Genomic DNA, 137,850 nt, shown 5'->3' with positions numbered 1-137,850 from the left:
TCAACATGGAGGATCTGCTAGTGGCCGGCGGAGATCAGTGTCTGCGGGTGTCCTCGTGCTTAAGGCAAATCTTTCGCACTCTTTTCGTGGCTGACCTTTTGTCCGACACCAAGCCTGTCCGTTTGATGCCCACCACAGTCTTGGTGTTGGCTCACAGGGATTGCGACGTGGACTGGTTCCGCCCTAAACTACAATTTAAAGTGCCGACCACGGTAAAAAATCGAATCATTTCTCTGTCAAGTGATCCTAGCACCTGTAAGGAACCAAGGGCAGAGGGGACGAACTGGCAGGATTATGTGTGGTTTCAGGCGCCAATGACTATCAAAGGCTTTGGCATGTGACCCACAAATAATTAGGGTGCATAGAGTGGAGATGGAGGCTCTCTTTCTGGAGCCTGTATACTGAAAATTTCATTTTAATAGTTGAAGTGAATTTTGAATTTAACTGTCCATATTGTATTGAATTATGAGGGTAATGCTTTCTACTTGTTGTTAAAAGTGTCCACTAAAACAATAGTGGGTTTATTGAAGTGTGCTGTATGATCCTTCTATAAAGACTTGAGAAAATATGCTTTGTTGGCGTATGGCAAACTGAGAACATTGTGTTATATTCTTTATATCTGTGAAGAATGTTTTACATCAACACACATAATATGGGTGGAATACATTTTTAATCAGTCTAACCTAAAAGGTTAAATGCAGTTTTATGCTTTCTTTAATCCAATATGTGGATACATTGAAGTGCCATTGTCGTGTGTGTGTGTGTGTGTGTGTGTGTGTGTGTGTGTGTGTGTGTGTGTGTGTGTGTGTGTGTGTGTATATATATATATATATATATATGTATATATATATAGTATATATACACACACACATTCATTAAAACATGAATATCATTTTAAAAGTGCTGCCATTTTGGACGCAATCAATGAGACGAGGTGCATTGTAGTGTAAAACATTCTTAAGACACAATCATGTGCATTTGTGTTTCCTATTTGGAACGATCAATCTAAATCAAACAACAATTTTAGCATCAACAAAAAACAGATGTATTAAAGGAATGAGAGTGCATCAGTGAGGTTCAGAACCTCTCCACCTTTTTGACAAACTGGACAAGGTCGTCTGCCAGCAGCTGAGGCTCCTCAAAGGCAGCAAAGTGACCACCTCGAGGCATGAAAGTGTAGGAGTAGATGTTTCGAAACCTAATCTGTGCCAGGGATTTGGGGCAGTGCATCAGCTCCCCGGGGAAGGCAGCCAGTCCAGTGGGCACAAATATCCCCGTCCTATAATAAAAGACCAAAAGTTGATCAGGTTTATAACCTCATAGGGCAATAAGTCTGTCAAAAAGAAAAGTCATAGTTGTGCATACTTTGCATCCAGTCTGTTTTCAGGATTAGTCTTAAAGTTCTCCTTGTAGAAGCGCATGGAGGACACTATGGAGCCTGTGGTCCAGTAGATCATGACATTGGTCAAGAGGTCATCCAGGCTGAACTTCCTGGAACAAATGCAACCATTGATGATTAAGTAGAGCTGGGCGGTATGACGGTATACCAATGTAATCAGCTGATAGTTTACACATCTTCCGCCGCAGCCTTAAAACACATCTCTTCAGACTGCACTTTGACTAAAAAGATATATATATATTAAAATTGTTACACCTCCATGTAGCACTAGGTGTGTGGCACTTTGTAGTTTGGTTTATTCGAAGCTATAGTACTTACAGTTGTCCTGTTGTTCTGAGTTTTTACCTTCATGGTTGAATGCACTTAATGGAAGTCGCTTTGGATAAAAGCGTCAGTTAAATGTAATCTAATGTAATACGGCCCAGCGCTAAGTACAGCCAGCAATGATCACATGAACTTTGTTTAATCTTTCTCAGTGTCATTTCTCCCATCTTGTACCTCTCCAGTCCACCATCTGCCAGATCCTTGTTCCTCAGATCAGTCCAAGTGGAGAACTTCTCCAGAATGTAGGCCGCCAAGCCCACGGGAGAGTCATTCACTCCACAGCCTGCACACACAATTTAAACTGTATTAATAAAGAGCTGAAAGGACAGAATACCAAGAGCAGTTAGCTTGTTTCGGGGGGGGGTTCAATATGATCATCAGAATCTGTGCCGCTTTGTCCCTGTTGTTTACGTCCCCACCTGCAGTGTCTGGTTTAGTGGCCTGGATGTGGAAGTAGCCTGTTTCCTTTAGGATCTCCCAGACATTCTTCTCAAAGTAAGGGAACAACCGGCGAACATCTTCCCGACTGAGGCCCACCAGGAAGGGCAGGTAAGGACCAATCATGAGGGTCAACAGCACCTTGAGCCCCCTATTTGAATTGAACATGTTCAAGTGGAGTCCTTTCACACACCTAGAAAAGATTAAAAAAAAAAATCCACTTTAGGGTTATAGGTTTTTATAACAACTTAGTGTTAATTTATAACTATGAATGCAAGTTTTAAATCATGATTTTCTTTTGGCTCAAATGTCCCTCATTTGCTCCAGTCTCCAGGAATGTGTAGAGTCAGCAGTGGTTTTGGTCATTCTTGCACGTTGCACACTGCAGGCACTGTTTCACAATTTAGCTAAAAATGTCACAATGGTCCCTTTTTCGGGTTAAGAAAAACAAGTGGGTAGTTTGGAATTCTACTGCGGTGATACATTGTGGCATGTTTTTAAAGGAAGGGCTTGTTTTGCTGTTATTACTGAGGCTTCATCTGTGCCATGTTGGTGGTGATGAGGGAGCCCCAGTCTCCCCCTTGCAGGTAGAACCGAGAGAACCCTAAACGCTCCATCAGGGTCAGGAAAACTCGGGCGGCGGCGAGACTGTTAAATCCTGGAATTTAAAAAAAGATACAGGGAGGGAGCACACATCTGTAAAACATCTGCTGCCAGGGCTTAAAGAAAAACATATACCAAGATTGATTTGGGAATCATCTATACCTTGCTTGTGAGGGGCTTCTGAGAAACCGTAGCCGGGGATTGACGGGCATATGACCTCAAACGCGACACCGTGCTGGTTGTCTGTGAGAAGAGGCAGGATCTTGTAGAACTCAAAGAACGACCCGGGCCAGCCGTGCACCAGCATGAGAGGCAGCACCTTCTGGTTCTCACGGTGAGGTGGGCGCACGTGGATGAAGTGCACATCCAATCCTGCAATAAAAGCAAAAAGCATTTGGTGTGAAATAGCGTGGACCAGAATCTCAAGTGATTAGTGTAAAAGTAAAGCAAACTGTGTTGAGTCAGCGCAGGGCTGTGTGTCTATACCTTCTATTTTAGTTTTGAAGTGTGGATACTTATTGAGTACTGCCACCTGCTTCTTCCAGTCAAACTCATGTCTCCAATAGGAAACCACTTTCTTCAGGTAAGTGGAGTTGAAGCCATACTGGAAGCCACTATCTTCTACAGGGTCAGTGTAGCGGCTTCTGTCGATGCGTTCATAAAGGTCCTGTTGATCAAGAGCTCAATGATTACTTCACATAAACATGTGACTGTCTTAACATTATTAGTCATTCTGGCGTTTTAAGGTTTAACCGCTAAAAATGACCTCAATCTCTTCCTCTGAGGCTTGCACTTCAAAGGGGTAGATTTGAGCATCCTCTGACAGTGGCTTCTCTCCTGCTCCCCACCATCCTTCACCAAGAGGGATGCTTTTAACCTGTCTTCTTTTGTGCACTATGTATGCCAGTGCACCACCTGCTGCCACAGCCGAGCCTATCAGGAGCCGCTGTTGGACAGCATGCAATCCAAAGAAAGTTTCCCTGCAAAGTGTGGATAGGCTATGTCAAGTCAAATCGTTGAAGACCTTATAACGCATAATATAAACTCGATGATGAATAGTAGGTCTACTTACTTTAAAACCTGCAGTCGTTCCATTGTGCAGTTCCAAAAAGTGATTTTTTTTTTTTTTTTTTATACTATCAACCTGCACAAGTACAAAGGTCAGACAAAATTAATTTCCTGCATGGCGTGTAGGCCTGCATGAACGAATATATCCAACCAACTTATTAACACTTACCTTGTACAACTAGGCTACAATTTTTCTTATTTTTCTATCCTTTTAAAATTTAAGGTGACGTTTCTACAAGTAAAAGAGGGACACTACGGGGTTCCCCGATGTACAAAACAAACGCGTTCGCGACTGTCTGGTGAAGGCAACCCAAATCAGTGCAGCAGTTGAGAGTTTTGATTGGCTGCGAGTTGTGCCACTCCCAGAGCACACAACAAGCTCTGACGTCGGTGTTGATTATATAACAGCGACTGAACATAAACATCCATCAGTCACTTTGTTGTTTTGAGTCCGTAGCCACAGGAAGAAACACGATGTGGAAGATTGTTTTGCCTCTTCTTGCGGCGGTTTTTGCCGTCGGGTTTGGGGGATTGGTGGGGGGCAAGCAGGACATCGATGTCAATGACGAAGGAGCGAGAAATGCCCTAAACTTCGCCATCGTCCGACACAACCTGGGCTCCAACGACATTTATCTCAGCCAAGCGGCAGAGGTGGTCAAGGTCCAGAGACAGGTGAGAGATGTTTAACGCGCACCGTAGGAAAGTTGAACGTAAAGTTAGGTCGAGCAGAGCTAGGTAACTTTCAGCTCTTTTGAAATAAAAGATATTCCAGGTTATATAACGGCCGCGGTTTGATACACGTGGGCCCATTACGCCACTCCAAACAATGTCCCACCCTATTAAAGTCGCTCTAATAGCGATTATACGGTGGCGCTGAGCATTCACCAAATAAAAAAAAGTTTCAGAGCAGGATCTCGTAATTACGAGATAATATCTCTTTCCGGCTAATGTAGGCCTACTGATTAAGATAATTTAAATATATATTATTTAATATAGCCTATGAATCTGTATCCATGGCTTCCTAACACCAATGTAGGACTTGGAGGTGGAAAAACATGTTGAACTAATTTTAATACAATCAAACCCCATAATCCCATCAAATCCCATCCTGTTTCGTGAGGCTTTGACAAATGTTAAAGCTTGTGTTTCTTGTGACGTGTCGAGGTCCACCCAGTCTTATTCAAATCAGTAGGCCTACATTAGCCGGAAACCTTTTATTTACACATCTATTAAGGTCAGAACCTGGGGTTTAAAAAAAATATATATTTAATCTTTGTTTAATTAATAGCCTTTTATTGGGGTGAAACGTCATTGGTATTGGACTGACGGAGGATCATTTATAATAATCATTGTGTTAATATTTGGAGGGTTAGTTTATGGCTGCCAGTTTTGCCTCGATTTTGCACTCTCCTGAAATTTGCTGTATGATTGAGTCCAATGTCCTCCTGTGTTCCCACGACCCTAACCTACTCCTCTTTACAGGTGGTGGCTGGCGTCAAGTACACCATAACTGTGAAGATGGCCAAGACCCCCTGCAGAAAGGGCAGTGCAAATGAAGTGTGTGCCATCCACACAGACCCAGCAATGGCTAAGGTAATGTCTTTTTTAGTTTTGTTTAAGGGACCACAGCCTCTGCTTCTGGAGTAAGGGAATCCCTGTTCATTTGTTTTGCATTTGGGAGTTCTATTGTTGGATGTAAATGGAGTACAGCAGACCTGTACATTATCTTTCATCAAACTATCAGATTGTGAAACAAATGTATACTTCCCCTCTTTGAACAGTCATGCCTTTATTTTTTGCGGTCACCATAGAGATAGGTTAAGACGGTATACAGTGGCGCAATCGGCTCGCAAAGATGTTACACCATAGTCATTTTTGACCAGATGACTTAAGATTGATAAGTAATTATCAACAGTCTACCATTGAGTTAGTCTGCTGATAATGACAGTTCCTTAAGGAGATGCATTGCTAAATGCTGTGTTATTTATGATGTATGAACTAACAATGTGTTTTTTTGAACCTGTCCATCCACAGCCCTACCAGTGCACATTTGAAGTGTGGAGCCGCCCATGGGAAAGCTTCATCCAGGTGGTAAAAGAGACATGCTAGAAGGAGAACTATGCACCGACATCTCCAGGGCTTCCATGTTTGCAGAATCACCTTTAGTAATGTGTATGTGTATTTTCCTGTTGACGAACCAAAAACGTAGTTTTCCATTGCACCCCTTTGCTATTCCACTATAAACTGAATAACCTTTGAAGGTGTTTCAGATGCAGTAGAGCAATTTAGAGGTGCATTTTCCTTTTTAGAGGGGCAACTTTGTAACGCATTCTCACTAAACCAAGCAAATGACAAATAAAAGTGTATGGGACTGTTGATTAGCCTACTGATTATCTATGCTGTTTTGAAATGAAATGGAAATAAAAGTGGCATATAAAATTCAAGCAATGTGTCTGTGTATTTAATTTTTTTATTTATTTATAACTTTATCATTTAGGCTGTAGTACAAATTATTTTTAGGAAAATTATTTAGCATTCTACACAACAAAAAAATTGTGTAAATTAAGAAAAGAAAAGTAAAATAAGAATGCTAATACACATTCAATGCTCGAAAAGTAGCAGGGTGAAGGAATATTACTTCCCTATAAAGACATTTTACAGACGTGATAACGGATTGTATTTTCTTAGGGTAATTAAATAGTTATATTGATGAATTACCATTACATTTTCTTAATTAAAATAAAATAGACAAAGAAAAAAAAACACCAAAGCTTTTATATTATTTTTTGACAGGAATTCTTGTAGCCTACTTTTAGTTTGAGGAGTCTGTTAATGATTTATAAAGGCTGAACTTATGAAACCATTTACAGCAGAGCAGTCTCAACCAAAGGGCAGGATACACCTCACCCTTTAAAGATTTCTTCCCAAACATGAAGGTCCTTAACAAAGACCAACTACAGGTCGCTGAAGGAGTCCTGCTAAAACATCTTCCCAAGAGTTTTATGGTAGACAGCAGCATACAGCATTCAAAACATTACACCGCCATATGTCATGGCATGTGATCCCATTGGAGCTTTAATACGTAGGTGTGTTTTTTTTTTAGGTGTACGGTTTCCTTCATGGCATTAACAGGAACAAACCAAGTACACTGGAGGCAATCGTTGACACATGGCCTGATTTTAAGGTCATCATTTTGCGACCTGACCCCAAGGTGAGTTCAGATCCCATTTGAGAATTGGATGCGCTGTACAGTAGGTAAACACGATTGGGGTTATTTTGTAGGCCACTAAGTACATTCAGGTAGGCTAATAGATTTTTTCGTGTTCACTTCACAGAACAAACGTGCCCTGGAGTTCACGAAAAAGGTGACGTACTACAGCATGGACGAGCAGGTTTTAAGGAGAATGCTGACGGTAGAGAACACTATTGACTGGAGCACCTACTTCTTAATAGGAGGTGAGTGCAGAGCACTGAGGGCTTCACTAGTCAGTTACCATGGGACTTTAACACGTTGATTTATTACTTACCTGCATGAAACATACAGAATGATGAACTTATAAATACAAACCGCAACCAACTCACATTCATTTGAAAGTTGGACATTAATGCATCACTAATATTAATCTGTATGATTAATATTTGATACATGCGGTTTTTAACATCACAGGACCAATACAGGACTTTACTGAGTATTTTCAGTTTGGTTTTGCTATATTTTAGGTGCGTTAAGGGTGTAAATAGCCTTCTTACCTGTTGGAGTAACCCCTTGCAAAGAAAAATAGCAGAATGGTATTGACATTTAAATCATTTTATCTCCCACAGGATTTGACCTTTCCAATTCCCCCATGCTTAGAGAAGTGTCTTCTGACAGAGAAGTCAATAGCAGAGGCTTTGTTTCTACACGTCTTCTGTATTTGCCAGACAGCAGCTGCCTGATCACACCAGCAGTTGACAGGTACAGTCGGATCTTACAATGTACTGTAATGTAAAGGACGTGTGTCTGCAAGTCACTTAAAGGTGGAGTCAGCCATTCTGGAGAATGCTTGTTGTCAAAATCGGTGAATATCGTATCAGTAAAATCCAGTGTAAATATACAGCCTATAGGCTCTGGAAAAGGGCATGTTGCTAGCTACGGTGGGCCCCCTTTTCATTAACATACTGCACATCGTGTTTATGTGCCAGGCAGCTTACAGAGCCTAGGCTGTGCATAAACACAATATTTTATTTCAGCACACACACATTATGGATAATTAGCTGATAGTGGAGATATTCATTGATTTTGGCAAAATGTGATTTTGACAACAATCATTCTCCAGAATCTAAGAGACTTTAATCTGCATCTGTATAAAGTAAAATAACATTTCTCCACTCGTATGGAAGGTTATCATACTCTCTTTCTCTGCAGTGAGCTTGAATGGAGGGTCTCCTCTCTCAACCTTTCCCATGTCGACATGGTGAATAAAACCTGGAAGTTTGGAGGGAACGAGAAGGGTTACAAGAATATTCAAAACCTCATTGACAACTTCCCATCATGCTGCATAACCGATAGCCGGGGTCAGCCAGTGTCCTGGATTCTGCTGTATGACTACTGTGCACTGGGCATGTTGTACACTCTCCCGGAGCACAGAGGCAAAGGCTATGCCAAAGTGTTGGTCAGCAGGCTGGCCAAGAGGCTCCACTCTGAGGGCTACCCAGTCTACTGCTTCATAGAGGACGAGAACATGGTTTCCTACGGGCTCTTTAAAAAATTGGGCTTTACTGAGGTTCCCACATACAGGGTGGCTTGGTTTGAGTTCAACTTTTGATTACTTTAAATGTATAGCTGACATATCATCGGGTAGAGATTACTTGTCAAGTTTCCCGGTGAATAGAAATGTGATGAAAATGTATATTTTCTATACTGTGCTGTCATCAGGCATACTGTCACCTTTTTTCTTTACTTGTTCATTTTAAAGATTTCTATAAAGTAAAGCATTGTGGTATATGTATAAGGTACCAACAGATGGGTTCTTCTTATGACCCATTAGCCCCATATAATGTACAAATAACAACACACTGGGTCTATTTTAAACACATTGATTGTGTGTCCCATTGTAATATGTTTTTATTATTTTAGAGTATAAATTGTATAACCTCTCCAAAGCACTACATAAAAAAACCCTGCACTGCAATAATGGAGGTATTACAGTAGCCTATAAAAAGGGCATTAACTGACACAAATGACACAATAATGTCACCTTTTCATAATAGGTTTATTGTAAACACAATAGGTACTGAGTCCGGTCCATACACTCATACAGTCTGTACTTTAAAATATAAATATATACACCATGGAGGCTATTTTTCTGCACATACCAATGGAAATATATACTGTAGAATAAAATACAGACATTTCATGCATACCTTGTTGTATTCCTTTTTCCAAGAGATTGTTTTTCTCCATTTCACATTTAATTTTGTTCCAACTATAGTCCCTGGAACAGCACTTTTGGAGGTCTTGTTTCAGTTTCCATTAATAGAATATAGGCTTCACAGTTCTGCAAAGAGCGTTCACCTTTGTTGGACGTGGATTTATTGCCCACTCTCTCTCTCTCGCCGATATTAACATTAAAAAAAGACAAATAAAAAATATGACCCAAAAAAACGCTATCTGAAACGCAACACTGCGCAATAGAAAATATGGAAGATTTTAACTAACGTGGCGAAAGTACCGATCGGAAACAGACTTCGGCCGGATACCATAACTTCAGGACCATAGGCATGGACCATAGGCTACTTCTCAATGCGTCTGCACTAAGTCCTATCATGTATTCTCAGTATTCCAGGAAAATATCATCAAAATCGACAATGGACCTAACCGGAGAGCAGCTAAAAAAGGCCGAGACCCAGCTGAAAAGATATTTACCTTCGTCACTACAGGTGTGCCCGGTTTGTTTTTAGCCTGGTATATTCACTGCCTCAACATCTGATCGACTGTAATTACTTTGTATTTGATTTTCTTTTTAGGTTTACGGTTATTTGTGCTTCAGAAATAGGTCAGATCAGGTCCGACCAGACCCTGTGAGTGTGTTAGTGGACAGATGGCCAGAGTTCAGTGTCCTTATATGCAAGCCACTATGTGAACAGGTAACTTTTCTGTGGTGATTATTTAATGGTCGTATATTCAAATATTATTTATACAATTGAGTGGACTTTTCTTGGTATTTCTGCATAGGCCTATGATTCTTCACGTTTTTTTTTCTTTCTTATAGAAGGGTGATCTCTTCAAAGACATACTGGTCTTTGCTAAAAATAATGCTATTCTTGAGGAAACCATAAGGAATTCCTATGTTATTGACTGGACCAGGTACCTTTGTTTTGGTAAGAGCAATAAGCACTTTTTTAAATTTTCGATTGAATAATAGCATAGGAGACGAGGTAAGTTCATTCAAATAGAACAATTAAGACACAAGCAAATTTAAAATTATTTACAGGGGCATAAAATACATAAAAAAGTTGTTGAAGTTGCATTTAAGTGTATTTTTTATTCTCTCCTCTTCTTTATGAATTGCTCTTACAAAAGTTATTTCAACAGATTGAATGAAAATCCTCAACACTCAGATTGTCTAAAACATTTATTTTAGAACGACTGTCTTTAAAAATAAGCTTTGAATTTTATTATGATCTTTTCTTTTATTGCGTCTCAACTGAGAAAGATATGAAACCATTACCGGTACCAGTAAATCGTTGCCATAACAGTAACTGAATGATTATAACGTATGAGTAAAAAAAAACATAAATAAATGAGAAAGGAAAAAAAAGTGAGACGAAAAGTGAGGAGATTCAAATTTGGAAAGTGATCAGAAACCCATCCAATCTAATATGACAATGTAAAAACATGTTTATTAACTGCTCGTTCCAAAATGTCAGAGCAACTCTTGAAAATCCTGTTTAAAAAAAATATTGTTTTACTCAGAAAGTCATGAAGCACAAGTTTCAAACATTTGTCATTAGATTTTTACTGTTTAAGAACAATAAATACAACATTTACTGTCCATAGGAATCAATTCACTTCACATGGGAATTTTAACAGCAGTGGCATCAGAAAAATGTGTCGCAGCATGACGATAGAGGATGTATCCCACCTTCCCCCTATAGACAGGTAGCGCATCATGCATATCCAGTGATTTATAAAAATATCTAGTGTGTCATCATCATCATTATCTCAGGTTTAAAAAAGCTTGGTAACTGAACATGATTCTCTCGTGAAGAAGCCATTTTCTCTGTTCTTCGGCAGCTCGGGGATCTCAATAGGCTCTCTGGATGAATCACACGTGGCCTTGGTGAATGGGACGTGGAAGTTTGGGCAGAGCGAGGTGGCGGTCAGAATGATCCGGAACATGATCGCAAACTTCCCCTCCTGCTGTGTGCTGGATGCTGAAGCCAAGCCCGTGTCCTGGATCCTGACCTATGCTTCAGGCTCCATGGGCATGTTGTACACTCTGCCGGAGCACAGAGGCAAAGGCTATGCCAAAGTGCTGGTCAGCAGGCTGGCCAAGAGGCTCCACTCCGCGGGCTACCCAGTCTACTGCTTCATAGAGGACGAGAACATGGTCTCCTATGGGCTCTTTAAAAAACTGGGCTTCAACGAGGCGGATCCCTCCTACAGGGAATCCTGGTTTCAATTCAATGATCTTTAAATATCCCAAAAAAGGATTAATATACATGTGTTAAATATTATAACTGACTGTTGAATCAGCCTGAATGTATGTGAGCTAATCAATGTGCATTTGTGGCAAATGAAAGGGGGACAAGATGAACTGAAAATGCTAGTCCTAGATGATGGTTATAAGTGTGTGAGCATATTGCATTTTCAGTTCAGGTTCAGTTGGCTTGAAACCTAACAACCTGCTTTGTGGACGTTCACTCGCATATCACACATCTAATCTCTTTTGTGAAAAAGGACTTGATGCTTGACTGGATCTGGAATGAACAGAAAAAAATGGAATGTTAATGTAAATTAAACATTTTCAAATAATCTTTATTATTTACGCAGTCATGGTGCCAATTAATTAATTTAATTTAAACTTGTGGTTGGGCTTCTTTTACTCATTCTTAAATACTTTTTAATTGATTATATGGCATTAAAGATAGAACAGCCTTTGCAGGTAACCAACGCCCAAACTGATGTCCTGAGACTACTACTTCAATAATAAATGGGTAATCATGTTTGCTGTAAGCACTGTAAGCAAATACTTTTGTTCAGCTCAAATTAATAATACCATCAAACAGTGTAATGTATTTATTTCTGGATAATGTAATGTAAAAAACAATGTGGAAATGGAGTTGACACTATTTTGAAAGGAATCGGTTGATACTGTTACGACGGCTTTACCTCTGCTCTGTGAACTGCTCGAGACGAAGCAGCCACTTTTTCCAGAACTCTGACATCAGCTCTGAGTTCAGCTGGTGAGCGTGGGCAGGGGAGCCGTCCTTGTATGCCACTACAATGAGTCCATTTTCAACCTGCAAATGAGAATAGATGGGTCTGCTAGAGGGTATGCTTCACTGTGCGTCGCAGATTATATATTTCTGATGCACAATTTAAATTTTATTTAAAAAAATTATATATGGGATTAAAAGGTGGAGTAGTCAGTGATTCTTGGGAACCAACTTTGTCAATATCAGTGAACATCTCCTCACTAGCTACTATCTGACACTACCTGTCCATACTGTGTGTGGGCTGTAAAGAAAAATGGTGTTAATACTGGTCTGTGAACTGGCATGTAAACAGGGGGGAGGGGGGACAATCATAGCTAGCAGCAACATGCCTGTTTGTCTTTTTCAGCACACACACACAGTATACAAAAAGTGATTTTGACTACAAGCATTCTGTAGAATCGCTGACTCCCCCTTTTTAAGTAAGGACTCCAGGCTGAGGGATGGAGAACAAAGCAGAGAGTTCAAAAGGCTTGTCACATCGGTAGATCACCTGGTAGTTGTAGTTGCTGTCGCTGTTCAAAGCCCCGGCGTAGGCTGCAATCTGAATAGGGTTGTCGTACGTATTGCCAAGGAAGGGTTTGGGCTTCTCTGAGGTCTTCCAGTCGATAACACATAGGACACCCCTGGGAAAAAATGGGCCATGAGTTTACTTGTGAGAAAAGTCAAGTCCGGTACGGAAAAGGGTCCAGCAGCAGCCTACCTGTGTCTCTAAATCAGGATAAATTTACCTGTAGCGAGCGACACAATCTGCAATCCCCAGATAGTTGAGTGTGTGGTGTTGCACGGTGCTCTCGATGGCTCTCACTGCGCTCACGTCCTCCAGGATGTGAGCGACGCTCTGCAGGTAGCCCTGCACCTCAGGGGGATTCACACCTGACGCCAGGATGTCCTCCAAAGCCGAGTGGAAAAGCTTCCCCTGCCTAAATAGATCTGAGTGAACACAACAACTTTTTGGTCAACTCTTCAGTTTGCCTTACCCTCAAGTCAAGCCCCACACCAAGTTTACACTGATGTTCTAAAAACTTACTCTGACTGTATTCTTGGAAGCCATCCTCTCCCAGCTCTGCAATCATCTTCCTCTTCCATCTCTCCAGGTAGAAGATCTGCTCCGGGGAAAGAGTCTGCTGAAGAATCCGGGTCACACTAGGTACGGAAGACCTGCCCAGACCCCGGTTTAACCCGATCCGGGTTGGAGGTCCTCCTGCCTCGGGCTCCTCTGTTTCTAGAATCTCTCCATGGTGTAAGAAGGGATGGAGGGTTTTGGGTACCCTCACCTCTGGTCTTTGAGAGGGCGTCTGAGCTTTGACAACAGGTCCGAAAACGTGTTCGTCCTCCGCTTCGAGGCTCTCGGGGGTCTGGGAACTGACCCTGGACGACATGACGGACTTTACGAGGGAAGAGTAGCGCTCGCTGTCCACGGAGCTGTACGGACTGCGTCGCTTTGAGGACCTCAGGCAATGACAGGCGGAGAAACCGCTGATAGAGAGGGAGGTGCATTGGGGGAGAACGATGCCTCCCCCGCACACCACGCGTTTAAAGAGTAACATTTCGGCGACTTTCACACCACAAACTTGGCAGACTACCGGTATAACTTGTGAGCTACCTTATATACATGTCCGCACAGATATTTCAATGCTTTTACTTTGCATTTAAGCGGTTTCCCTTCATTTTGGTGACGGTACTTGCCCCAACATGTTCCAGCCAGGGTAATTCCTTCAAAACAAAGGTTACTGTTTCTGAACGACGCGCCACTTCGGTTGCACAAACTTCCGTTTGTGTAGCTTGGAGTTCCGGGTTCCGTCACCGCTGCGTTTGTGACTTTTAAAAACCACATTACCCACAATGCGCAGTGTATCATTAAAATACATCCGTGTGTTATTGACACGGTGTTACCTTTTTTAAACAGTGGGTGGTAATCATTTACTTACATTTAAGTAGACTTCTTCCGCTCATTAAGCCTACGCAAGAACTGTGCGTTAATTAATATAGGTTAATAACAAAATGTAACATTGTTGTGTACCCCCACCCTCTCCCACCCCCCGTTATTTAAAAAAAAAACACATAAAAGGTAATATGTAGGCATATCTCTTTTGTCTCTGGGCTTTTCTTGTAGCAATTTAACATGATTGATTACATTTGTTTAAAAAGAAGTCAGCATCTCAAACCACAAGAATAGAAATGTTGTATGATTGATAAAGTTAAAAACCAATCGGAGCTTTTGTGAAGTCGACATTGTCCAATCAAATTCTCCTTGGGGCGGGACTTAATCTTTAGTGATCCGGATGGGGTCGAGAGAAAAAAAGCGCTGTGACAGCTCGTCAGGTTGCTAACCTAACCAGCCAACGGAGTGAGAGCTCCCTGCATATAGTTTTGTTATTTTGGGTTGTTGTTCTGTTCTTGCTATTCCGTTGATTTCAGACGATGACATCCACCATAGACGAAAGCAACAAGGAAAAGGTGAGTTCAAACGGGCCTTGGCATGTAAAGTGCACCGAAAGTCAGCCCTGCTAGCATTAAGGTATGTTAGCTAACATTAAAGGCTGCTTCTTGGCTTTTAGTTATTGCCGCTAGTGTTGTTTTCTGTCTACATTACGCTAGCTGTACGCTACGCTATGACGTTTTATCGATAATTATTAGGAAGCGAGTAGCGTCAAACGAGTATAGTCAAACCGCATTTAGGAGGGGGAAAAGTGTTGTTTGCCAAATGTTACTTAACTTCCCAAACATGTGAACATGCAGCGCTTTACGCTGGTTTTGTTTTTGTTTTTTTGCAACATGACAGAAATGTAACAGTCTTTCTCTCTTCTAATGCGTTTTGATCAATTAAACTACGAGCTATAGCACATTAGCCTGCGACATGATACATCCCAGTGGACTTGCCTGTATAGGTCCCAGTATACTTTATCTTTATCTAGATCTAATTAATTTATGATAATTGTGCAGGTTCCGTTATGTGTGAGGTGGTTATTCATCTCTATTTTTGATGTAATGTTAACGCCTGGTGCTTCTGAATCGTATGTGATACCGATAGGCCGTTCTAGTCTGGGCCTGTCCATCCATCCATCCATTTTTTTTTTTTAATCAATGACTACAAACTCCACTCCACTGTAGATAGTAGGCTTACTATTCTGACAATTGAATGAAAGGTGTATTCTTTCACCAGTATGCTACTAATCATGGCTATATTTATTATTTTGAATGGTGTGGAACTAGCTACAGCCTGAGGCTACTGTATATCAAACATTTTCTCAAGTCCTTTTATGGTACCCAACACCACCCAGACACTTCAAGCTCTAAACTCATGGAAGAATGCTTGTCTGTGCTACAGTGTGTGCAATGTTAGGCCCCTGTGCAGATACTTTCAGCTCTTTGGATTAAGACTGTACCCAGTGAGTCTAATATGTTTTCCTTTAGTACATTTAGCTTCCTATCTCAGTTTGACCCTCACTGTAAAGTTGTAGCCAGTCAGGTGGGTGTTGCTATTTAGCCGTCATCAGAACATTCCTCTGCACTCTTTGTGAATCTTGGAGAGAACCCTGGCCAAAATTTTGCTGATACTTTTTATGTAACTGAGTTATGGATACTGACTGATTGAATTACGTTTATTGGTTTTGATAAACTAATATTTGAAATGCAATAGCTATGATCTGTGCATGATGAGTTCTACATGCACAGTTTATCCCTAATGCCACACATATGCATTACATAACCCATCACATCAAACCCTATTAAAGTAAATAATATTGTGTGATACAGTCTAGTATGATCGGATGAGAGACCTGCTGGATTTCTACATCATTGGTGTGTTCTTTCTCCTTAGATGCGCTCTGTGTCAGTTGATCTAAACAATGATACGTCTCTCCTCATCGACATTCCCGATGCACTCTGTGAAAGGGACAAAGTCAAGTTCACTGTCCACACAAAGGTAAGAAACTTTTACCTGAAACACTTTTTACACCATACTTTCCAAAACATGAATTTACTCCTGACTTATAATAATATTCCATACGGGATATCTCTCTGCTGATAATATCTTGACAGTTTTCTCTTTACCAAATACAATAAAATCACATCTCTTTTCCAGACCACACTTAGCTCTTTCCAGAAGCCAGAGTTCTCTGTTCCCAGGCAACATGAAGACTTCATCTGGCTCCATGACACTCTGGTTGAGACGGAGGACTATGCTGGTCTAATAGTGAGTTGGGCTATTTCCAGACATGACTTCCATTGGTTGACAAGGACTGTTCATTATTTGTCTTTGGTGTCTGTGCCAAAAAAAAAAGAGAGAGAAATTATAACACAGAACCTTTTATGTAAATTCCAAAACACATCAATAAAAATCCTAAATTATGACTGATATTTTGAATATTTTTTAGTATTGTAGCGGAAGTAATCTATTTCCTACTTTTATCATACACAGATCCCTCCGGCGCCCCCAAAGCCTGACTTCGAGAGCCCGAGAGAGAAGATGCACAAACTGGGCGAAGGTGAAGCCACTATGACCAAGGAGGAGTACACTAAAATGAAGCAGGAGCTGGAGGCGTGAGTGTGACAATCAAACAAAACACCACACATCGTATTGTATCCTTGAGGCAGCATCACCTTTTAGAAAGCTATTTGTATCTACTGTGTCATCAATGGCTTTTTTTTTTTTTTTTTTTTTTTCAGTGAATACCTGGCTGTGTTCAAGAAAACCGTCCAAGTGCACGAAGTCTTCCTGCAGAGATTGTCCTCTCACCCAAATTTAAGCAAAGACAGAAACTTCCAGATTTTCTTAGAGTATGACCAGGATGTGAGTTCCCCATAATGCTGACTTCCCCTTCCAGAGTTTTCTGTTGGAAAGAGAGGAAGTAGTCTTGACTGGACACAGTGACACATGGCCCACACATCCTGTTGTGATCAGCAGTTATGCTTATCTATGTAGTCTTTGTTAGTCGGCGGCTGGTTTGTTAACACAATTTAGCTAACATTCAAACAAAAAAAACATAGGTTACATGTATTTGTAGATCATATCGTTGCACAAATTAATTCTTCGCAGATTTTAATACATAATCTTTTTAAATTCTGTCCTTTTCAGCTCACTGTGAGAAGAAAGAATGCTAAGGAAATGTTCGGAGGATTCTTTAAAAACATGGTGAAGTCAGCTGACGAGGTCCTTATCTCAGGAATAAAGGTGGGCCTTATGTAGATCCGCTTACTGAATATACATGACAGCATTAACAGGCATGGTGTCGCATCCACTTCCACAATTATAATGCCAAATTATATTGTTTTTGTATGTGTATGTTTCCCACATAGGAAGTGGATGACTTTTTCGAGCAGGAGAAGACATTCCTGCTTGACTACTCCAGCAAGATAAAAGATTCCACTGCCAAAGCAGAGAAAATGACCCGCGCGCACAAAAGTATTACTCTTTATTTTTTCATTATCATAAAAATTGATTTTACGCAGAGTGGTATAAATGAATTTGTCATTTGCTGTTTTTCATTACTAATCTATTTTTATTACAGATATTGCGGATGATTACATTCACGTCTCAGCCACTCTGAACACTCTCTCTGCTGAAGATAGTACAGCAAATAAGAAGTGAGTGTAACATAGCATTTGATGTTTTTCCAAAAGACATTCTTGCGTTTGAAAATTAGAAGCGATATGGCTCTCTTTTGGTCTCGTCTTGTGGACTGCAACCAGTCAGTGCTTTTATGGGGGATTTTCCAAAGCTAGTTGTGCCTTTTTTTCATTCGAAATGTATATTAATACATTTTGTGTTTAATCAAATTTTTTCTCAGGCACCTGGAGAAGTTGTCGGACCTGTTTGAGAAACTCAGAGTATGTAGAACTTTCAATTACAGGCAAACTGAGACACCTTTGTAAATATTTGTCCTGATTTTCAAATACGTCATGGTAGCCACTATATGCTTTATTTCACTTGTGCCCTTGCAGAAGGTTGAGGGAAGAGTAGCATCTGACCAGGAGCTGAAACTCACAGAGCTGCTAAGATATTACATGAGAGACATCCAGGCCGCCAAGGTAAGACATGTTGATTTATTTGCCTTCATACATGTCAGATTCACCACCATGTTTATTGCCTATGACGTTCATATAGCACTGTGTTTCAAGTACACGTACAGCTGTTATGTCACCCAGTCCAACACAACAGAACAATACCCATCGAAATAAAAAACGCTCTGCTATTTATCACAGGCCAGCGCTCGGTGTTAATCCTTATCGTCTTTTTATAGGTAAATCTGAATGAAGATTTAGCGGTAAAGATGAACAGAAATTAATCTGCATTACTCAGGGCAGCCATGTTCCTATCAATATGGGTTTAAAAATATTTTGTATTTGATGCATTCAGATGTCATGTATTCAAATTTAAATAATTGCATTTTAAGAGCAGTAAAAAAAACCTTATATCTAAACCGAGAGTATTCAGTCCATCTCATCTTATGTTAAAATCTGTCTTTTAAAAAATTTCTCTTAAATATTTCAAGTGCTAAACTATGTGGAACATGTCAGGACCTTCTGTACAGGCGAGCGCGGGCTTTAGCCGACTATGAGAACTCTAACAAGGCTTTGGATAAGGCTCGACTGAAGAGCAAGGACATCCCCCAGGCAGAGGAGCACCAGCAGCAGTGCCTGCAGAAATTTGACAAGCTGTCAGAGTCCGGGAAGAAAGGTTTGTGTTCCTCATGCGCATAAGAGATGCAGGCTCATTCTCCACTTGTGTCTCTGTGTGTGTAAAACCGTGTGCCTGTGCAAGCCCTGTTTTTAACTGGAAAACAATTCTCCTCCAGAACTCACCAGTTTCAAGGGAAGGCGAGTGGTGGCCTTCAGGAAGAACCTCATCGAGATGGCTGAGCTGGAGATTAAACATGCCAAGGTGAGCAGCACAATACAGCCGACTGCTGCGTGAGTTTGTGTGTGGGAAGGTTTGCCATAGTCTCTTTAGATTTTCGACACTCATAAAAAATTCTCTTAAAAAAAATAAAAAAAATCTTGCAGGGGGAAAAAATGCTTTGTCTAAAATATTGTTTACTTGATAGTACAGTAAGGCAAGTCAAGGCAAGGCAAGTTTATTTATATAGCACAATTCAGACACAAGGCCATTCAAAGTGCTTTACAGGGGCATAACAAACATCAAGATTAGACATAAGAAATTGCATTTAAGAAATAGTAAAAACAAGAAAAAGACCTCAAGATAAGAATTAGTCTACATTAGACATCATGTTGGCTGATCACATCCGTGTCTGCTCGGACTGAAGTCTCTTTCACCAAATTCGAATGTAGATGAGAGTGGGCAATTACCAGTTTACACAATGTTCAAGTTTTCAAATAGGTTTGTCTCAGACCATCAACTCTTTTTGTGTCCCAGACACTTAAATAGTTTAATCTATTTTATCCAACTAACATCAGTTGCACTTGATTGTGTCCAACAGCATTAATAGGCTCATCAGCTCTTTAACTAGTGTTTCAATTAGACCTGTGTCCCAGTCACTTAACTCTTTGTGTATCCCTTACACTTAAGATAGTGTAAACGTTCTTTGTTTTAAATCTATTTTTTCCAACTAACCCGTCATTGTCCAAAACTAATTCTTAGGCTAACCGTCCAACGTACTTCGTAGTTACTCGATTAATGTGTCCAACAGCATTAATTGGCTCGTCAGCTCTTTAGCGAGTGTTTCTCTTTAGGCCTTTTTCCATATAATAATCATTTACCATAGTGTCATTATTTAATCTCACATGCACCTGCTAACATCATCAGCATTCATATCTTAAGCGTCATCATCAAATGTCAGAAAGGTGATAAATATAAAAATTGTTTATATTATTAGTAATATAACAAATTAGTAGACGATGACTACTGAGTAATAAGTGTTGACAGTAGAAAATGTAATCAAAAAGTGGTAACACTGGTAAATTAACTAAAATAATTATTTTGCCTATTAGATTCCATCACATTATTTTTCACTTTACACAACAGTATCACACTTTGCTTGCTTCAGATAATCATGTGTAAATAAGGCCTGCAGTATGCATGAGGTGCAAACATCTGCTCCCAGAAGTAATTGATGGACCCAAAAATTTCCCCATAGGCCATGATTATAGCTTATAGCTGGTTACTGAAAGTAAAACATTGAAGTGGATGAGGTCAAATTTCAAACCCCACGAAATGCTGCTGGTGTGTCACTGAAAGTTGTAAACACTTAATTATTTTGAAATGAAGTCTAAAGCTACTCCTGTGTATTGCATTTCAATAATGTACCCACGTTCACATTGAGCAAATAAACTGACCCTTGAATGCCCTAAGAGACATTATTAAAAATCACATAAATAAAGGAATTATTGGAACATAAATACAGGTGTTAATACTTTTCACTACCACTATTATTACCACCACCACCCCCATATAGAGGATTACTGTATATTATCCAGGTTTATCATTTTTGACTTTGCAGCAACGTCTTCAATAATTCTTTGTCTGTGTGTCGTATTGTGGCTGTCTTGAGAAATCTAAGTTGTGCCCATGTTTTGATTAAAACAGAAAGGACTCTTATCCCGTTTTCTTGTGTCTCCACAGAACAATGCAACTCTATTGCAGGGATGCATTGATCTGCTCAAGAGCAACTGACATGTTTTCAAGTATTCCCGTCCTACCATCACCATGTGACCAGTCATAGCAAAATGGAAACCTGGTGTCCCCGGGGACTTGCAAGGACATGAATCCAAGCCCCATCTCTGCTCCCACCCACGGGTCTGATGCCACTTTTAAAAAAAACCTTTGCACAAGGCCAAGTGTCTTGTAAGCAGAATGTCTTCATGTTTACACAGTCCCTGTCCTCTGGTCCATCATTTTCCAACATTTATGGAAATCTAACTCTGTATGTGAGTGCCTCCAGAGAACGAGGCTGCCAACTTTAAATTCTTACATTTATTTTTTCTATTTTTCCAAAATTTCTTATTTTCTCATTCTGCTCTTAATACAAATATTTTATGTTTGATATTTCTGCCCCCATAAAATTCTCACACTAACCCTTCTCCTAATGCACATGTTTAAATAAGATGTTTCATAACGCTTCAAGAATGTTTTTTGCACAAGCATCGCCTACGTTTTGTGATTTATATACTTAATCTGTTGAGGGGCTTTTGTTTTCCTTATTAATGCCAATCTAAAACTAGTGCCTGGAAGAAGACAAATACGTCCTTGTGTTCTGCATTCCCGGGCTCTGAGATTTGAGAATAACAAAACCAACCCTGTGACTGAATTAGACAGATGGTCTTCAAGTGTAATGAAAAAGCTGTGCTTCAACTCAGGAATGAACAGTTGAATTGGTCCTTACATTCTTGGTTTTAAGAAGTGCCATCAGATTGCACAGTTATGAAAGACGCACATTCGTTTTGCAAACAATGGATTAAACAGACTATTTCAGCAAGACATTGGTGTCAGACATAGGTCATGACTAGACTGCATTTTTGTTTGATTTGCACAAGGCCCCCTTAATAGCCTTGCATTGCATGTATTATGTCCTCAGCAGCTTCTTCACCCCCAACCAACTCTCTTCTTTCCCAATGTGTCATTGTGTAAGTGCTGTTTTTCTTTACATTGTTCCCCCTTTGTTACTGATGGGGTCTCACGTATAAGACCCGATATATTTACAAGATTTTCTAAACGGCTTGTTTATTTTAAACACTTAAAAAAAAGAAAAAAAATATGCACTAAGAAGATGATAAAATACTTTTCAATCATGAAAAGGCACAGTGGAGTGTTAAAATGCATCATAGTTTTTTAAGAAATTGAATGTATTTCTAATGGATTCCAACCGTGTGAGTTCCTTTACATGAGGCTTTTCTTACAGAACATTAGCATTTTATAAATTTGTAATAATGACATTGAATAAATCCTACTTTCCCAAGTTTGATCTAAGCTGATCTGTTTGTTAAGTATTTTTGTTTCTTTGCGCCTTTGAGGCAAATTGTTTGGGGTGAAATCTGCTGCTTTTAGGTTGTATGAAAACGCACCTAATCTGAATCTCCAAAGACACGAGTCCACAGCCATTGTGCCACTAGGTGGCGGTGTCCTTCCTCACAAGTTTATGTGTGCTGGCCGTTGAATTTAAACACAGCTGTATGCATGTTTGTGTTAAATCCATTGACCACAGTGGATCCTGGGGCCGTGTGGTTTATTAGGTAAGCTTTGAGGAAATGCCAGTGTGCTCAGGAGAATAACCACCCACCAAAATGCACATTGTATGTCCAACTTTATGAGCAGCACTAAGCAACATGACCCAAACAAATACTATGCAGTGAAACTTAATATTTGTTCGCGTTCCTTTGTGTTAGTCCTTGCTGTATAGTCAATGTATCTTTAGCCTATAATATATCAATCTTTTTTACTGGGTTTTACAGGGAATTCTATGTAGTTTATTGGAAAAGTATGACAGCAGTGCATGATAATGCAACACAATTAAGTAATTCCACACACTGCTGTGAAAGGTTACACCTGAATGAGACGTGGAGGAGTTATAACTGTAATGTACCTGTACATGATGGATTTGTCAATATTGACATCCGCAGTAGTGCAGTCATAGTGCCTTGTAGTTTGAGATCCACTGATTGGATGAGCCAGAGGCTGCAGCCAATGGTATTGCAACACATTATCAGTGCAAACAGGTCAGTTTGACAACTTTGTATCAGAGTAAACAGTATTTGAAAGCGATGCATTAAAGAGTTGTTGCATCTGTGGATCCAAAGACCAAAGCCTCTTTAGGGTGGCATGAATAGGAATATTTGATGTGAGGGCCAAACTTTAACATGAGCTGTTATATTAAATGAGACATTTTCGAGGCATTGGCTTATGAAGAGGTTACTGTACTTCTCAGTCTGGAAAAAATGCAGTGACTTATCAGCCCAAAGCAGATAAGTATCAGTCCTAAATTTAGTCTCTTTCATGTTCCTTTTTTGTAGCTGCTGCTGTGTTATTATGATAAAGGACTTCCTAATCCCAGCTGTAAATCTTAAAAGGCAGTGACGCACTGTGTAAAGTGTGTGAGTGCTGGTGTAAAGGAACAAATCTTCTTGCCTTATTTTGCTGATTTTTCATGAATTTCCTTATCTCCCCTTGGGCACCCACAGATAAATCCCCGGCTCTTAATGATAAGGAGTGTGATTTTGCACATTTGGGGACATTACCAGTGAGTTGGCTGTTAATAATTAATTCAGTGCCATCGTCATGATCCCAATTTTCTTTAACCATCATGTCAGAATCCTCAATCTCACATACACACACACACACACACACACACACACACACACACACACACACACACACACACACACACACACAGACACAGACACAGACACTGCTCTTGGACAACCAGGCCCGGGGTGCATATTGTAAAAGCATTAACCACAAGGGCAGAGCAATTACAGGGTAAAAAGGTTGTCAGTTCACATGCTGTGTCATATCATGAAACGAAAGCTGTTTTTACCACTTTGGTTGTGGTCATGGATGGGTGAATGTCTTAGAGAACATCTAATACTGACACTACTGACTGAGCCTGTGAAGGCACCTGGCTCATACACTGTTCAAAAGTTGTTATAAAAACAGACAGAGGCCTCGGAACGGGACTTGAGGCATGAAGCATAAAGGCCTCCTGAAATAGAAACCGTGTCCTCTTGACAATATCTCACAACAATAAAGCACACCTGCAGGGCCGATGTAACTGAGCTGTCTTGGGCTTCCTCAGTGACACAGAGAAAGATGCCCTGTATCAGCCTCTTGATACACTTATTCACATTGAAAAGCTTCCTTGTGTGTGTGTGTGTGTATGTGACTTTTTCAATGATAATTATCATCATACTTTCATCCGTCTTTCAGATTCTCAATGAATCTTGAGGTATTTTTATTGGAAAGGGAAGCTTTGTATAGCACTTGGGAGTAGCTCTTCCCTGCGATTATGTCGTCAACACAACACTAAAAGGCTTAAATTGACCAAAGGCCAAACCTTTTTTCTAGGTTAGTGTGCCCTGCCCTGTGCTGCTAGTCATTTGCTTTCATGAGCACAATGCAAACACGTCACCTTGTTATTCAAGTGGTTACAAAAATAACTTTATTTTCTATGCGTGCGTACAACAGGGGTTTAATCTCCTCACACATCAGACATACTTTGATTGTGATTGATTGTTTACACTTTTACAGCAGTTTATTAAATTTTGTTTAGGCAAAAGCACGCAGTTATCATCTTGATCTTATACAAAAACGTTTTTCGGTGTTTGACAGAATGCAGAGAGCGTGTGAGAATAGGGAGTGAAAAAGCCACCCAGCTTGTGTAACAGCAGCAATGCAATGTGAAGGCAAAATGACTGACTCTGGTTTATGACGTGCATCAGAAGGAAAAAAAAACACCAAGGTTTTGAGAAACCAATGGCAAGATAAGGATGTTCATGGTTATGGGTTTGTAACTCTTAAGACAGCTGCATCCCAGAGTACAGTCAGGTTTAATAAACAGAAAAGGATTTGACCTATACAACAGTTGTTAAACACAAGTTTTATGTTGTGGGGACAGAATACACTTAATTATTCTATAGTTACATGTTGTAACTCCTCAAGATCCTGTATTTTGGTGATGGAAAAAAAGGATTTAAGAAAGACTATCAGTGACTAGGCCTGAGCAACAAGTGCCTCCACTTGACAAACTGTTGATATTGTTTCAAAGACACAAACATATCTCTGCATTGTCCAGGGTGTGGATGGAGAATGTTCCATTACTAGGAGGAGGAGCTACACATTTCATTATAGTACACGTCAAATTCATGAATTATGATACACAGGCACGCAATGAATGAAGGCGTCGCATTGTTTTAACGCCGCTGCAAAAATACAACACCACTGTCATCTCCCTGTGTGTAAAGGTGTGGTGTGGTAAACAAGAACTGTCAACACTTGAAAGTAAGCAAACAATGTTATCCTGCAACTATGGGTGTAGCTAAAGCTGATAATCATTTCTTAGAGACCTGTAGTCTTGGTCCTCATGCTCCAGTATTCCATTTGTATAAAATTGTCGGTTGCATATTTCTCTCAGTGAAAACATATGAAATCATAGTATAGGCTATACTTCAAAAGAAAAGCTATAACAGAGCTGAACATTCAAGGCTAATAAAGTGAAAACCAAAGAGGAAAACTGTATAGATGTTACTACTTACTGACTGTTACTGTATTTAAGTAGCCTATGGAGTCAAACAAAAAGACAATGTCTTTGATGTAGGCTATACTGTAGGCTATAAAGGGCGTCCCTTAGCTAAAACTGCCACACACAAAAAAGGTGGGTGGCCTTCTTACTATAACAGTTTACTCGAGCAACTGCAGGCCTACTTTCAAACAAATCATTTGTCTTTGGACCTTCTCAAGTACCCTTTTCAAGTTTGCAGAAGACTTCAATGGAGGCCAGCTCTATTGTGCAACCAAGTATCATTGAAATGAAACGCACAGAATCATTTTTTATTAACTTTACTTGACAAAAAATACCAATTTGCCTAAGCCTATGCTAAATGTATGCTATTGTTGTTGCTTCAAAAAGCTAGAACAGAACAAGCATACAGGCCTCTGTGAAAACGCATCGCCTTTAGGGAACATGATGCAGTAGATATAATAATGAAAAACCTTGAGGCGAATAAAGGAACAAAGGAAGAGAAAAACTGTAATAGGCTAATATTCCTGTTGCTTCTAACTGTTTGTACATGTAATGGAGTCAAACAAATAAAACAAAACATTGTATTTGACAGACTGTTGTAATGTCCCTCAAAATAGGCTAACTACAACTGCAAAATAATAAGTACAAAGGTATTTTTTTTATTTATATTTAGCCTATACTTCAGCACTTTGCTTGAGTAACTGTAGCCTACTTTCAAACAAACCACTTTTGTTTGATTGAAAAACTGACAGCCTACACCCATGGCCTACACTGGCCATTTTTCTGTAGCAGAAGACTCCAACTCCCACAATGTCCATTTCCGGCTCGAGCGTATTCCAGCCAATCAAAAGCCTCCTAGATTTACGGTCGCTATGTGAGGCACGGGGCCAGCACGTCTAGCCTGCTCGAAGTGCCACGACTTCACAGCGGATCACGGATTCTCCAGCTGAGTGAAGGGAAGAGGACTGGAAGAAAAAGGGGAAACATAATTAAATAAAAGCTAGTTGGCTTTATAGCTGGATAAATAGGTAGCTTTCACTTCATCTACAGCAGCGGAGCTCTTTTTCTTCTCTCCCGTCGTTCCTCATTTGAAGGAAAAACGCAGCTCCATCACCGGCGAGGTAAAGTGTGGGGAATGTGGGAATTATTTAATTCATTGAGCCATTGTTTGCTAGCTCGGAAAGCTAAACACCAGCTAACTCCTGAGCTAGCCCCTACTACAGATAGACTGCCGTTTAAAGTTCCATAACATATTTGGGGATTTTCTTCCCCCTCTCCGGCTGTCCGGTGTAGTTACGGTAGCTTTCGCAGCGCAGTTTTGTAACGTAAACCGACACTTACGACCGCAATGTGTGCAGGACAATAGCCAAGTTCATTGATTCATAGTGTTAGCTCCGATGCAAGTTTGCAAGCAATTATTCAAAGAGCACATTTAATGAAAATGGTTACAATGTTGCACCCTCTGAATCAGCTTTAATGCATGTTTGAATGGATACATATGTAGCGTCATTTATGTGTCAGAGGCTACATCACCGAGGCCCTGTGATCTCAGGATGGTCTTTTTGTATTAGTTTAATCTAACAGAAACTACCTTGGAAGTTTTTGGAAGTCGGTGGATTTGTGTTAAAGTTTGGATGAAAACTGGGCTATTGTGTACACTTTGTAAAACTATTGGCAGACCAGGGCTATCTTTTAAATAGAAGGAAAAAATCTATGCACTTCACTTGCCATGCCTCATATTTTACCTTCATGACTTTATAAAGTTATGAACTGGTTTTCCATTGAAATACTTTTCTACGCAGCCTACCAGTGCACCCGCCGTAGATCTACCATCAGCCATTAGTTAAAGCCAGATGTTTTTAGACTTAAAGGGTTTAGTCAAATCCGGGGTTCCTATCTCTTAAAGGCATCATCATCCTTAGAAAACACCATGCTTTGCTTTGAGTAATTTTTTTTTCAGCTCTGCGTGAGTGGAGATGCAGTGATGTGTGACATCACAGATTAGAAGGCCTTGCAAACTTTCTCTTCGAGCTTTAGACCCTGCAATGAACAAGGACTCTGGACTCTGGTCTTGATTACACTAAAGCAGCTCACAAGCTCTTTTTTCACCACACTGTCACAATGTGGGTTTGTTTTAAAAGAATAAAGCTCCACTTTGTGTGCTTTCCCCCCCCCCCCTTTCTTCCATATGTGTATATTTACAGATGGTATGACGTTCCCATCCGTGATATAAGCAAGGATAGATGACTGACAGTGCTGCGGGAATAATTTAAAGAAGGGGTTTTAGTGTCCTTAAACTGCAGTCTACTCCCAGCCAACTTTCCTATCCTGCAGGCTAAACGCTGTGCTCAGTGACACACGCCTTTAAGGGCCTTAAAGGGATGTTTCTTTTACGGGGGCAGGAAATTACCACTCACCATCAGCCAGCTGCTTTTTCGTATTTTATTTATAACGCCTTTTCTTTATGGATTTCATTCCTTGCCCAAAATTTATATGTGTGTTGTCTCGCCGTGTACGTAGTTGACTTAACTTTATTGGAACTGTAATGTGCACTACTATTCACCCAAAAACTGACCTTTTTCAAGTGTTTGGTTTTGAGCTGGTTGAACACACATGTTAACTTAAGTGGAAGGCTACATGGCGAGTGGGTTTTGGAGCAGCTGGTATTTGTCAAGCAGTTTGCCGATAAGATTTGCAGGTCTGCATTATGTAGCCATGCCTGTGATGCTACAGCTGTTAAGGGATAACAGTGACACCCTGAGGCCTTTGAAATGAAAGGCTGCAGTTGCTCTCCACGCAGCATTAATCCCACTTTTGTCTCATCAACTGCTCCATCAATAGAAGTTGCTGTCGGTCAGACGTCAGACACACACTGTTGACGATATATTTGGCTATGAATAACCATACAAACTTATTTTCTGTTAACTGTGTTGACTTAAGTCTGCCACTCTCTTTTTTTCATTAGGTTAACTGAAATTGAACCATGGATATCTACGACCCCCAGACCCTTGGGATAATGGTGTTCGGTGGATTCATGGTGATCTCTGCGCTGGGGATCGCTCTGGTCTCCACCTTCTCCATGAAGGAGACGTCTTATGAGGAGGCCCTGGCCAAACAACGCAGAGAGCTGGGCAAGGCGCCGGGCTCTCGCTCTGACAAGAAGAAGAAGGACAAGGTGGCCGAGAAGAAGGGCCGCGGGAAGAAGAAGGAAGACAAGCCCAATGGAAAGATCCCGGAGGCCGAGAAGATTGAAGAGGAAACTGAAGATGACGCGGTGGTCGAGGAGGCTGTTGTTGCTGCTGCCCCGGTTGTAGCTGCTGCCCCTGAGCCTGTCCCAGCTCAAGTAATTGAAACGATTGCGCCAGAAGCCACCCAGCCCCAGTCTGCCGCCGAGCCCTTACCCGTGCCCTCACCCAAAGAGAAGAAGAAGAAGAAGGTGGCTAAGGTGGAGCCGGCCGCCAGCCAATCGGCTATGCTCGTGGCTGCCCCGGCTGCTCCAGTCAAGGCCTCCGCTGCCCCAGCATCAGCCCAGGCCCCTACACCTAAAGCAGCCAAGACTGCTCCTGCATCATCTACTAAGTCTGCTGCTCCCGCCCCTGCTGCAGCCAAATCTGCCCCAGCACCAGCCAAGTCCGCCGCAGCCCCAGCCAAGTCTGCCCCGGCTCCGTCCAAGAATGCCCAAGTGCTGGAGGCAGTGGCTAAAGACGTCCCAGTGATGGCAGTGCCCCCAGTCGGATCTCAGCAGGCTCCCGCCATCGCAACAAAAGCCCAGGAGCCCAAGAAGAAGGCCTCTAAGAAGAAGGCAGAGGCTGGTAAGCAGATATGTTTGAAAGATATTTACTAGCAACTGTTTTTTAATTTTATCTTATTTCCATAGAAAGTTATTATTTATATATATATATATATATATATATTAGTGCTGTCAAACGATTAAAATATTTAATCGCATTAATGTCATAGTTAACTCACGATTAATCGCATTTTTATTTATTCTAGCCTGAATGTCCCTTGACTTCTTTTTGTCCCATTATTTTTTCTCATTTTAATGCTCTTATCACACCCATTCTAATTATGATATTTAAGAAGAAATACACTGAATTACAATGATGTCTACACCATTGTAATTCAGTGTATTTCTTCGAAAATATCATAATTTGCAATTCAGTGCAAATAACAATATAGAATCCCCCATGCACCCCACCCCTAGAACAGCATTCACAAACATATTGGAACTTATTTTTTTATTTAAAAACCAAACCATAAAACAACAGGGTATATAAAACAAATTAGTATTAAGGCTAAATTAAACTGGTTGTCTTTCATCCACGGCTTAGTTCAGACTGTGTGTGGAGTGGACACACAGGTGGTTGCCATGGCGCTGCTGCAGCCGAGGCTTCAGTCGACCTTCGTAGCGAAAATTAAAGGGAAAATGAATGACTGGCGGCTGCCACTAACATTCATGGAGGTTTTGGTGCGCGCGCAGGGTTATAAGTAAGACTTTTGCAAATGACAGGCTTTCTTTTCAGTTATTTTCCGAGTAGTCTCAGACTCACACACGGAAGAAGCTACTAGTGAAGGTCGCGCAGCTGAGCTAGGAAGTGCTAGGTTCCGGTTTCTGCTTCAAAATAAAAGTCAGAATTGACTTGACGTTTTGCCAGTTAAATGATTTTAATGTGAAATTACGCGGTAGGACATGTTTGTGGTGTTTCAGTCGTTCTAACATTACTAGTTTATACAACAGCATGTGAAAAAACCACAACGTTTCCTAGGCCATGATGAGCGTTAATCTTGCGATAAAAATATTGACTCCGTTAAAATGGGTTTGCGTTAACGCCATTAATAACGCGTTAAACTGACAGCACATATATATATATATATATATATATATATATATATATATATATATATATATATATATATATATATATATATATATATATATATATATATATATATATATATATATATATATATATATAATTAACTTTATAAATTAATCAACATTAACAATATTTTCATTAAACATACCCTTTGTTTGATCTGCCAGTTGCATAACCTTGCTGGCCACATAAGTTGGGACCTTGCTGTTGTCTTTACCCACAAACTCTTTTCTATGCATATCGATATTCAACATCACTGTAGTCTGCGACTAATAAATGGTTGCCCTAGACTCTATCATTGTGTAAAATCTATTAGCCTTACCCTTTTGTATTGGACACGGTTGCTTATTCAGGAACAGCGCTGATAGTACTCAGACTTGTAATGTTTGAGGTTGGGGTGGTGGTGGGCGGGGCAGGTCCGTACAGTCGAGTCACACCCGCTTATGTTCACAATCTAAAGGAAGTAACAACCTGTAAGTATACTGATGAACGTGGAGCTGTGTGTATCTGTGGAAACTAAGTAGTGCCAACACACCACTGCCCTGTTTAGTTAGCTTACAAAGGCTCTCAGTGCCATGACAATGGGCAAGGAGTGTGTGTGTGTGTGTGTGGGGGGGGAGGGGGGGGTTGTCTCTGCCTGGTGCCACACAGTGCCCCATCACTTTTGCCATCAGAGGCTCAGAACCGAGAGACAAGTTGCTACCTAATCCTTCTTCTGAGGAAGTGTGGGAATTTAAGACTTCACCGTGACAGCCTATAATGAGCTTTGAAAGTGTCTGGCTTTAAAAAATAAAAAAGTTCTAACCGATAAATCAATTCCAAATTCCTTATCTTCTGCCACCGTGTTGTTGTGTATTTTTAATTGAAGCGTTTTCTTGTTTTGCCTCTTGTTTAGTGTCAGCGGTGGATTCTCCTGATGCTCCGCTCTACCTGCCCTACAAGGCCCTGGTGTCCTCCATCAGTAGCATGGTGTTCAGTGAGGGAGAGGCCCAGAGGCTCATCGAGATCCTGTCAGAGAAAGTTGGCATCATTCAGGACACCTGGCACAGGGTATGTGTTACGGACACTGCAGTCACTCATGAAGAAAGAAGAGCTGTACTGGAGCGTACAGGCCTGAATGCACAGAACACCTACCTTACTGTTCGCCCGTCTTTCTGTGTACTTTTCCAGGCCACTCAGAAAGGAGACCCAGTGGCCATGATGAAGAAACAAGTGGAGGAGAAGGAGAAGCAGCTGGCAGCAGAACAAGAGGACGCCATTGCAGCCAAGAACCGTCTGAGAGAGCTCACCAAGGTAAGACCTACATAAGTGTCTCCCCGGGTCAAGTAAAGTGGGAAGATGGTGCCAAATTCCTGCCACAACACGTCATCTCAATTTCATCTTAATTCTCATTATATCAGAATATAAACCTAAATATTCTTTGATCCTTTTTACTGGTAAGGAGAAAAGTGCAGCTTGGCCTGAAGATGGCAGCAGAGGAAAAGTCTGCGTTACCTGTATTGAAATTTAACAGAAACGTGTCCTTACCATCTGGATTGCAGTCCATATTTTGTCCTGAAGGTGGCACTAGAGTAAAGTTAACAAGGTGACACGACTACACAGGCCACGTCCATTTAGAATCATTAAGGGCTCACTCACTCTGCGTTCCAATACCCATACTTTCTGCTATTTAGTATGGGAGAAAAAAGATTTAGGATGTCCCAATTCTTGTGGTCTGATTTAGTAAGCTTTAAAATATCCGGAGGCCTACTACATCCTGCCAAGATTTAGTGTTGAAATCAGCATGCTATTTGGGCGATAATTGGGCATCGGAAGTGATTTTACATCAACGGAGCCTCTGTATGAAAACGGATATAAAAGCAAGAGGCAAGATCAATGTGCAATGTTATGATACAATTGTATGCCTACTGCATGCTAACTAGATTATTTTTATGGTCAGATCTATTATTTAGAATAGAAAAAAGAAAGAGTATTTGATTTGGAACCCAGGGTCTGTTTCATGGAATTTCACCCATTACACATAGATGTTACATGAGACATGTTGCATACATCATGCCATTTATCAGCCTCAGGCCAGAGTCCATCCATGCGGTAGCATGATTTTGTTCAGAAAATGCCATTGCAGTGTGTGCTGTCTATTTAAAGATACCCTTTGTACAAAGTTCAGGCCAAGGAAAGGATATCATATTGTTCAGGTGTTACATTTTTATTACTTTTCATGTTTTTTTTTGTCTCGGACAGAAATGTTGAAAAATAGTGTCACCATGGTGGCACAAGAGCAGTGTTTCTAAACCCTCCCTGGAGAAACAACTGTCAGTGTCCAGCACAGTTTATATCTCTACCTGGTCCGACACACCTGACTCAAATAATCAACTCATTATGAACTCCTGCTTGTTAACGAGCTGATCTTTTGAATAAGCTGTATTGGTGCAGGCCAGGGGGCGCTTTTAAAGGTGTAGGACTAGTAGTAATCAAGGAGCGGTTTGAGATACACCAAGCTAGAGGAAAAGCCACTGTATCCTCTCAATTAGTTTTACCCTCTGACGGTGCCATGTGTTTTATCAGGAGCTGTCCACTGAGAAATCCAAGTTGGTCAGTGTGGAGACCAGGCTGAGTTCCCAGCTGAGCAAGAGGGAGCAGGAAATGATCGCTCTGCAAGCTCGCATGCAGGCCAGCTACCAGGACCATGTAGCCCAGACCCAGGGACTCAATGCAAAGGTCAGATCTCACACACATTAGACATTATTATTTTTTTTTATGTACAATTCAAATTGGTACATTTTAGATTGTAATTTTTTGTTTTTGCCTTTAGTGATTTATTTTTTAATAGGAACAATTGTCTTAATTTATTTGGCTTGAGAGGAGATTAAAGCATCTGTTCGAAGTGCACAGGTCCAACATTATTGTTTTTTTTTTTTTAAACCTGTCATTTTACAGATCCTCAGCCTGCAGGACCAGCTGGAGAAAGGCCCCAATGCCCAGCTGGCCCGTCTACAGCAGGAGAACTCCATTCTCCGTGACGCCCTCAACCAAGCCACCAGTCAGGCTGAGAGCAAGTGAGTGTATCCCTGTGATGGTAGACAAAGCAGTTGTCTACCATAAAGTGACAATTGAGTACAGTATGTACAATTTCTGAGGCATGTTTGCTGCACCAGCCCTGAAGGTTTGCTCTTATATTTGTGCAAGCCATGATTCCTGACTTTTCCTGTCTTTTTTTTTTTCTTTCTTTCTTTTCTCTGCTTTTTTCCATCCTCAGACAAAATGCGGAGCTGGCCAAGCTGCGTCAGGAATGCACAAAGTTAACCAAGGATCTTGGAGAGAAGACGGAGAGTCTGCTTGCTGATGAGCACATCAGGAAAGGGCTGGAAGCCAAGGTGTCCGCTACTGAGAATCAGCTCTCCCTGCTGCAGGTTGGCTTGGCCTCTTGGAACACTGCATCATCTCTGTTATAAATTACATTGGATGTGGTGAAGTTTCCACATGGAAAATGTATTCAATTTGTTTTTATGCTGTATTAGGAGTAAATGCTTTCTTGTTCAGGCAGCCAGCTAGGTTACCGAGTGTCTACCAAATGCAAGCCCTGACCTTTCCCACCTATCTCCCAACCCTCTTAATGTTATAGGAAGTTTAATGGCCTTGTAATCGCAGAGCCCAGGGCTTGGCTGGAATGCAGCCGTACAATAATGGAGAAGCGGGGAAATGCTTCTTGGCACCCAAGTGGAATGCTAGCGTGTCCGAGCACCTCTCCTCTCTAGCCCTCTTGTTGTTACTGGCCATGAAAGAGCAAGAACAGACTAGTGCTATTTACAACATGTATTTTCAGACGGTGCATCCCTCTCTGACATTTGTTAATGTGTACTAGGTTTAGTGTAGTCTTTTAATACACATGTTAAGCAACAGTTCAGACCATCAGTCAACATGTACACATGCTTCAATTATGCCAGATTTCTAAAACCTTTTTTGTGAAATGTGTTTGTGTTGCTAGACTGTGATCAGAGCTCATGCGTCATTCACAATGAGCTGCTCTGACCAACTCTGCCGTTGAGGCACGGAAATCCCCTCAAGTTCAAAAGACTTCCTACAAGACACTTCCTTTTTTGTTTTTATCCAAACAACTTGCTTGACATTTTTATTTTTTATTTGCCTGTTACATGGCTTCAAGTTCTGATATCCCCCATAGCTTGACTATCAAGTCGATGTTATTCTTTTCCAAGGGTAGAAATGGGAACAGAAATGGGACACGGTGCACAGGCACTGACATTGCCCAAGAGAATCACTGCTGTCAAGTTTGATCATTTTGCAAATCTCTGCTGCCCCCTGCTGTTTGACACATGTCGATCAATCTGGTTTGTCAGGCCAGCCAGGCGGAGAGCGAGCAGGCATTACAGAGGAGACTGGAGGAGGTGTGTGAGGAGCTCAGAACAACACAGAGCAAAAACAGCAGCTTGCAGGCCACTGTGGACCAGGCCCAGCAGGACAGCAGTTCAGTCTCAGGTCAGAGAAATGAACAAGGAATTAATGTTTACCAGATGTGAAGGCATAGGAATTGATTGACATTCTGATAGTAAAATATAAAAATGGGATGTTACATCTATGATATTTATTGCCTTTTGGGGAATGAGGGCTGCGTTTTGACAAACTGCCTTTTGCTTGTGCAGACGTCCAGGTGCGTATTGGGAGCTTGGAGGCTGAGATCAGTGAGCGCTCTGCTCAGGTGGAGGCCCTCACTGCACAGCTAGAGGAGGCACAGACTGAGAAGAGCCAGCTCGTACAGCAGGTAGCCTCCATCAACTTACTGCTGGAGGCCGGCCAGACCAAAACAGAGGAAGATAACAGTCAGGTAGGACACATACACACACACACACCAGTCAGTTTCTAACTTCTTGTAAATGTTCCAAGTCTCTTCGCCCACACGTAGTCACTGTCACCTGTGCTCCAGCAGGTGGACACTGCAGAGTTGGAACAGCTGAAGCTCAGGTAAGTGTCTATAGAGCCCGCCCCCTTTTCTTCAAGGTGAGCGTCCTGTCTGGAGTTTTCCCAATTGGTAACGCTACACCTCCCTCTCCGCAGCCTTCAGGAAAGAGACGAGCAGTTGAGCACACTGAACGATGAACTGAAGCAACTGCAGGCAAAGCACCAGGCTGCTGTGAGTGTTGATTACCATACGGTGTCACCTTTTGGCTTATTCAGGACAAATGTTTCTTTTTAATTCATACAAAGATGTTGAAAGTTTCACTGCTAATCCCAAGTTATTGCTTTTCTAACAGGAAAACACCATTGTTGAGCTAGAGCAAACAAATAAAAGGTATTGTGCTTTATTTTACTATCCTTACATTTCACGTGAATCTCATGGAATTCCAACATACTTGCCTGCTCTCTGCTTATCTGTACTTTATCCCTTTTTTTTTGTCTTTTTCAGTGAGGATGCCAGTGTTATCACCTCGCTTCAGGATGAACTTAAAACCCTCAAAGAAGAGATGGTACAACTTAACAGCACACAGGTGAGCGCACCTCTCCATGTGTTGCACGATTCCACCTCCAGAGCAAAGCATTATCAGTTACTCATTTACACGTGTCCTCTTGTTTCTAGCAGCCGGATAGCTCCGCAGAGCTCGCACAGCTGCAGAACAGGTAAAGAGTTGTTCTGTTTCGTATATCGCCTTGCATATTTTTTGGGTTATTTATAGATGGCTGTATTGACCGTTTTTTTGTTTGCTTTGTCAGCCTCACTGAGAAGGATGCCCTCGTCACATCCCTGCAAGAGGAGCTGAGGGAAGTGAGGGAGAAGACGACCGCTGATGAAGTAAGGCTTTCTGTGAATACTAGTGGCTTCATCAATATCAAGCCAGGCTGCTCTGTTCTAGATCACCTCCCTCATCCTGTCATCCATTGTTTTTTTTTAACAGAGCCTTCAGGCAGAACTCACGGCATTACAAACTGAGACCAAAGAAACTCTCCAGACGCTGTTCCCACAGATTCCTGCAGACACAGAACAGGTAGGGGAAAGGGGGATTTGACTAGCCTGGAAATCCAGACCTAAATCTAGAAAGTAGGGTCTGGCGATCAGCAATAGACCTTCCCAACTTAAAGGGAGGGGGGGGGGGCTTTAAGTGGATTTCCAGGGTCACTCATTTTTGGGGGGAATATTCTGTTAAATTATGTGCACTTTTTTTTAACTTCTAATATTTGTCTCCTTTTTTTTCTCTCACTTAGTCAAACTGGTTACAAGCATTTACACAGAAAGCTCAGGAAGCTCTCAGCCAGCAGAGCCAAGAGTCTTCGTCGAGCACGGCGTCGCCTGTAAGCCACTTTTACACTGTTAACAATACAATGGGTTGAATGAGCCGAGCAGAGAAGGTTCTGAATGTGTGTTTGTTTGTTTGTTTCAGGAGTTGCTCGATAAACTGAAGGAGGCTGAGGAGAGCCACGCCACCCTGCAGGCAGAATGTGATCAATACAGGACAGTCCTGGCAGAGACGGTAAAAAACCTAAATAAATATGTGTTTGTTGTATTATTCTTATTGATGTGAGTTGTGTGCACATAGACTACATTGTAATCCTTTCCCCTCCTATTGTTTTAGGAAGGAATGCTAAAAGATCTGCAGAAAAGTGTGGAGGAAGAAGAGTTGGTGTGGAATTCCAAGATGGCCACCTCAGAGGAACAGCTGAAGGTGGTATGTTACCGTGTTGCAATCACTATGGTTTTTCCAATACATGTTCCCCAACCCCCCCCTCCCCCCCCCCCCCCCCCTTATTTTCCAAAACTCATTTGTCCCTTTGTCACGCATTACTAGGCTTTGGAGAAGGCGAGCAAACTGGAGGAAGACAACCAAAGCATAGTACAGGTAAGGTTTTTATTTTCTTCCACACTGTTTTAATTGCCCCCTTGGTCGGGCTAGCTATGTTAGAAAGGTGCGTTATGTAAAACATTTTCGATCTCTCTTCAGATGAAGGACCAGATGATGCTTCTGGAAGCCCAGCTAGAGAAGCAGTCTGAAAACCAGGGGAGCTTAGAAGAGACAGAACAGGTACAGGAGCACGTCAAAGCAAACCTCACTGGGATTAAATATGTTGTATTTTGATGTGTAGGTTCCTCTATTAAAGATGTGAAAATTTAAATCTTAATTATTTTTTTCTTAATGAAATGTTTTATAAAGATCGTGGTCAATGTAAATGAGCAAGCCATACTTGATATCGGTCTGTTTTCTTTTTTGATAAAGCCCTAGAAACGCATTTAAACCTCTACCCGGCCGGCTTCTGTTCATTGCTATGGTTTCCTCTGTACTCAGGTGAAGCTGCAGCTGTCGGAGTGTAGGAGCCAGCTGGATTTGGCCCAGAAGGAGGCCCAGGCACACAAGGAGGAGCTTGCTCAGGTGACTTTACACTGCTCTCACACCATCATCTAGGCAAAAAATAATTGCCGACAAGAATGACGTAGGATGACACGTACTACTTAAGCCATGTCACATGTCAAGTCATTTGTCCCCAAGTTCCACCTTAACAACCAGCAAGGTGAGGTGTGTTGGTGACTGGCAGGCAGCACAAACAGGCTTGGTGGATGGGAGGTTATGTAACCAGTGACGGCTTCCTGTTTTCAGGTCAGAGAGCAGCTGTGCGAGGTCACGATGCGGGTTCAACCAGAACAGAACGGCCAAGCAGACGCTCAACCCAGTCAGGTCAGGGTGCAAAGATCACAGTGCACCCTTCACTTCCTGTCAGAGTACTGGACTGAGACTTACTCTGTGTTCGGAAAGCCATACTAACGTCCTTCTCATACTAATTTTGACTTCAATTTGAGTATGTGACGGTTGGGTATGCGAGAAATTCCCGGATGAGTACTAACTTCCGGGAATTTTGGGTATGGATCGATTGTATACTTTTCCTACTCAACCGCCCCACAATGCATCCCGTCTTTTCAAACGCCAAGGAAGGTTTTTTTTTAAATTCTTTATTTACAATTCTGCATTTCCTGCACAACACAGGACTGTATGTAAAAAATCTAGTTCTATATATAACCTGTGGATGGCGGCAATACGCTAATCAGCGTCTAAACGGCCGGAATCTTATAAGAAGAAGAAGAAATTCTATATTTCTTGAGTATACTTCAGTGTGAATGTTTCGACGCACCTCGCATACACAATCGATCTTTGAGTATGTAGTATGTAGGACATCAGTATGGCTTTCCGAACACAGCCTAGGACACCTCCCTATGATTTGTTTTTTCTTTTTTTACTTCATAATCATCAATAATACTGTTCAATTTAACATAAATTCACCCCCCCCCCCAAAAAAAAATGGGTCTTTGTTAGCCAGTATTCGTAAGGACACGTTCATTGTGGTCTGACTCGGCACATGTTGTCAAACCTACGTCCTAAATCAAGGATGTGGCCAGAGCACATGAATACAGGCTAACCACTGATGTCAAAGCAGGGTTGTATTTCCAGTCCGTCCAGTACTCCTGACACCGCCGCTGTTCACGCTAACCAATGTTTGCCTGAGTAGGCCAAACTCTTTAACACCACTGCTATCGCGCACCCTTTCCGCCTGCATGATCGCGTCTCCTTTTGTTTTCAGATTCTTGACAGTGACAGATTCTATTTGTTTGACTTTAGCCTTTCACCAGAAATAATCAAAGAGGCCACTAACCTGACACACAGGTTGAACAGCTTGTGTGTGTGTGTGTGTGTGTGTGTGTGTGTGTGTGTGTGTGTGTGTGTGAAACTGCTGCTTCGACACGGAATGTTTGCAAACACACATGCATGTGTAAGCCGATTGTTTGTGTGTGGGTATTAATTGTCTGTGCTTTTTTTTTTTTTTTTTTTTTTGTCTGCCATCAGCTCCAGAACGAGTTGAGTCAGACGACGGAAAAACTGCACGGGGAGGTGGCTGAGAAGCAGCAGCTTTCAGAGGAGTTCGTGCAGGTTGGGCAGCTATATCATCAATGTGTAGGTTTTGGTGGGTGACCAGTAAACTCTTTAAGTGGATAACATGAGTGTGCGTTTTGGGTTGTCAACTTCCAGGCCCAGAAGACTGTGACAGAACTGGAGGCTCAGCTGGATCTTCTGAAGGATTCTGCAGAGTCATCACAAGGCGACACAGAAGACGTTGCTCAGCTGAAGGTGCGGTGACACATGTATTCATGAGTTTCACTGTAAGATTTCTATCCAAGCACGTCATTGAACAGAGCTTTTTAATTTCTCCAGCTGTATTTTGAAGTCTCCATAGCACTCATACTCGCCTGATTTACAGATGCCAAATTGTTCAATATTAAATATATACTTTACAGAATACAATTTTTTTTTTTATCCCGTAATTACCGTTCTATTTCATAATGCCATTTGGCTGTTGCTTCTCTTTGAGTGAGTCATAGTAATTTACATAACTGGCTCTTGTTTGTCTTTAAAGACTTCTGTGATGACCTGCAATACATTATAATAAAGTTACGTGAACAGGGACAACATTAATAACTGACTTTAAAATAAAAACTTAATCAATTCACAAGTGTATGGCTACAGGATTTTAATTTGTCATGGCTTAATTATTTTGTATTGAAGACAATTAACCGCAACCAGTGTTCGATTTGTAAATGAGTTTTGCTTGGTGCTTTTGAAGTAATGTTTGCTACCTCTGTCCCATCAGGAGCGTCTCGACAAGGAGAAGAAGCTTTCCAAAGACCTGGGCCAGGCGGCCACCAAGCTCCAGCAGCTTCTTAAAGCCACACAGGAGCAGCTCACCAAAGAGAGGGACACAGTGAGGACACTACAGGAGCACCTGGAGAAGGATGATGCGGTAAGACCACACACTCATACATATAATTCAAGCTCATTGTTTTAGAGTGCTTGCCAATTTGGAAACTTGATTCTTATTTTTCTTTTTTACCAGGGAGAATATGTGGAGCTGAAGGAAGGAACATCCGTCTAAAATGAAGTTCACTGCGGACACTACAAGAAACTGCCAAATATGCCTTATGATTACAATAGTTATGCATTCCAAAACCATTTATTTCTTGTACTGTAGCTGATTGCATTTGGTGCAACTGTAGGAAATCAAATGTTTGATATTATGAACATTTCAAAGTAAGATTAGGAGTGACTCCTGCTAAAATCTTTATTGAAACTCACATTCCATCAACAATTCTGGCTATGTCAGAATATATTTATCCCCCTGCCTTATATTTCAAACATTTCCCCATAGTTCAGTGTTAAAAAGGGAAACTGATTGTACGTCAAACGTACATCAACCTGTGCAATTACTTTGTATGTCTTTTCTATGTGGTTGAATGATGGGAACATTTTATGGATCAATGTTTCATTACCTTTAGGGCCTGCTTTCCTCTGTAGCTGGCTGCCAATAACATGCATCGAATAGGTATGAATTAATAAACTACAGTGTAGCTCTATGTGACTTTTCAGTGTCTCTGTTGCAGTTGCATTGAATGCAGATTGGAATTCAAGTATGTAAAACCAAATAAGTGAACATGTTAGCCTATATTTAGATGTGGTTTCAGATCTGGTGTGTATCAATCTGCAAATATGGGCATTGTCTTTGTGACTTAAGCTAAATCAAGATGACTGCACTCATTTGAAAACTTAACCTTTAAAAAAAACTGTCAGATCAGTCTTGGTTTCTGACAGGAAGTATGGCCACAAAGCAACATCCTCACACCATCATAAATATAAATGATCCACATAGCACACTTTAGCTCCAGTCTCTTATCCACTGGGAAAACATTACTTTTCTAAAGCTTTTAGACAATGTGGCATTTTATTGCATAGAGCCATACCGGTCGTCAATGTTCAGGTGTCATCAAATGGTACAGGCATTATAGGAAGTACGCTTGCCTATTACAACATGGAGAGCGTTTGTAGGCTTTTTGAACAGCCATATATGGTTTTGTCTCGGGCCTGATCCGTCTGTCTCTGTAACCCGTCCCCCACACACCCACACTGAGGGAGAAGAAAGGAGTGGTCAACAACAATAAAATAACAAATGGAAACTTAACCTCGTATACTCCCTATTTCATTGTAACTTTCTAAGACAAAACTATTGTTAAGATCACATTTAGGTTTGAGTGACTGGAGGCGAGTGTCTCGTTCTGTAGCATCTAGCCTGGCGAAAACAAACTGAAAGCCGTTAAAAGCCGTTGGGCTAATAAAACGCTTGACGTGGCGTTTTGAAATGAGAAAACTTACATTTTAATAGTATATGGTCTAAAGATAAGTATGAGCCTATGATTGATATCCAGAAAAAATGTGCAGAGACACAATCTTGTTCGCTGCTTGTACTGTGTGGACAGGGACATCTGCCTACGGGCCGCATGAAAATAAGCTCCACCCCTTCCCATGCAATAGCCTACCAATGGGTTGGCCACATGTCCATGCTGGCTGCTCGGAGAAGGCAGCATCCTGGGGGCCTGAAAAAAACACGTAGCTGTAGGCCTACTCAACTGTGCTGTCTCTGGAAGGATCATGGGAAGGATAGGCTAAGCAGGTGATGTGTCCACACACAGCTGTCCAAATGGCTCCCAGGTTTTACAATAGGCTACAATGTGATTTCAATCTGTTCTAAATAGCCAAACTTTATAGCAGAAAACGACACTTTGTCTAATAGACATTTTGTTACGCCATTTGGCAACAGAACATACCAGTTCGTCCATGTTTGGAAAATAAACGCATGTCAACACAAATGGCATAAAGGCATCACATTAAAAGCCATTCTCATTGTGAATATGGAAATTATTCAAGATCCTGTTTATAAATCTTAGCACTAGGCCTATATAGAATAACTTTGGCTATATTCACTAAAACATTTTATTAATAGGTCAGTTTCCCCCAGGAAATGTCTTAGTCAAGGTGGTCACTGTCAAGCCGCACAGGAGGCGCGGCGCAAAGCGCCGCGGCGAAAATTTTGGGGGTATTTTGCTCAAAGATGCCAATGCGCCCTAAAGAAATGGTTCTGTTTATTTGAATGACACTGACCTTACAGTTGTGCAATTTTGTTTGCTATGTGCACATTTTGTGCAAACATGCAGACGGTACAAAATACAATTAAAGAAAAGTTCTACTGTTTTGGTGCAATACCATGCAGACACACTAAATACAAATAATGGACCATACACTTAACATGTGTATCAAAGTGCTTTTTAAAGTTCCTTTTTGGATGGGGGGCTGTTGTGAGATTATTGTGGACAATAGGAGTACTGTGATGCGATTAATTCATATATGGTTATTATTAGCCTACTTGCTTGATTTCTTTTTAAATACAGAGGTTATTGGTTGTTTTGGAACATGTATTTCCAAATTTAAAACATAAAAATAAAGCAGCATTTAAAATTCAGAAAAATAAATCTTGTATGGCTATACAAGCATGCTGTTTGAAAAATAATTCAATTATTGAAATAATACAAAGTGTTTTCCCCTTAAAATGACTAAAGGCATTTCAAAGACAGTTACAGTGTGCACTTCTGTAAACTTACTGAAAGGTGCCTGGGCCATCACTCTCATGCATGTATCAGACTTTTCTCTGCGCTGTATGAGCCGATAAGTTGTGTTGCCACGGTGATGTGGAGTTTTAAACTAGTCTAGCTTTGCAGAGCACTTCTTTCTGTTCAGCTAAATATCCCCATAGAACCGCACTGCGTTTATTATCGCCACAGGTTAAATGTCGGTTTGCTGCTGCTCGTTTCCCGCGTACATGCCGTAGTCGCGCGCAGCGCGGGACGGTCGCGCGCGCAGAGCCCCCGACACAGAGCAGCTGATAGTCTGAGCAGAGAGAAACGCTTGGAGACATATGTGCACATTTATTTACCGCAAATCACGGCCTTTCGCGCATTTCTGACCATGAAAAATCACACATCGCGCTTGCTAGTACATTAATTGTGCAGCACTAAAAATAAAAAAAATAAAGATTTAATTTTTTATTTTTTTTTGGTCGGTCAGTAGTCAAGGCGGGGGGCCGGTTTTGCTAAGGCGGCCGCCTTAACTATAAAGCGCTGGGGGAAAATTGATTGGTCGAAATAATAATTTCTGCATTAAATTGCCGTGTGGCATTCACCTCGGCAAGAGTGAAGAGTCTTGTGTTAAGCGAAAAATGGCGGCGCAGCACTCTGTTTATTGTGTGGTGTTTTTCCTCCTCATTAAATTAATCAGTGGGCTACACTTTGTCCCGCTCCTGTGATGTCACCATAGTTAGCCTGTAGCTGTCGCGGCCAGCGCTGTTCGCTCACCTGTCTCTGTCAGCTTGCAACAAGCTGTCTCTGTGCATACATTTACCGGCGTAATACGCTCAAAACACGGGGGAACAAATATATAGACGAGAGACAGCTTGCTTGACCAAAGTTGTTCTACAGCTCGATACTTTGACCCATATTCTGGCGGCGGCAGCTATCGCCGTCCAGCCTAAACCCCGCTCTACCAGTAAAGTAGGGTCGGCAGTGGAAACACCACCCAGATTCTAATCTGAATTTTTTTTTTGAAAAAATGTGCTCAGGGTTTTGTTGAATGACCCCCTCCTCCCTTTTTGTTGCCAGTTCATGGTGCTTTTCTCTTCCTTTTCTCTTTGACTCTGTCTGCAGGCTTTTCCTCAAGGCAGCCAAGGAGTGATAGCCTATCACTTTCATGTCTTAGCCTTAATATAAAGACACAGCTCTTATTAGCGTTTTTTTTTTAAATTACTTTTATCTGTGGGCCTATGATAGGCTAACCATCAAAGTAAAAGGCTGTTTCAAGAGAGTTAGCCTCCTAAACTATGTTCATGGTTGGGACCAGTAACTTCATGGAGTTTCTCGTAGTCCTAGTCTTTGGACTAACTCTAAACTAACTGGCTGCTAGCCCCAGCTACATACAGTATAGTTGACCTAATGTAGGGTACCCTGTGGATTTCACTTCCAATGATGGAGTATGAATGAGAAGTTAAACCAGTGAAATACTTCCTGGCTTTATGCAACTGCATAAAGAGGTAAGTGTTCCCTAAGTTTTTCAAGGATAGCATAGTTTGCAGTGCTTGGTTTAAGCTAGTTGGTCTGACAGAACCCCAGGTTTGCTTAGGGAGGGAGAATCCATGGCATACGGGCATATCCCATCCAGCCCAATGTTAGCTACCGCTTAATTATAGCAACCTATGAGAGGGTTTATCTTCCCATAATAGCCCAACTAATATAGCAAATATGGGTGATTTTAAATGACATGGCAAAAAAAAAAGCCTTCATTCATTGTCAATAATGAAATGAACAGTCAGGACTGATGATAGAATAATGCGGAAAAGATGATTAGGCCTATTTCACCTTCAAGGACAAAACTTGTCAGATCATAATTGCTCTACCACATCAAATAACCTTTTACTAGTGAATAAAAACCTTTTTTTAGGGTGGAAAAGGAAGAGGAGAAAAACACTTGCTGATTAGGTTGGAATTTATTCGACAATACTCAAAGACAGTGCAATGACTGATGCATTTTCAGCCAGGTGTTTCTCTGTTAAGGGTGTGCAATTCTTTATAGGTGTTCAGTATGTTATAAGTATAACAGTCTTGAAATAAAAGATTTGCCAAACTTACAGGCTTAGCCATTTTGACCTAGTAAACTCTGGAAGGATGTCCACTGGGATATTTTACAGGATACAGTGAAAATAATAACCCAATCGATCAAAAGACAAATGCTGTATTGGAGTATGCCGGGATTGAAACAGAATGTATATACACAACATAATCTAAATGTACCAAGAGCCAGGTGACGGACAATAGTCGGCCATCATAAATGTACGGATATGCCAACGAATGAATAAAATTACATCTCAACAAGACTGATTTACAGATAAACTGTTAAGTATGGAATCTAATCCAACCCTTAGGTAGAGATGTGTTGAACCAATATTTGCCTTTAACCCCTCAAATCCCTTTGTATTGACATTATTATGAACGAGGAGAGCGATGGTCTGTTTACTTTCTACCCTTGATAGGGATGCCCTCGATTGTGAATATGTCGTGTCCCAGTTTCTCTGCAAAGCCGTCCCTGGTGCCGTAGTCTACAAGGTCGTTCATCTGCAGATCGTATTTGAGACCTGTTGGGACACATAGGATTAACTTAAACAGACGAAACACCATTCAAATTGCAAGTCAAAAGTAATGTGATAAAACAAACTGTTGTGAAGAAGAAGAGAGAAGAAAAACTTACCCAATACCAGCTGCTTAATCGCGGCCTTTGAGGCAGCGTACTGCATCCTCGATCTGATTGGTGAGGTGTCAGGACACCTGATATACAAAGAGTAGTCATTATCCAAGTGTCCCACAAACAAGTTCTCACACAGACACACGAATATGGATCCTCAGAATAATATAAGCTTTTAAAAAAAAAACAAGTGAGGATTTGACCTCTACAATATGTAGTCAGTTGAGGATGCAGATGTGAAAAAGATATCTTTGGTTCAAAATTGCAATCCAAGGACCTACCAAGCCACAAAAACCAGGTCTTCTTTTTTACTCTCCTTTGTCTCATAGTGGCAGTCGTACAGGATGTAGCGGCACTCGTCGGGGTCTAGCAGGCTCAGAAAGAACTTGAAGATATCTTCTTCCGCTGACAGTTGCTTTTCCCGGTGGATATTTTCTACGTCAATGACTGGTCCGTCGATCTTAAGCGTCACTATCCGTATACGTTCATTTGCATCGTCGTCTTTTTTCACTACTTTCATTTCTTGAAAGACGTCCTTCACTTTGTCCGCCACGCGCACCCCAGATGCCTGTATTGAGAGAAACACAACATTACACGTCAGAACTTGAGTTTAAAAAAAAGGTCTTTGCAACAACATGTTTTGTTGACAAGTTGACATTTTATTTGATGTCCTCTTTGTAAGGTGTTAACCCCACAGCTCAGATACAATGTTGGTGAGCTATATGTATATATAAATAGGTGGGCTCCACCTATTTACATAACACCTTAAAGGCTCTGGCAACCCACAGACATAAATATATGACATTAATGTTGGGTTTCTCTATAAGCTGTTTACAGTCATCCAATTAAAAATTTATTTTCATAAATATTATAACATTTAGTCTAAAAAACTGCTTTTTTGCTGTCTAGAACATTTTGCAGCGCGGTGTGGGCGTGGCCAACAACGTTCTGTAAGGGAACGTTCTCTCACTCACGGTGCTGAGCAGGTTAAACCCAGTTCAGACAAAAGATTCACCACACAACGAGACGCAAACTAGAAAATGCTGCACATGCTCACAACGAGCCTGACTGGCAGTTCACACTGCTGCACGGGCTGCGACGGTAGCTGGTTTCCCTAGCAACGCTGAATGCTTTGGCACAGCTGAGAGCGCAAGCTCAACATCACTTGCAGAAAGTAACTTATTATTATTAGGCCTATATAGGTTTGCAATTAGTTGTAGGATATTTTTTCCCACTACAACCGCAACCTGTTTAATTGAAACAGGTGTCAGTGTCACAATGAAAATATATAAAAATATATCTGTCTCATATTTATTGTTATATCTTATTAGTTTATTTCCCATTTAACTTGCAAAAAAATCTGCTATCTATTTTAGACATATGCATTTTTAAATGTTTTTGAGGATAGGAGTGGGAATAAGAGAGAGAGAGAGAGAAAACGGAGTCGGATTATGTTTCTCATCACGTGAGCTGATGCGATATGCGGTTTGAATTAAGAGCACAAGGAGTACAATATAAAAAAAGACAATCAAATGAGTTCAAACCAGCCGGCCAGTTGGATCCTAAGCATGCAGGCTAACGTTGTGTAGACGATCAACAGTGTGGAGACCCGCTGTTGAAGTAGCCTACGCTACAGGCAGCCACAGAAACATATTCTCAGAAGGGAGTGCTGACAAAAAAAAACTCTGCCTGCACTTCAATAAAAACTCGCTACATTGATAAAAAAAAATGCATCACCAATGCAGTATTGTTACATGCAGCAGTGACACATGCCGTATTGGGCCGATTATAAAACGGGGTTTCCCCATGGGTTTCCCCCTGGGAATATGTCGTAAAAAGTCGTGTCGTTTTATATTCGGGGTCTAATATTCAGCGTCCAGTTATGGACTGACCGTTACCAGAGCGATCATCAGCTGGGCTTGTGTCCAACTTGTGTTTATTTATTTATTTTCGGGTGGAGCACGAGCTGCGCACTCAGATGCGGCCGGACAGAGGTGTGTGCGCTTGGATAGAGAACGAAGTGACGAGAGGAAAAAGAGGCACGGGAAATGGCCAAAGATCTCCACATCCCCAGCACTGAATTCAAAGCCTTGACTTTTTTTTTTGTTGCGAGTCGACGTGTCAGAGGCATGAATCGGCGCAGCGATCGACAGTGGATTTTCCGCGCAATTTGGAGACGTGTCTCTCAGGTCTCGGGACACAATCGGATCGTGAAAGCCTGTCCCCTCTACAACATTAACGTTCAGGAATCCCCGGTGATCATTTAGTCTTAAACCACATAGTTTTTCTGCACGGCGGCTCGGCGAGGTGTCACTGTGAACGTTACCATCACAGTGTTTCACCGGGGTGCGCGCTGCTTCGCTCAGACGAGCCTGTGAGTGTAGGCTCAGGCGCAAAGAGACAGTCTGTATCTCTTGCGCGGCTCCAGAGATATTGTATATATTTGTTTTTAGAGCGTGTGACGTCCCAAGATAGAGACGTAAGCCAACGTTCGAATCAGAAATTTTCAAATGGCCGTCCCAATGCATTTTAGAACAGAGATCCTTCGCGTGACATCACAAGATATAGCTCGCTCTAAGCCAAGGCAACATTCGAATCAGGATTTTTCAAATGCTCGACCAACTGACATGACAGTAGCTTAGCGCGGGGCTAACAGATATTCCTAAGACCTTTCATATACATATTAGCACTGATTTTACCACCCAAATAACATAGTTACAAGGATTTAGTGGATTTGGGTTGCCAGGGCCTTTAAGACAAGGCAGAAGAGAAGGACACTAAATGCAGGTACAATCGCTTTTATAAAACAGTCACTTCAACGTTACAATTGTGTCAGTTTTTGTATTTTTGAATGAACGATAACAAACATCTCAAGAGTAAATGCAAATGGTTGAGTTATTTTTTTACTAAAAAGTGACAAAAGCAGCTTGTGTCTAGGCAGTCTACTCCCTACCATATGTTATTTAGGAAGTTTGGCCATTCTAAATTGCCAGTTACCCGTACACATTCTAGCAGCATGAGTGATAAAAAGCACAGTATCTCAGCATGAGCACTTGGTGAGCTGTGGGCCTTGGCTCATGTTGGAGCAGACACTGTTCACTTGTACTGTGGTGTTGTGACAGAAAGCAGAACTGAAATATGAAGAACCAGGAAGTTATTCAAAGCTAGACCTAGCAGAGCAGTATTAACACTATTTAAGGTAATATAAAGTGGGCAAATGCTCTGCCAGCTTTTCAGCAGCAAACATGCCGTGGGTGTAGCTTCCCCCTACAAACTCGCAAGGCTTTGGCTCTGTCACATTCCATTCATTGTGGGACAAGTTAGCACAAGAAAGCCCGCCCCGAGGGATTCTCTTAGAACAAGTTTGAAGCACGAACAAAGCTCCCTCCATTTTGGAGGCAAAACCACACCTTGAACAAGCTCTTTCAAACACTGAACTCTCTTTTCACTTAGCAAACCATATCCTTGAAGAAAAACTGACTAGACATTTGTATAGCTAAGCGTCATTGAGATTCCACTTTTCTTTTTTTTAACACATGTTGTTAAAATTAGGATATGGCACATTCATCAGCTCTAGACAACACATCCTGTGGGGCACACAAATCACAAAGAAGAAAAGCTGTTCTCTGACACAGCGTAACTCAGTCCAACTTTTTAAGAAAAGCTACTCACCATTTTGCTTCAGTTGTGTGCAGGAAACAGGCAGCAGTGAAATAATGGCAGCAGCAGTCAAACTGCTGAAGAGTCATAAGGAAGGAGAGCAGGTTGACTCATATAGGAGGAGCCAGGGTAAATGAACACACCTCCAAAAGTAGGCACACCCCCGATCTTCCCAGGTGTGAAACTTTGCTGCAACCTCAGGATTTGCATTTAATGACATTACATTTGAATCTTGAATCACATTGGATGTATGTACTTTTATTGTCTGGCACAATTTTAACAATGTCAACCATTTTGTTTTAATCTTAAGATTTGGTAGAGGTACATATCTTGCATTCTAGGTGAAATCCCCATGCAGGTGAGCTAGAGCCAGTCATGGGTGGGAGTGGCACGCTACGCCCTTATTTGGTGAACAAACCTGTCCACATTTAACTCATCTTCAGCTGAGACGCTTCAGTGGCCTTATAAGGTAAAAAGCAGGATGAGTGCACAGATATGTGAAGGAAAGGAAAATCTACCTACCTGCAGAAAGTGGGACTTTTCAGCCCCAATAGATTCAATTACTTGTAGTCAACAGTTAGATGTGCAACACATGATTGGTTTCAATCCAATTAAACCATTAATTTTCAGATGCATATTTACCACCTAAAATTATCAATATAGATAATAAGAACTTCATTTACAAGGTACATTTTGATCCGACAGCTTGGTTTCTTAGATGTGTTTCCCCCAGTCGTTATTCATAGGAAAAAAGTCACTAAATTAAGTGCTGACTCAGTGTCATGTCTGTTTTTCTCTCGATTTCAGAGCCCTCAACTGGCATATAAAAGGAGCACAATTATACGTACATATGACATGTCGGTGTGATGCTATTGTAAAACTGTAACGGTTCAAAGAGTAAATAGATAAGTATTATCAGTCCCAGGTGAAAATTTATAATAATAATAATAATAATAATAATAATAATTGAGCATGGCATCTTAAAAATATCAATGATAATCCTATGTTTGCCATTAGAAAAATAAAAAAGTTCAGGGGTGTAGCAAGGAATTAGTGGCCATGGCCCCTTCTTACTTTCCTCTGGTCCAAAAAATGTCCAGTGATGGAAAGTCACTCAAGCACTGTGCTTCAATACATTTTTGAAGCTACCATTTTCTGCTTCTTTATATGTCTACTCCACAACAGTTCTGAGGCAAATGATCCGAAAAAATAATAATATCCTGTCCTTCATACCTACATTACTAAACTGATTTAATGGCAAACAAGAAAATAACATAACTTTTTTTAGATGATACACACTCTTTTTGCTGGATAATTGAGTGCATAATAAACCCTTCCTCCACCGTGACTATTTTTAAATATAGATACTCTGCCTCAGTGTCACAGTGGCTTCCTCTGTGTGCTGTGGATTAGTGGTTTGCACAGTCAAGAGTCCCGCCCCACATTGGCACCAGCTTCTGTTCCAAATAAAAAGGCTGCCTAAACATCTGTGCCTCATAGTTTACCTGTTTCAACTCGCAGCACTGTAAGCACTGGAATCTATGTCCTGTAGAAAAAAATCAGAGATCTAACTAATGTCTGTTAGCAAAAGTATGATAGGGTTGGCTTTCTGTGACATGAGGGATGTTTTATTAGGTTTATCATCATGACTGTAGAAAGGCCTGCCTATACCAGAGCATATAGCAGCCAGCAGCAACTCTTCAGAGTAGTAAAAGGGGAAACACAGCCCTGAACCACACAGAGCAGGAAATGGCTGCTGCATAACTCAGTCAGTTGAAAAACTTCATGCTGTTGCAAGCACATTGCAGGTTTGGCCGCAACCCAGTCAGTGACGTCAAAGCCACAAACCCTGAATCTATGACAACTCTGACATCTACTGGTGAATTCCAGGCACTGATTTGGCCATTTGTGCTTGGTATCTGTTACAAGTGTGGTCACCATTGTTGTCTAAATAATTTGTTGCACATTGTGTGGAGAGTGACACCATCTGCCCATCAAATACCAGGGCTGGTAGAAAGGGAGAGTTAGACAAGTGCATAAAAATTATTTAAGCATAAAAATGAATAAGACAACATAGTCTATGTCAAATTAAACTGATTACAAACACACACACACACTAACACACATATGACCCATTTTCTCTGTCGGGTTACTTTACCCATCTTGAACTCCCACATACTTATCACAAGTAGTGAAGAATGCTTAACAAAAATGTATGTTAACAGCATAACTTTGAGTAAAGTATAAGCTTTCCTCTTGCATGCTAAAATACTGAAGCAGATATCATTTGGATGCAATGAATGATGGGAAGCCTTAATCATGTCAAAGTGTGCATAAGGCTGTTATTTAGTCATGACTCATAATTCTGAAAGCCTGAGATATTGGCTGATTGAGTGCTTGAGAGCATTTTGCGCCCCTTATTTTACACTCACTAATCACTGCTGTCGGCACATAATAATAAACTAAGACAAGAGGTTTTAGACATGACTAGACAGTTGTAGAACATTCATTTCATTTGGGTTGGTCTGTAAGAACTAACTATACCAAATATTGCATAGAGGAAAGGTTATTGTTGGTCAGACCTCGTCTGTTGCACTTTCGTTGGGTGTTGTCAGTTATATCTTCTTCTCAGATGAAAGTTACAATTCTGTTCCCCAAATAATATCTATCAATCAACATTTGACCAAGGTTTACAATAATTTGCAAAGTTATGATAGAAAGAAAATACTGTAAGAGAATGATAGATATGTAAATTAGGGCCCGACCGATATTGATTTTGGAGTGCCGATGCCGATTATTTTCAGAGAAAAATTATGATTACGATTAAATCGGCCGATTAAATTAAAAAAAAATCCTCAAAATATATGTGGAAAAAATTTACTTTTTTGAACCCTTAAATATATATATATACTTGTTACTGTCGATAGGTGTACAGGAACTTTTTCTTTATTGCTATACGCATTGTCTAAAAAAAAAAAGTGTAACAAATATGTCTAAATTTAGACATTATGCATTTTATCTTACTGCATCCAACCCTCTGGAACTCCCTCCCCCCAAACATCAGCATCTCAGACTCAATAAACTCATTCAAAAGTCAACTCAAAACTCACCTCTTTAAGGAAGCATAATGACACCTGACTCCACTTCAAACCTTATTTAAATTTTTTCTGTATTTTGTTTTCTTTTTCTACATGTAAAAAGTATCATATAAATTCTATCAATTATTATTATTATTATTATTATTATTATTATTATTATTATTATTATTATTATTATTATTATTATTAACAGTCAAGCGATGACCAATGCCTCTGCTATTGGTTGCAGGGGGAAGTGTCATTACTCGTAATGTATTACAACACACCTACTGCTGCTCTAAATAGGCTATAGCATTAAAGCGGCTACGAGTAACATTTAAATATCTTTTAAACAGCCTCATGTTTCCTCTGATAATCATAAATTACCTTTAACAGCAAACGAGACCATCAGTGCAAAGAAAGACGTTTTTATATAGTTTTTATTACTGCTTTTGGTCTGGTCACACACCCAGTCCGATTTTCGGTTCGCTCGTGCAGGCTCTATGGTCACATATCCGTATTGGTCGCAGATTTCAGTGTGGCGCTGCAACGCGATTTGAGAAGCCTATCCCTCCAGGTGAGCGAAGGGGAGCGGGAGCCTTGTTTGAGACAGTTATTTGTCGTCATAATGACTGATAACGGGGCTGAACCATCAAAGAAAAAAAAGAGAATGCAATGAAGAAAAGCTAAAAGGGAGAGTGATATAGGCTACGGGCGGGACGAGGGCGTTGCCAAGCAACGTGTATACAATTTCACGAGAGCGAAACTAGACAGTGTTTACTCCTAAATGAATGAGCGGTTGGTACTAACACAAAGTTTGCTTTGCTTCACCATCATCAGATAACCATTATCTGAAATAGTCATTATTTACATCAACAACACAAACACATTACCTCATCGTGATCCATACGAACTGCCTCTCTCGTTCATTCGCTTTCTGTGAGGACACGTAGGCCTAATCTTTCAGCGCCGTGAAAGAGAGTAGTTAGGTGACGCTGCTGCATCAACTCATTGCAATCAGGTGTGTGTAGCACTGACTGGCATTAGTTGATGCAGTGTCAAAACCACTCTCACGGAGCCGAAAAGAGTCCTCACACTTTCAACACACGGACATGCACTATATTGCGCCCTTCTCAGTTCACACTTGCACGCCTGGCACGAGCTAGAAAACAGCTTTGCGACAGCGGGCGTCGTAAAAATACTACCGCTTTTGTCCAAAGGGGACGCCAACATGCCATGTTACTCGTAGTGGCTTTAATGCTATTCATTTAGGCTACCTCCATGGCAGCAAAACCTTTCACACATGATTGCTTGAAAAAAAAAAAGGAAAAAAAATCGGCAATAAAACGGCCGATGCCGATAATTACAAAATATGCGATAATCGGCTAGCCGATAAATCGGTCGGGCCCTAATGTAAATGTGGTAATTTAATGTGAAGGAATCGTTCTAATTTACAATGATGCAAGATGATGATGATTATCATTAACTGTTCAAGCACAACAATATTACAAAGTTCTTCAAATGAAACAACATTGGATGCAGAACACCAACGACCAAAATGTCTCACTAACTCCCTTACAAACTGCACGTTTGCTTCTCAACTTTTTACCAATCTCTGAACCGCTGCCTGTATGCTTCAGGAACTAATTCATATGCCTTTAAAACTGCTTATTTTACCATTTTATATTCTTTGCATTTGAGGATGAGAGGACTGAACACATTTTATTAATGGAAAATATGCATTGATTTTAGTTGTACACAAGACACACACTGGACATTAACCAGAAATCATATAGGGGAGAACGGGGGAATCTGAGGCATCGGGTAATGTGAGCCACCCCCTTTATCTAGGCAACGGAAAACATTTGTGGTCATGTGAGATATATGTTTTCAAGCCCCTCTCATTTCCCCATGGCCCTGAAAGAGAGGACCTCATGGTGCTGTGGTAAGCATGTTTTTTTCACCAAAATAGGTATTTTGCATGTAAAAGTAAATTTTCTTGCTGTCAACTTAATCAACTGTTGTGACAAAGCAAATGTATTCACGTAGAAAAACTTCTATCATACGTGTTGATGAACTACCAACATACGAAACCATGTGATGCTGATAACTGAAGATTAGCCTGAAATGCTAAGAGAGGTAGTTTTTTCTCAAATTGTGGTGGTGGGGGAAAGTGAGCCAAATGCTGTGGGGGAAAGTGAGCCACTGTCTCACTTTCCCCCAGCATGAGGCACAAGTTAAGTTTAGTCTTAAACATATTTTAATGTAATATTACATGACATATGTTTTATTTTAATGTCATACACATTGTAGAAAAGCCATCATGCCAAGGAAATACACCAGGAAGACGACCTGGGGCAATCACACGGAAAGAGCACCTTCTCATCTTTCCCTGTAACCTTCAGGGCTGGAATGTAGTAGGGCTGGCCCGAATACCATTTTTCAGGCTTCGAATATTCGTTGGTTTTTCCGAGCGAATATTCGAATATTCGTTCCAGAAAAACACACCATCAAAAACAACATAAAAAAAAAAAAAAAAAAAAAAAATTAAATATATATTTTTTTTTTAAACGTTAATAATCCCTATATACTCCCTGGAACCGATTTTGACAGTATCTGCATATTTTGTTGAAGATTTACGCGCTCGGAGGTGAAGTAATGGATGCGCTATGACACTTAGTGATGTAATATCCTCCTAAATGAGCAATACTACTACTACTACTACTACAATATTACTAACTTTTATATCCAAATATAAAATTATTTGATGACATTATATTGCAGTACTAGCTTCTTGCAAAAAAAATTATATAAAAAAAAAAAAAAAAAAAAAAAAAAAAAAAAAAAAAAAAAACGAAGCTCCGAATACTAATTTAAACTCCGAATACTAATTTTCCGAACGAGTATTCGAATATTCGAATAATTCGGGCCAGCCCTAGAATGTAGAGTAGGCCTAGTTGTAGAGTATGACAGGCTGATGTTATAATCCAGTTGGGTCTTCTCCTGTGTTCTGAGTCCCAGGCTGTTCTCGCTGGTTCTGATTTTCCTATGCTTTGACCCCCAGACACTAGCTGGCTCTAAGGGTCCCGTGTTCTGACCCCTAGACTGTGTTCTAATCTATCTGGTTCTATCTTTCATTTGAATCTTATTAAAACCTTTTGAATTATAATATGTTGTATTTGATTTTGTTCAGAGTTACTTTCAAGTGTTTAGAAAATTAGCTTTGCTTAATTGACCAAACCCCATCATTATTTTACTAGTCTGACATTAGTTCTGGAATGTGTGGCTAGCTTTTAGGATTCTTACTGTTACAATATGTGTTGTTATGGTAGTTTCAGAGTGGAAAAAGTAAGTGGATCAGTTTACCCCACAGCTGGGGTAAAGTGAGCCACATGACAACTTTTTTTTAAACAATCATATTTTCACTGCCCTTTGTCTTGAAAAAATTCTGCTAATGCCCATTTCTAGGAATCATCCTGAATTAATGGGAAATGTGTAAATTTGAGTGATAAATCATTTTAGCTCACTTAGAGGGGAGCAAATGTAAAAAGTGGCTCAGATTACCCCGTTCTCCCCTATATATTATTCAGATATGTTGACAATTCAAAACATGTCTGGACTCTTAAGCCATTAACAGTCGGAACTCCTCTACAGCATTGCCAGACTCAGCCACTGTGGATGAAAACACAGGCATGAGTTACTGAGTGGTCCATTCAGAATTGCTCTATATATTTTTGTAATTTTAACAGAAGGGCTCTTACCTCCATAAAACCCAGCTTTATCTCACCAGACTCATTCTTGTCCAGGGTCTTGAAGGTGTCTGTTGAATGAAAAAAGAGAAAATATAATCAACTCGTACAAAATGAATGAAATTAATGTGTATACAAATGTGGTAACAAGGAGAAAAACTCACTGAAGAGTGACTCTAAGCGGACCAGGCTGCCGACAAAATTGTCAAAGTCAATGGAGAGGTCTTGTTCACTATAGCGGGCCACAACAATCTGATGCAGAGGATTGTCAAGAGAGAAGCCTGCAGAAAAGCAACCAGATGAATTTATTGATAACTTCCTTACAGTCACAATGCACAACTCACAATGTGCACACAGCTATCCTGCACATGAACTACATATAAACTCTTCATAGTGTAGCGCAGTGCTTCTCAAATGGTGGGGCGCGCCCCCCTGGAGTTGTCGGGGGGCGCGGGCTGCCTTGATTTCCAACTGACCAAAAAAAAAAATATTTTTTTCAAGTGCTAGCGAGCGCGATGTGTGTTTGTGTATGGTCATATCCGCGCGAAAGGCCTATAATAATACAAAAACACCACCTTAACTATTTTTACAGTTTTAAAATGTGTTGAATGAAATGCAAACCTCAGTGAATCATTTGCTCTTGTTTCTCTGTCCTGAGATTCACACTGACTGAGCAGTCTTGTTTAAATGTTACAAATTGAGCTAATAAACTGAACTTTGATTTTTTTTGCTGCAGAAGTTATCTCAGCTAATTTTTGTTATCTAATTTGATAATAAGGTGATTGTATGCAGAATGCTCGTCCCAGAAACTCATACAGTGGTTTTGTACAGATAAATAAATAAATATTAGCAGGTTCTCAATAATATTTCAATTTGGGGGGGCGCGAAAAAAGTTCTGTCCCCTAGGGGGGGCATGACAGAAAATAATTGAGAACCACTGGTGTAGCGGACACTGAGTGTAGAGAAATACAATTTGTGAAATGGACTTCTCACCAGCGGCCTCAATAGCCATGCGCATCTCAGAGGAGCTCATACAGCCACTTTGGTCGACGTCTCTCTCTTTGTACAGATCCTGGTAGAGAGCCCAACAAGTTACTATGTGCAATGACCATTCTACTAATACACATTATATATAAACACATGGCGTGTTTATGCTTTTACAAACAAGGGAAGAACCCACCAGGAACTTCTCAATCTTTGTCCACAGGATCTTAAATTCGATCAATCCCAGCTTGCCACTTCCATCTTTCTTTGTATTGTATGTCAAGGAAAAGTCACAAGTTAACATGTTTAAGAGCAGATACTGTATGTGTGATATATTCTGAGACTCTATAGCAAATGTTGTTTTTACACCTAAACGTGTTTGTACAGATTTATCCTGATATAACTATGGATAGGAAGAAAGGATACATCCAGAAGATTGACCATGTTGCGGCAAGTCGGCAGGCTAAACCCAGTGGTTTTGATGTCATCTCCTGGCGACGCAAAGAGAAACATTAACGTGAGTGTCAGGTGCACATACATTTGTGTGCTGAACTTTGAAGGACATTTTCTTTCTCTTACTCTTCACCACTACCCGGTTGAGGATTCTCTGCAGCTCGAATGCTGAAATCTCCACATCCTTGGACGCAAATGACACAGACACTTTGTTGAACATAAGAACAACCATTTGAGAGCATAGGATAATGTATCAAATCTTGAGCATACTTACATGGCCAGCAAGCTGTCCGAACAGTTTCTTGAATCTGTCACTGATGTCATCTTCATCAATGTCAATCTACAGACAACATAATATATTTTAGTCTTCTTTGTTAAAATATTGAATTAAATATAAATCTTCAAAAGCACATATCAATGGATATTATTTTACCTGCTCAACATTGCATTCTACAGGATCATCAATCTCTCTAAAAGCAGTGAGAATTCATGGTTAAATTATAATTTTGTTTGCTGCGATCAGCCATACTATTTGCCATTGTGGAAATGTTCACTTATTCATAATAGGAACATACTGAAAATCAGCCTGCTTTTCAGAGAACACCCGCACGTAAAAGTCCCCGTTCTTGTTGGGCTCAAAGGTGGAGGGGATGATGAGGTATTCTCCAGGGGGAAGACAGAAGTGGTTGCACACCTCCCGCAGGTTGATGAAGGTCTCGGAGCGTGCTGCCGAAGCGTTGCGCAGGAAGAACGATTTCTTCAGGTGCACTTTCCTTTGGCCTGAGTACTAGGAGAATGGCACACATGAAGGAAGGTCACATGAGTGCGCCCCATACCTCACCTCTGACCATGAAATAGTCATGACAAAAGAGTGCCCCCAGCAGCAAGTTCACTTAAGTGTCTTCGTCTTTGTATACATACCTCCCGAGGCAGCTAAAAAAACAGAAAGACAAATCAAATGTGAGAATAGTTGCAATTAAGTTTCAAATGCAACCACCAATGGCAAAAGTAGCCTATTACCACCTTCACTATCATCTCAAAAGGTAGATATTTACCTCATAGATGGCAAAGCCGACGGTCTCCATGTCCTGTCCCATTTTCCTCATGCGGCGCCGGTTCTTCTGCATTAGACCCACAATGAAGCTGCAGCCCTCCTCGCCATCATCAGGGTCATCGTCCACCTCCTCCAGCTTAATGACAAACTGAGGATTCATCCAGAAGGAATCTGGGACGAGAATCAAGTGGTATATATTGACTTCATCATCAGCCATTACAGCAGCCTTTGTTGGTTTATGGACCACACATACACAAGTTCTGGATTCAAATCTGGAGGGAATCATTGGGGGAAACTGGTCGTACTTGGAAAGTTTCTGCAGCCACCAGCTGACACGCCTCTCCTCCACGACTCTTCAAACTCAGACTCGGCCCATTTCTTGTAATCGTCGCCTGTGAGCGCATCTGGGGTGAGATTGCAGATCTCAAGGCGAGAATATTGGCGCCGGAAGTCTGTAAAGGACATCCTGTGGACAGAGGGAACAAAAAAACAATAGAATCTATAAAGTCTGGAGCATCAATGACATAAGAGCTTATCAGAACTTGTAGTAACCAACAGGGTTTACCAGAACTCCCCGTCCTCAGCACGGTTGGTCAACCTTGCCCGGTCATCATCACTCACATACCTCCACTCAGAAGACCTAGAAAACAAAGTCCCAATATGTTCTTTAATGTTCGAGTTGGAAATGCAGTGTGCGGTGAGGTGAAAACAATCAAAAACACACACTAGAGTCCTGCACCAACCTGAATGTCACACACTCCACCTTCGCATTGAGCAACAAAAAAATAGATAGAGAATTTGTGTAACAGTTTTTTTAGTACAGGGTTGACCAGCCATTCCACTGGGTGTGTATGTATCTGTGTGTTATTGGCAGAAACACCCTCACTTCATGGCCTTGTCCAAACAAAGGATGTAGATCCAATTATTATAGGCTGAGTCCTCTATTGAACAACAGATGAGGCGTAATTGGGAAAGCCCATTTGTAAGAAGCAGTTGGAGGCAGTTCGATTCAAACATAATAAAAAAAAATTGTGTTGGTCGATCAGTTAAAAGTTGTCTCGAAATCTCCACAGGCTGCATGTCTAAAACCTTGAGATTGTAACAAAAATGTGTTGTTTTCAAACCTTAATTCCATATATTCAGTCGTGAGATTGCAAAAGTCCCAAAACATGCAAATATTCTCTGTTTGTTCTCTATAGCTGTAGTGGTTTAGTTTTACTTTAATCATCAACTGGCATGGCATAATCTGATGGCTCCATTGCTCATTCTAACAGGTAGTTGAACCACCAGAAAATGGCATCCCAGTACACATAGGGAGGATATTGGAATGACATCATAGGGTGTCTCCATGCCAGCACCTGCTTAGGCATTTAGAAGTACTTACTTAGGCATTAGCAGGTTTGGCGCCGGTTTCACAGACAAGGCTTAAGCCTAGTCCGAGACTAAAATGCCTGTTGAGCTGGATTAATTCAAAGCCACTTGCACAGACTCAGTTTAAAATAGTCCTAGATTAAAGCTATTCTGGATTAAACAAAGCCAATTGCAAGACGGACGACTAGAGGTACTCTAGGTCTAAATTTCATCTTAAATTAATCCTCCAAAGGGGCAGGTTTAACTTCAGTTTAGTGGTGTTTGTGAGGGAGCATGGACTATTTGGAATATCTAAATGAAGACCGACTCCCACTGCAGAGGCTAGCCAGAAGAGTACTTGTGGATAGGTCTTATCCAAAACATTTATTTGATGAACTTACATTTCGAGAGCACTTTCAATATGGAAAATGCACTGGAAATAACAACTTTGAGTTTATTAGATGGATGCATTTAAATTGAAGATGTATTCAGCATAATAAAATGAGTGTCTAAAACAATTCTGTTTTCAAATGTGGTTGTTGTGATTTAAAATACTGACACACATGAATAACAAAATGACAAAACACAACATGAACACCTTTTATTTTCTACTTATATCTTCACTGTGATTAGTAATCACAATTGTCTCAGTACTGTATCTTGTTTGAATCATAGCTCTCTCTTCCAACTTCATGTCATACAGTTTACGCTCTCTGGACTTTCTTTCCACCTCTGTCCCCAGAACCCGTACTGAGTTTGGGAAGAGGGCTTTCATGTACTCTGCTCCCTCCGCCTGGAACACTATTCAAAAAACACTCAAATTGCAGGAACTCATCACTATGAATGATTTTAAAACTCGACTCACATGTTTTTTAATGGCAAATTTTGGTGTGTGTCAATGTTTCACTGAATAGTATTTTATCATTGCCTCAAAATTGTTCTTCTTCTTCACCCACTGGAATGTATTTGTCTCTGTTTTATTCTTATGTTTGTCTTATATTTAATTCATCCTAGCTGCTGCCATTTTGGCCAGGCCTTGCTTGGAAATGAGGTCATTTGACCTCAAGCAATTTTGCCTGGTAAAATAAAGGTTAAATAATGTCCAATTCCGCCTGTAGAATTTAAATTTTCATGTCATACTTCCTTCAGAATCATATAGCATTTTCTGTTCATTGAATTCTCGGGCTAACTAATTCGGGTTTTTCAACAGAGTCTATCAGTGCAGATATCATTAAATATAATGTCAAAATTATAAATGAGAAAGATGTGAAATACCGATAATAATGAAGATAACCTGAAGTTGATGCATTGTTCTCTTAGTAACATTTTCATTAATTGAATTTGTTGCAAATTGCGACCCAACTATTTATTTGCTCAGTCCCAGCAGTATGGCTTTTAGATTCAATAACCGGATGGTTTCAAACTATTTTTTTAAGAGATTTTTTTCAAATTCATTAAAGTTTATTGACGGGATTTTTTTAGCCTCTGCCATTGTTTTTTCTCACAAGCAATGGTGTTTCTGCTCCACTCCGGGTTTTTATGATCACCGTTGGACCAGCAGCATGTGCTCATGGGCAGGTGTTTACAATCAGGCTTACTTACCTTACTCCAGGACTTCGTAGTCTCAGACTAACTAAACCAAACTTAAGCCATAGCCATGAAAGTGACTTAAACCTCCCAGTTTAACTAGTCCACATTAAGGCCTACTCCTGGCTTAATCTAGGCCCTGTCTGTGAAACCGGCCCATAATGTTTACCAACCTCATCATCTTAAGTCAGTGTGTTACCATGCTAATGTTAGCACTAAGCACAAAGTACCGTTGGTCCTAAAACTGTATTGTATTGGGCACATTTAAAATGTTTCACCTGATGATGGCACTAGATGAAAAGTCAAAGGATAACCAAAGTGATGAAAGTTCATCCTATGGGGAACGTGAAGCTTGGGATAACCAAAGCCTCTCGTATACATGGTCCAGAAACCATGAATGTCTAAACAAGAAACAACCTAGAAGATTTTGAGATCCTGGTGAACACTTTGATCTGCTGACGGTGTTACGCGCCCCACACACATCCTGCGTCTACCTCTGGAGCGCGTCGCGTTACCTTACTGCTGCCTCTCTCGGACTTTTCTCGGACACACATGCAACGTCTCAGCAGCTGCTGCTGCAGCGCTGCTTCTAAAAGCCCTATCTTTCTACATAGAGTTTTCATAGATAATTCCCATTAAAAATGAAGTTCTTTCATGTCATCTATGATGCATATGATTTATATTGAGTCTGGACAGTAATCCGTGCGCCCCATTGCCATTTTTTTTCTTTTTTTTTGCCATATTTTCGCTTGTTGGAAGTTTTATTTTGAAGGGGACACACCAGGAAATGGTGAAACTACAGCGAAAGCTGCCAGTATGAAGTCAATATGACTCTCAGCAGAGTATTTCAAAAATCACTTTACTGATTTATACGGGAGAGAGAGAGGGGGGTGTGGTCGGGGAAGAAGAAGGCCGTAGACACAGATAGAGCAACGGAAAACTGTTGCGCTCATCATGATCTTTTTTATTTCTTCACTATATGGATCTCTATATGTGTCATTTATCCAAAAATGAAATGCCAGAACTAATTGAAAATTAGGTTTTAAATCCCTCGGATTTTGATTCCACAATTAAATCGTGAAATAAAGGCATTATTCGCGTATACGACTGAGGAATGTTTTATTTTGAAATAAACACACCGGGTAAACGTGTAAATAGAGTGAATGCTGCTGGTATGACTGTCAACAGAGTATTTCTCTATCAGTTAAAGCACAGAGACGCGAGAGAGACGCGCTGCTCTCAGAAAAAAAATAGGCGAGCCTCCTGAGGTGAAGGGGAGCGTCGCTGCAGACGTGCCTCCGACGCGCCTCAGCAGTGCGTCTGAGGTTGGATGTGTGCTCGCTCTACGTTGATTTCACAGTCTGTGACAAAAAGTCAGACGCAGACGCGAGGTAGACGCGCAGTAGAGGTAGGATGTGTGTGGGGCGCGTTATGTTTCATCCTGCGGGGACCATGAACGTCTTTGTGGGATACTACTGCAATCCACCCAGAGGTCCTTGAGATATTTTAGTCTGGACCAAAGTAGTGGACTAACCAACCAACCTGCAATACTCACTTGTCACTCCAGGCGCCATTCCACTCAACCTGACCCCATGGGTTTCTAATCCTTATCAGCTGCACCAGGTCGCCTCTGTAATTCACCTGACAAAGTAAATAGGTGTCAATTATTCTCAATCATGACAGAAGAAGACACAAAGGGGGACCATTAAAGGTGGAGTCAGTGATTCTGGAGAATGGTTGTTATCAAACTTCCCTTTAGTCAAAATAAGTGAATATTTCTTCACGATCGGCACGACCTGTCCTTACTGTGTGTCCGCTGAAAGAACAAATCCACTGTTAATAATCAACCTAGGCTCTGTAAACAGGCATTTTGCTAGGTACAGTGGGCCCTCTGTTTACATTCCAGTTTACACAGCCTAGGCTGTGTATGAACACCAGCTTTGATTCCTTCACTCACAGGTAGCAGATATTTTTCAGATTATGCCAAAAAGTGATGTGGTCCACAAGCATTCTCCAGAATTGCTGACTCTACCTTGAAAAACAATATGAATGTAATATAAGAGATAAAACTAGCGGACAAAATACAATTTCCAAATATTCTAGTATAGCATACATAGTAGCCACTGCAGCTTCACATGTCCCTTGATTATTTTTGCGTAATGTATATTACAGACACAAACATTTTCTCACCTGCTCTGCTCCAGTCAAGGAGTAGGCATGGCCCTTTACCAGCTTGCGATATGTGACGGCTTCTGAGTCGGACGCGCTGGTGATCTGGGATGGATAAAGCTTGTGAGGTCAAAACTACCAGATACAACAAGAATGAGGATGCAAACCTTATTATGCGAGAGTGTAGCAAGAAGCTCAAACAAACATCAATGGAGCATCCCAGAAGGGATCCTCTGTCCAAGGCCTTCCTTATGATTTTGAAGAGGCGGGGGTCCGGATTGCTCAGTTCATGTCTCTCAGCAATGCCACCAGTGAAGTCCTCGAAACCCTCAGTGGTGCTGCCTCCAGAAAGAGCCTCGTAGCATCCATTCACCCTGTAGGGAAGGGGAGTTCATGAATGATTAAACCAGGAAAGCAGATAATCCAAAAAGGTTAATTTAGTCTAACTTTATAAAATGAACTTAAATGTTCATATGAACAGACTAGTATTAAAATTGTTGTATCTTAACACTGACAGGTACAAACAAGTGATTACTAGTTACATTAACATTTAAGTTAAGGAAAGCAGTTAGTGAAACAAAAAGAAAGGTATGAGGATGTTCCAGTTTTCCGTACTTGGCGTAGGCCTTCTCCAGAAGTGCGCTCCAAAACTCAGACCCTTGTTCCGAGTGGACAAACAGCAGCTCTCCATCTCTGGTAGGCAAGTAGTCATCCACCACCACATCCACCCAATCCCCAAACTGCCAGAACTGTGAGCCACACAGACAAGACTCAATTAGTAGAATCAAAACCTGTTTATCGCTGGTCTAGCTTTAAAAGAATGAGTAATGTATGATGTACTGTACCTGGAAGTGAAAGATTCCAGCGTAGTTCTCCTCAAAGCTTTGGTCATGGGGGACTACACGAGCCAACACCTTTTTGTTGAGAGTCAGGGATGCGATAGCTGCCAGGAGCCAGCAGTCACCTGGACACAAGATATCAGTGTTAGAATAAAGGGAACTCCTGTGTTTAAGCTCAGCTAACACACACAGATGAGTTGTCACATGATATCTTGATTTTGGGTGTATGACACATCTCCAAAACATCCAATACCAGGTATGCAGTGGGTTTGCACATACACTTATGCTGTGCAAAAGCATGTCTATTGTATTATCTTTCAGCACACATCAGCTACAAATGACTTAGTCTAACACACACACACACACACACACGCATTCTGCCAGACAAGGTGTAGACAGAGAAGACTGAAGGTGTTGTTGTATGACGTTATGTGCACAGTTACAGCTGATGCTGGAGCAAACATTTACATTTACAAAGAGTTATGAGGTTTAGTTCCCATTTTAAGTGATGTTAGGTTACACAAATGCAAGCAAAACATTCCAGATATGCAAGATGATACAGAAGAACAGGAGTCAAAATGAGCAGAGTTGCATCACTGTGTTACTTTATTCACAACTGTTAACTGTGACGGTCAAGGATAAGCATGCAAATTCATTAATTCAAATTGTTGAGAATGGAGATATATGTGCTTCAAGCAAAATACTGGAAATATCTAATTGTCCCATCAAAATGCATTTGAATGTGATACGATAAGAAAATAGAAAAAGAAAGGTTATAAATGGGACTCAGTTAAAGAAGTTAAAAACAGTGCCTGTGTTTGTGTGTCTTACCAAGTGCTCCTTGGCAAATGTCAGTCCTTGTGGCATTTGCAACTATGAATTGTGGATTAGAACAGAATTCCTGAAGAAGGAAATGTGAAAATGTAGTCACATTGACAATGCCACATTTAAACTTTCTATTTAGCCTCTAATATTGTATCCACCCTCAGTCTGACAATTATGTTTTGCCTGATGTCAAAATGACTCATATAAAATGAGTCATACATACTGTACAACACTCAAAGCACTCATTGCAAACCCAATTAATCCTAATCATATGGTCTGTATTATTGCAAACATTACAAAGAGAGCTGCAGTTTGGAGTTTTTTAATTAAAAAAAAAACATTGTCAGGTCTGTCACTGCATATTAACTTGCAGCACCAAACAACAGCCATTTAATTATCGAGTGTGGAAAAATGTGTACAAACCTTCATTCCCAGTAAGATACATTTAAACTAATTGTACATTTTTGTTGATCTTTTGGAAAATGACAGCCCATTATTACGATTCTAAGCATGTAAAAAAACTGCAGCTGTGCTTCAAGCCTGTGCTTTCAGCAGGTGTTTGCATCTACCCACCTTGGGTCTTTTCCAGGTAACACCCCGGACTTTAGAGGAATTTGGTCCTAGGTCATCGAAGCCTAAGGATGTGGCCAGAGGCTCAAAGCAGTCATCCTGGAATAGCTGTCCTCTCTCCAGGCAGCTTCTCCTTAGCGATTCAAAGTCCTGGTTGAGGTATTTCACCGCATGAGACTGGGATCCAATCCCTTTGGATTTCTCTCGTTTGTGCTGAAGTTTAGCTGCAATGCCAGACATTTTAACAGATTGTAAGGCTGTCTGTCTGTCCTTCGACTGTCTCCCACTATCTGTATGTGGTTAGACTGGCTGGTTGTTGAATGTGCAATTCAACTATATCCACGCCCTTTACTGTTCAAACCAGACAGCAAACTTGCTCTGGCTCACCTGTTTCATCCAGCCTACATCTGTCTTTGATTGATGGCTCTCACCCATCCCATATGTGGCACACATGGATGGACGGGAGAAACGTGTAAGAATAACTCTCAATCATAGTTCTACCTCATTTGGACTTAGCATACACTATAGTTACTGTAACTGCATTCATAATATCTTACCACTGATCATACACGGTAAAAACAAATAGAAGCAGAGAATATGTGATTAATGCATCTGACATATCTAAGGCTATTTTAACCGTTAAAGATGTGTGATCCGTTTAAGACTTCATAAATAATGATAGTAAACGGAGACCATGATTTATTTTTTATTTTCTATAATTTTTCAAAAGTTTTGCAACAGTTAAAAGAGCAAAAACACCAACTAATAATACAAATGTTTTCCCACAGGGGGAAAAAAAGACATCTCCCATAATTTAGAAAAAATATGCTAATTCACGTGTTTATGTTCATCAAATACATCACATAATCACATCAAATGAAGGCATTATAGCCTTATGTGTTTGGAACATACAAAGTTTAAATTAAATGTCTTTTTTACTGGTCAAGTTTTTTGAGATTCGATTAAACATCCTCTTTCGGCTGATATCACAAAGGGGTCCTTGCTTGTCTTGTCCCCAGAGTTAGTTCATCGCCAGACACAGCCACTGTAAGAGGAAATAAACAATAATACAGCAAGCTGTCAAGACTAAAAACTGCTGACAGAGCTGTAGTGCAATTCTCTCACACACCTGTTGCATATCAAGCTCAATTTTCCCAGAGTCATCTCTTTCCAGAGCCTTAAACATTTCTGATTGAAAGACAAAAACAAAAATAAAGGTAATGTAAACGTGCCACAACTCATACAGATCAATGTGAGATATACTGGAGTGATATGTTTGTGTTTCCTGACACTCACTGAAGAGCATTTCCACTTTAATGAGACAGCCTACGAAACTGTCAAAATCAATGGCATATCGAGCATCAGCGTAACGGCTGACGATGGCCTGCAGCACAGGGCTGTTGACATGGAAACCTGTGGATGAAAAATATGCAGGGTAAGTTTCATAGATGTGGATTATTTCTAATAATTAGGTTCCAGTTATTACTAGCCAAATGATGATAGTAAAGTGCTATGTTACACAGCCTCGCCCATGCTTGTTTTGTTCCTGTGGGGAAAGAATTACATGAAGGAAATGTGCAGGGAGGAAGTCCTCCAACTGGCTCGTCCAGTGGACACAAACACACACACACACACACACACACACACACACACACACACACACACACACACACACACACACACACACACACACACACAGAGAGAGAGAATAGTCATGTCTACACCTTCCAGTGGGTGTCTCATAACTTGTTAAACCTGTATGTCAACTACTGTGGCATCCTCTGTTTAAATATATCTAAAGTCTGTGGGCAGTATATCTAAATGGCTCATTTTACAGTAATCAGTACTTTAGGCAGTTCTGTATATTATAGTGAGGGAATTTTGCCAAAGGGACAAATGCAGCAGAGGAAGTTACTGTAGTTTTGCAGATCACATATAAATGATGACGTATTTGACAGCCATTTGTTTCAGCATTACATAAAGGGCTTTATAGTAATGAGGATAGATGGAGGATTTGACAGTGTGGTATTCCTCACGTGATGCCGTTTGTTACCTGCTTCAGAGGCGGCACCTCTCATCTCGTGGGAGCTCATGGTGCCAGAGTTGTCCGTGTCATGATTCTTGAAGATCTCCTATACCGACCAGACACCCACGTGTTTTGCATTAACAGACACAGATGGCTGTTTTTCCTGTACCTGACCAACACTCAATAAATCACAAACTTACGAAGTACTTCTGGATTTTCGTCCAAAGCAAGTGGAACTCCACCAGGCCCAACTTGTCACTTTCATCTTTCTGGACAATGTTAAGGCTCATCCTGGACAACCTTTGAATTTTCATATCATTGATTACTAATATACATGTAAAGTTGAGTTTTGAAACATCAGCTGTGGGAGGACAACAACATTTCATTATTTTTAAAAAGAGGATACGTCCAGCAGACTGACAATCAGGCGACCTGTCTGGACACTGAAGCCATCTGTCTTGAGTTCAGACCCTGCATCAAAGTGGCACAATGTAGCACGCTCAACTCTTTAGTCAGTGAGAAATAAAGACAAACTCTATGCATCAATATAATGTATGTACTTACTTTGAGAGGTAACGTTGTTCAAAATTTTAACCAGTTCGAACACAGATACCTCCATGTCCTGTTCGGAAAAATGTATCATCAATGTATGACATACATTTGAGGGTCAAGGTTTGGAGCTGCTTATGCTTTTTAGTTGCTATTTGATGTACAGTATTTGCTGCTCTACCTACATTGCCAGCAACCTGTTTGAATAGGCTCTTAAAATGAGGATCCACATCACTCTCAGAAACCTCCTCCTGTGAGAGAAAGACAGATACCATATAACAATGAATGTTGAATTTAGCATACAGCTCAGTATGTTATGCATTAAGCTAGAAGCATTTAAAATGTGAATGTGACACATCTTCCTTCAATTATGTAGGAATCAAAAGACGACTTAGCATTTCACATGCTTATGCACATAATGGCAGCTTACCATTCTGTGGATAATCTTACCTCCTCTATTTGGGCGTCAATGTCCTCCTCCAGTGCACTAAAAAATTATAAAAAATGAAAATGCACAGCTTGAGCACACTCTAATGGCACGTGAGGTCATAACAGTCAGGTTTTGATGCTGCATTAAAGGGATAGTTCAGTATTTTTGAAGTGGGGTTGTATGGGCTACTTAGCCATAGTTATTCTGTTATCTTATGGAGCTGGCGGTCAGGCCAGTCATTTTAAGGAGTTGAGGGGAGATTTCGCTGTATCAGAAGTCAGCATTGTAGTGTTGCAGAGGGGGCCAGAAGAAAAACGTTTTCTCTCCACATATATAAATGCTAACTCAAAACATAAATATCCGTTCAATTGTACACTAAACTGAGATTTTTTCCACGGCTTTAGTTTGCCGCCAGACAGCTGTTTGTTTTTGTTTTCTTGTGTCTCTTGAATAATCCGCAGAGTCGAGCAGCTTATTGGAGGAGTGATAGACAAATAAACGGCTGTCTGGTGGCAAACCAAAGCTGTGGGAAAAAAATCAGTTTAGCAGACAATTGAAAGATTACTTAGGTTTTAAAGGTCACGTAAGCGGTTTATTTATGTTAATATAAGTGTTTAATCGCTCTTTATTCATACAGTGATCACTTACATAATGTGCGCGTTTCACAAAGCCGATCTCTCAGTCAGCTGCTCTGCATGTAATCGGCAAATAAACTTATCGGAGGATCCCGAAATTTATATCCAATCACAAGAGAGAACGCTACAAACCGACACCCGTCTCACTCATGGTCTCACTGCCGGTGCACGCCAGAGCGACAGATGGGTGAATGTTTATGCGCCTACAATGGCGGAGCAGGTAAAAATCCTTCCCAATGTCTGTTTTGATGGTTTTTATCATGTTTTATCTCACTTATGGATCTGAGATGATGCTAGATAACTCGCTGCTTGAAGACCGCAGTGCAGTAATGTGGTGACGTAGGGACGAGCGAGGGGACGCTAACTGCAGTAACTGACAGGAAGTTAGCTAAAAGAACCATTCCGCTTACAGCACCTTTAATTTGAAAAAACGTGTTGTCTTCTGGCCCCCTCTGCAACAATACAACTTCTGCTACAGGGACATCTCCCCTATAAACTCCATAAAATGACTGTGCTGACCACCATCCCCATAAGGTAAAAAAAACTAACTATGCATAGGCCTACGTAGGCCTACCCCAACCCACCCATCTCCAAAATTACTGAACTATCCCTTTAAGGACTATTCTGTGACCCAAGAAAGAGCTTGGTCCACTAGATGGCGTTATAAGCTCAGTCAGTCCGGGGCCGGCTGTATGTTGCTGTATTAACACAGTTACCTGGTTGTAGCTTGTTTCTCTGAGAACACCCTGAGAAGGAAGCTGCCACTCTTGTGAGGATGGAAGGTGGAGGGAACGATGGCGTATTCTCCCGGAGGCAGTCTGAAGCGGTCGCTCACCTCCCGCGTGTTGATGAAGGTGCTGCTCATTCCCACGTGTCTCTGTCGCAGAAGGATATCTGGACCCAGGTGAACATTGCTGCGGCCTTTGAGCTGACCGTTTGAGTGAGCAAAGCAATTTATTATTGGAATGTGTCAGACGGCTGTATAGGACAGAGATTCACAATGCAATGAAGCAACACTTGGGATAGATGTTGTACTCCAGATATGTATAGACCCTGCACTTTGATTATTTTGTAACAAATTTAAACGGATTTTTATGATCATTTTGTATTTGTGTTTTTTTTTAATTCAAATGTTATATTATAGGTGTGTTTTTCATACTAAGCCTGTACAGGTTTCCGCCTCATCCACACATGTAGCCTACTGTTTATGTTTTTATCACTGTGTTTTTATATTGTTTAACTAAACTAAACTAAATGTATGTAACAGTGCAAATACAGACCTGATCTGGGACCTGTCAAAAGTAAACAGACAAAGTATTTTAGAAAATCAGACATTACACGTGGCAAAAGAGTCATTATAACAGAGTCGCTATTCTTGTTTCTTCTGAGACACCTCATAAATGGCAAAGCCAATGGGCTCCAGCTTGCGGTCGAGCCTCATGTTCCGTCGTCCATCCTTTTGCATCAGCCCCACCAGGAAGGTGCAGCCATCCTCCCCATCCAGAGGGTCATCATCCACGTCCTCCAGACGCACCACAAACTGAGGGTTGGATGTGAATGTGGCTGAAATACAAAAAAAAAAAAAAAGTCTTGACATGAAGCAGTGTAGCAGTAACTATAGGGCTGTGACAATAATCACAATACCATGATACTGTGGTTATATAACTTAACCGCGGTATGGTGTTAAAACCGCGAACACCGTTGTTTTTTTTACTAATGATTGTTCCATTTTGTAAAAGGTTTCTATGCAATGTGCACATTTAAAAATAGTATGTGTCATATACTGCCTTTCATTAGCATATATTTTAAGTATTTGTTAGGCTAATTCACTCTCCATTTCAACTGCGCCCTATCATGCAAGTTGAAACACAGTAGGGACAGTCCATTACAAATGATGGACTGAATTCCAATTTTATTGTAATAACAATTAGCCTATTCCTAGGGCTTCATACTTGTAATATTCAAAGATGACGTATAAAACATTTCTATAAAGTTCAAGTTGAAAAAACTTCTGATTGATTTTGTATGGAGCAAGCAATGTTGAGTCATATTAATTAAAGATAACAGCAGTACCGCAATGATATGTTGAGTGATAACCGCAGGAAGAGAACAAGTCTATTCCTGTCACAGCCGCCCTAGCAGTAACTCCTTACTTCGGACATACACTGGGCTCCTCATTCACCTGAGTGATTGCGGCAGCCGCCAGCTGTGGAGCCGACCCTCCACATCCCTTCAAACTGGTAGTGGTTCCAGTGGCCCACATCGTCACTAGTGAGCGTGTCTGGGGTCAGGTTACAGATCTCCAGCTTGGAGAACTGCCTCATGAAGTCTTCAAAGGACATCCTAAAGAGGGGAACACATGATATATCAAACATACAGTATAGGGCCTTTACTGAAATGTAAATGAAGGGCTAAAGACAAGTGGATTTACCAGAACTCTCCATCATCCGCCACATGGTTCAACTTTGACTTCTCATCTGTACTAATGTAGTCCCATTCGCTGGATCTAATTGTGAAGAGAAAAAGCAGGACTTCAGGAAAAAATCCTGGAAGTAATAATAACGGTTGCTGGATTAAGCACCTAATATTTTACCCATCACTCCATGAGCCTGTCCATTCCACCCGACCCCACGGGTTGCGGACGCGGACCAGTTGAACCGGCTTGCCTTGAAAATTAACCTGGGAGAGAGAGACCGACAGTGGGCAGTGTAATGTTTTAATGCAGTAAAAAGACTAAAATGTTGGCAGTTTAGATAAATTGCATTACCTCTTCTGCACCCGTGACTGAATATGCATGTCCTTTGACAAGCTTGAGGGCTGTCACTGCCTCTGACTCATAGGCACTGGTGATCTGAAGGCACCAAGAGCAACCAAGTTAATCTGACGACATCATGGGAAGGCACTACTGTTGGTGTGTTTGTCTGTGGCAGATCGGTCATGCAAATCATTATGAAAATAAGGATTACCTCTATTGAGCAACCCAGCAGTGAGCCAAGTCTGTGGGCCTTCTGCATGATTTGGAAGAGATTTGGTGGGGCCTTGTCTAAGGTGTACACTTCTGCAATTCCTCCAGTGAAATCCTCAAAACCCTCTATAGTGTTCCCTCCTGATAGGGCTTCATAGCAGCCATGTATCCTGTCAGGCATAGCAGGGTGGAAATATAGTAGAGCCACTATCATATTGTAATTATTTTGTATTCTTTTTTAATGCATTGACGTTTTGATGTATACAAGATACAAGGGGAACAAATCCTTACTTGGCATAGGCCTTCTCCAGCAGCGCGCTCCAAAACTCTGAGCCCTCAGCCGAGTGCACAAACAGCAGCTTTCCATCTCTGGTGGGTAAACGGTCGTCGACCACCACATCCATCCATTCACCAAACTGCCAGAACTGAGACGGAAATATTCTCGTCAGTGAGCTTAAGTTAGGACATGTTTCGGGCCTCACTCATGGTGTTGTTGAATCAATTGATTGAAATGGACCAGAATATATTAGTGGACATTGGACAGTGGTGATATGTACAAATAACGTATCAATGGACATTTACAGAACAAAATACAAAATAAAACAAAATGTATAGATTATAGTTTGATAGCTTTTAGCTAAAGGTGGCGGTAGTTGGATGGAACCCAGAACTTAACTTCTTAGTACATTGGACTGCGCCATAACCATCAGGAAACTTTATTTACTTTATTTGTCATTATTTTGAATGTCTTAAGACAAGATTAAGATTGTTTTATTTTATATATGTTGACTACCCACTGTATGTATCTTGTTCCTTTTTTACTGATCTATTAGGTATTTTTAAAACAGGGTCAGTGGTCGGATGAAAAAAGACCCCTGTCTGACCTGGAAGTGGAATATCCCGGCATAACCTTCGGTGAAACTCTGTCCAGTGGGCACCACACGAGCCAGGATCCGCTGGTCTAGAGTCAGAGAGGCTATTGCAGCCAGGAGCCAGCAGTCACCTACACAATAAGAGCAGATACAGGCTCTGTGATTCACCACAGCGCAGCAACATGCCAACAAACCCCCCTCTGTGATAATTCCCTCTTTCAAGCTTAATGGGTGGAGACCTTAGATATTAGTGATGCTTGTGGTTCCCATCTAAAAACCTGCACCCCAATACTTGTCCTCTTTTCCCTCACTTACCCAGAATTCCTTGGCAAATGTCCGTCCTTGTGGCTCCGCCAACAATGAACTTTGGGTTAGGGCACAGTTCCTATGAAGAGCAACACACACAATCACTTTAACAATGAAAATTTAAGAATAGCTTTGACAAACATTTCCTCTGATTGTCCACTATCACACCGCTGAGATGGTAAAAGGAAATACTTTTCAGTGAATTTGAATTCACCAATGTAAAGCAGTATTGCTTTTATCCAACACTTTCTTTGCAGCAATTGGAAGCTCCAAAATGATTTTTCTTTTGTGCTCAAAGACAAAACCTTGCAGCTGCTTTTGTTTGTCATGGCAGTGTGGAAGAAGTTTTTTGTTGAAGAAAACTTCACTATTCCAATATGAAAACAATCTTTACTTAGTTCCAAAATACAATACAGATGATTATGGTCAGCATTTATGCATGGAGAAAATACTATAGCATCCTGCTCAGAGCAATGCCAGGGTATAGACTGAGTTGTACACAGAAAATGAGCTGCTTTATACAGAATGGTTGACATGGTCAGATAGGTAGATTAACAATGGAACAATCACGTTTGGTTCTTGATTACATCAATGCTAATCTGAATCTGGGAGCTTCCAGGATGGCTCACACCTAGGGTGTCAGCCCAATCAGACTGATTTAATTACAATAGAAACTCCAGACAAGATACATCAATAGTCAAGATGAGAGGAAATACACTTCATACAATGATCAAATAATGAATGTAGAGACAAGAGTAGAATTAAACTAATCAATATAAAATTGGCTTCCACAGTAGACAGGTTTTTGAACTTTGATATTCAAATCAGCTTCATTTCATCCTAACCACAAAGAGAACAAGCTCAGAACAAAGCAGAACAAAGCCTTTCAGACTACTGTGTAGTATTGAAAACTTCCCTGACCACTTTTTATTATTCCTAATGTGAATGTAACTTCTATCTTCAACAAACTTATTTTCCCTGATACTACAGTTTTTGGGGGAATACCTCACTTTGTTTTCACGGCTGTGTGTTTCATTGGCTTCTTACCGTTGGCCTTTTCCAAACAATGTCCCTGGTCTTGGATGAGTATGGTCCCAGCTCATTGTAGCCCAGTGACTTGCGCTCAGCTGGGAAGCAGGAGTCCTCAAACAGTCGTCCACTCTTCAGACACTGCTGGCGTAAAGTCTCATAGTCCTGCCGGGAGAACTTGACTGCGTGCTGGTTGGTGCCAATGCCTTTCAGTCTCTTCTGCTCATGGGCCAGCCGACCTGCTGTGGATGTCATTCTCACCTCTGAAGTATATCTACCTAGGCTCCCTGGATAGTCAGTTCCCTTTCTTTGTGAGCAGGGTTGGTTTTATCTTCCACAACTGAACACAAGCCAGACGTGTCTTTGTCCAAGCCTGTATATAGTTGCCAGGGGGGATGACAGGGAGGGGCCTCGGATGGGCAGGTGAGGTAAATAGAGAAGACAACAGTGACATGGCTGCTGTGGCCACAGCCGAAACACAAACAGGGACACGCCTATAAGGGCAACTGAAAGCACCACCATCATTGCCTTACTTGGAGTTGTGTGGTGGGCTATGCACTGCCTTCATATTCTCTAACCTCCTGATGGGCACATACCAAAAGTGAAGCAAGCAAACAAACAACATGCTTGATTAAACTTTGTCTGAAACATAGTCATCACATGTCATGCAAAATCTCCCAAACACTTCCTCAATTCTTAGACTGTGAAACTACCCGGATTCATGTGTTTGTGTGTGCATGTTGGTGAGCACATAATATTGATATTGTTGAGCATGGCAGATATTGTTTAATGTCAGACGTTCGGTAACACTTTACAATAAGGGTATATTAACTAACAATGAATAACTACTTAGGTAAAGCATAATTAGAATTAACTAAGCATTAACTAACAGTTATGCCTAGACAATGTTTAACTAATCATGAGTTAACTAAGCATATGTAATGTTTAACCAAGTGTTAACTAACCGTTAATAACTCAACATTAACAATTAGTTAATGCTTAATAAGCATTAACTAACCATTAATAGTGTTAAGTGAGGATTAACTATCAGTTAATTAATTTACCCTTATTGTAAAGTGTTACCAGATGTTCTTTTATGTTGTTGGTCATTAGGGGGATGTGATAAATAACAAATAACAAATGTCCATGTAAACAGACAAATAAAGTTTTATCTTATCTCATCTTAATATTTTGCATTCTATAACACTTACTTGCTAAACAATAAATATAAAATATAAATATAAGAAAAGGCTGATGTGTTTTTTTCCGACAGAGTAATGGGAAGGGATTACAAGTCATTTGGTTGTGAAAGGGAAGCTAAAATACATGAAATGCATTTGATGCCACTGTTAAATCGAGCAAGAAGAATTAGGGGAAGTTAATTACATTACAACACTGATCATGGGGGATGTTTGCATGCATTTAGCTCTGTAGCCTTTACATTATGCGCCAAAGTTTGATCTTACTCTATTCTTTGACTGCATCCTTTATATGAAGTATAGCAACGATGCTCCTTAATCAAACAACTATCAGTCAGTGATCAGTTTGTTTAGTCGGGAGCTACTGTTTTCATCGGTTGAATGCAACACTGTTTGTCTTAGAAGAGGATGATTCATATGTGAGCCTCATACCTCTCACACTGGCAAATAAGGATATGCATAAAGGGTAGTGGATGGTAGTGAATCCACCCTTGTTTAAGTTTCCTCTGAATGGAATTAGACACTAAAAACAGGGAGGCATTACTAATACTGCCTAAAACTCTCTATATATACAGTATATTCAGTATATAGTGACTATTGGCCATCACTTAGCTGCCACCTGCTGGAGTGGTTTCCTGGATGCAGTCAACACAGAGGTTCTAACCACTTCATCTATACGGTTAAGGATATGGTGGCTCTCATCCATAAAGACAACATGTCGCCAGTGCCCAAGCTGTAATGCCTGTAGGGGTGGCCATACTCAATATAAGTGAGTTAGTGCCATTTGAAATATTAGTATTGGATATATATGCATTATATACCCTCACATTTGTGTTTTGTGTTCAATTGACAAAGGTGCAAACATTTAAAAAAAAATCCTTCTATTGTTCAATACCCCTAATTTTGTTGCAAAGGTTAATTATGGTTTAATATTCCCTGTGATATGTTTGGATGAGATATATCAATAAAGTTTTGAGAAGATATACATTCTATCTATCAAGAATAAATCCCAGTGTCAGAATCATTTCATGAGAAGGTCAAAAAAAATGTATTCCAACTTTATGGGTGACGGTGTAGTATCCTCTTAAATAAAATGTATGTGGTCACCCACACTTCCTCCAGATCTCACTAAATATTGTGGAAAGCTAGAGGGAGGGTGGGTCATAAACTAGTGAATGCTGTGTGTACTTGTTCGTTTTTATCATGACAAATTAGTTTCTTATCAGTAGCTTGACAAATAAGTATCAATAAAAAGCCATGCCGCTTTTATTAGAATAGTTCATTGTACTGCCGTGTTAGCCATTAGCAATCTTAACATTCTGATCACTACTTATGTGTGTTGGGCTGTAATATCATGGCACATTATGTTTACTATGTGGCAATACAAATGAATTATGCATGTTATGTCCCCATATGGATTAGGGAGTAACAACAACCACAACACTACATACTCCTATGTAATAGACATTACACATTGTGATTCACTGAGTCAAAGCTAAAGTTATCTTGAATGCAACATTCTACATTTCCAATCAATTCTGAATAGATAAAAAAACATCAGCCACTATTCAGCATGTTTGAACACAGGGGTGTAGCACACAACTCTTGATTTGTATTATTTGTTTATTTATTATTTGTTTATTTTCTTTTATTTTACAAATAGTTGATCTAACACCAGTACGTCTACACATGATATGGGCCTGTGGTTATCAGGGTTGTCATTACTAAATAACTGTTCATCACATATTTAAACCTTATGATAATGTGTGAAAATTGCAGTTTTAAAAATGTCTAAAGTTAAACCATCCTTCTCACCATTCTGTTTCTAAACTCATCTCATCATTCTCAGCACTCTCGAGCAATCTTCATTTCCCTCACTCTCTTTACCTCCATCCCCCTCTATCACTGTTACAAATGATTCATTAGAATAGGCTTCTCCCCTTTATATCCTCAGTAACATCATCAAGAGATGTCAAGGGACCTGCTGCTGCTCCACTCTGTGGCTGTTTCTGAAACTAAGGGCTATGTGATCCATGATGATTTCATGTTATATGACATCTGTCATATGACATCGTATACCTAGCTATGATGCTGAATAATATATCATACTGATTCATTCATGTTGGCCTACAAACATGCTCCCGTCCAGATTCCTGGCTGACTGCCTTTCATCTAAACTGCTGATATTTTTACTTAGTCAATTTTTCAGAGCAACATTAGCATCATTCAACCCGTTGAATTTAAGTTAAATATTTACTCTCCTTTTATTGCTCTATTTTTGGTCTCCTCCACTGATTTTTGTATCAGCTAAATGCCCCATTATGTTGACAGGCTAGTCGCTAACTTTAGCTGTCTGCCATTTGGTCCTTAGCAGGTACAGAGGTTTTTCTTAGAGCCTTTCGTTTTCACTGTAAACATCCAACAGTTTTGTCTACAACACAGATGAGAGCACTAGTAAACACCCTTCACCATCTGTTAGTTTGTCCCTACAAGCAACACCTTTCCATTTGTCATTTCATCCACGGTAAATATAAAATTTTATTAGAGCGACGTTAAATTGCCCTCCAATTGAATGAGTAAATAAACAAGTCACTTGTTCTTACTCATCCCTGCACACTTTAAACAAGTGAGAAGAGCAAAGAGAATTCAAGAGAAAAGCTAAATCCCTTATGTGAAATAACCACTGATATAACTTTGATTGAAAATAGTGCCATGAAGAATCCCATCCCCAAAAAATTAAAACCCGACCTATATGAAAAAGGGGCCTTTAAATGTCAGTCATCTGCAATAATCTTGCAGTAGGAGTGACACTTTCCTTCTGGTTCAATAAAACAAACCTTAAAGCGCCCAATGTAGGGACTAAAATACACAATCTTTTCAAGCTTTCAACAAATATCATATTAAATCCTCTATCACGTCTTTATATCGGCACTGAGTACTGTACAGCATAACTGAACCATATAAAATCCTTGGCTGCATTATAACCAAACAAAGGATTCAAAGGAACATACACAGCAATGTTTGCCTCTCTTCAGCTTTCATTCGATGTGGTGGCTGGTGACTTGGTGGCTACACATTAGCTTTCTGACTCACAATTGCTTCAGCTTTTCAGGGGTTATCAATAGGTGATACATAAAGTTGCATTTCACCCTCAGATGACAATTATGTTTGGGCTTATGATTAACTTTTATAGTGATCATATTTTATATATCGACCTGCCAAGCCAACAGTATATTTCTATTTCTCAGTACTTTTGTTTTCCTATACACGTAAGTGAACTGAAGAAGAAAGTAGTTTCTTTTTTACCTGATACATTTGTTACTTTAGAAGGTAGGCTAAAATGTTTCCTGATTTTTAAACTTTTTAATTAGCCTGTACTTTGAGCAGAAATGATAAGCTCTATCAGTGTTACTCCTGCTTCATATAAGCACAGTCGAGGTTTAATGGTGACTTTCTCATCCAGACTTGACACACCCTTTTCCTGGAATTAACTACAATTCCACAGTTGCTAACTGTATGTGTGTAGGGCAGGCTATACAATAGCGTATTTAGCCTATATGTAAAGGGTCCAATCTGCATGGTGCATAAACATAACATGGCACAAGACATAAAGCTACGATAGCTAATAACATCTTATATTATAGCAATAGTTAAATGTACAATATTATTCAGTCGTGTAGCCTATTTATTGTCAACCTCATAAGCTACATAGTTTTGAAGCTTTTGCGTCATATATTTGTCATTGTACAGTGTTAAATCCTAATCATATTGCTGTTTGTTTTTTCTGTTTTCCTGCACCCTGATTTAGTTCTAAATGTTATTGTCTTTTTTTTTTCTCTACGCTATTATCAAAGGCTACACAGTATACTGCCCAGTGTGAGCGGTGGCCTCGCCCCCTGCAGTCGGCTGGGCATTCCTGCAACGTGTGTGTTTGTCTACGTATGCGCGTGCGCGAGCGCAGCGGAGAGGGCTGGACCGGGCCACCTAACCAAACCACTGACTGTCCCCCTCTCTTAGTTCTCAGATTTACACGATTATCAGTGGCCGTGTTGCTTTGAAGGAGCTCTAAGTGGCCTTTAAAAGCGGTGGTGAGTGCACATATCTTGTTTGTCTCATGTCGACGAGTGTGTTGATTTAGCCATCTTGAAGTTAACGGTTCTTCGTCGGTTAAATTGCAGTGTAGGCCACCGCGCGGGTTGTTTGTTGTTTTTATTGGCTAAACTACTGAATAAAAGCAATTGTTATATTAACGCGCACATATTGAATTGAGCTACGTCGTCTTGCGCAGTTGTGTTGTAAAATAAATAGAATAGAAAGCTTTGAAGCAGCAGACTGCAGGCCAGAGCACATCCAATCACAGGCCTGCTTGCTTGTACTTGTGAACAGGTGCTGTGAACGGTCTGAGCCTGTATTACATGTTGAGGCTGTCATATGCTACTCACTGTAACACACATAGTAACGGGCCTATTAACTGACAAAGTAGCCAGCAAGTGTGCAGCATTATTTGAAGTAGAGGGGACCCCAGTGTTTTGACAGAGTGGCTGTTGGTTGTGTCAGGTTATGGCTGAGGTTGAAGTCCTGTACTGGATGACATCATATATCATCCTCATCCCAGGACTGCTATGGTCAGCTTATTCTCTGCCCATTGTTGGGGGAAATAAAGATATCCCATTGGTCAATAGCCAGCAGAAGCCTCTTGTTTAGTTGATTAACAGAGCAGAGGGAAATTCCTGCAGAGCCCTACTGGCATGTGGGGCCTCAGCCTGGGTTGGTATGGATGGGTGGGGGCTGCGCCTACAAACACTGGCCTTGCCTGCAGATTTGTTCCTAACCAAAGCCATTAGCTTATTTTTCTGCACCGCAACACATTCGTTTTTGTTTTTTTCTCTATGGATTTCTCAACATTTTCCCCTCATAGGTCTCCCTATTCCTCAACACTGTGGCTCCATCCAAGTTTTCCCATTCTTACACTTCCGATGCCGGGACTGTTTACTGAACTGAGCTCATTAGGATTCCTTTTGAGCTTGGGCAGAGGCTATAAACGATTGTCCTGTTTCCGTTTTTTTCTCCAGCACTGATTCAGAGAGGAGACAGCCAAGTTTCCTAATGAAGCTATTTTGCCCCCCTATGGAGACTTGACAGGAGAAAAAGACCTAAAAACTAAAGGCCATTAAGGGCTTGCTATTCCTAACACAGCTGCACATGCTTCTGCAACTTAAGGCCTTATACAATATTTTAAAGAAAAAACCCCACAGTGAATGACATTTTCTCTCTTTGTTTTTGTCTCGTTCTCCCCCATCTCAGCACGACCATACTGAAAAGGTATCATATTTCAAAGTGCTTTTTGTTATTCCTAGGTTTGCTGTGTTTAAGGTGGATCTTGTTTCACATTTCTCACTGATGGCTTATGCTTTCTGAATGTCCATTTACTCCATTATTTCCCTGCTGGGCTTTTGCCTATGTTGGTTTCTAACTTAGGTTTTCATAGAAGCACAGTTACTTTATATATCAACCTGGGTCGGTTTAAACAGGTATTTCTAGAAAAATACCTACATTTTGACTATTTAGAGGATATGCCTTTAGCTGACCAAATCTTTTGTTTATTACTTGGACTTTGTGCATTTTTATTTTTTACTCAGTTGACTGCTCAATTATACAGTTTTTTATTTCCCAGCATGAAAGTCATGAAAGCATTTTACACACAGTCTGGGAGAGGAGGAGAAATGCAGAATCCTTCCTTTTATTTATTACTTTGCGTCCCTAAAAGTAGTCGGAGTGAGTCTTAAAATAATGCTTCACTTCATAAAATACCCATTAGGGGTTTTTAATTGTAGACTGTAAAATGCCTATAGGTTGCTAAACTTAAAACACAAAACAAATGTATAATTAGAATACCACACAGCTGTTCTTAGTTTGTAATATTATATTCAGCTTTGTGTTGCTTATTTACTTAAGGCTAAAGGCAAATCAAAGATGGGTCAGAGTGACTAATTAGTTAAAGGCATATTCAGTCCAATCAGCACATTATTATCACACTGTTATAACCTATATTCTTCTACCAAAACACACTCCCGCCCCAGATTGCTGTGCTGTAACCATGGATGTAACCCATAGACACAAGCGTGCCGCTGATTAGCTTGCTGCTATTTATAGCCTGATCTGTGTGCATACCCACCCGGCTCCATAATTTTATCTCGCACCACCAGTATGTATCCAGTGGGAGGGATATCTGCGACCATACAGGCCAACAGGCTGCGGGCAGAAGGCATGGGCTCCAAGGACCAGGCCGTACCCTTCTCCAACCAGGACTATGAGGCTCTGAAGCAGGAATGCCTGGAGTCTGGCTGCCTGTTTGAAGACCCCTGTTTCCCCGCCGAGCCTCCATCGCTGGGCTTCAAGGAGCTCGCCCCCTACTCCTCTAAAACCAGAGATGTAGAGTGGAAGAGGCCCACGGTGAGAAAATCAACATTGATGAGATGAGCATATTGTTAAATACCCCTGTAAACCCAACTCAACAATTCTAACTATGTCATTTGGCGAGTCAGTTGCATTATAGTAAGCATCAGAAAAGAGTTAGGTATAGTTATCAATCCAAATGAAATATATTGCCATTTAAAGGTTGATAAATTTGACAAACATTTGGTTTCGATATGGCGGGCAAGGCTCTGGTTCTCATGACACAATAGGTATTTTGAACCAATCATGGCAGTTCTCTAAAAACAATGATGACCATTTGATACGGTCACGCCCACACAGTTCTGTCAGTCGGTCTAGATCAGATTTTTGTAAAAGCTTATTGAGAGACTCAATTTCATATCATGTATTGATTTTTCCTATTTTAGACCAGGTTCCTAGCTGATGGATGGAATTGCTATTTTTGATGTGTTAAGTAAGACTCGAGTTTACAAATAAACCTTTTATAAACCCGATGCAAAGATTACAGATGCAATGTTTTGAAGACCTAAAGCTAGACACTTAAGCTATAGGCAACACCTCACTAAATCATCATTGCCTCTTATTTAGTCTTTCACAGCAGGCATGTGGTATATTCTCTCACTGGTGATGACAGGAACTCGACAGAGAAACATATCATATAAACAACAAACGTATCGGTGACACTGTCTCGTTCCATGTCTCTACACACAGACAGAATAGGACAAGCAGTGACAGGAAACTTCTCAGACCACTGCAGCTGTTGGCATGGCATTCTCTGACCACTCCCTCGCCCCGACATGTGTTTACAGTGCTTCATTAAAAATGCAGGAAGTTGAAGCTCACATGCAGGAATAGGAGTGGTTAGGGAACGTGTGTGAAGAAGTGTTTTTGTTGATAAATCTGAATTCTGATAATTTGATTGAGTTAATTTTTCTTCCCCCGGACATGTAATTTCCCCACAGGAAATAACTGATGACCCTCAGTTTATTGTGGGCGGTGCCACCAGGACGGACATCTGTCAGGGAGCGCTGGGTGAGACCCTTAATGATGTTTTCGATGTTAAATCTGTCCTGAATAGATATTAGGAAGACAGAATTCCCATAAAGGTTACTAAAATGCTTCTTGTCACTTGCAGGGGACTGCTGGCTCTTGGCAGCCATCGGCTCCCTCACCCTGAATGAGAGGCTTCTCCATCGGGTGGTCCCACACGGGCAGTCCTTCCAAGAGGACTATGCAGGAATATTCCATTTCCAGGTACTTTGAGATCACCTTTCTCCCTTCCTATCAGGTGTGTGAGGCAAGCAGTTTAGATTGACAGATTTATCGATTGTCACTCTGGGTTGCAGTTCTGGCAGTTCGGTGAATGGGTAGACGTTGTAATAGACGACCGATTGCCGGTCAAAGACGGGGAGCTGATGTTTGTCCATTCTGCTGAGGGCAATGAATTCTGGAGTGCACTCTTGGAAAAGGCTTACTCCAAGTAGGTGTTGAAAGAGCGTGCTTGGATAATTTAATACAAGTGTATTTAGTAGGAAACCCAAATCAGAAGTGCTGCAATTAAAAAATTAAAGCCTTTTTCCCCCCTGCTTTCTAATGTGTTTTCAGACTGAATGGCTCCTATGAGGCCCTGTCTGGAGGAAGCACCACTGAGGGCTTTGAGGACTTCACCGGCGGTGTGTCTGAGATGTACGAACTCAGCAAAGCCCCCAGAGATCTGCATCGGATAATAGCCAAAGCTCTGGAGAGAGAATCTCTGCTGGGCTGCTCTATCGATGTAAGCACACCACTGGCTGGCACACCGCCAAGACACGCAGATCAATGTTGCACCATCTTGAGAAACCAATCGAAATAAAAGCTCTCCTATTAATTTCTTATTGCACTTTCATTTGAATACAGATCACCAGTGCCTTTGACATGGAGGCGGTAACTTTCAAGAAGCTTGTGAAAGGCCACGCCTACTCAGTCACTGGCTTGAAGGAGGTCAGTCTGTGAATGAGTGTTGTCTTTAATCAGTTACTATTATGAGTGTTATTTATAGTTGATAGTTAATAAGTTGCTTGTCACTCTGTACGTTATTTAGGTTGACTTCCGCGGCAACATGGAGCGCCTTATCAGAATCCGCAACCCTTGGGGCCAGGTGGAGTGGACTGGGGCCTGGAGTGACAAGTAAGTGATTCAAGGCATAATATACAATCATATGAAAAAGTTTGGGAACCCCTCTCAGCCGGCATTATAATTGACTCTGCTTTCACAAAAAAATATATAAAAGTGGTATGTCTTTAATTTACCAGGAACAGCTAAGTACTGGGATGTTTTCCAAACAAAGATTTTTTGAAAAGCAGTATTTGGTTGTATGAAATAAAATAAAATGTGAAAAACTGGCTGTGCAAAAATATGGGTACCCTTGTGGTTTTGTTGATTTTAATGCCTGTAACAGCATGTAAAACTGATTAATTTAAACACAAAGTTGCTTGGATTATGTTGTTAAGGCTTGAACCTCATAGAAATGTCTGTTTAATCATGAGAAAATGTATTTTAGGTGCCTAAATGCAAGTTGCACTTCTCTTTGACTCTCTGCTGAAGTGAGACAGAATGGGACCATCAAAACTGCTCCCAAAATATCTTAAAAACAAAGATTCTTCATTATCATGGTTTAGGGGAAGGCTACAAGAAGCTTTCCCAAAGGTTTCAATTGTCAATTTCTACTGTAAGGAACGTTGTCAGGGAATGGAAGGACACAGGCACAGTTGCAGTTAAACCCAGGTCTAGCAGACCAAGAAAAGTACAAGAGCGGCATATGCGGCGGATTGTGAGAATGGTTGCACACAACCCAAAGATCACCTCCAAAGACCTGCAAGAACATCTGGCTGCAGATTGTGTATCTGTACATGGTTCAACAAATCAGTGCAATTTGCACCAAAACATCTGTATGGCCAGGTGATGAGAAGGAAGCCCTTTCTGCGCCCACGCCACAGATACAGTTGCATGGAGTATGCAAAAGCTCATTTAGACAAGCCAGATTCATATTGGAAGAAAATGCTTTGGACTGATGAGACAAAAATTAAGTTATTTGGTCTTTATAAAAAGCAGATGTTTTGGTGCAAATTCCGCTGAATTGTTGAACGATGTACAGATACACAATCTGCAGCCAGATGTTCTTGCAGGTATTTGGAGGTGATCTGTGGGTTGTGTGCAACCATTCTCACAATCCTCCACCTATGCCGCTCCTGTTTTTTTCTTGGTCTGCCATGCCTGGGTTTAACTGCCACTGTGCCTGTGTCCTTCCATTTCCTGACAACGTTCCCTACAGTCGAAATTGACAATTGAAACCTTTGGGAAAGCTTCTTGTAGCCTTCCCCTAAACCATGACAATGAACAATCTTTGTTTTTCAGATCTTTTGGGAGCTGTTTGATGATCCCATTCTGTCTCACTTCAGCAGAGAGTCAAAGAGAAGTGCAACTTGCATTTAGGCACCTAAAATACATTTTCTCATGATTAAACAGACATTTCTATGAGGTTCAAGGCTTAACAACATAATCCAACCAATTTTGTGTTTAAAGTCATCAGTTTTACATGCTGTTACAGGCATTAAAATCAACAAAACCACAAGGGTACCCACATTTTTGCACAGCCAGTTTTTCACATTTTATTTTATTTCATAAAACCAAATACTGCTTTTCAAAAAATCTCTGTTTGGAAAACATCCCAGTACTTAGCTGTTCCTGGTAAATTAAAGACATACCACTTTTATATTTTTTTTGTGACAGCAGAGTCAATTATAATGCCGGCTGAGAGGGGTTCCCAAACTTTTTCATATGACTGTAAGTCCCTGTGTACTGACTAGATTCCCATCCCTGGTCTTGCATGGTTAATGTTTTCTTTCATGAGGGTTATAATTCACACTGGATGTTTTATTCTCGTCCGTTTGTCTGGTCTTGTGTAGCTCCCCCGAATGGGATGAGATTGACCCTTCTGAACAAGATGACCTGCATCTTAAGATGGAAGACGGGGAGTTTTGGTAAGTGTTTGGAAAATGTGAGGTGGTTTGAATTTGACAATTTCGGGGGGAAATTTACATCAGAGGAGTTCCACAGCATGTATACAAGTTTAAAAGACTACATTAGCCACTACTGTGAATCTCAGACAGAACTGTCAGCGGATGAATTGCATTGTGGGAAATGTATGCCCCAGGTTTTGACAAAAAAAACCAGTGTGGAAATAAAAAAAGAAAACATATTGAGTTGTGCTGTCATTCAAACAAACTAACAATGGTATAAGCAGTGCTAAATCGGTGACATACTCTTTTACGCTACATGCAGGACATGGTTAGCGTAGCTTAGCATAAAGATTGAAAAGATTTGAAGAGCAATTCTGACTACCAGCAACTCTAAAGTTCACATTAGAACACGTATATCTTTTGTCATAAATTAATACCAACACTGAAATGTAAATATTTTTTATTCGGGCAGGGGGGAACAAGATAATAACAATTAGTTAATTACTAAGGCGATGGTAGGTGGATTTCGGCAGGCTAGCTGGCTGTGTCCAGTCTTTATGCTAAGCTCAGTAGTAGAGTAGTATCGATCTTCTTATCAGGGACGCAAATGGAACCCATTTCCCAGAATGTTTCGGACCTCAACCTTTATTTGGATCTTGCAGGATGGCCTTCAGTGAATTCAAAAGGCAGTTTTCTCGGCTGGAGATCTGTAACCTGAGTCCTGACGCTCTGAGCGAGGACAGCCTCAGCCACTGGAACACCATGAAGTTCTATGGCTCGTGGAGGAGAGGCAGCAGCGCCGGAGGCTGCAGGAACCATCCCAGTGAGTCCTGATGGTCATGGTCATATGTAGAAGTGAACACACTGACATATACACATCGACCACTTTATTAGGTACACCTGTTAAATGTTTTGTTAACACATACACACTGTGGACCCACTAATCAGCCAATCACATGGCAGCATCTCAATGCATTTAGGCATGTAGACCTGGGCAGGACAACGTGCTGAAGTTCAAACCGAGAATAAGAATGTGGAAGAACTAGGATTTTAGTGACTTTGAATGTGGAATGGTTGTAGGTGCCAGTATTATAGGTTGTTTCTGAGTATTTCATAAACTTGATCTACTGGGATTTTCACGCACAACCATCTCTATGGTTTCCAGAGAATGGTCCTACAAAGAGAAAATATCCAGTGAGCGACAGTTGTGTGGACGAAAATGCCTTGTTGATGTCAGAGGTCAGAGGAGAATGGGCAGACTGGTTTGAGATGATAGAAAGGCAACAGTAACTCAAATAACCACTTGTTACAACCAAGGTAGGCAGAATACCATCTCTGAAAGCCCAAAACGAAGAATTAAGGCAGTTCTGAAGGCCAAAGTTAGTCCAACCCGGCAAGGTGTAATTTATAAAGTGGCCGGTGAGTGTATATGATAGTCCAGATTAAAAATAATCACAAATACACTATCTGTGCAGACACGTATTGGATCAACCCTCAGTATAAGATCACACTGCTGGAGGAGGACGATGACCCGGAGGACGACGAGGTGGCGTGCAGTTTCTTAGTTGCTCTCATGCAGAAGGACCGTCGCAGGTATCGGCGCCAGGGCCAGGACATGCACACCATTGGCTTTGCTCTCTATGAGGTGAGAACAAAGATGAAAAGTTGGGTACTGTCTATTTAGTTCAGGAGTAATTCACATATTTTCATCACATTATTTTTTTAAATTTTGCCTTGGCTCATGTATACATTTTTTCCCCCCCTTCTCTTCCTTTGTGCAGATTCCAGAAGAGGTAAACGGAGGATCAATTACTACCGCTCTTTATTCATCTTATATGACCAAGTTTGGGGATTATATTCAAAACATAACTGTGTTGTACTTTATGAAATGGTTGACCTAAAAACATGCAAAACAACTCAACCCGCGTATTTATTCCTACTGCCCCTTAGTTCAGAGGCTGCCAGAATGTTCATTTGAAGAAAAACTTCTTCCTGAGCCATACATCGTGCGCTCGCTCGGAGACCTTCATAAACCTGCGAGAGGTGAGCACGCGGCTGCGTCTGCCCCCGGGAGAATACCTCATCGTCCCCTCCACCTTTGAGCCCAGCAAGGAGGCCGACTTTGTCCTCCGAGTCTTCACCGAGAAGCAGCAGGAAACCGAGTATGTGTCATTTGTAATGCAACTCGAATGTGTATTTGTAAGGTGTAGAAATGTGAATCTCGAGCTTATACGTTTTTTTCTTGTCCATTTGCAGAGAACTGGATGATGAAGTCTCTGCCGAATTAGAAGATGACGTACGTATACTCTCTTGACTCAACCCGGACGAAACAAGAAAATGAAACATGATACATACAACTTTAAATGAGAAGCAGGAAATAAGTATTGATCTGATCATAGACCGATTATTTTGGCCTGTTTATTTATTTTGGTTCGCTACAGGATGAAGTAACTGAAGACGACATTGATGACTCTTTCAAGTCCATGTTTGCGCAGCTAGCAGGGGAGGTAACACCAATAGCTCACGTTTTGGAATCTTTGTATCCATTTGTACTTTCTAACACTACATAAATAGTTTGATATTTTCATGTCAGTGGTGTTATTGTAATATTTCTGATCATATCTAAAGCTAAAATGATTGAAAAATGTATCCGCTTTGGCCTTACTTGAACTAAAGAATGATCTTTTCCCTTTTCCTGGTCCTGTGCCTTTGCAGGACATGGAGATTTCTGTTCACGAGCTCAGGACCATTCTAAACAGAGTCGTCACCCGGCGTGAGTTTTCTGTTTTTATTTTTAGCTAAAAATCCATAGCCACAGTAGCGGAAAGTTAACACATTAGCGATACATCTCACGCTACTTTATCAGATCCCACTGTAGTGTCCACACAATTTATTTTGAGGACTTCCTCTCTGACAAAGCTTCTGCGTAACTGTGTGTTCGTTGGCCATACTGTTTCAGATTAGTTATTTGTTGTTGTTGCCATTTCAGACAAAGATCTGCAGACTGACGGCTTCGGTATGGAATCATGCAGGACCATGGTCAACTTGATGGATGTATCCTCTTTAGTTATTAGCACCGAATGGATTGGAAAATTAATTATTTCGATTTTATTAGAAACAAAACCAACAGAAAAAAAAAACGTTTGCATGCTAGCGATTGTCTGTATCTGTGGAGTTTTTACCCCTTGACACAGTGTTCACCAGAAAGATGGCAGCGCCCGTTTAGGGATGGTGGAGTTTCAGATCCTCTGGAACAAGATCCGAAAGTGGCTGGTGAGAATTAAGTAGAACTAATAATAATGTCAATCAAACATTATACAAAATGTTTATTCCCAAGACTCTGTATTTCTACTTACATCTCTGTCACCATTCCTCAGGGCATTTATAGAAATTTTGACCTTGACAAATCAGGGTCCATGAGCTCATACGAGATGCGTCTTGCCGTGGAGGCAGCAGGTATAATGCCTTTTGATTATCACTTGCCACAAATATATACAGCACACACACATAGAGCATGATAACTGTGACCCTTTTGTTTCTTTAATTCTCTTCCTGTGTAGGTTTTAAACTGAATAACAGACTGAACCAGACTCTGGTGGCCCGGTATGCAGAGAACGAGATGGTTGACTTTGACAACTTCATCTGCTGCTTGGTCAAACTCGAAGCCATGTTTAGTGAGTATCCTTGTAATACATGTTATTCAACGTTGTATGTTTGCGGACCATTAACATAGTGAAAACTCTTGTGTTCTTCAACAGGGTCTTTTAAGCAGTACGACCAGGACGGATCGGGGGTGGCTGAGATGAATATCTCAGAGGTATGTTCTGTTAAAAAAGGGACATCCCAGTAGATTTTGTCAATATTTTACTCAGATTCTAACATAACTTCTCATATTGACAGTGGCTTTACCTAACAATGTGTGGTTGAAGAGGACCGCCTGTACTGGAGGAAGGGTGAAAAGAAAAGGGTCAGAGCCTGCAGACTGCCGTGAAGCTGGAGCCCCGAAGACATCTCCGCCTCAGTGACCCGTTGATGCTTTAACACATCCCACCTCACCTAGCAAAAGACCTGACTGAAAACCAAGCCACTTATCTCCCAGCCAAATCGTATAAACTATGCAAACCTACAGCATGAAGCAGTCCCTGTGCCACATATACAGTATGTAAAAAGAAAAAACAGCATGAGTTGTGCATGACATAATCACTAGCTGTAATATTAATTGATTTTTTACTTCCACATTTAGGTTTTGCTGTCGGTTTGAATGTCACCTGATTAACTAACAATACATTCACTAAAAGCTTATTTGCTAAAGAAACACTTAGGATATATGAAGAAACTGAAGCGGACTGTTACTTTAGAGCTTTAAAAGCTGAAGTCTTACAGTTGCTCTTTATCATTCTGCACTTCTTTTCTCCTGATTTTAGAACCTAAAAGGAAATTATCACCTCAGTGTTGAATAGTCAAATTCATTCTTGAACCTGTAGATGGCACTATAGAACTGATATAATGACAATGAGTTTTTATTGTATGTACTTTTGATAAACTTTAGCCTGTTTATAGATAGAAAACCAATATTTTCCTTTAGATGAAGTCAAGCGGCTTTGTTATGTTTTACTTGATTGTTTTTGTTTTGCACTGAGACTTTAGTTCAAGGGAGCTGCTAGTGAACTCACCTCACATAGAGATATGCTGTACATCAGTCTACTCTATGGACATTGACAGGGATCACATGATGCTGAATGCCTTATACACAACACTGCAATGTTATAAACAGCTATTAAAGATGTGCCAGGTATGTGTTTAGTGTTGTGAATGTAAGTTGTGCCTTCAATAAACATTTCCCTCATGCTTTCACAGTAGGTTCATGACAAGCCCCACACATATTTTGCTGCTCAGACTGCACCAGAAACTATGGTATGTGTTCCAAGGTAAAAGGTTATGTTTATTGTAAGCTTAGAGAGGCTTCAGTCAAATGCCAAAAATAAGTTATAATATAGACAGTAATTGTGACAGGGTGTATATGCTAATAATAAAGTTTACTGAAGACAAGGACATATCCAAGCAAAAGGGACTGAATGATGATATTAAACAAATGAACTAGCAATTGCTAGGACTTTTGAGTAATCTCCCTCCATTTTTCGTAGATGTGTGGGTAAAGGGACCTTAATCCTGGTTCCGGTAGGGTTCCCATTGTCCTCAATCAGAACCACATTGTTCGAATCAAAGCGCGGGTTCATGCGTTCTCCGGGCATTTTGTGTCCAACGATTAGCGCTTTCTTCTTCTGTCCTTTGATGGCGAGCAACACCTTGTCACCAACTTTTCCTATGCCATTCTTGGTGTAGACATGGATCACTCTTGGTGCGCGGTGATATGGTGTATTTCCAAGAGAGCTGTTGTCCACCACACGCACTCTTGTCATTTTCTGAATGGCTGCTGCAACAGCGGAAACACTGTCAAGACAAAAAGTAAATTGGTCATCTTCACCTTACGGGGAGTCGTGCTGACACACATTTTGAAATGTTGTAGAGCAGAATGTTGGTTATAGCTCTCCTCCAGACACCCCTCAAGCAGCATTCATGCAATTAAATGAACTTTTCTGCGGTACAAAGTTCAAAGCAATAATTCACCCTTTGTTAGAATTGAAAAAGTTGTTCCTTAACATCAGAGACAGTCTTTTGTGATCGTGTCTTATGGAATACAAATACTGACTGCTGCTGCTCTGTAAACCATGAATAAACAAATAACTCAGGGCTGGCTCCATGTGATCAGTAATGAGGGGAAGCCTTTCAAAGCACACACTGTGTTATAAAGTTATTATACCAAGAAATTGCATGCTATTTTACCATGGGTACAGATACAGAGACAACACATTTGTATTTTAGCTAGCTACCAGTCAAGTGTAATAATTTGTCTTCAATACACAACTTTATATCATATGTAATCCCCATAAATGTTTTTGAAAAAGCTCAGACCTGAGAGACCATGGCCGAAATAACTCAAATATGACCAACGTCTCTGGGATAGAAGGACAATATCATTTGAATAAACTTGTGAAAAACTATGCAAGATTACTCTTTATTATACAAGTATTGTACACTAGAGGGTGCATGTTTTTCCACATCAATCTTGTTTATGTTGCACATTGGACCCTTTAAAGGTCCATGATTGTACCACGATTGGCTTCCAAACTTCCACAGTGGTCGTGATGCCATTCAAATCCGTCTGGAACATCCCATCGATGTAAAAAGGAGAACAATCACGTCTTCAACTCAGATTAAAAACGAGCATGGATACACTTTTCCCCAACGGTAGATGTAGGCTATGTGAAAACAGCTTTCTAGTGTCAAACTCAGTATGCACGTGTATTGTAGACGTTAAAGTTAAAAAACATGTTTAGAGTTGGAGTGATATATACTCAAGTTTACAACTGCTCTACCAGTGACTCTGCTACAGAACTGCACAATCAATCGTATGTAAATACAGATGAAATCACACCGATGTCAAGTATCTGTCACAGAGATGTATCTTACCTAAATGACCTCTGATGAATTATGGACGATGTCTCTACGAGGAGCCCAGTAAGGGATCTTGAGAGCAGGGGGAGAGCCATAACTGCAGTGAATCCTGTATCAGCTAGAAAGAGAAATCATACAGGGTTAGCACTTAGCAGCTAACAAGATAAATGGTTCGCTGGCATTTAAGCTAACAATCACGTGGTGGACGGACAAGTCCAAACAACAAAGGGCATACTTTTGATTGCTCGCCTTAAGCGCGAATAACAACACAAATATACAACAACACTTATAATAGTAAGCCCAATTTAATGTGACAATATCTTGTAAGCGTTACCCCTCAGTCACGCTCCATGCCAATGTCAAAAGTATGACGTCAACAAAACGCGACCGAAAGCATTTAGCCAAGTTAGCTTCTAGAGCTAGACGTACTCGACAACAAGTATTACCATGGATAAAACATATACTTATAGCTGCATATAAGAAGATGCGCCTAGTTGTTGTTTGAAGAGAACAGTTTGCTTTTAAGAATTACAGTGCCTACAAAAACTGTTACCGGCTCCAGTTAGCTTGTTTTTTTGTTTTGTTTTTTCACTTTCCTGTACGTCATACAAACGCGCTCGGGTTCGGTCGGTGGACATAGAAATATAATAGTATAGAAACTACACAGAAGACGCAGCGAAGATTTAGAGGACATGACATGTGGAGCCAAGGTGTGTCGCTTCTCTGTAAGATCTACTTCTATTTACGTCATGTTCAAAACCGCCTCCCGTTGGACTGGTTCGGTTAGCGATAGTTGTCCAACTGGCTGACAGACCAACTGTGGCAGCGGCACACTTGTCTCTCAGTACTAACAGCTAGACTGGCCATCGTATCTTGGGAGCTCCGGTGATGTGGCCAAGGAGGTTCAGCGAAATGTAATTTGAAGTGGAATTTAGCCGACAGTCGTTAGATAGTCTCCACATCGAGGGGCTACGTTAGCTTACGCAAACGTTACGGTTGCTAGCTCACATTAGCTAATTGTGTTAGTTTCTTCCCCTGCTGCGTAACACAGCAAGGTAAGTTGTTTTTCTCTTTTAGTTACTCTGTATGTATTTGTATTTCAAGATTTAACGTGTGTAGCTGTTCTCTATAGTTGCCACGGCTAACCGTCAGCTACTTTGCTGGTGAACTTTAATGGTTGCTGTCAGAACAATAACCGAGTAAATATATTCCGTTATCATTAGCGTGAGGCTAACGAGCTCCAGTTGTTACTGGGGTTATTGGTAATGTGAGCTGCTTTCCATAATTGATGGGAGTTGATGTTATTAATCAAGAAGTAGTCTAATGAATGGAGAGGGTTCTAGTTTATTTTTAAATGGCCAATTGTGACAGTCATTATTTTATTATTTGCTACACTCGAGCCACAAACCCCAGATTATGTTCGCCTACTGGTCCTCGTCAGGTACTTGGATCCCTGGTGTTAAACTATTCATTAGGAGCTAGGTCAGTGACCGAAGATCTTATAATTATCAAAAAAAAAAGATTGAGGAGAGGAACGTAATGACGAAAACATTGCATAGTTAAGGTTGGTATAAAATACACCTACTTTGGGTTCTTTTAACGCATCTTGCCCAATACTGTGATTATTAAATACCAAAAATATACATTGTTACTTTTTTAATCAATTTAAATGTATATTGGCCAAGATACATTAAAAGTACACTAAGTAGCTGTAATTGTCCGTAATTCCTAACATATTTTAGCTATCTATGTAGTTGTGCAATGCTCTGTTTAGAGATTCTCTTGACAGGAACCGGTGAAACTGCTGTATTCATTGACACAGGCTTCAATAGTGAACGGAAGACAAGTTGCAGCTTGGCTGTGACCGTTAATGCTTCAAATGTGTCCTTGTAAATAGCTTATGAAGGGATAAACATGAGCTGGTTGCAAGCAGACTTAATATTATGTTCATGAGCCCATTCTATTGATGTACTATAAACCTTCTAAGAAGATGTAGCAGGCTGACACACTTCTGATACCGATTTCAGCGCAGATAAAAACAAATGGCCTTCACTACTTGACTTCCTCCCAAATGCTGTGGGTATTTGGGCTTTTCCCATATTCAAAAAGCAGGGATTGGCCATTTTTGATTTGATTAAAAACAATTGTCAATCAATCATTCCAGCTATAGCTTTGTAAAACAATTATAAAATGGCCATCTCAAGCTGAATAGACGGAAATGGGAAACAGATCGTAGGTTAATATCAGCTCTTCACATTACAAACAGCCTCACTTTCATAACTATGCAACAACACAATTTGTGCAATTTATGCATCAGTAGAACAATTACTAGATTGAATGGCTGCTACTCTCTTTGGACTCGACAACTTTAATCACTTTACTATCAAAATACAGGGTCCAACACACACCTCTGTCTTTTGAAGTTAGAATTCAGTTACAGTGGTATGTTAATTTTATGGCTGTATACAGCTGTACTACTAGTATCTTGTGCTGCTGATTTTAGATGAGAAGCTATACGCACGTGTGTTCCACTTAGTCTGATAGTCTTTTATCAAATAGCTTCAACTTTTTTCAACAATTGACGCCCATCTAATGTCAGTTTTTGAATGATTATACTTTCGTGCTTGGTCTTAATTTCACACATGCTGTGACATGGTTATGAAACTGTATGCTGATTGCTGACATCATCATTATCTGTGACAATCAAAGCGCAGGCAGCTAACAGTGGTTAATGATTTACAGGCTGGCTAATACAAACAAAGCTAATATGTGCAAATCTGCATTATCAGCCTTCCGTTCAACTGCGCTCATGCCAAGTTTTATATGACTGTGAAGCAGAAGGCACATACCGGTACATTGAAATAGGATCTCCTTATGGTTTCAAAACATTGTTTACATACAATAATACTTTAACATACACGGTTTGATCACATTCACTCCAAATGTATCTTGAAATGTGTATGCCTTCTCTGCATAGGCCAGGTGATGTTGGCAGCACATACCGGCACTTTGTTTCCTCTCTTCCCTATTAGATAAGTTTATTACCAACACTTTAAAAGGTGATTATGGAGACTTGATCAAGATTAAATTTTAAAGCTAGCTTATATCTGTTCTTCATGGAGCATACACACTATTAATCTACTTTAAGCAAGTCACTCTGCTTAATTTAACAAACCACATAATATTTAATAACATATTCCATATTTTTCAGTCATTATTTGGATTGTAGGCCTGCCGCCTGTGTATAGCAGTTTTCATCTGTATTATTAGCATATGTATTGAACATGCAGCTGCTTGTGTGGATTCAAATGGGGCACTGTATTGTACGACCTTTTCATTAAATTTTTGTATTGTTTGCCTCCTAAAAAAAGCAAAGGCATATAATCAGACAATTATACAAACCAGATTGTTTTACCTGCTTAACCTGTATAGCAAAACAGCGCCCTTACTTTCGTGTGAGTTTCAAATGGACACACATGGGATTTTCTCCCCCATGGCCTTCATCCCCTTTCATGTTTATTTGTATTATGAGAATGTGTGCGAGACCGATGGTACCATAGCAACTAGCATCAGGTGGAAAGGTGGAACAGTGCGTTTCTGTGCTGCTGAGTCATGTTGAAATCACACAGTGCTGTTCAAAACATTGAAAATGTTACTTTGAAATGAAAAATATATTGAAACTCATTTTGTTTTTTCTCTGCAATGTTGGCTGTCTGATTTAAAAAAAAAAAAAAAAAAAAAAAAAAGTCTGATAAAAAATCTATTTTGATATAAATCAAGTAATCTAATTAAAAAAGATAGCAGATAGGACCAGCAAAATATACCAAAACATACTGTATAGGGTTATATATATTACTGAAGTTATTTTTTACATTTGTTTACAGGAAAACGACATAACCCCACGATAAATGGCTTTTTACAAAATGAAGGCAAAGGTCAAAAACAAATGTCAAGAAAAGACTATCACGGCATCATGACCATATTGTGCAATCCTGTAATACCACCTCAAAAAACAAACAGTATTCAACTTTTGAGCTGTTGACTTATCTCTACTCTACCAATCAATTGTAAACCTAAAATAGATAGGAAGCTTTCATTGTGTGGACTGTCGTGTCGAGTGTTATTATGTGTAGTGTAGACCATGAAAATAAAAAGCTAAAATACAAATGACGTAATAAGCCGCAGTACTAATTTTAGTTGATCTTCTTTAACCAGCGCTATTTCCATTTTACACACTAAAAGGATTAACAGAGACCTCAGTCATAGCTCAAAGACTGTTCAAACACTCAATATAATGCAGTTGAAGTATAGTGAATGTTTATTTGGGGTTAAAAAATAATAATAAAATCTTTGCATTGTTCAAGGCTTTGGTAATATGAACTGGATCTATTTTTCCTAACATCTGCCTTGTCTTATTGCCTTTGTTTGCTTTTCAAGATGATGTTGCCGTTGAATGTTAAACAGTGTAACGTGTGGCGGCGGGTCCAGGGTGAGCAGCGGTGTGGTTGAAGGCACAGCAGGGTGTGTGTTGTGTGTCTTCCTTGGGTTGAGACCGGTCCATTTGAACCCTGCAGACGCTCTCTATCGGCTTATTGTTCAGCTCTGGCCGCGTCCCTCTCCAGTGATGTCACAGCATTCCAGGGAGCGGATAAATGAGTTAGTGTTAGGGCAGATGAGCAGCATTGTGAATGCTGCTGCTGCTAATAGTAGGTCGAAGGGCACCGATGTACCAGTGCAACTGTGCAAACGCACCCACCCGCCTGCTCTCATCAGGACACCTACCGCGTAGCTGTGCGCCGCCTATGTTCAGTCTGAGTGCAACATGAAACCACATTTTACATTTGATAACCTGTGGATCATAATCAGGTCCTATTTTTAGCCAGATGCTATTTTTTGCCGCTTCAGTTTATGCTTCAGTCCGTAGGAATTTTTCACGTTTTGCAACTCTAGGGCTATTGTATATAATGTTTTTTCTTTTTTACAAAGCTTACAGATGAGTTACTGTATTGGATGAGTAGTGTTTTTTTTATTTGTGTTTCTAAGTCATTGTTGCCCCGCCTTGGAGTTTTCTTCCTGCTAACATCCCTGAGTCACTGAATACAGTGTAAGGATTTTCTAATAGTGTGTTGTATTTCATTTGTTCTGTGTGCCAGGGCAGGATAAAGCACTATCTGTACTTGTTACCCTTGGATTATTTTACAACCAGTGCTGAAAAAAATAAATCTGATGTAAATTAATATGCAGCCTAGGCTCTGTAAACTGGTATAAACAAAGGTTATGTCAACTAAGGAGGCCCACAGCAGCTACCTAGCAACAAGCCCATTTACAGAGCCTTGGCTGTCTATTAATACCAGCCTTTCTTTTCAGCACACACAAGTAGCAGATTGTGAGGAGATATTCACTGATTTTGACAAAGTGATTTAGACAACAATCATTCTCCAGAATCGCTTTCTCCACCTTTAAGGTTGGGAGTGAACTGGCAAGATCATTAGGGACACTTGCTTTTCTCCCAGGACTTATTATGTGGTCATGCACTATTCATGTTTTGTTGCATCATTAGCTTGTAGGTTGTTAGGTCAACTGCTTGTTGTTTCTCACTTAAATCAATAAGATACTCTGAAGGAAGAATATAAAGTAACCAAATATAAAGGTGGCCAATATCTGAGGCACATCTGTTGAGCCTAACTTGTCAGGGTTAGATATACGACTCCTTAACCAGTATCAATCAAGAGTTAAATAACTCATGTCATTTGTGACTGACTAATGTCAGTAAGTTGCTTGTAGCTCATGAATTGGTCTGCTGTCTCTAACGTAGCCCATAGTTTTGATTCACTGTTCTCATCAAACCCCAATGCATGACTGTACGTGTAGGCACCGGGGTTAAAAAGCTCAGGCAAGCTTAGGATACCTGCCTAAGACGACACAAATGCTTTAAGTATACCACAACCACTAAAGAAAGTTGAACAACACGCAGGCTAAATAGATCCCGTTATTTTTTCAGGTGCAAAAAAATATATATAAAAAGGAGAGTCAGTTAATATTGGACTTAGCTGAAATAATTTTTTAGCTAACTGAGAAATTCAATTATGGGATGCCATGTCAGTGTTGTTTTCTGTGTACGGCTTAGGGAATTGCTGCTTGGTAGTAGACACCTGATTCTGTAAAAGTATGAACTAATGTGCCGAGTCCTTGGTGATTTTAAGGGACAAACAAAAAGTGTTAAAAAAAAACTAAACATTCAGGTTTCAGTAGCCAATCATGTGGTCAAAGGCAACAACGTGTGATTAGTGACAAGACAAATGTAATCCCAGACTCACCAGAAAAGGAAGCAAGGTTTTAAATTTGCATTGTCATAGAGTCTCTTATGATATGTGTGTGCTCATATCTGTTTTGTTACTAGGGGGAAAGGTAAAGTAGTATTCTTCAGAATGTCTCCTTGATAGACAAAAGAGTGTGTGTGTGTGTGTGTGTGTGTGTGTGTGTGTGTGTGTGTGTGTGTGTGTGTGTGTGTGTGTGAACCAGCTATGCTAAAATGCAATAGTAAACAATTTGCATACTTTTGTCCCTTCTTTTACAGGTTGCGAGCATGCTGCAGTGAGTAATGCAGCGATTGCTCATATTAATAATGGCCTTCCGGGGAGCGCAAGGATGCGCCACAGGCAGCTGCACGACGACGGTGTCGCCCCAAAACGCCACTTCCAGGGACTACTGTTACTCGGCTCGGATCCGCAGCACAGTGCTCCAGGGCTTGCCTTTCGGTGGGGTGCCTACTGTCCTTGCGCTTGACTTTATGTGCTTCTTGGTGAGTCCTTCTTGTCAAGTCAAACTTAAGGGCACAGTTAGCATAGCTGATGAGTACACTTTTCATTCATTATACAGTACTATATACATAATAATCCCACAATCATGATGTCATGCAAGCCTGTAAAGTATTTGGCTGTGTTTTGAAACGGCCTACTAACGTCCTCCCTCCTACATACTCAACATGTATATACTACATCCTGCCTACTTAACGATCGATTGTGTATGCAAGGTTTGTCGGACCGTTTACACTGAAGTATACAGAAGCAATAAAGATTTAAAAAAAAAACGTCTGTGTTGTTTGAAAAGACGCAATGCATTGTGGGGAGGTTGAGTAGGAAAAGTAACCTATCGATCCATACACAAAATCTTCCTGGAAGTAAGTAAGTACTCATCCGAGCATTTCTCGCCTACACAAACTCGCATACACAACCACAAAATACTCAAATTGAAGTCAGAATTAGTATAAGTAGGGCTTAGTGTCGTCTTCACAGCCCCTCAGAATATACTTCCTGAATGCTTTCAGCAATGTGTTTTGGTGTGAATGTAATGATACACCTTCATACAGTTATGTAACTTTCTGTAATGCCAACAAAGAGCTGATGGCTTCTGTTTATTTTGTTTGACTTGTAGGGACTGCTGGTTGTTTTCTCCTTCTTGAGAAAAGTAGCATGGGACTATGGGCGCCTGGCTCTGGTGACGGATGCAGACAGGTAAATAGAACTCATTGTTCAAGTCCAAACGCTCTTAAGTTTAATGTAAAGCAAGAACATAATGGCCAACATGCACTGATAAATCCTCTCTGGTTGAAATCTGATATGTTAACATGAGTTTTATTTTATGAATTTAACTGAATACACAGTTGTGGTTAATGAATAATATTGTGTATTCCATTGTCCAAGTTAAGTGTTTCTCAAAGGGTGCTGCTACTCTAAATGACCATCGATAAAAAAACAAAAATTATTAGCCCAAATGATGAATTATACTTTTTTCTCAGAAATGTCACTAAAGTTGATGTTACTTTGTGTTAACTTGACTTCTACCCCCTTGTTCACATAGTTATTTTCATTCTGTCAAAGTTGTCTTGCGAGAAAAATTCCTTTGCATTTCGAGTCAAATATTTAGTGTTCCACGTCTTTATTATTTGTCCTCATGTTAGGTCAGGTTGGTTACAAAAAGGAGAATTAAGAATGGTGTGTGTGTGTGTGTGTGTGTGTGTGTGTGAGGGGGCGCCCTTAGCTCAGTTGGTAGGGCGTGGGCCAGGCCCTGCAGCAGACCTGGGTTCGATTCCCGCCCGTGGTCGTTCTCTGCATGTCACTCCCCATTTCACCTCTGTCTCTTCAAAACTATCATTAAAGCATGAAAAATGCCAAAAAAAAAGAGAGAGAGAATGAAATGTGTGCCAGTGTTTCAACAGAACTTTCTGTCTAGCCAGTGTAGCAGGCAGCAAGTCAGGAAGCTTCCTGTACATCTGATGCCTCCGCTAAATACAGAGCTATTGGCATAAATATGATTTGCCTATCGCATAACACCAAAGGGTGACTGTGACTGACAGCCTTGTAAACGTTCATGTGTTAGTGCCTCAGAAGGTATTGTGGCTGGTAAGTGGTGATGACACTTCTTGATTTTTCTGCCAAAGACATTTGTCAGTAGTTGGCACTTGCTGGCCTTTCTTTCTGGATGTTAGCTGACACTATAAAATGCAGCCTTCTTCTTCTTCTGAAGGTGAAGTTAGTTTTGTGACAGGAGCAGACATCACAAGGACAGTACTCCAGACAGGAAGTCAGTGTCAGCAGTTTGCCTACTTATGGTAATCGTGTAGCTTAAAGCAATCTTGACATTGTAACTCTCTGTAACTTGTTTCATTATTTTATTCACCATGAGATTGAAAGAAGGCCAGACCTAGTGTTGATATAAATCTCCGGATTAGATCATTATTAATTTAAATACCTCTCAGAAACTATTTCCCGGACCACTTTAAAGCCGCTGTCAGCATCCAAGCCCCGTGGACTGTAGTTCTCCATTATCATATTAACATATGCTGCCAGATAACATTGGGATACTTTGAGACTGATGTCTGTACACACTGATCAAATAATGAGAATAGTTTTGCAAGCAGCCAAAGAGACGCCTCTCAAGTCTCAACAATTCCACTGCTCCCTTTTTTTTTAAACGGTTTCACCTTGAAGTGAAACAAGAGGGCGGATTAAGTGAGTGAGAGAAGGGAACCATTTTGACTGTGAACCCTGGAAAGTACATGACACAGTGCTCCATCACCTACATCCCCCCGCTGGGTCACTATTTTCGCAGCTGCATGTGAGCAGGGAATGGGGCTTGCAGAATGGAGGGAGGGGGGGTGGCAGCATGGGACACTTTTGTAACAGACAGGAAATGTGGTTGGTTGTCTCATGACACTTTGCTGACTTGAGAGGAGTGTCAATTCTTTTTAAAGCCCCTATAATTTCTTAAATTGAGTCTAACATAACTAGGAAGCCTTGTTTATACATTTGATGTAATCCGTATAGACCATATAATCATTTACATGGCTGGATAGGGAAATACCAGAATGAACAGAACACTTCATTTGTATGCCTGTGGTGTAATATGGCTTCTCCAGTTTTTCCTTACAAACAAGCACCCTTACTGGCCAACAGGGCCCATTGCCTCTTAACTAAAGTTGAATGGCTTTGTTTTTTGCTTTTCTGTCTGTCTTTTTTTTTTTTTTTTTTTAGCAGAAGGATGGATCAACTTTACAGTCGCCTGGATGATCGGGAATAGTATGTTATCTCTCCATACCGTTGACTCACCGTCACCGCCATTTTACTTCTTCTTCTTCTCCTCTTTTCCCTTTGCTGTAATTAACCTTAAGTCATAACTCTTGTCCTCTCTGGCCAGGCCGCTGGGTTTCAGCCTGTTGTTTTTCACTCTTGATGGTTTTGGTTTTTCCCCTCCTCCTCCTCCAGGCGTTTCCCAGTCGTGCCAGGCGCCTCTCCATCTCCATCTCCTTGTCGCTCTTTTATGTTTCTGCTGTTGGGTGTCTGTCCTTAATCAGATCTGTGTGTGTGTGTGTGTTCTAATCTGTGTATTGACCTCCTTTTTATGAAGCGCGGACTTCTCCTGTGTCAGCGCGCCGCATGAGCTGCACAGACAGGATGCTTACGGGGAGAGGTAATGTTTCTCTGATCGGGTGATGTTCCTGGACAGGCCCTAACATGGTGTTCATAGTACAGAATATCCCGTCTGCTAGAGCTGAGATGAGCCATTGCTACTTCTCGAAGGAATGTGATAAGAGGAGGGCTGACGGTGGATTGCAGCCGCAGGCTCTCTCCTCATTCCATTAGAGAGCTCTTAGAGCCCTGGGTGACGTCATCCCTTTAATGTAGCGTTGAACATGTAGTGTTGGAATTCCAGCAGAGCCTGGGTCCTCTTTAACTTTCCATTTGTGTATAACCTGACATGAACTCCCTGGGGTAGTGCAATTGGATTTGTATACAATATACGATAAGGCCTGCAACCTGTGGCTCTGCTGGAAAAACTCTTATCAACCTGCTGGGTTTCTGTTGTTTCCTCGGTGAATGTTCTTTTCTGTAAAGCTCTGCCGTCTAACTTTTTGCCACAACCTTTTCCTCTGACAGCGATAGGCCTGGTTTCCACTGAGCAGTATCGTTTGGTTTGGTACGGTACGGTACAGTACGGTATGGTTGGGTTAAGAATGGTAACCTAGTAGATCTCGGTGACTACACACTGTGGCTTATCTCTCGGAAATTACGATTCTGACGACCAATCAACCGACTGCAGTGTGTAGCTTCACCCTCTTGGAACCCTTTGGGACCACTTTGGACCCCAACAAAAGAGTGACAAAAAATAGGTACGGCATGGTACGCTTATTTTGGTACCCCTCCTGGCTTTTGACAGTGGAAATGCAAATAAATCATTGCCGTACCGAAACCGAACTATACCGCTCATTGGAACAAAGCTATAAAGTGTATACTAGTGTTTACTCACCCTGTGTTAAGTAGGCCCCTAATGCTGCATGAAATGTGGTTGCAGAGATTGTCTCTGTGGGTGAGGCTAAATGGGCGTGAATCTCTTCAGTCCATTTCAGGGCGTGTGTGTGTTTTATGTGGTCAATGTCTCCATACGGATGGTTATCCCTCTATCCTGAGACACAAAGAAACCCCACTGTGGTACAAGTTGACCGTAGGTAGTTGTGTAACGTCTTGCAAATGCTATGCGTTGTGTTTTCTGCGTACAGCTTGGCCTCTGCTCCGACATCAGATGCACCAGGCCGCTATGAGCGCCTCACCTCAGTTTCCAGCTCTGTGGACATTGATCAGAGAGACACAGTTAGTATACCATTGTATAGTATCTTAATATAATGTGCTTTCATGTTAGATTTACTGTATCTATGTGATGATTAGAACACTTGCCTTCAGTTCTCTGCTCTTTTTTTTTTCCAGGGCTTCTGCTCCTGGCTAACTGCAATCTTCCGCATCAAGTGAGTCTTCTTCCTCACAGCATATTTGAAATAAGGCAATTTTAATCCTCATTTTTTCTACATTGTAGAAATGTGGATTAAACAGGATAGGATTTTTTTTTCTTCAGATTTTTGAAAAGCTATAAGTAGTTGACTCTGCTGGTGTGTTCTCTGCAGGGATGAAGAGATAAGGGAGAAGTGTGGCGAGGATGCGGTGCATTACTTGTCATTTCAGCGCCATATCATTGGCCTGCTGGTGGTGGTGGGAGTGCTCTCTGTGGGCATCATCTTGCCTGTTAACTTCTCGGGAAACTTACTGGGTGAGTTGGAATTTGCCGGCAGAGGATCTTTTGAAATGTTTCGCAATTCCTGCTAGCTGATGCTGGCTTGTTACCATTGTTTGTTCTTGATAGTTAGTTTTTTTTTTATTATTGATTCTTTCTTTTTAAGTAATGGACCTTAAAACTGCCTTCCAATGAACAACAGTGTAGAATGCTTTTCAACATTCTCTTGCACATAGGGCCACTTTTGTAAACTTAAATAAGAAACTGATGGAACTTTTTAACTGACGTTACCATGCATTTATTCCTTAGGATAATAATAAGACAACAAGTAAATATGTTGAATGAATGATAAGAAATGTTTATTTTTTTTTCCTATTTTGACCTGGTGGTAGTGGAGGTTGAGTCCTGTCAGCTATTATCCCATTTGTATTCTTTATTGCTGAGGTGCTGTAGACATCGAGAAATGATCCTCTTTGCGCTTCTTTTTACAGATAACAATGCATATAGTTTTGGACGAACCACTATAGCAAATTTGGGTGCCGAGTGAGTAATAACTTTACTACTGCTTTTTTTAAATGAATATCATATATTGTACTATGAAGCTTTAATTCTGTCACTAAATCTTTTTTTTTATCATTTACTTCCCCAGTAACGCACTGTTGTGGCTACACACCATATTTGCATTTCTCTACTTGTTACTGACGGTGTACAGCATGAGACGTCACACGTCAAAGATGCACTACAAGGAGGATGACCTGGTGGGTGGCATGGTTCTCAGAAAATGGCTGTTTTATATACAGTCCTTGAATACTGATATTGTAGGTCCGAATTGTGTTTGTAATTGCTTCCCTATCTTCATATCCACACAGGTGAAACGCACTTTATTTGTTAATGGAATCTCCAAATATGCCGAGGAGACTGAAATAAAGCAGCACTTTGAGTAAGTACCCTTCACGATCACCGGTATCCTGGTTCCACAGTTTATATCTCGCAATGCTTAAATCTGGTACACTGCTCCGTCGACATGGCAAAGAGCTGCGCAATATATAACTGTATTAAGGCGTATGAGAGCCATGCCTTTTCCTGTTAAAAGCAGCTTTTCCTGTCCTGACCCATATAGTTGGGGATTAGACAATGGCAGGCCTATATGACTAATTGTCCATAATAGAAGCCAGATGAGCAAGGATCATGCAAGTCATGTGTCAAGATGGTTAAAGATTGAGGAGGGGGTGTTTGGCTTGATTCCTACTCAGCCAAGTCACATTAACCAAAATCTTATCTTCGCTTCAATTGAAAAAAAAATAAAAGAATGATGAAAGCCTTTTACTGTTTGTGGCTGTTACATTATTACAGCTATTGTGATTATATTCTGGTAGAGATGTATTGTACTGTGAAGTCGCTTTCCTTTTGTGGTCAAACCCGTTCAATACTGAAGTATGTTATCATGTGTTTTTTGTACACTTACCCAGTCTGTGAATTTCTCCCTTTTTAACCTTCTTTCATAGGAAAGCGTATGAGAACTGCATTGTACTGGAAGCTCGTATCTGTTACAATGTGGCCCGACTGATGCAACTCAACTCTGAAAGGTAACAATGTTTTAACCTAAAGTGTGTTAAGTCCTTTCATAGCATGTTGGGCTGTACTTGGGAAGTGTAAAATATTCCCTCTTTAGTTTGATACAGTTGATGTTTTTGCATGCAGGAAGAAGACGGAACGCAGCAAGAAATTCTTCCTCGACCTTAAGGCCAAGGAGCATGTTAACACCATGATCAATCCAAAACCCTGTGGACACCTTTGCTGTTGCATCATCAAAGGCTGCGAGCAGGTCAGCCTTTTATGTCATAGCATTATCTCAATACTGCACACTACTGAAACTACGTTTTTATTTGATTGATTTAATTGGACGATCGATCCGCAATCACGTTGAGTGAAAGCGTTGTGAGAAATGGACAAATACAATAATATAATTACACTGGGGAAACCTTTAAAAAACATTTAAGTTCAGTACAAACAAACCCCGCAAAAATTAAAAATAATAATCTCAAACTACAACATTACCAATATTTCTAGTTTGAAGTAGTGACAGTAGCACATAGCAACAATCCATGTGTTTCGGTACTGATCTATGCTAATTTCACACATCTAAAGTGTGCCCAATATAATCCGATTTTGCTTCATTCAGTGAGTTCAATGTTGTTCTGTTAATTTTGAATTACTGCGTCTTAAAACGCAAGCTATAGTTTGATTATTTACTATTGTAATTATTATAAAAGTCAAATCAAACGGTTTATCTTTGCTGGTATTCACTGTCACTGCAGTGTAGATAATACAAATTTGAATTATACGTAAACATACAAAGATCGAAGGATCTGACAAATATTTCCATGTGGTTCACAGGAAGAGGCAGTGAGCTACTATACCAAGCGAGAGTCGGAACTAAAAGATGACTACAGGAAGGAGAGAGACAAGGTTAACCGGAAGCCCTTAGGAATGGCCTTTGTCACTTTCCAGAACGAAGCCATGACTGCCATGTAAGTGCATTCACATGTGGCAACATTTGGGAACGTTTGTAATTTGTTTGAAATTGACTTATTATTTGTTTTTAAGCTCTCGGCCCTGTGTAACGTATCGTCTTTGTTTTTTGTGGATTTTTCCTTTTCAGAATCTTGAAAGACTTCAATGCTTGCAAGTTCAAGGGCTGCCAATGTCGTCAAGAGCACAAGAGCTCTCAGTTCAGCGGCAAACTCCACACATACAACTGGACTGTCGGCTACGCCCCCGATCCACAAAATGTCTACTGGTAAAGAAGGCGTTCAGATCGCACATTTTTTCAGTCTGCAAACTTGGGTTGAATATACTTGCATGATAAGGGGGAATCCTACATACTCAGACTAGTTCATTTATAATTTCCTGGATATCACACTAAGGAATAATCAAACTTAAATTCACTTTGAAGAGACTTACTCACTCTATATTATGAACCGTTTTGTGAGCAGCAGTATGGGGTTGACTGGCCAGCTGTGTCCATAGCTACGGGTCCTGGCCCAGTGTCTTGTCTCACCCCTACACAACCTTTCGCCCACAGGGAGCATCTGTCAGTGGGAGGAGTGAAATGGTGGCTCCGCTGCTTAGTCATCAACATTGTCCTCTTCCTCCTCCTCTTCTTCCTCACCACCCCGGCCATCATCATCTCCACAATGGACAAGTTCAATGTGACCAAACCAGTGGAGTACCTCAATGTGAGTCTTTTTACAATGTTAAAGGAATAGCTCAATCAACATTTTTAATTTTGAGTTTATTTGCCTCACTCTCTGGCTCAAGAAAAAGCGATCAGAAACCATCCCTTTTAACTATGTGTGCATTTTTGATGAAGAAATGGGCAATGGTCGTTCATCCAGGTTAGCTTAGCTCAAACACTAGTAGTCAAGGTTAGTATTAGCCTGCCTCTGCTGACAGTCAGAAGATAAACTTTACAACATCACTAAACGCTCCTGTGTGCTTGTTGTGACTTGTTTATTTTCCAAGTTATGTTGATCTCTATATTCTTTTGCACATTATGTCTAATCTTATCATTCCAGTGATTCTGAAATGTTTAGTTTATCTGTTGACTGTGAGCAGAGGCAGGCTAACGCTACCCTTGACTTCCAGTGTTTGAGCTAAGCTAACCTGGATGAGCAACCTTTGTCCATTTCTTCATCAAAAATGTATGCATAGTTAAAGGGATGGTTTCTGTCCCCTTTTTCTTGAGCTGGAGAGTGAGGAAATAAAATTAAAAATGTTGAACTATTCCTTTTTAAAGCTGCTTTTCTCTTTGACTATCATGTCTTTTGCAAAAGGAGTGCAGTCAATCCTGCATCTATAACACCGCCATGCTAAGTGTTTTAAGTCCAAGCCAAGTCACAAGTCTGCATGCTCTTGCAGAGGCCCAGGAATTCACCTCTCAATTTCTTGACACACCACGTCTTCTTCTTCTCTGATCTGTCCTCCAGAATCCAATCGTCACACAGTTCTTCCCCACCCTCCTTCTGTGGTCCTTCTCCGCCTTACTCCCCACCATTGTCTACTACTCTGCCTTTTTCGAAGCCCACTGGACCCGGTATGATTTACACTTTCCGCAATCAAGAGTAGAACATATTCAATCATGTTGTCGTTATTATGATAGATTATGTTTGGAACCACACAGAAAATAATCTAAAAACAAAAATGTCTGAACTGTAGGAATATTATATAAAACTAAACATATCTTGAAGCAGAACTCACTGTGCACACTGTCCTGTTCTGTCATTGTTCCATACATTACCTACTACGTGGAGGTAGAGGGCTGTAAAATATGTTAATCAGTAAGATTGTGAACCAACCCACGTCCTATTTATTGACTTGCATGCTTTGAAAATACTGTGATCTTGTTGATTTTAAAACCACTCGGATAATGTACAAAGCACAAAATCGTTCAGACCCAAGCTGTTTTCAGAGGTTGTTTTTCTGAACAATTTTATGGAAAAGTTGATGTAAATCAATCTATCAATGGGGTTAACCTCTGGAATTGTTATAACAAGGATATTATTAATAGGATCAAAATAAAATACAAAATGATTAACTTTTTGAGATTTAGGTTGTTTTAGTGTCTTGTATACAGTGTTTGATTGTGTTTTCTATTGTGTAAATATTTGCTTTGCCCTCGCAGGTCAGGAGAGAACAGGACTACCATGCATAAATGCTACACTTTCTTGATCTTCATGGTCCTGTTGCTGCCCTCCCTAGGACTCAGCAGGTATAGGACGTTTTTGATTTCTGCCATGTGACACAATGAAACGTTAAGCTTTACATCAATTTGTTTATCTCAGCCTGGATATTTGAGGTTTTCTTTCCTCGCATCTTTGCAGTTTGGACGTTTTCTTCCACTGGCTTTTTGACAAGAGCTTCTTGGAGGATGCTAAAGTGAGATTTGAGTAAGTAGCACTATGTTATGGACATTTCAAATCTACTTTGTAGCACTCGGTGCAAAGCAGGAACTGGATGAAATGTTTAGGCTAAACATATACAGTGGAAACAGTCCGAATTCTTTGATATACTTTGTTTTGTGAAAAAAATAAAAAATTGGACCTTATGGACCTAAATTCATTGTAGATTAATTTAGCTTCTGCAATAATGCATTTTCAATCTTCTTTGTGTGTCTGACTTCAGTCTATAGCATTACTGACCTGTGTTCTTTGCTCTTCAGGTGTGTGTTCCTTCCTGACAATGGCGCCTTCTTTGTGAACTATGTCATCGCGTCTGCATTCATCGGTAATGCCATGGACCTGCTGAGGATCCCTGGTCTGCTCATGTACATGATCCGCCTCTGCTTGGCTCACTCTGTAGCAGAGAGGAGGAATGTCAAGAGGGTAAGTGTCTCATGATTACCACATCAAAATTGTTCATGGGTCTATCCTGTTAAGTTTAAAAATTCATAGCTGGGTATTAGTTTTAAGAATTCATAGCTGGGTATTAGTTTATCTCTTACACGAAACATCTGCCTTAAAACCGAATGGGTAAATTTTTTAAATACAAGACTGTTATGTACCCGTAATAAAATGCATAATATATGAGAATCTCTGCTTTGATTTTAAGTTGGATTTATTTATTTTCTTGTTTGTTAACCAAGATATGTGTTGAAGATATTGAAATTAGGTTGTTTAGATTTAGGTTTTTCCTTAACGTCCTGTCATTTTATGTCCGATAGCACCAAGCCTATGAGTTTCAGTTTGGGGCAGCTTATGCCTGGATGATGTGTGTCTTCACTGTGGTTATGACCTACAGCATCACATGTCCAATCATCGTCCCTTTCGGTGAGTTCTGCCGTTAATTGGCCCTGCTAGGCAGCTGCTGTTTCACATCCAGATAGTGTGCTGATTAGATGAATGCAGGATAAACATACAGAGAGTGGTTCTGTTCTTTGTACAGAAGCTTATCAGCAGGCCTAATTGGATTAGTTCCACAAATTGTTGTCTCCTCCCTACAGGGCTAATGTACATGCTGCTGAAGCACCTTGCAGACCGGTACAACATGTACTACGCCTACCTGCCATCCAAACTGGACAAGAAGATCCATTCTGGAGCCGTTAACCAAGTGGTGGCTGCCCCTATCCTCTGTCTCTTCTGGCTTCTTTTCTTCTCCACTATTCGCTCGGGTAAGATGAGGACTCCATCTACAGGCCACTATTGTCTTAACAACTGCCCACATTTAAGTACATTATATTTTCCTTTTTTGGTCTGAAGCATTTTGCAGGTCCATGCACATGTAAAACAAGTGTCTCTCCACTTTCTGTCCACCAGGGTTTTCAGCTGCAACGTCCATGTTCACGTTTGTAGTTCTGATCATCACAATCATCATCTGCCTCTCTCACGTCTGTTTCGGACATTTCAAATATCTCAGTGCTCACAACTACAAGGTAACAAGATGGTCACCCTTGAATGCATATTTTCCAAATACACCAGCATTTCAGATCAGCTTTATATATAGCTAGTGCTACATGTGTTAAATGTGTGCTTTCTGTCCCTAGATTGACCACCAAGATGTGGATGGGATTGAGAATGGGCGTCCAGTGTGCGCTTCTGCCGCCAGCAAGGCAGCAGTAAGTATTCAGTCATGTTTATTCTATAATAATATGAGCCTGCCAAACCTTGCAGGTGCTGAATCTAATAATAATTAGAAACAGTATTGCAATACTCCATTTAATAGCAAATAATAGAAAAGAGATAAGGATATAACATGGAATATGTATCACCACACTTTGAGAAGGTAAACATGAGGAGTTTGATTATATATTTTAGACAAGAATTTAAATGGTTTAGAGAAATATCAATATTTTATTACTTTATTTATTTTAGTTTTGTTCCTATGTAAATAGCCTTGGAATTGGTATTGTGTTAACATTTTATCCTGCTAAAGCAACTATAAGGCAAATGGTTCTTCAGTGTGCATCTGCTCTGACCAATTCTATTTATAGTTCCCTTTTGAATTTCAAATGCTTAGAATTCAAATATAATCGCATAACAGTTTATTAAAGCGAATTCCTGTTTCCCGTATGTTGTGAAAAATTGTAAATGAAAGTAGTCACATAAACATTTTAAAATCAATAGAAACAACCTGTTATTGAAAGAGCCTGAAATGGAAATAGGTTTCAGACTTTTAATGTTCCATTTCCTTTTCTCGCCCTATAGCAAATGTACATTGCTCAGGTACTTCAAGACCCAAATTCAGAGGAGGTCGGATCAGGCAGCGGCGAGGAGGACGGCCAGGGATCCTCGCAGGACGAGGAAATAATCAATGTGGAAAATGGCCTGAATGTGGACTTCCAGTCTGGTGAGGACAGCCTCATTGATAATGAAGTGCGACACTGACACTACCTGGAACACAGAAAAAAAGAAAAAAATACCTCAAGTTTAACTTGAGGAGTGCACTGAATATGTGAATTGAACTTGGAACTGAGCCCAACAGTTCTCCAAAGCATCTCAAACTTCCATGGAGGGATTTTTACACTAACATAAAGCACACTGTCTACTAAGGATTTAAATGGATTGTCGCTTCAAGGGGACTCATCACTGGGTCTCACCAAAACACCATCTTCTGTCTGTGTACCTGCAGAGGGAATCTACCCTTGACAAAGCAAGGCAACATCCTTCTGCCCCGGATATTATAGCCGAGGCAACGTCCCAAAACTCTGCACATGGACCCATGAAAGAAAGACACTAAATCCACACATGAGGACTTGGTGGCCTTGTCTTGAAAAGGGGAGGGATATTCTGCCTGTATTTCCTTTAACATTATTGCACTTGAAAAGAGAGGACCCTTGTCATATAAGCTCAAGGTTTTTTCCACTAAGGTACTGTAGTACAGCATGCCTTCAAGTTCAAAAGGGTGAAAGGATTGTTCTAGGATACTTTCGCCAGTATCTCAAATTGTCTGCGTTAGACGCTTCCAATGAATGAGCAGCTGGTGCAAGAGGAGAACAAGAAGAGAGGGAGAGAGTTTTCCCACACCACTAGATGGCTCTGTTAGTGCAGAGGTGATGTTCTCAATAAAATAGTTCTTCCAATTTCATAAAAGCCTTTCCAAAAAAATATATATATCTAAAAAAAGAAAAAAAAATCATTGCTACTAACTTAACACTCCTGGACACTTTGACACTACACGGCTACAAAACTCTGGATTTGTAGAATAGCCTTTCTTTGGTTTTTGTTGTGACATGGTATTTATTTGTAGGCATCGGATTTGTTTTGCTACAGACCTTAACTACACCCCTAAACTGTGGAAGAAGATTATTCATATCTTGGCATACTACACTGATAATGATGAGCCTATTGTTGGGACTGCTGTTGGACTGCTGCTACTGACGCTGCCCCCTACTGGATTGGAGGGACGTCTTTTGCACGGCTGCTGCAGGAAGGGGACAGGAGGACAGGAGCCTGCTGATCCATTTCTGTTGCTCAGAGGGATGGACAGAAAGGCCTTTTTAGGTTATTTTTTTGTCTGGGGGAAATTGTCAGATGATACTCATGGTTCTCTCTGTTTTTTTTTTTCATTTGTATAATTTTTTGTCCAAATGTTTACGTCTTTATGTAGAGAGTTTGAAATTAGCATTCAGTTTAAGGTGGCTACTGGTAGTTTTTTACGAATTAGCTAATAGATAACATATCACCACTCAGCCTGCCTCTGCCAGGAACCCCTTCCATTGTAAACTTTAATGTAGAAAACTTAACAGAGCTTATTGTACTAGTGGTCATGGAGCACCCTACTCAATGCCGAGTTGTTGATTGTTTGACTTAAAATTTGCGCAACTGTGGTAATATAACATATAAAACTTTTAAGGCTGAGCCACTCAAAAGTCACAGCAGTGGATGTATCGTCAAACTCATTTTCAAACCTTGACTTAATGCTATTCAATACTGCTACTTACCCCCCCAATTGAAAACAAATTTGAAGACATATAGTCATTGTGTTTCTTTCTGAGTTTCTATGAAGTAATTAAGTATCCTTCCACAAGTGTACATTCCATTTACCAACTGTGTGTAAGGCCTCTGCCAGTGCAATATTAAAGTACTACAACAGCTTCACACATGCCGAATAAATGTTAACATGATATCCCCGATCTGCCCTTAGCCATATACTAAGCAGCTCCCTTTTCAGGTATCAGGAAGTCAAAACGCACGCTTAATTAATGCAAACACCTACTTACCAATTGTAATGTGAAGCGCAGTGCCCACACACAGTCATGACCTTACTCAGGATTTATAAAGGTTCTCTTTCCTGTCATTTTATTTCTTCCGGTAGTCAAGACGACACTGAGCTGCCCCCATTAAAACATAAAGAAGATTGGTTTGTAAAAGCAAGGCAAAGTGCCGCAGTGAAAGTACCACTACTGTCTGTCTCTATGGACCAGTTATTATTATTGGACCATAATATGAAAATGTATTATCCAGCTGCTCAGAGAACATTATGGGGAATGTGTACTAATATTACTCTCACTTATATGATTGACAGAGAAGGGGAGGGTGCCGGGGGGACAATGGTGAACCGACACTTTTTCCGTAATTTGTCCGTGGGTAGGCTATATAAGCACCTCATAGGTTCATTATTATGGTATTAACAAGATAATTGTTCCACACCATTGAGTCTGGCACTCTTTCTTAGTCATGATAAGGTGATTTATTTTATTTTATTTTGCATTTTATACCTCGTCATTTTTATACCTCTTGAGAAGTCTCGAAATCTCTGAATGTCTCCTGTGGGAAAAAAAAAAACTAACACAAATGGTCCTGCTCTGAGGAAAGACTCTTTATAAAAAAAAACTCACCTTGTCTAACATCTCCAGTGTTTTAAACGCTGAATGTAAGTTAGTCCCATGACTTTTGGGAATATGAAAGTGGCTTGGGTAACATTAATCGCAGTAATAGTGCGACTGCTAGGCCTATATTTGAACAGCGTCAAAAAGGATGGTTTGCTAGCTAACCAGAAGTTGTGCGTTTTACATTATAACATCCCTTCTGTTTCCAGTCCTTTGTCATGGCATTTCATTTGAGTACAGATCAACATTTATCAGCCTCATGGTTGCTGTCTTTTTTTTTTTCTAATCCCAAATCTAGGATCCTCCATGATTTTTTTTTATTTCTAGATTACTGGAAACAAATTGATTTTTGTTTTGTCAAGCCAAGCACTCTCTAATAGAACTTCTCAGCGTGTTTCTACCATGTATTCAGAGTGGGTAGTAAAATGTCTATGCGTCTGAAAAACTGTACAATTTAGAATGTATTTTCTTTCTGTGTGCTTTGGCTTTCGTCTTAAGTTTCTACCATTTTTCTAGATAGGAAGAGTAACAATAGCAGATGTCAGCATTTGACCGTGTCATTTTATTATCCTTCCCCACACAGGGCTGTCTGTACACCAGATATATACTGTGTATATCTGCCCCAGCTCTTTGAACAATAAATCCGTATTTAATCAATTTGTCAACATTTAAGAGTTTTGTTTTCATCATCCCCTGGTGATCTTAAAGCAATGATTTGTAACTTTTTAAATGGGAAAAACAACATTTTCCCTCTTACATAACAAAGTTGAATCAGTAAGCACTAAAACATGCATGCTTGTTAATTTGAGCAAATTTGAGAGATGTAAAAAGTTGTAAACTGTTGTAAAAACGTTAAAAGGGCTCATTTGTTAGTGCTTTTGACATCTTTATACAAGTGATTATAATTATAGTCTATAACCACTGGAATATTTTCTTTTTTGTATTTTATCTGTATGCTATAATTCACTAGAAAGGAAGGCAAAAGTTTTTGCATAAGTGTTTAATTTCTACTTCCTGTCCCTTTTTGGGAAAGTTTGGAGTCTGACATAAACAATACTATGCATGAAACACAGTGGCTCAATGGTTGAAAAAGCGCGCTAAAGTGCCCTCAAGAGTGGCGAAAACAAGAGGAAATGCCTTAGTGGCTGCCCTTTTCACGTGCAAAACATGATTGGGTGCCCTCTAGGGTGCCCCTTCATACAATAAATTATGATGATGTGCCCTCTAGAACAAGAAAATTCGATGACGTGCCTTAATGAGTGCCCTTATATTCCCCTTCTGCCCGTCTGGTGCCCTTCTAGTGCCCCCTTTAGTACCCCGATAGTCCCCTTCTGCCCATCTGGTGCCCCCTTTAGTACCCAGATAGTCCCCTTCTGCCCGTCTGGTCCTTCTAGTACCCTGATAGTCCCCTTCTGCCCGCCTGGTCCTTCTAGTACCCCGATAGTGCCCTTCTGCCCGCCTGGTCCTTCTAGTGCCCTTCTGCCCGTCTGGTGCATCCATGGTTGAAAAAGTGTTGCTAAAGTGCCCTCTATGGTGGTGAAAATGAGAGAAAGTGCCGCATTGGCTGCCCTTTACACGTGAACAAAAATGAATGAGTGCCCTAGGTTGCCCCTCCATACAATAGGCCTAAATGATGATGATGTGCCCTCTGGAGCAAGAATATGGCAAACCGAAAAAACATATTGTGGTTAGCTAATGAGGTGCAGACGTTCCTCTCTTTGGTAGCTGACGAACGGGGAATGCGAAAGAAATGTCGCTAGCTACAACGAGTGGTACTTAAATCTCCACTGGATAACGAAGCAAAAAGCTGATTAAGAGTATGTCCGTTCCCATAGTGGAAAAGCGCAATTAGATGCCAAGTTAGAAAACTTAATATTTTCAGTTTGCGTAATCCGTTTAAAATGTATAAAAAAAATTCAAGTGTATGTCATTTCATGACAGAGAGACGATAATAGTCAGCTATCTCCTCAACATGAAGGAAAACTTCCTAACATTTTTCCGTAGCTGGCTGTCAGCGGTCAAAGACTGTATGGTAACGACACATTGAATTTTCTCCGGTCTAATTTTTACTTCAATGTTAGTAAAGATGAAAGCAGCAAGGCGTCCTCCTTTCTTTGGCTAAAATGTGAAAGTGCACAATGATGTGAACAAGTCATTTTGGTGTTTATAAAGTCGCTAGAATAAGGGGAAACAGTGTCTTTGAAGCTAATTTTTTTCTGGGGGGGGACCCCCAGACTCCTACTCCTACTTTTAATTGTATGAGCCCAATATATCTTTTTAAGTGCTACATGGAGATGTAACAAGTGCCCCGAATGGGACCTTCAAGGCAGTGCTTACTAAGGTTAGGGGATAGGTCCTTCCAGGCAGTGCTGCCTTTAAGGCTCCGTTTGGAGAACAAAACAAAAGTTAGAAAAGCCACTGTGTGCGCTGGTGGGGCCCCATGTTGTCCAGAATGTGCCCTTTTTATTTTTTCGCCCCTGCCCTTCAAACAGTCTGAGTCCGCCACTGATGAAACATATGTAGTAGGCTAGGTTTTTATATGTTTGAATGGGGCGGGTGTAGTGCTGTTCTCCGTGTCAGACACTGGGTGGGTGCTGTTACTTCGGGAGGGAACTGAAAGTGCTGTTGTGGCGCAGGACTCAGGAGAGCTTGGAGACCGAGGTGGAGAGGCAGAATAGCGGCTTTAACGAGCCAACAAAACACAATCCTCCCGCGACGCTCACGTGACGGATTTGCTCTCAGTAAATGTAGCACTAAAATGTAGCTTTTCGGCCACACCGGAGTCCCCACTTGTGTGTTAAAGTAGCCTAGTCGCGTCGCCATGGACGGGGGGATAACTATCACTTTCATATCGGTGGCGATGTTTGTAGGTTGTTTTTTACTAGGATTCCTCCCACTGTTGTTCAATCTCTCAGAGGTAAGTGTTCGTTCCCATTTTCTTATTAGTTTTTTTTTTCAAGATAAAAAAAAAGGTCCCCAAATGACTCACTGATGATGATGCCTCACAGACTGAATAATACCAAACTTTATTTTATTCAGCCAGTGTTGATTTGAAACTGTATTTATTTTACAGTGTAGGGCTACAACAGTGTCGTGTTGTGAGTTCCAGTTAATGCGCTCCCACACAGCACCAGGCCATTTGCTTATTGTCATGGCGATCAGATAGGCTATAGTGCGCTCCAGCTGTTTTTTGTCTGCCAAATAAATCAGTGTGGGGTGAAGGAATCCCACAGGTCAGCTGCTGATCTCATGTGTGGATCCTCGTGTAGAAAAGCCTGCAGTTGGTCTCCATCCTGGGAGCAGGACTCCTGTGTGGGACCGCACTGGCTATTGTCATCCCCGAGGGAGTTGGCTTACTGGAGGAGTCGTGGAGAGGTGAGAGCGAGCAACAGGCTGTTATTACCAACCTCTAAACACATACAGAAATGACAATGAACTGCTAGTCCTTGTATCCCTCCTCCCCCCTTGCGTGGTGACCTTGATCATGCATAATCCGCTCCATCTTCACCCACGTAGCCTACACTACACCTGTGTTTGATTGTAACCCCTTGAGATGAGATGATTGATGCGGCATCTGGGGATGAAGGCAGACTCGGCGGTCTTAAAGGTGTAGTCAGGGATTTCTGGGGAGCGCTTGTCAAATTCACCTTTTGCCAAAATAAGTGAAAATCTCACGATAGCTACCTGTCTATAGCCCACTGTGTTTGTGAGAGAAAAAAATCCCATATTAATAGGCCTAGTTAATAATCAGGCTAAGCCCGGGAACAGAATTAGCTAGCTATGGGCCCCCTTTGTTTACTTGCCTTTTTACAGAGGCTGTGTATTAACACAGGGTTTGTTTTCCAGCTGACACACAGTAGGCCAATTTACAGGTAGACAATCGTGGGGAGATATTCACTTATTTTGACAAGAGGTGTGTTCTCCACCTTTAATGTAGCCTATGCCATTCTGCTAATTCCCTTGATGCCTTTCATGCAGATTTGATCAAAAAGCTCTATTCCATCCTTCTCTCTGCAGCCTCCTCTGATGTGCGATTGTGTGGCCACAATGCCAGTGAACCAAATGGGCCTTCCACAGAGAAAGGCGTCCCACCTCGCTTCCTTATCGGGGTGGCTCTAACTTTCGGCTTCACCCTCATGTTTGTAGTGGATCAGATCGGCAGTTACTTTTCCACGAGTGGCAAGTTGACTCAAACTCCTACTAGCTTAAATTTTTGAAGAATGTCTCCACTCAACTCTTATCTTTACATGTTCACTGTCTCATTTCAGACCAGACCACCCGTTTTCCTAGCGGTGTGGGCATCACGGCCACTCTGGGCCTTGTTATCCACGCTGCAGGTAAAACACAGCATAACATAGAACTGAATATGTTGTATTGATGCGTGTTGGCTCGGCCTACACAATACATTTTTTCAAGGAATTCAAGGCCACCGGCATGGAAAAACTCCTGACAAAGCACTGGAGTTGTTCATGTCCTCATGTGACTTGGCATGTGATTCCTTGACTGTTTGAGGCTTTTATGTTTTGCAATGACCTCTACAGCATAGCCTGGAGGCTTTAGCTGAACTCTTTGGCAATAGCAGACTCATCCATCAGTTTGATGTAGTGTGGTGTAGAGAAAAATGCACAAACATCCGTTGGGGAAATGAGCATTAATAAAATATTTTCGTTTGCATATAAATAGCGGATGGATTTGCTCTTGGTGCCGCTGTGGCCACGGGTCAAGTGTCAGTGCAAGTCATTGTGTTCTTTGCTGTGATTCTACACAAGGTAAGATGCCCTGAGGGAACGTTTCAAAGATGAATATTAGTGCAGATCGCATACAAGATCCAATGTTTCTGATAATAAGACCCGACCTTCTCTCTTGTCTCCTAGGCACCAGCAGCTTTTGGTTTGGTCTCTTTCCTGATGCACGCAGGCCTTGAAAAGAAGTACATTCAGGGACATTTACTGGCCTTTTCGGCTGCAGCACCCGTAGTTGCCATCACCACTTACTTCATATTACATGCGGTAAGAGAAGCATACATCAGCTATATTGTGTCCGTCCAAAAGGGGATGCAATTAAAGGTGGAGTCAGCGATTGTCAAAATCACTTCATGTCCAAATCTGTGAATATCTTTTCACAGTTTGTACTATGTGTGCACTGAAAAGAAAAATCCATCTTAAATACACAGCCTAGGCTCTGTAAACAGGCATGTTGCTAGCTAGCTTTATTAACCTAACCTCAAACATACCCACTTACAGAGCATAGGCTGTGTATTAACACTGGATTTTGTCTACACACAGTGCGTACAGGTAGCGGATCGCAAGGAGTTACTCATTGATTATGATAAAAAGTGATTTTGACAACATTTGTCATTCAGAATCACTGACTCCACCTTTTTAAATCAAAGTAATTATACACTTTCAGCTTATGTATAAAATTATATAAATGTGTTTTTCTTTTGTGTGTGTGTCTGCAGTCTGGCACTTCCTCTCAGAATCAGCTCAGCGCGACAGGTGCGGGGATGCTCTTCTCGGCCGGGACTTTCCTCTACGTTGCCACGGTGCACGTTCTGCCTGAGGTGAGCAGCAGCAGGACAGGCCAGCAGCACTCTGGAGCCCACGGCCACCAACAGAGACACATGGGGCTGCTGGAGAGCCTCACCCTCATATTAGGGGTCGGGCTCCCTATGGTGCTCGCTCTAGGGCTGCACGACGACTGAGATAGAAACATCAGTGGACTTATGTGGACAAAATGTGCCTTAGAAGAGATTTAATCAGGGCCCACGCTATTGTTTGCTATCAAAAAAGTTCTTCAATGTGTATTATGTTTCATTCCAAGACTGACAAAAAGTGTGTTGCCAGGTTTGAATTAAAGAAAAAAGCATTATTGTGGCCCCTTTCATCATGGCTGACAAGGGTGCTGAATATCAACCAGGTCAGTGGGGAAATCCCAGTAGCGGGAACAACCAAATAATCTGATACTGTTTGTCAAACCCAAACAATAAGACATCTAGGTCACGCATTTTTAAATTTCAAAAGGCTGGAGCTGGGAAATAGCTCAACGTTTTTTTAGTCGTATTGTCGACGTGCACTAGTACATAGTACCAAAACACAGGATATGACAATGTTGTGAAATTGTTTAATTTGCTTCATAGTTTTGAGATTTTATCAGTGCAACTGACGATGCCTCTTTGACGTGAGGCGGAACATGCAGCGAAGATAGGAAGTGATGTGTAGGAAGTCCAGCAGCCTTGTTAAATGATACGTGAGAGGGACAGAAACATCAAGTGTGTACTTCCCAGACGTGTCACGGAATTTGTGGAATCTTGAATGTCTTCTGCTGCTGTTTCCCATTCACTTCCTTTAGGATCTGAAGTTTACATGAAATAAAAGATGTGGCCTATGCTCATGTTGTGAAGGCTACTTCCACTGTATTCCACCTCGCAAGACAAAATAAATCGAGACATTTGCACTTTATAAAGTTTGATTTATTAAAGGAGATTCAATATAACATTCAAATACTGTGAATTTGTCAAATCTAAGAAATAATACAAAACACAGTCCATGTGGCAATCTGATTATTTAAGAATATCTATGCTTCAGTTCACACATTACAACATTGGTGGCTAAAACTCCTCATGCGTTTCTCAGTGTCCAGAGCAGAAGTCATAGAAATGACGGCTGCTGGAGAAACAACAGCTGGTATGTTTATATTGTGCATTTCAAACTGTCAATCTACTCCATTCCATGACCTGTGGTTCGGCTCCAAACTTGTAATTGAATGTTTTACTTAATCTGCTCTACCCTGAATTTACAGTAAATGTTTTGAGTATTTGTACTTGAGTATCTTCTTTTTTTGGAAACCCATGACTCTCACTCCACTACATTTCGAAGACAAAGTTTTACTACATTTCTAGGAAGCTTGTCGTAACTCGTTACTTTCAGGTCAAGTAATTTTCTCTCCAGATAAACATTATGACTGAAGTTTTCCAATGTTGTCATGGTTGTAAGTTTATAACATGATTTGAGCCAAATATGTGTCACTTCACTTCTCAATTTATTCCCCCCCCTTTTTTTGGAACCCCGAGTCCTACGTTAATTATGTTGCCTATATCTAGCAAAAATGGACTTTGTACTGTTGAATTGTATTTTTAGAGAACAAATACTCTTGAGCAACAATTTGACTGTGCACCTTTCACTTGTAGTTGAGTAATATTTGATCAGGATCTATACTTTGACTCAAGTACTGGGGTTGAGTGCTTTGTCCACCACTGCTTCTAATGACACGTTGTCATGTGGTATGACACTACATTATGGTCAGCTAAACATTAACCATCAGTATGGCTCCTTATTCCCTCCAGAGCCCTGAGTTGTTTTGTTACCCCTGTCTTATCTGCACTCCACTGCCTGCTAAAGGCTGCTCATATCGCATTCAAAACACTGATTTCAGCCTTCAAGCACACTCCAATGGCTGCAGTCCACAATGTAACGCATAACCCTGCTCAACTTTCTCCCAACTGAACACGGAATTTGCTCCTGCGCCCTCCACATCTACAGTCATTGTACTAAGTTGTGTCAAAGTTGGATGACTCAATACAAACTGCTTGATTCCATGCATGTGCTGTAACTAAATAAACAATGTGGAATATTTGTCGAAGACAAACAATACAGTGCCATGGCTCAGAGCAGATGTGTTTTTTGTTACTATATATGGAAGCTTTGGTTATATCGTAAAGTGTAAAAATCATTTGGGTTGAACCATTCGCAGCTCACAGACACTACACATGCAACCTGACATGAGGTGTCACCACAAGACATTGTTTCATTTCAGTCACAATCCCAAACCAGTTGGGAAGCAATGCTTTTCTGTTTATTATTCTGACTGGAGGCCACTACAAGATCAATTCCACAGTGTTTGTTCATAGCTTTAAGAAGTTTAAATTGTAAACTCATTAAATGGAAAACATGGCATCATCTCAAACTCTTACACTATGTAGCACCATATCAAATGAAACTTTGACTTTTTCAGTTATAACACCCCTAAAACCTCAGTTGTGAAAAGCAGCTCTGACATGAAAATGATCCCCGCTGCTCAGGGCCATTCACATACACCTAACTTCATTTCTAGACTGCCGGCAGGAGGGACATTTTACATATTGTTTTTAGAACTCTTATTATTTCAGAGCAGAACCAAAGCCTGTGATAGGAGTAAATATTTTCGCATATCCCCTTTCAGGTTACCACATATGTGATCCTCGTGCAGGGTCAGCCACTGCTACAGCGCCCCTGTAGCAGTTTGGGGTTAAGTGCCTTGCTCAAGGACACAACAGTAGAGATGTTGGACACCGTAGATGCAATATCGGCAGCCACCACTAGTATTACAAATAATACCGTCCTGTCCGTTGTCGGGGATCGAACCAGTGATCACTGGTCGGTGATGACGTGGGGAGTCTTCCTAAGGGTCAGGATGAGCTATTCATTTCTTCTATAGCTTCATGTGGCTCATGGAGGCGGCTAGCTGAGCCTCCAGAGCCATCCTATCAAAGGTCCGACTGTGTGTCTGCTGCCTCACTCTCTCCCTCATGTGGAAGGAGGCCCGGGCCAGCCTTTCCCCCTCCTCCTGTATCTGCTCCCTCTGTCTCCTCAGCCTCTCCCTCCTCCGCTCCTTGGCGTGGATGCGTTTCTGGCTCTCCTCCCTCAGCGCCTCCTGCTCTCTCTGCATGCTCTCCGTCAGCCTCTGGTGGCACAGCTGTCTGCGCTGGTTGTGTTGCTGCGTCTGCTGGGCCCTGTGACTGCGCTGGGCCTGGGCGTGCAGGGCGGCCCTCTCTGTGCGACTCTGGCTCAGCTGCACCAGGATCAGTTTGTGTGTGAGCTGCTGGACACTGTGCAGCTCGGCCCTCAGCTGTGCCCTGTGTATGTGCTCCTGCTCCAGGGCTGCGCGGTGCTGCAGCTCCCTGAGACGGTGCTCTGCAGCCTGGGAGCGTCTCTGGTGTGAGCCCTGCAGCTTGTGCTCCAGCGCCCTCCTCACCTGCGCTCTCTCCTCCTCCGCCTGCTGCTCTGCCTGCTGTCTGAGCAGGATGTGTCGGAGCTCCTCCCGCCGGTTGCCCTCCTGCAGCCTCTTCCTCTCCCTCCTCTCCAGGGATGTTTTGCTCCTGGCGGCCCTCCACTCCTTCTCCACCGCCACTTGTCTCTCCCTCTCTCTCTCCCTCTCCTGCACCTCCTCCATGGCTCTGAGCAGCTCCTCTTGATGGTGTTTGCGCTCCTCGGCCTCTCTCTGTGCAGCCTCCAGCTTCTCTCTGCGTTGGGTCTCCACCTCCTCTTTCAGCCTCCTAGTACAATAGAATATACAGTCGTCTTTATTTTGCCACACCACCATGGTTGGTGGTGTTTTTATTTTGGTACATGATGGTACTCTACTTCAGATCACATTACACATACATTACAATTTAAATTACATCAAGAAAGGGCATCCATACCACTGAACATATCTAGCCAACAGAACATCAACAAATGGTGTGAAAATCGCTGGTTTTATCACAAAACGTTATTTAATCGATTCATTGGACAACGAAACATTATTGCCGACTGTCATGCCCCCTGCCTCCTAGTCTCTCTCCCTTTCTCAGTGTGTGTGTGTGTGCTTCTTTTATTCGATTTTAAATGTTTTATAATGTGTTTTATGTATTCTAATCTTGCCCCTGTAAAGCACTTTGAGTGGCCATGTGTCTGAATTGTGCTATATAAATAAACTTGCCCTTGCCTTGCCTTGTGTGCTGATTGCAGGTTTGGAGTCAGGCAACCTTCCAGAGCCTAGGCTGTGTATTTACACTGGATTTGCTGCAGCAAGAAGACCGCTGGAGCTTCCAGACTTCCTCAACAGATTGAAGACTCTGAGAGAGATGTCGGGCACTGTAGATGCAATACCAGCCGGCACTAGTGTTACAAATAACACCCTCCTGTCCGGTGCCGGGGATCTAACCAGCGTAACTATCTAATGGTAACTAGTCGGCCCCCTTTCCTTTCACCAACCATTTGATTGTCAAAATAAAAACGTATATTAAAGACGGTGATATGTACATCGATGTTTGGGCGTTGCGTCGATACGGTTCGATATTTCACCAATTAATCGATATATGGATCTAGATTGATGTCTCCTAAAACAACAAACAAACCAACAAACCAACCTCCAGCGGTCTTCTTGCTGCAGCACCTGTTGCTCCAGTATTCCGGCTTTCTCTTTCTCCCGACGCTCCCTCTCTCTCCCGCGGGCCTGCAGCTCTTGGTGCCAGCGTTTCAGACTCTGCTTCAGCTCTCTCCTCCTCTTTTTCTCCGCCTCTGCCCGCTGGTCCTCCTCCCTCCTACGGGCCTCCTGTCTCTCCTCGTCCTCCTGTTGACAGAGCTTCAAGCTGGCCTGCTCCTCCCTGTGCTTGACCAGCATGAGGGCTGCTATCTTGCGGTCTCTCTCCGACACCGTGACACACATCTCCCTTTGGATGTCGTCGGTGAGCCTCTCCAGTTTCAGCTCAGTGGATGGGGAGTGCCTGAGGTCACCCAGACTGTAGCTGCACACCTTGCTCCTGTCTGGCTGTATGTTACCAACAGCAGGTAAACAGTAGGACCTGCCCAGAGATTTCCCCTCACAGCACAGATCTGCATATGAGAAGGGAAGCCTGTCAATGGAGAGATCCTTCTTCAGTGTGGTGTCAGGCCCCTTTGATAGTGTATTACTGGCCGGCCACCTGTCCCCATCAGCCGCCTGGATAATCCTGTCCCTCTCCTCCTGGCACAATCGCAATAGCTTCATTCTCTCCCTTTCATAGGATTCGTGCATAGTTCGCACTGCCTCTCGGGGCATGTCATTCTGTTCAGCGACCAACTCGTTAAGCGACTTGATGAGAAGTTCCACAGGTTTGACACCGAGTCGCGCGCAGGACTGCAGGGAGCGGGGGCTCGTTAAAACGTACCGACTCCTCGCTGCTTTGGTCGAGTCAAAGTTGTTCAGGTCCAAGCGAAGAAGGCCAGGAGCGGCAGACTGCAGCTCCCCCATCATGAGACGAAAGGCCGGTCAGCTGGACGCAGAGGTCAGGGAGCGTTGCTTCTGCTCACATGCTCCTGGACGTTTTGGAGAGGTTGTGTTTACGACTTCCCTGCACCGAGAGAGAGTTCATAAAGGGATTAGCAGCGGCTTTCCGGACAAACGGCTCCCAATCGCATCTCACCGTCTCAGCCTCATCTGTAGGCCTGGGTTTCCCCTAAACATTTAAAGACAACTTTATTCATCCGAGAGAGCATGTCAATATTGCCCAAAGGACATAGGCTAGGTATCGGCTATTAGAACATATAGCTTTTATTTGGATTTTTTTTAGGCCTACTGTGTGTCATGGTGACTTGCTATAGCCTATACATTTTTTTTCAAGCCCAGAACAGCTGATGGATGGAGGATGGAGAGCATGGACCTGAGCCGGAAAAAACGCTTATTGTTACCATGACAATAATGAACAAAGACTACCAACCAAGAGTGGCTTCCCTTCCCTTGTCAGAAACTCGCGCGCCACCTGCCGGAACGTAGCTGTCCTGCTGTTGACGTTTTCTGACCACGTGTTCTGACGACGATGGTTACTGAAGTAAGGTCTGTATTCGTCAATGAGACGAGGAACTTTGTTTTGAAACCTGCCAAGTAAAACGTTGATTCCTCCTTTATCATTATATGTTCAAAACATACTAACAGCAACATATTTTGATCAATTTAATTTGAAACATCAACTGTGAATTCTGGTTTTTCAGGGGGCATGTAGGCTATTAATAGGCCTACCAATATCATACATTTTAATAGGCTATTGAAAGTAAAACAATATGCTTTTCCTTCAAAAGCTTTTTTTTATTTTAAACAAGAGCTTCTGTCTTCAACAACCACACCGGTGACATTGATAGCAATTTTTGCAAACTTTGCAAACAATGGTGCTCCAAGGAACTTTCATCTTTTGTTCATTCTAGCACCCCTTTTGGACAAAAGCTGTTGTGTTTTTAACTAGTTCTCCCAGGGCACGGACCGGGACCCGTGACAAAGGCATTACAAAATATATAAAAATAGCATTATTTGCACTTATGGTCTTGTTTGCTGTTACATGTCATTTATGATAATCAAAGGAAAATTAGCCTGTTTCAGAAATATTTAAAGGTTCCTCGTAGCACCTTTAACGTCCAATAATGTTTTTTGAATGATAATGCCTTTCAGTTCCCTTTCCTGTAGGTAAGCAAATGCAAAACCAACTTCGTCTTCGTCAGCTTTGATGAAAAAATTCTGGGCTGGCGCGCGTTCTGTCTGCTACACGGGTATGTGGGAGTTATCCCCCGAGAAAACAAAATAGATTTACTTTAAAAACAACCACAGCATGCCACGACTTCAATTTTATTGAGGCTTTTGTTGTGGCAGAAGAGCTAAAAGTCTTAATGATCAGCTTAGTTGTTAACAAAACCTATTTTGCTAGCTAACAACACTGACTAGCGTTAGCTAAACGAGATGTTAATCTGTGTAGTACTTCCTTGTTTGTGGTAACCGTTGACCCAGGGAGTTTTCCGTCTGGTTTGGCTGGTATTAGCTCGGGGTTTGGGATGTTTTGAAATATATTAGAAGACATTTTGAGTGTTAACTGTGTGTTTTGGTGGGTATGTCAACGCTGTGCTTCGTTGAGATGTAATGTAGCTGAACAGTTAACTAAAGCCTAGTCTCGCAAAGCCAGACCAAACTACAGCAAGTAACTAAAGCCATACGTTGTGATATTGCTTTGCATTTGCTAACATTGCCTAAGTGTTTTTATTGACACGTGCAGTACGACAATGTTAAGTCTTTTTTCATATAATTTATATTATAATTGATATAACATTTTAATCAAGTTCCATTTTAAGACCATTTCAGCATGTTGTGGGTACCCTTCATTATAAATTAGCCGCAGCAGCGGATTTCTATCTTGACTTTTCTCAAGTCTTTGGCTAAACTTTTACAAAACCGGCTACCTTGGGATTACGTTTTAAATAAATAACTTAAAAAACTGCTCTATCCAGAATCGGATCGTATCTACACACTTGCTTCGATAGTTGTTACAAGTAGGTTATTCCTTAGCCGAACATTCACAAACAGAAACATTCTCTGTTTATATCGGACCTGTTTGGGTCAAAGTGTTTCCCTGTGAACACACAGCTCGTCATTATACCGTAAGACTATGAATTTATACTTTGTAAACATTTTTTGTTACAATACGCCAATGTTTCAATGTGAATGTGAATTAGTTACTATCTTATAATGGTTTTAATCGAACTTCATCAAAGCTAGTTATGATTTGGATCATTCATGTAGTAAAATGGAACATCACACCATTACAACAAGGTGCAACAAGTACACCTCATATAGATAGACATAGACACAGTTAACCATACTTATCAAATGGTGTCTGTACTTCTCTTTACATGTTTCTATTTTGTTGTTTACATAATGAAAAAAATATATTCATGTGTTTTTTGTTTGTTTGTGTATTCCACAGAAGACCTCCAGGAACAGCGGCCTAGGAGCCCTGTTGGACCCGTTTGAACACGGAGGCCATTGACCCTTCATTCAGCCATTTCTAATCGACTGAAGATGAAGAGATCCAGGGGCGGTGCAGGCGGCGGTGACGAGGAGACTCCCAGGCAGAATGGCTCATCTGGCCGGAAGAAAACAGCAGACCAGCAGCAGAGTGATGGGGAGGACGGGGGAGGGCCCCTGGGCCCAGCTGACATGCAGGATGAGGACAATAACCCAACACTCAGGAGGGAAATACGGAGCAAGTACAGAGACCTCATCAACTCAGTGCAACGTGAGTATGACGCACAGAGAGGTTTCGGCTGGGGGGACGGGGGGGTTTACAGATGTTGTTGTTTGTTAATTGACAAGTCTTTCTAACATATGTATTTCCTTCTTGTGTTTCCCCCCCCCTATCTTTTTCAGAGAACAGGGAAGACATGCTTAATCCCTCCAACAACAAACTCACAGAAGTTTTAGAAGAAGCAAACAAGCTTTTTCAAGATGGTAGGTGAACTGAAAGGTGTGCTGGTGACCCACGGTGTAGCACTACAAAACAGTTTGCGTGTTTCTTCCCCTGTGCCTGATTGTGATTTCCCACAGTCTCGAGGCATGACGTCTAGGTAAAAGGTGGAGTCGGCGATTCTGGGGAAAGCTTGTTGCCAAAATCACTTTGTAAAAATCTGTGAATATCTTGTCACGATCCGTCGTGACATCGTGTGCACGCTGTCAAGAAAATTCTGTGTTACACAGCCTAGGCTTTTTAAACGGGCATTCCCCCTTTGTTTACATATCAGTTTACAGAGCCTAGGCTGTGTATTTACGTCAGCTTTTTTCCAGAGCACACACAGGTTGCGGATTGTAAGGATATATTCGATGATTTTGACAACAAGCGTTCTCCAGAATAGCTGACTCCACCTTTAACTGAGGGCTCTAAATTGATCAGTATCCAGTGTAACAGTCAATACCTTAGAAACGTACCACCATAATTATCAGTAATTATGATAGTTTGCTCACTGTGTTGACATGACTGTGTCCCCTGGCAGTCCGGCAGGCTAGGGAAGCGGCTCTGGATGCCCAGCTCCTTGTCGTGGCCACAGACCTGGGGAATGAGAAAGCCAGTCAGCTTTTTTCCGAGGGCGCTGCTTTCGACTGCACCGCTTTCTCCGAGCACCTTGTGAGTGACATTATTTTGCATCATCAACTGTTTATTAACTGAATACATACCCTCTGTGAGGAAAAAAACAGGCTTAAAACAATAGCGCGGTTATCTTAAATTCACAACATCTTTATTGGCCTATGACGTGCTAGGCCTTCATGTCTCTTAGCCTTTAAAAAAAAAGGCTTTTTTTCAATCTCCTATAAGTAACGCATATTTCTTTCTTCACAATACAGTTATAAAGAGTCCATTCGTTTGGTAATAACATCAAACATACTTGCCAACCAGATTTCATCCTTAACAAGTGAAAAGTTTTGTTTCTCCTGTATTTGATAAGATAAGATAAGATATACTTTATTCATCCCAGCAGGGAAATTCAGATGCTACAGCAGACAGCATACACATACACACAAAGCAACACAACACATATAGGCCTACATACATATCCCACCTCTACAAAAAAACATGAGCATACATTTGTGTGATACAGCAGCGCTCATGTGGAGACCTCTCTGTTTCTCTCACAGTTGTCCTTCATGGGTCTCAACCGGCTAGAAGACGAGGATGAGGAGCAGCAGAATGGAAATGCGGCCGACGGCTACCTGCCCAAAGACGCCTGGCACAGAGTGGCCAGCAGAGCAGAGCGCTGTTTCAGGACAGCACCCTCCTTCCACTACATGTGAGTGCCTCCCACCTTTCACATCCCAAACATTGGCATGAATTAAAAAAAAACAGACTATGGCAGGGAAAGACAGAAGACCAACACATAGTTAACACACTAATGCATGAATATAATGATGATTAAAATGTTTGAAAGTGTTTTTATTACTTAAAATTGCTCGAGGAATGAAAATAATCAAATACATTTTTTAAAAGTGTTTTGGGGGTAGTTGGTAAATGCCCAATCATGGAAAGTACCATAAAATCCAAATCTCTCAAAACATATCCTTTAAGTGAAAACAAGACTACACAAATCCTACTCCATAGTTTGTGAAATGATTAACACAATAAGTACAGCTTTCCATTTCACAACTAAAGAGTAAAACATGGATTTTATGTTCCAGCCTTATTGTAACATTGAGATAAATACAAATAAAGTTTTCCCGTATGGCAATGCTATGCAATAGTGGGTTAATAATCAAGTTTTATTTAAACTGGTTTATTATTGTTTTCCCATCAGGATGGGTTCTTTCCACGCAGAGCCGCCTCCTCCCAAGCAAAGGATAGAACGGCAAAAGACGGCACCCAGCAAGGAAGCCAAACGGATAATGCCTACTCAGGTAGTTAAGCTGACTCTTCCCTTGCTCCATTTATGCACGCGTCACTCATGTGACTTACCTTGTGTTATGAGTGTAATTAACTTGAGTGTAAAGTAATTAATGTGTCAGACAATGAAGACATCTATGCTAACCTTGCATATGAATAAAACAACCTCTCCACCCTGCAAAACAATTTATTTATCTTTTGCAACACATCTTGTTGGACTGTGTATTCCCATATGTCATATTATAGTCAATTCATAATCTAAATGTGGTCTTTCAGCTAAAGAGAATGGAGGGCTCCGTCCAAGAAGCCACAGAGAAAGAGGTGGAAAGGATCTTTGGACACCTGAAGAGTTACTACCAAGACGATCGTGAGTTGGAACTGGAACCTCGCATATGTTGACATTTCACCATTATGTTATTATGATTTGCTCACATGTCTCCGTGTCTCACACAGCGACATCACCGATATCCTACTACGAGTTCGTCGTTGACCCCAACTCATTTTCCCGGACAGTAGAGAACATTTTCCACACGTCTTTCCTAATCAGGGTGAGCTGCCTCTGCCGGAGTCAGTATTTTACATTGAGCTTTGCTGCCCTCTGGTGATAGTTAGCAGACTGACACAGTGATGTTTGTCTTTCAGGATGGTTTGGCTCGGATGTATCTGGATAGTGCCAAATTGCCTTGTATAGGTGAGAATATTTGACATTTTGTTGTACTATAATTATCTTTATGTGAATTAATTAACAAGTGTTGTGTGTGCGTTTTTTTTCTTTGCCCCAGCTCCTGTGGAGGAGGGGGAGGTGGAAGCTGGAGGAACAAGTAGCCGGAAACAATGCATTGTCTCTATGAGTCCAAAGATATGGAAGGTTTGCACGTTTTGGCCCCAACACGGAGGGCTTAATCTAGCAACAATACAAGACCTGCTATAAACGAAACGTTGTGGTAATGTTATTTTAACATCTGTTTCTTCTATTCCAGGAGCTCATAGAAGTCTACGAGATCAGAGACACGATGATTCAGCCTCCAAACACGCAAGAATGAGTGACGGCCCCCCGCCATGTTTTGTTTGCTGAGACTGAGCATTGTTTTTTTAAAGCGGTTAGGAGGGGTTAGGGCTTATATTAACCCCAACCAAGTTTTTTCTTAAATTATATAAAATAACGACAAATTGTTAAACATTTGCAAGGTGCCACTGGAGGTGAACATAAATGCTTTATTTTCATATTTTGTTTTAATTTTTTTTATTTTATTTTTTACTGTTTTTAGAAGTTTGAAAAATAAAGAAAGGAAAGAGAATAAAGCTGTCACACTGTTTTTATTTTATCTATGTGTAAATAGCAGGCTTTGCAACATCATCATTTCCAATCCGTGGTGGTAAAATGTATTGTCATGAGCACCCATTCTGTGCTCTCATACAAATATGTAGGGGGAAAAAAGACAAAATTATGAATTCTCTTTTTGCTTTTATTATCTCTATTGCTCTATTTCGGCTGAGTGAACTATGATCTAATTTCGTTGGATGAACACACTTCTATCCTGTGGCTTCATGATGATTTTCCACCATCACTCTTGCAGTTTCGTCTTTTCTTTTAAAGGGCCAGGCACCCTTCATACTGCCTCCCATCTCTTCCTCTCTCTGATCTTTTCCCCCTTCCAAAGCAGTGCTTTGAGCTAGAGCTGGAAACAAGCTCCCATTTCCACTCATTTGATTAGGTTGTATAGCATGCTCCTTATGTAATGCCGATTCATTTTATGTAATGATGTCTTGAAAATATATGTCACAGACGCACCACTGGGCAATGCAGTACAGAGCGTTTATTAGTCACTACTGAGCAACGGTCACAGAGGCGTGCACACACTCGCTCTTTAGCTCCAGGCCAGCAGAGATGTTCCTGCTTTGGCGATGCTGCTGAGTCCGGCTAATAACGATGCAGTTCTGCAGGAAGGTGCTGTGTCGGCCGTGTAGTGCCCGAGTCACTTCACCGCAGGACGACATGGAATACAAGATGGGGAGCTGCATTGGAATCCAGAACCGCCAGCGCCAGGTAAACAGAGGAGAGGGGAGTATGTTTTGATCAGAGGCTGTTTGAAGTGTTGCATCAATGCTTATACGTGTGCACATACATTAATGTCTTTACTAGAGCACAGAAAGAGTGCATGTACATTCTAGTGTTTGTGGACGGGCGAAGCCAGCAACGAAGAGCAGCTGTGAAGATGGAGAGTGAGTGAGGGGTTGGGGGGTGAGGAAGTGAGAGGGTGATGCTGGTCATAGTGGAGGAAGATGGGAGGCAGGCTGACGGAGCATGGATAGTGTACATGTATATCGGATTAATTAACACTATAGACTGAATGACAGTTGAGATAGGGAAACCTTCTAGGCAAAAAAGATGAAACAAGTTCAGAGTTGGCTGTGATGTGTGTGTGATCAAATAACTTTTTATGTATAGGGATGGTAATAAGCCCGCTGTGTCCACACAGACTTGGCACAGATGGAAAATGGAATATAAAAAAGGACACATAAATACTGTAAATTTCCAAACAGTTGCCTTCAAAATCCACAAACTTTGCTCCTAGTTTGCACGTGTGCGTTGTAATTCCTCTGTGGTGGCTTTGCTGCAGTAGGTTTGTGGTTGTCTGTGAGTGTGTTTTCACTGCTGTCCACACACCAATCAGTGGTGAGCAGCATCACTGCACTGAAGTTAAGCAGGTTAATAATGTAAAAGAAAAGCCACAGGTGCAGTGGCGTAGGCCGCATAAGGGGTGCATAGGTGGCAACTGCCCCTGCCCTTTTGTCCAGAGTGCCATTGTGCCCTTTTTACAAATCTTTTTATGTAACCTTACCCTAAGGTCATAACAGGTGCATTTGAGCAGCTAAGTTGTCTCTCTGGTGCGACCTCAGGCCAAACAAAATTAAGCTTTTTTTTCTGTCAGACAGTAGGTGCACCCTAGTAGCATACTTTTCTTTTCATCTAAAGGGTCACCCTAGTTGGACACTTCCCCACTCTGTTTATGGTCACATTAGGAAGGCATTTCTACAGCTGTGTGTGTGCCAAAACTAATATTCACCCCAATATCAGGGGTCTGTCATCACTCTGGGGCCTTCGACCCAAGTTTGTCCCCATGTTTGTTCTCATGTAGGAGGTACATTTATTTTCATTTTTCTTCCCTGTACCTTAGATAGTCCATGCACGGCACTACTTAGGTGATGTATATGATAACATAATCTGCAGCCCTTTTACATGCTCAGTCAGGGAGCTGTCCATGTAGTAGCACACCTTTTTGTTTACAGTGTTGCCTTACAACGAGTCTAGCGTCCTCCCCCCAGCTGACTGCCAGACCTCCAGTGCCTGTCACAGTGGGTGACACTGACCCACCTCACTGCCACCCTAAGCAGACATGGCTCCCCCAGCTCCTGTTCAGTCTCCTCCCCTCTGTCCTGTCCCCCACTCCCGTCCCTGTCCCCTGTGTCTACCGTGCGTCCTCTCCACCCACTCAGTCAGCGTGCGATGTAAAAATAGAAACAGTGGATCCGGGGCTCCTCAGGAGAGAGGACAGAAAACAAACATTGGACTTGAATCTGACCGTATAAACACATTGAAGGGGGTTTGTTCAAAAAGCTCAAGGTAGACACTGTGTGTGGATCAGTCTCCTGTCTGAAGAGGTGAGTAGTTTAGGAGTGGCATGCAGCGTTGGCACAGATTTGCTTTGTTTATAGTAGTCCTTCAGGTGTGGGAGGGTCAATATATCAATATGTAGGGACAAAAGGTAGAGGGTGCTGTAGAAGCCGAATTGTGTTTTTTTCCTCTAATCTCATTTTAATTACAAATTCAAAGTACTGTAATTGCCTTGACAGGTGGCTGAACTTTGTTTGAACTTTATCTACATTGGTCTCTTTAACTTTCTGAATGATATGTGTATTATGTGAGGAATGATATATTCTATTCCATTCTATTCTATTCAAGATTATGTTAGAAATGCAGCATGCTGTCAAGTTTGGTGGTGGGGCTCCTTCAGGGTGTGTTTGTGCCTGTGAAGGGGTGAGATCCGGGGCAGGAAACAGTAACATCATACAGTGCTGCTCCAAACCCTAGGGCTTAAACGATGGCTCACGTTGAGTGACACGCCGATGATGAGGTGAGAAGAGACCTGGCAGCAGTCTAATCATATGATTTGTCCCACTGCTCTCTGTGCATGCCAAAAGGGCTTCTGAAACACACTGCTGCCGGCCGGCTCATGTGCCCCCTTGCCCGCACTGTTTAGGGGGGCTGAAATTACACTCTCATTTGCGCAAATAGCAAGCAGGCAAGGATGGGGGACAGAGTTGCCGCATCACAGAAGTGAGAGTTGCGATGTGAGGGGGGAAATATACAGATATTGATTTCATTTGAATACTCATAACTGGAATAACTGGGAGCCCTCTCCATTTGTTTGGCAATAAAGTGTGCATGACAAATTGTGCAATATACTGGAATAAAGTCTCAACAGCAGTGGACCGCGCACATCTCTATTTATAAAGTCTTACATATTCGGGTCAGTGCTTTCTGACTATTCACACAGAGCTACATAGTACAGTCCCTGCAGTCATATGAGGAATGCACAAACAACCTTTCTATGGCACGAGTGTTTACATGCCCAGCTGTGATTCATGCAACAGAGAAATAACCTTGTGAGACAATGAAAAGGTGATTGTCAGAGAATATTGAATAGGGTTTGATTATTCAAATATGTTTACTAGGTCTCTCTTAAACATAATGTGTATATAGTAATGACCAATTGAGTTAGATATGCCGCTGGATAATTTTAACATTTGTGTGTTTGTTGGCATACTACACACTGCCGGATGCCATTGATAGGTTGTATTTATATATTTTATTCTATGATGCATTGCCATTTCTTTCAGCAAATTAAGTCATAGCTGGTCAAAGTAACTTTTTGCACCTATACTTCCATATGTCTACTGTTCTCTTATTTAAGATATCTCTAGTAGCAACTTTCATAATTACAAGATAGCCCTTCCAATCAACAAGGATGCTGTTCCTGCTTTTAAGCCCACGCCAGCAGAGTTAAAGCCTGCACTTTGGTCTTGGAGGGAGGCCTTGCATCACAGGTCCCTAATCTCTTTGACAAAACACACACACACACACACACACACACACACACACACACACACACACACACACACACACACACACACACACACACACACACACACACACACACACACACACACACACACACACACACACACACGCACACACACACACACACACACACACACAATTACTATTCTCCCTCATACTCATACCAGGGACCTCTTAATCCTGAGCATGGGTCTGCTGAGGCCCCACAATTTCCTTGTTCCCTTCCTGTGTCTCTCGCTGACGGCCCCTCTGTGCTGGTGTCTTTCAGCCAGCTGATGTGAAGGGTAATCACTTTGGGCAGTTGTGGGCCCTGCACCTGTCTGAGCCATGGGGAACGAGAGCAGCACAACCGAGGAGTTGGTAAGGGCAAGCTCGCCGACACTGGATGGCTCGATTGCTACCTACTGCCTCCTTGTTGCTGTATTTGGCTTTCGCTCACGGAGGAATAACAAAACTAACACTTAGGCGCATGACTTCTAACCGTTGGCTTCACTAAAAACACATGAGATGTGCACAGGGCTGAAGGCCTCGTGTCCACCCCTCATTGGCTAGTCTAATATCTGTTTAAGATGTCATGCCTTGTTCTATTTTGTAGATGAGGATAAATGTTACAGTATGTGTTCACTGCTACTTATTAACTTTCTCTAATTGCATTTTATGTAATCCATCACTCCTGTGATTGTTGGATGGGCTATTATGTATGCCTCCAATGTGCATGTAAACTAACTCTTAGAATTAGTTTGAAGAATCAGTGTTTGCTGTAATTGTGCACTTTGTAACAGCGAGTACAAAAAAAAAGGCAGCTATAGAAAAACAATAATTTCCACATGTGACTGGAGGACCTCAGCAGTGGAATTCAGGATTATTCTAATAGGATTAACGTAAACATGTGTCCCTTGAGCTATAGACTCTACAAACTATCTACAGAATGCACAGTGGGGTTTATTGTTTCTTATTTAGACTAAAGAATATGTAGCTAATTGTTTTCAGTGCACTCTGCTACTGCTTTATATTACACAGGTCTGCTACTGCTTTATATTACACAGGAGGTTTTCCCTTTAAAAGATTTATTGTTAAATACTTTCATTCCTCATTACAGCCAGAAGAGGGCGCTCCAGAAAATGTTGTTCTGTTTCCACCTCAGGAAAATCAAAATGACTCCTTTCAGGTACTGTGTGTGTGTGTGTGTGTGTGTGTGTGTGTGTGTGTGTGTGTGTGTGTGTGTGTGTGTGTGTGTGTGTGTGTGTGTGTGTGTGTGTGTGTGTGCGCGCGTGTGTGCGTGTGTGTGTCTTATCTTATAGTGTGTGTGTGTGTGTGTGTGTGTGTGTGTGTGTGTGTGTGTGTGTGTGTGTGTGTCTTATATTATATTATCTATCAAGTGTGTAATGGTGGGGTGGATATTAATGGACATGAGACTTTATTTGATTTTGTCATAGTGCTCAACAGTGCCTCTAAAATACACAAAATCTTCTCCCTGCTTGCTTAAAATACAACTCAAGCAATCAACTTCCAACTTCCAACTACAACTTCCAACTATAACTTCTAAAAGCAAGAAATCATAACTATAGTGTTACTTCTAGTGCCATACAGTGAAAATGAACAGATTTACAATTATGACAGCATCACTTCAGGCGACAATTGTGTTTGGCTGTGGAGATGTGCTGCGATGAGTCAGCTAGATGTTTTTTTATTTATATTCCTTTTCACATCATAGCCCATAATGTGCACAACATTGGAAACTTCAGCCTCAGGAAACGTTTAATTGCTTGTAACTGAAATGCTCTTTACTCAATTTGTCTAGTTTTGTAACCTGGTTGTGTTTTTGTATATTTTTACTGTTTCTGTTGAGAGAAAAAAGAAAAGTACCAAAGAATCCATTGAGGATAATGTTTGTGCTAGTCGGCTAAATACCCAGTGAGGCCCTCACTAACTAGCTGTAAACATTCAGTGTACTGACGTGTTTTGTGTCAAACTAGGGACACAGGGTGTTTACATGGCCAAGGGTTGTGTGTTAATTAAGTGTCCAGGACAAGGGTGCTGTCACGTCCATGTGCACCGATGATGTCACCTTAGCAACACCAAGAGGTCAAAGTAGGCGCTTCTATAATGCAGGAGGATGTTGTGTGTCTTTGTTTACATGTGCCTGTGTGTGTGTGTGTGTGTGTGTGTGTGTGTGTGTGTGTGTGTGTGTGTGTGTGTGTGTGTGTGTGTGTGTGTGTGTGTGTGTGTGTGCGTGCGCCCGTGTGTGTGTGTGTGTGTGTGTGTGTGTGTGTGTAACCGAAGCCTATTGGAGTGTAACCTGATCCTCCTTCAGGGGGTCGCTGCAGGTCCGAACCTTGGCCCAATTCCCAGCATTCACCTGCAGAGTCACTGTCCGCCGGTCAGTGCAGCCAGCCACAAAACACAGCAGCACAAGAAGAGAGGGAGGGAGGGAGGGCGGGGTGTGAGACGGAGGTGTATAAGGAAGGAGGGAAGAAAGAAAATAGGGAAGGGAGACAGAGGAGGAGGAGTGAACAGAGGGAGAGAGAGAGCTG

General features: G+C 41.1%; 17 protein-coding genes across 22 annotated transcripts in view; 10 read left to right on the top strand and 7 right to left on the bottom strand.

Moving 5' to 3' along the window:
* Window positions 1–341, top strand: part of mad2l1bp (MAD2L1 binding protein) — a gene marked incomplete at its 3' end in the record, with an annotated part of 2,351 nt that extends 2,010 nt beyond the window's left edge. Inside the window, exon 3 of the mRNA XM_080037246.1 lies at window positions 1–341. This exon is cut by the window's left edge and continues 187 nt beyond it. Within this exon, the coding sequence (XP_079893372.1) occupies window positions 1–341 (341 nt within the window).
* Window positions 342–911: 570 nt separating this feature from the next.
* On the bottom strand, window positions 912–4,110 carry ephx5 (epoxide hydrolase 5). The gene is made up of 10 exons (XM_080037177.1): window positions 4,002–4,110; window positions 3,837–3,908; window positions 3,531–3,744; window positions 3,251–3,431; window positions 2,927–3,136; window positions 2,690–2,819; window positions 2,143–2,354; window positions 1,898–2,006; window positions 1,366–1,491; window positions 912–1,279 (listed from the first exon to the last, which is right to left on the bottom strand). Exons 2-10 carry the CDS (start codon window positions 3,857–3,859, stop codon window positions 1,078–1,080), a joined length of 1,407 nt encoding a protein of 468 aa, XP_079893303.1. The 5' UTR covers window positions 3,860–3,908; window positions 4,002–4,110; the 3' UTR covers window positions 912–1,077.
* Window positions 4,111–4,216: 106 nt separating this feature from the next.
* On the top strand, window positions 4,217–6,276 carry cst3 (cystatin C (amyloid angiopathy and cerebral hemorrhage)). Its single transcript, XM_080037178.1, has 3 exons — window positions 4,217–4,504; window positions 5,315–5,425; window positions 5,867–6,276. Exons 1-3 carry the CDS (start codon window positions 4,307–4,309, stop codon window positions 5,939–5,941), a joined length of 384 nt encoding a protein of 127 aa, XP_079893304.1. The 5' UTR covers window positions 4,217–4,306; the 3' UTR covers window positions 5,942–6,276.
* A 486-nt stretch (window positions 6,277–6,762) lies between these two features.
* On the top strand, window positions 6,763–8,637 carry LOC307257883 (glycine N-acyltransferase-like protein 3; the record flags this gene model as incomplete). Its single annotated transcript, XM_080037245.1, has 5 exons — window positions 6,763–6,837; window positions 6,936–7,043; window positions 7,168–7,288; window positions 7,655–7,787; window positions 8,238–8,637. 5 exons carry the CDS (start codon window positions 6,763–6,765, stop codon window positions 8,635–8,637), a joined length of 837 nt encoding a protein of 278 aa, XP_079893371.1.
* Window positions 8,638–9,462: 825 nt separating this feature from the next.
* On the top strand, window positions 9,463–11,532 carry LOC307257882 (glycine N-acyltransferase). The gene is made up of 6 exons (XM_080037244.1): window positions 9,463–9,751; window positions 9,839–9,958; window positions 10,084–10,192; window positions 10,872–10,922; window positions 10,970–10,973; window positions 11,052–11,532. The coding sequence occupies exons 1-6, from the start codon at window positions 9,593–9,595 to the stop codon at window positions 11,509–11,511; spliced, it is 903 nt and encodes a 300-aa protein (XP_079893370.1). The 5' UTR covers window positions 9,463–9,592; the 3' UTR covers window positions 11,512–11,532.
* Window positions 11,533–11,655: 123 nt separating this feature from the next.
* On the bottom strand, window positions 11,656–14,023 carry mgme1 (mitochondrial genome maintenance exonuclease 1). The gene is made up of 5 exons (XM_080037182.1): window positions 13,341–14,023; window positions 13,042–13,243; window positions 12,804–12,936; window positions 12,207–12,337; window positions 11,656–11,794 (listed from the first exon to the last, which is right to left on the bottom strand). Exons 1-5 carry the CDS (start codon window positions 13,858–13,860, stop codon window positions 11,746–11,748), a joined length of 1,035 nt encoding a protein of 344 aa, XP_079893308.1. The 5' UTR covers window positions 13,861–14,023; the 3' UTR covers window positions 11,656–11,745.
* A 585-nt stretch (window positions 14,024–14,608) lies between these two features.
* Window positions 14,609–22,243, top strand: snx5 (sorting nexin 5). Its single transcript, XM_080036600.1, has 13 exons — window positions 14,609–14,770; window positions 16,134–16,238; window positions 16,398–16,508; window positions 16,734–16,855; window positions 16,982–17,105; window positions 17,391–17,486; window positions 17,612–17,717; window positions 17,824–17,899; window positions 18,103–18,142; window positions 18,257–18,343; window positions 18,833–18,992; window positions 19,111–19,196; window positions 20,895–22,243. Exons 1-13 carry the CDS (start codon window positions 14,735–14,737, stop codon window positions 20,943–20,945), a joined length of 1,200 nt encoding a protein of 399 aa, XP_079892726.1. The 5' UTR covers window positions 14,609–14,734; the 3' UTR covers window positions 20,946–22,243.
* Window positions 22,244–26,425: 4,182 nt separating this feature from the next.
* Window positions 26,426–41,346, top strand: rrbp1a (ribosome binding protein 1a). 4 transcript variants are annotated; one of them, XM_080037319.1, is made up of 27 exons: window positions 26,426–26,624; window positions 28,469–29,315; window positions 31,279–31,433; window positions 31,554–31,676; window positions 32,949–33,101; window positions 33,321–33,439; window positions 33,640–33,793; window positions 34,739–34,877; window positions 35,042–35,223; window positions 35,326–35,360; window positions 35,454–35,529; window positions 35,651–35,688; window positions 35,803–35,884; window positions 35,974–36,014; window positions 36,108–36,186; window positions 36,290–36,379; window positions 36,597–36,683; window positions 36,773–36,862; window positions 36,965–37,057; window positions 37,178–37,228; window positions 37,331–37,411; window positions 37,673–37,756; window positions 37,982–38,059; window positions 39,221–39,304; window positions 39,404–39,502; window positions 40,023–40,172; window positions 40,266–41,346. In XM_080037319.1, the coding sequence occupies exons 2-27, from the start codon at window positions 28,487–28,489 to the stop codon at window positions 40,302–40,304; spliced, it is 3,231 nt and encodes a 1,076-aa protein (XP_079893445.1). In that variant the 5' UTR covers window positions 26,426–26,624; window positions 28,469–28,486; the 3' UTR covers window positions 40,305–41,346. The 4 variants fall into 4 exon arrangements, with proteins under 4 accessions (XP_079893445.1, XP_079893446.1, XP_079893444.1 ...); XM_080037320.1 differs by having other exon boundaries at window positions 35,323–35,360; window positions 35,977–36,014; XM_080037318.1 differs by having other exon boundaries at window positions 35,323–35,360; window positions 40,266–41,345.
* A 3,427-nt stretch (window positions 41,347–44,773) lies between these two features.
* Window positions 44,774–49,326, bottom strand: cfl1l (cofilin 1 (non-muscle), like). Its single transcript, XM_080036550.1, has 4 exons — window positions 49,217–49,326; window positions 45,826–46,112; window positions 45,551–45,627; window positions 44,774–45,437 (listed from the first exon to the last, which is right to left on the bottom strand). The coding sequence occupies exons 1-4, from the start codon at window positions 49,217–49,219 to the stop codon at window positions 45,316–45,318; spliced, it is 489 nt and encodes a 162-aa protein (XP_079892676.1). The 5' UTR covers window positions 49,220–49,326; the 3' UTR covers window positions 44,774–45,315.
* A 5,819-nt stretch (window positions 49,327–55,145) lies between these two features.
* On the bottom strand, window positions 55,146–66,155 carry LOC307257713 (calpain-2 catalytic subunit-like). The gene is made up of 21 exons (XM_080037005.1): window positions 65,865–66,155; window positions 65,298–65,367; window positions 64,473–64,591; window positions 64,243–64,376; window positions 63,833–64,001; window positions 63,649–63,732; window positions 63,014–63,099; window positions 59,087–59,161; window positions 58,827–58,987; window positions 58,523–58,692; window positions 58,389–58,400; window positions 58,043–58,254; window positions 57,901–57,937; window positions 57,742–57,807; window positions 57,594–57,651; window positions 57,441–57,505; window positions 57,211–57,279; window positions 57,024–57,102; window positions 56,195–56,311; window positions 56,043–56,101; window positions 55,146–55,953 (listed from the first exon to the last, which is right to left on the bottom strand). The coding sequence occupies exons 1-21, from the start codon at window positions 66,099–66,101 to the stop codon at window positions 55,930–55,932; spliced, it is 2,103 nt and encodes a 700-aa protein (XP_079893131.1). The 5' UTR covers window positions 66,102–66,155; the 3' UTR covers window positions 55,146–55,929.
* A 471-nt stretch (window positions 66,156–66,626) lies between these two features.
* Window positions 66,627–75,003, bottom strand: capn8 (calpain 8). Its single transcript, XM_080037006.1, has 20 exons — window positions 74,692–75,003; window positions 73,654–73,723; window positions 73,351–73,469; window positions 72,758–72,891; window positions 72,468–72,636; window positions 72,269–72,352; window positions 72,095–72,180; window positions 71,933–72,007; window positions 71,684–71,844; window positions 70,895–71,064; window positions 70,218–70,429; window positions 68,887–68,923; window positions 68,622–68,687; window positions 68,452–68,509; window positions 68,294–68,358; window positions 68,088–68,156; window positions 67,915–67,993; window positions 67,158–67,274; window positions 66,991–67,049; window positions 66,627–66,906 (listed from the first exon to the last, which is right to left on the bottom strand). Exons 1-20 carry the CDS (start codon window positions 74,926–74,928, stop codon window positions 66,883–66,885), a joined length of 2,091 nt encoding a protein of 696 aa, XP_079893132.1. The 5' UTR covers window positions 74,929–75,003; the 3' UTR covers window positions 66,627–66,882.
* A 4,842-nt stretch (window positions 75,004–79,845) lies between these two features.
* capn1a (calpain 1, (mu/I) large subunit a) lies at window positions 79,846–91,101 on the top strand. Its single transcript, XM_080036961.1, has 22 exons — window positions 79,846–79,960; window positions 82,079–82,325; window positions 83,270–83,339; window positions 83,443–83,561; window positions 83,654–83,787; window positions 83,913–84,081; window positions 84,204–84,287; window positions 84,388–84,473; window positions 86,252–86,326; window positions 86,968–87,128; window positions 87,781–87,950; window positions 88,087–88,098; window positions 88,256–88,467; window positions 88,562–88,601; window positions 88,747–88,812; window positions 89,021–89,078; window positions 89,295–89,359; window positions 89,510–89,578; window positions 89,683–89,761; window positions 89,866–89,979; window positions 90,064–90,122; window positions 90,206–91,101. The coding sequence occupies exons 2-22, from the start codon at window positions 82,080–82,082 to the stop codon at window positions 90,230–90,232; spliced, it is 2,115 nt and encodes a 704-aa protein (XP_079893087.1). The 5' UTR covers window positions 79,846–79,960; window position 82,079; the 3' UTR covers window positions 90,233–91,101.
* A 121-nt stretch (window positions 91,102–91,222) lies between these two features.
* mrpl14 (mitochondrial ribosomal protein L14) lies at window positions 91,223–93,346 on the bottom strand. The gene is made up of 3 exons (XM_080036964.1): window positions 93,156–93,346; window positions 92,837–92,939; window positions 91,223–91,756 (listed from the first exon to the last, which is right to left on the bottom strand). The coding sequence occupies exons 2-3, from the start codon at window positions 92,914–92,916 to the stop codon at window positions 91,390–91,392; spliced, it is 447 nt and encodes a 148-aa protein (XP_079893090.1). The 5' UTR covers window positions 92,917–92,939; window positions 93,156–93,346; the 3' UTR covers window positions 91,223–91,389.
* A 295-nt stretch (window positions 93,347–93,641) lies between these two features.
* LOC307257716 (CSC1-like protein 2) lies at window positions 93,642–114,860 on the top strand. The gene is made up of 24 exons (XM_080037008.1): window positions 93,642–93,876; window positions 99,399–99,623; window positions 100,256–100,335; window positions 102,355–102,399; window positions 103,878–103,968; window positions 104,083–104,120; window positions 104,277–104,419; window positions 104,875–104,926; window positions 105,033–105,141; window positions 105,253–105,323; window positions 105,889–105,969; window positions 106,085–106,208; window positions 106,781–106,914; window positions 107,046–107,183; window positions 107,469–107,622; window positions 108,373–108,479; window positions 109,068–109,154; window positions 109,267–109,332; window positions 109,605–109,767; window positions 110,106–110,211; window positions 110,385–110,552; window positions 110,698–110,813; window positions 110,925–110,996; window positions 111,586–114,860. The coding sequence occupies exons 2-24, from the start codon at window positions 99,423–99,425 to the stop codon at window positions 111,763–111,765; spliced, it is 2,526 nt and encodes an 841-aa protein (XP_079893134.1). The 5' UTR covers window positions 93,642–93,876; window positions 99,399–99,422; the 3' UTR covers window positions 111,766–114,860.
* Window positions 114,861–116,866: 2,006 nt separating this feature from the next.
* LOC307257277 (zinc transporter ZIP9) lies at window positions 116,867–120,951 on the top strand. The gene is made up of 7 exons (XM_080036455.1): window positions 116,867–117,126; window positions 117,479–117,584; window positions 118,227–118,388; window positions 118,478–118,546; window positions 118,893–118,978; window positions 119,084–119,218; window positions 119,671–120,951. Exons 1-7 carry the CDS (start codon window positions 117,031–117,033, stop codon window positions 119,911–119,913), a joined length of 897 nt encoding a protein of 298 aa, XP_079892581.1. The 5' UTR covers window positions 116,867–117,030; the 3' UTR covers window positions 119,914–120,951.
* A 1,727-nt stretch (window positions 120,952–122,678) lies between these two features.
* Window positions 122,679–125,240, bottom strand: LOC307257881 (uncharacterized protein; the record flags this gene model as incomplete). The annotated part of the gene is made up of 2 exons (XM_080037243.1): window positions 122,679–123,522; window positions 124,378–125,240. 2 exons carry the CDS (start codon window positions 125,238–125,240, stop codon window positions 122,679–122,681), a joined length of 1,707 nt encoding a protein of 568 aa, XP_079893369.1.
* A 1,229-nt stretch (window positions 125,241–126,469) lies between these two features.
* Window positions 126,470–131,439, top strand: nsmce4a (NSE4 homolog A, SMC5-SMC6 complex component). 3 transcript variants are annotated; one of them, XM_080037102.1, is made up of 11 exons: window positions 126,470–126,526; window positions 127,732–128,043; window positions 128,175–128,255; window positions 128,795–128,925; window positions 129,435–129,586; window positions 130,088–130,187; window positions 130,450–130,540; window positions 130,627–130,721; window positions 130,816–130,864; window positions 130,956–131,041; window positions 131,154–131,439. In XM_080037102.1, the coding sequence occupies exons 2-11, from the start codon at window positions 127,827–127,829 to the stop codon at window positions 131,214–131,216; spliced, it is 1,065 nt and encodes a 354-aa protein (XP_079893228.1). In that variant the 5' UTR covers window positions 126,470–126,526; window positions 127,732–127,826; the 3' UTR covers window positions 131,217–131,439. The 3 variants fall into 3 exon arrangements, with proteins under 3 accessions (XP_079893228.1, XP_079893229.1, XP_079893230.1); XM_080037103.1 differs by lacking the exon at window positions 126,470–126,526 and adding an exon at window positions 127,295–127,405; XM_080037104.1 differs by lacking the exon at window positions 126,470–126,526 and adding an exon at window positions 127,483–127,577.
* Window positions 131,440–137,850: the final 6,411 nt, after the last annotated feature.

This window comes from Ammodytes marinus (genome assembly GCF_949987685.1).
Source record: "Ammodytes marinus genome assembly, chromosome: 11".
Lineage (NCBI taxonomy): Eukaryota > Metazoa > Chordata > Actinopteri > Uranoscopiformes > Ammodytidae > Ammodytes > Ammodytes marinus.
Note: the sequence above shows the minus strand (reverse complement) of the source record. Positions and strands in the feature narration are given on the sequence as shown.

Excerpts from the sequence above, each read along its gene's own strand:
- ephx5 (XM_080037177.1), bottom strand. The coding sequence starts at position 3,859 with ATGGAACGACTGCAGGTTTTAAA. Across the intron at positions 2,355-2,689 it reads ATGGCACAGATGAAGCCTCA|GTGTGTGAAAGGACTCCACT; the intron begins GTAATAACAGCA and ends AATCTTTTCTAG. Across the intron at positions 1,492-1,897 it reads GCAGATGGTGGACTGGAGAG|GAAGTTCAGCCTGGATGACC; the intron begins GTACAAGATGGG and ends CATTTGTTCCAG.
- cst3 (XM_080037178.1), top strand. The coding sequence starts at position 4,307 with ATGTGGAAGATTGTTTTGCCTCTTCTTGCGGCGGTTTTTGCCGTCGGG. Across the intron at positions 4,505-5,314 it reads TGGTCAAGGTCCAGAGACAG|GTGGTGGCTGGCGTCAAGTA; the intron begins GTGAGAGATGTT and ends TCCTCTTTACAG. Across the intron at positions 5,426-5,866 it reads CAGACCCAGCAATGGCTAAG|CCCTACCAGTGCACATTTGA; the intron begins GTAATGTCTTTT and ends GTCCATCCACAG.
- LOC307257882 (XM_080037244.1), top strand. The coding sequence starts at position 9,593 with ATGGACCATAGGCTACTTCTCAATGCGTCTGCACTAAGTCCTATCATG. Across the intron at positions 9,752-9,838 it reads ATTTACCTTCGTCACTACAG|GTTTACGGTTATTTGTGCTT; the intron begins GTGTGCCCGGTT and ends TTTTCTTTTTAG. Across the intron at positions 10,193-10,871 it reads GACCAGGTACCTTTGTTTTG|GAATCAATTCACTTCACATG; the intron begins GTAAGAGCAATA and ends TACTGTCCATAG.
- mgme1 (XM_080037182.1), bottom strand. The coding sequence starts at position 13,860 with ATGTTACTCTTTAAACGCGTGGTGTGCGGGGGAGGCATCGTTCTCCCC. Across the intron at positions 12,937-13,041 it reads GATTGTGTCGCTCGCTACAG|GGGTGTCCTATGTGTTATCG; the intron begins GTAAATTTATCC and ends ATTTTTTCCCAG. Across the intron at positions 12,338-12,803 it reads ACAGCAACTACAACTACCAG|GTTGAAAATGGACTCATTGT; the intron begins GTGATCTACCGA and ends TCTCATTTGCAG.
- snx5 (XM_080036600.1), top strand. The coding sequence starts at position 14,735 with ATGACATCCACCATAGACGAAAGCAACAAGGAAAAG. Across the intron at positions 16,856-16,981 it reads ATGAAGCAGGAGCTGGAGGC|TGAATACCTGGCTGTGTTCA; the intron begins GTGAGTGTGACA and ends TTTTTTTTTCAG. Across the intron at positions 17,900-18,102 it reads GATAGTACAGCAAATAAGAA|GCACCTGGAGAAGTTGTCGG; the intron begins GTGAGTGTAACA and ends ATTTTTTCTCAG.
- rrbp1a (XM_080037318.1), top strand. The coding sequence starts at position 28,487 with ATGGATATCTACGACCCCCAGACCCTTGGGATAATGGTGTTCGGTGGA. Across the intron at positions 35,224-35,322 it reads CAGAGGAAGATAACAGTCAG|CAGGTGGACACTGCAGAGTT; the intron begins GTAGGACACATA and ends CCTGTGCTCCAG. Across the intron at positions 36,380-36,596 it reads TTCCTGCAGACACAGAACAG|TCAAACTGGTTACAAGCATT; the intron begins GTAGGGGAAAGG and ends TCTCTCACTTAG.
- cfl1l (XM_080036550.1), bottom strand. Across the intron at positions 45,628-45,825 it reads GACCTGGTTTTTGTGGCTTG|GTGTCCTGACACCTCACCAA; the intron begins GTAGGTCCTTGG and ends TTTGTATATCAG. Across the intron at positions 45,438-45,550 it reads GATTAAGCAGCTGGTATTGG|GTCTCAAATACGATCTGCAG; the intron begins GTAAGTTTTTCT and ends GTGTCCCAACAG.
- LOC307257713 (XM_080037005.1), bottom strand. The coding sequence starts at position 66,101 with ATGTCTGGCATTGCAGCTAAACTTCAGCACAAACGAGAGAAATCCAAA. Across the intron at positions 64,377-64,472 it reads CTGGAATCTTTCACTTCCAG|TTCTGGCAGTTTGGGGATTG; the intron begins GTACAGTACATC and ends TGTGGCTCACAG. Across the intron at positions 57,280-57,440 it reads ACATGGTCAATCTTCTGGAT|AAAGATGGAAGTGGCAAGCT; the intron begins GTATCCTTTCTT and ends TACAATACAAAG.
- capn8 (XM_080037006.1), bottom strand. The coding sequence starts at position 74,928 with ATGACATCCACAGCAGGTCGGCTGGCCCATGAGCAGAAGAGACTGAAA. Across the intron at positions 72,008-72,094 it reads ACAGGCTCATGGAGTGATGG|ATCCAGCGAATGGGACTACA; the intron begins GTAAAATATTAG and ends CTTCACAATTAG. Across the intron at positions 67,994-68,087 it reads CGAAAATCCAGAAGTACTTC|GAGATCTTCAAGAATCATGA; the intron begins GTAAGTTTGTGA and ends TGGTCGGTATAG.
- capn1a (XM_080036961.1), top strand. The coding sequence starts at position 82,080 with ATGTATCCAGTGGGAGGGATATCTGCGACCATACAGGCCAACAGGCTG. Across the intron at positions 83,562-83,653 it reads CAGGAATATTCCATTTCCAG|TTCTGGCAGTTCGGTGAATG; the intron begins GTACTTTGAGAT and ends TCTGGGTTGCAG. Across the intron at positions 86,327-86,967 it reads ATGGAAGACGGGGAGTTTTG|GATGGCCTTCAGTGAATTCA; the intron begins GTAAGTGTTTGG and ends TGGATCTTGCAG.
- mrpl14 (XM_080036964.1), bottom strand. The coding sequence starts at position 92,916 with ATGGCTCTCCCCCTGCTCTCAAGATCCCTTACTGGGCTCCTCGTAGAG. Across the intron at positions 91,757-92,836 it reads ATTCATCAGAGGTCATTTAG|TGTTTCCGCTGTTGCAGCAG; the intron begins GTAAGATACATC and ends TTGTCTTGACAG.
- LOC307257716 (XM_080037008.1), top strand. The coding sequence starts at position 99,423 with ATGCAGCGATTGCTCATATTAATAATGGCCTTCCGGGGAGCGCAAGGA. Across the intron at positions 107,184-107,468 it reads GATCCACAAAATGTCTACTG|GGAGCATCTGTCAGTGGGAG; the intron begins GTAAAGAAGGCG and ends TTTCGCCCACAG. Across the intron at positions 109,333-109,604 it reads GATGCTAAAGTGAGATTTGA|GTGTGTGTTCCTTCCTGACA; the intron begins GTAAGTAGCACT and ends TTTGCTCTTCAG.
- LOC307257277 (XM_080036455.1), top strand. The coding sequence starts at position 117,031 with ATGGACGGGGGGATAACTATCACTTTCATATCGGTGGCGATGTTTGTA. Across the intron at positions 118,389-118,477 it reads CAGTTACTTTTCCACGAGTG|ACCAGACCACCCGTTTTCCT; the intron begins GCAAGTTGACTC and ends GTCTCATTTCAG. Across the intron at positions 118,979-119,083 it reads TTGCTGTGATTCTACACAAG|GCACCAGCAGCTTTTGGTTT; the intron begins GTAAGATGCCCT and ends CTTGTCTCCTAG.
- nsmce4a (XM_080037102.1), top strand. The coding sequence starts at position 127,827 with ATGAAGAGATCCAGGGGCGGTGCAGGCGGCGGTGACGAGGAGACTCCC. Across the intron at positions 128,926-129,434 it reads CCGCTTTCTCCGAGCACCTT|TTGTCCTTCATGGGTCTCAA; the intron begins GTGAGTGACATT and ends TTTCTCTCACAG. Across the intron at positions 130,541-130,626 it reads GAGTTACTACCAAGACGATC|CGACATCACCGATATCCTAC; the intron begins GTGAGTTGGAAC and ends TGTCTCACACAG.